Genomic DNA, 115,317 nt, shown 5'->3' with positions numbered 1-115,317 from the left:
CCCTCCCCATGTTCTAACATGTACACTCTAGGAATGTTGTCATTGACTGCTCCTGTGTTTACATCCCACATACCCCTTCTCAGGCAATACAACATTATACAAAACATAAACAACTTTATTCAACCACCCAGAGTCCCAGCTTGACACGTAGATTCTGGAAACTCTCTCTTGGTAGGGGTTTCGTCAGGATGTCAGCAGTCATCTCTTGGGTGCTGCAGTAGGATAGTTCCACAAGTCCATCCTGGATCATCTGGCGTATGTAGTGGTATTTAACCCCAATGTGTTTTGTTCTGGCCAGGAACTTCTCACTCTGCGTCAGCTTCAGGCAACTTTGATTGTCCTCTAGCAAGCTGACAGGCCCTTTTCTCACCAACCCAAAGTCCTTTATGAGTTGATCAAGCCAGGCGATCTCTCTGCAGGCTTCTGTTGCTGCAACGTATTCTGATTCTGTGGAAGATAATGCTACACAGCTCTGTTTATAACTGCCCCATGAAACAGGTCCATCACCAAACATGAAAACATGACCACTTGTTGATTTATAATCAGCATTATCCCCAGCCCAATCCGCATCAGTATACCCAACCAACTTAGGGTCTCTGACGGCTGGTAACCTTAATTTACAATTCATGGTACCCTTCAAATATCGCACCACCCTCTTTACACCTGCCCAATCATGCTCAGTGGGAGAATTCACTTTTCTGCTAAGAATCCCCACAGCATTTGCTAAGTCAGGTCTACATGTGGTAACTAAATACAAAAGTTTACCAATCGCCGACCTGTAGTCATCGTTGTCTGGCAACTGCTTCGAATCCTGCTGATTCTTCAGGAAGTCAGTAGCCATCGGTGTAGCAACTGGATGTGCGTCTTGCATCTGCATGTGCTCAATCAGCTCGTGGATCTTCTGTCTTTGGCTGAGAAGAAATGAGCCGTCCTCTTCTCTTTCCACCTGGATCCCGAGGTAGTACTGGACATCTCCTAGCTCCTTGACCTCCACCTCTTTGCTAAGGTGTTTTACTATCTGTGTATAGTCTTTCTCACTTGCTGTGGCAATAATCAGGTCATCAACAAATGCTAAGATATATGAGAATTGTCCATTATTTGACTTACTGTACAAGCACTTGTCAGCGTCGCCTTGCTTGTACCCAAGTTGCGTCAGCATTTTATGCAACTTCTGGTTCCAGGCTCTAGCAGCCTGTTTAAGTCCATAAAGTCCTTTCTGCAGTTTGCACACTAAATGTGCCTCATGTGGTTTCACAAAACCTTTAGGCTGCTTCATGTAAATTTCTTCAGAAATCTGCCCATGTAGAAAAGCGGTAGCAATGTCTATGTGTTTCACTCTCATTTTCTTGGAGGCTGCAATGCTTAAAAGCATTCTTACGCTGCTGTACCTCACGGTTGGTGCAAAAACTTCATCATAATCTTCACCAAAACGCTGTGAAAATCCCTGTGCTACAAGTCTAGCTTTGTAGCGCTGCACTTCTCCTTCTGACCCCTTCTTAACCTTGAAAACCCATTTACTGCCAATGGCCTTCTTACCGGGAGGCAGCTCAGTGAGTGTCCAGGTCTTGTTCTGATGCAGTGCATCCATCTCCTCCTGCGCGGCCTTCCTCCAGAGACTGGCTTCTGCAGCTGGCATCTCCTGTATCTCTTCCCAAGTGGAAGGTTCCTGTGGAAACGCCGACCCTGCAAAGTAGGACAACCGTAATGGTGGGACACCTTTGTTGGTTCTGGACGAGCGCCTGACCTCTGGTTCTGCGACCGCATCAGCTTCCTCATCCTCCTCCAACGCAGGCATGTCCCCATCTGAGTCCTCATCTTCGTCTCTGGTGCCGCCAGGGTTCTGGTCCTCTGCGTCTTCTGGTGCGTCGCCTGTAGGGGGCGCTGTAACACTCGAAGGCAGATTAGTACTTTGTGGGGTCTCAAAAGGGAAATATACAAATTCTTGAGTCCTTTCTGACTCATCGGAAGAATCCACAACAGTGTTCTTAGTGTCTACTTTTCCATATTCATCAAAATAAACCGCATGGTATGCATTTGTCTTACCAGTTTGTAAGTCCATAATTCTATATCCTTTGCCTCCAGAAGCGTATCCCACCAGGATACCTGCTTTTGCCCTGGAGTCAAGCTTGTGTCTGTGTTCCTTGGGCACGTGGAAGTAACACGGACTTCCAAACACACGTATGTGCGACAGATTGGGAGCTTTCCCATGCCAAAGTTCAAATGGTGTGCGCTCTGCACCTTTAGTTGGCAGTCTATTCTGCAAATACACCGACGTGTATACTCCTTCGGCCCACAGCTTCTGTGGCAAACATGCATCCTTTAGCATGCACCTTGTCATGTCCATAATGGACCTAAACTTTCTCTCAGCTATGGCATTCTGCTGTGGTGTGTAAGGAATTGTGGTTACATGTGCAATTCCTTCCTTGGCCAGGAGAGCCTGCATTTCATTTGAGCAGTACTCACCTCCATTGTCGCTCATTAGCACAGCTGGAGCTCTTTGGAATTTATTCTTGACCATGGCAATGTATTCCTGGAGCTTGTCCACTGTCTCACTCTTCTCTTTGAGGAAATACACAACACAAAATCTTGAAAAGTCATCCAGAAATATTAAAATATATCTATTCTTTCCCAGTGAGGGAACATTCATGGGTCCACATATGTCAGTGTGCACTATGTCAAGCACTTTGTTGCTTCTTTGTTCTGCACAACGTGGAAATGAAGGTTTTACAGCCTTCTCAGTAATACAGCTTATGCACTTTGCTGGAGCTTTGTTGCTCTGCTTTACCTGCAAACCTCTTACAAGATCTCTTTTCTGTAGATCCAGAATGACGTTGGTGTCTCTATGTCCAAGCCTTCTGTGCCACAGGTCCAGATCTGCTTCATCCTTCTGGCTGGAATGTGCCACTTTTGCAGACTGATTCTCTGAAAGATCAAGCTCATATACACCATTGATTAGCTCTGCTTGAGCAAACACTTTGCCATTTCTAGTCACCTCGCATTCTCCATTTCCAAATGTGATCTGGAAACCTTTCTTGTCCAGTGTGGACACGCTGATTAAATTGCAGCTCAGCTCTGGTACATACAAAACTCTAGAGATTGTGTTCTCAATGCATTCATTGTTTATATTGCATTTCAGACTCATGGAACCTGCACCTTTTGCTTTAACAATGTTCCCATCTGCAATTTCAATTTCAGATCCTTCTTCATCATTTATCTCATTAAAATAGTCCTTTTTATATGAAAAATGCGAGCTGGCACCTGAATCAATTATCCATTTATTACGTCTATTTTCACGATTCTGGACAGTTAAATTCCTTTCTTGCAGTAGCCATGTGCATTCACATTTCCCCTTCTTTTCTCCTTTTGGCTGAAAGGGGTGGGGTTTCTTGGCTTTAGGAGCCTTGCAATTCTTTGCAATGTGTCCTTCTTTGTTACAATTGAAACAAATCACTTTCTTAGGCATCTCTTTGGACTTTGTACATTGCCTAGATGCATAACTGCTGTCCTTGCTTCTAGCATTTCTCACTGGAGATTCAGCTCTATCTCTGCATTCTTCTTTTAAATAACCAATCAAGTCTTTAAAAGTCAGACCTTGTCTATGATCCATCAAACTTACAAATGCGCTAAAGCGTGGTCCAAGTGATGACAACAAAAATGCTATCTTTGTGTCTTCATCAAAAGCTTTGGGAGTCAGATCAATTCTTTGAATAATCTCAGTAAACTTGTTGATGTGCTCTGTGAATTCCTCTTTTGAATTCATCCTCACTCTGGTTAATTTACACACCAAGTTTCTGAAGCAGTTTATGCTAGATTCTCCATACACGCGCTCTATATCTCTTAAGATTTGAGATGCATCATCTGTAGTATTTATTAATGATAGCTGCTCATCGCGAAGTCCACTCAAAATTATGTGTCTAGCTTCGCTGTTCATGCGTTTCCAAGCACTTATCTTGGCTAAAGCTTCCTCAGACGATCCCGTAGGTTGAGGGTTTAAAGCTTCCAAAATGTGCTTATAATCTAAACATGCTATCAAGCGCTGCTTCCAGTGTATGAAATTGTGTTCATTCAGCACAGGCATTCCTAGCTTTGCATCACTATCAAAAGCTGCTCTAGCCATCTTAAAATCCAAAAATTTGAAAATTCTTCAAAATTTCAAAATTTCTCAAAATTTTAAAATCAAAATCTCAAAAATCTAAAATTCAAAACAATTCTTCACTGCCTTGGGTCACTGTGAACTCTGAGGGAAGGGGGGGGTGCTTAATCCCCACTGCACAATGGAACAAAGGACCATGTGCTTACCAGGAAGTTAACTCAGAAAAATACTACTCAACTCAAAATCACAATCCAACGCAATCCTTCAAAAATACGCAGAAATATGCAATACTGGGCCCATAACCCTTTGTGGGAATGTTCTGGGGTGCAGGAGAGGATATATTGACTAATTATATCCTTATCCAACTTGTGCTAACAAGTTCCCAAAATATCAGCAGAGTTTATAGACATTCCCCTTTAAGTTCGCAACGGTAACGCTTGCACAGGTTCGCTAGAACCTCTATAATAATTACTCTGGTAATTTCCCCTTTTGTTCCCTCTTAAAATACAAGACACGACACAGTCTTTATAAAAGTATAAAAGAGTTTACTCACGTTCCGTTCACAATATGATCCCAGAAGGTAGGCAGGCTTAAAAAGGTTACATGCAGTTAGAATCTATCTTGTAGCAAGATAGTACTGTCCTCTCTTGGCTGGGAGCCAAGAGGGCATGTTGCTCCTTCAGAAGATGAAGATGGCAGAGAGGCAAGAGGCAAGAGAGCAAGAGAGGGAGTGGCTGCCTGCCCTGTGCTTTTATCATTACCTGCACAGGTGAGGCCACACCCACCTCTGGTCACATGCGGAGGAAGTCCGTCCCCAGGAAGTTTACCTGCTTGCTGGACAGACATCCCTCCCCATGTTCTAACATGTACACTCTAGGAATGTTGTCATTGACTGCTCCTGTGTTTACATCCCACAATATTAAAGTTTAAAATGTTCATATTAATAAATATGCATCTGTTCTCTTGGCACCATATTACACCAGGATGAACATGTCCTCTCAGACCACCTGATATATATAGACAAACCACTTACTCTTTTGTGGTGCCTCATTTTGTTTTTGCATTTTTTTATGTTTCGTAAAATCATAGAATCTTAGTTGGAAGGGACCCCAAGGGTCATCTAGTCCAACCCCCTACAATGCAGGAATCTCAGCTAAAGCATCCATGATAGATGGCCATTCAACCTCTGCTTAAAAACCTCCAAGGAAGGAGAGTCCACCACCTCTTGTGGGAGTCTGTTCCACTGCTGAACAGTTCTTACTGTCAGAAAGTTTATCCAAATGTTTAGTCGGAATCTCCTTTCTTGCAACTTGAAGCCATTGGTTCGAGTCCTACCCTTTAGCGCAGGAGAAAACAGGCATGATTCCTCCTCCATGTGACAGCCCTTAAGATATTTGAAGATGGCTATCATATCTCTTCTCAGTCTCCTCTTTCCCAGCTCCTTCAAGTGGTCCTCATAAGGCTTAGTTTCCAGACCCTTGATCATCTTGGTTGCCTTCCTCTGCACACATTCCAGGTTGTCAACATCCTTCTTAAATTGTGGTGCCCAGAATTGGACACAGTATTCCAAGTGTGGCCTAACTAAGGCAGAATAGAGTGGTACAGTCATACCTCCAATCTGTTAAGGTCATTTTGAATTCTGACTCTGTCTTCTGCGGCATTAGCTACCCCTCCCAGTTTGGTGTCATCTGTAGGTTTGATGAGCATCCCCTCAATTCCTTCATCCAAGTCATTTATAAAGATGTTGAACAATAAGCCCAGGACAGGGTTTACTATGGCTAGGGGTAGCCTGGTCCTCTATGGATCTCTGAGAGGGCCTGGATCAATCCTAAGCATGTCTACTAAGATGTAAATATTGAATTCAATGGGGCTTGCTCCCATGTAAGGGGTTAGGAACATATCCGTAATCTTTAAGGTGCTGCCCACCTTGCTAGCTCCCACCCTGAGTGTGACACCTGCATGTCCTGGATGCTTTAGCTGAGATTCCTGCATTGCAGGGGGTTAGACTAGATGACCTATGGCTCCCTTCCAACTCTAAGATTCTATGATTTTGTGTTTCACATTTAAGGCAAATAGCAGCTTGGGTGAGGTGGGGCATTGGGAGTTCAGTTGGGGGAATGACATGGGTAGGCGGTTACTGCATCACCAACAGTCCTGCCGATCAGATGGGGCAGCTGCTGTGTTGTTTTTAAAATGTGAGCTCTTGTTGACAAATCTCCTGTGTTGTCTGTTTGGGGCCTGAGATAAGGCAATGCTCTGCCCTCATCATTTGCTTATGGTCCAGTTTATTGCTGACCTTGGAATTAGGAAGGTCTAGCTGGTAGTTCATTTAAAAAAAAACCTGCTTCCATCCACAGACTAAGCTATGATTCTCCTGTATGCTGTGATTTGGATATTATCATAGGCTGTACTGTATTGGTCAATTGTCTGGATATGGCATGTAATTGCCACTTATAGAGAAGTTGATGAGGACAATCACTAATGATCTGGGTGTCTTTGAGTAAGCAACTGAACTAGAGAACTCCTGAATCGCTCCGTCCCCCACCCTCTGTATTATTATTACAGTATTTTCACTACTGGAGAATTTAGTCTGGGCTATACGCTACAGGGTGTTCTATTTTTCCACTCAAGTGGATAACTTAAGAAAAAGTACATGCAGCAGATCCTGCCGAGAGTATGTCTCTCAGCAATACTAAATGGCTCACGGCGCAGTCCGCATGATGTTGCACACAGAAGCAGTGAATCAAATCCAAAGTTGATTTATAAGGGTACAATTTTAACAGCACTTACATGGAAGAAAGTGAAACACCCATGAATGAGTTGGGTTAGCCCAGTAGGGTGGACTCACTGAAGAGACAGAAGAGGAAAAGTGAAACTTTTTTTTTTTTTTTTGCTGGGGAGTTGAATAGTATTTCTGGGCTCCTGTCACTTTTTATAATGGCTACGTCCTTCAAGCTGCAAGTCTGCCATTTGCTGCTGTTAGTCCCTGTTGCTTAGGGACTAAAGCTGTTTACAAAGGAAGAACTCTGAAGTATGTCCAGAATCTTGGTGGATTAGAAGATTTGTAAGACAAGCAATAAGTTTCTAATTTTCTCTTTGCACTTGGAGAAACTATTTCATTGTTCGCATGTTAAAGCAAATTACTTACACATTTAGCTCTTTTGCAGCAATTGCTGTAAAGCTTTGTATAATTGTGATTATATATATGATGCATAAGGCAGACAGCTGGGGTTTAGATTTGACCCTGCGTGCAATTTTTTGGTGTGATCTGTCTAAACTTTAGGCTTATCAGTGAACAAAAAGAATAGTTAGTGGACCCAGCTCACAACTCCCCTATTGCAGAACATTTATTAAAAACAACATGAGGGCAGGTTTGTTTGTTTTTCAAGGAACATTCAGACCCTATCATTGGAATTGATGGAAATTGCAGCCCAAAACAACTGGAGAACACCAAGTTTCAGAATGCTAGATCAGAACATTATATAATACAAATAAATATAAGGTATATAATTTGCCTAAATTCAAATTGTATAAAACCACAACAAGAAATTGAAACTAAGCATGGTGTAGCCATAGGGTCAGTGGCGTAGCGTGGGGGGTGCAGGGGGTGCCGGCCGCACCGGGCGCAACATCTGGGGGTTAGGGATAGGGTTAGGGTTAGGGGGCGCAAATCCAGGGTTAGGGGGCGCAAATTACTTGCCTTGCCCCGGGTGCTGACAACCCACGCTACGCCACTGCATAGGGTCAAACGCTTAAGGGATATTTTTTGTTTGCATTAAGGAAGATAACAAGAGGCACCATGGGGTGAGGATTGGGTCATGCTCTCTCACCTCCTGTGCAGTCAGCATAAATTATGGGTCCCTTCTAGCAGAAACTGGGCCCTTAGTTGTGCACGCTGAGCCTTTTTACATACAATTGCATGCATATCAGCTCTTTCAGAAGCTATGCAGAATGGAAGGAAGCATCAGGCGCAACAACCATGCAGGCAAGACTCCTCAAAGAGCTATGCTGCAATCGATGTACGTGCTAATCTTGCTTGCAATCTTTATTTCAGTTTAAACTCAAACTATCTCATAGATAGATTCATGGGTATCATACTTTCATACAAATTGCCACCCATCTCTTAACTTAGGGATGGGGAACCTCAGACCTAAAAGACACAGGGCACAGCCCCAAATGATTAAAAGGGGCAGGGGCAGGGGCAGGAGATCTAAGGCCCAGAACAAATGACCCAGGGCATAGGACCCCTGGACCACCCCACCACCACCAACAACAACCCAGGACCTGTAATTCTATGTTGATAAAATGGGGGTCTGTTTACAAAAAAGAAGACTGAAACACTTTCATTTGTGTTAAGCAAATAAGCCAGACCATGTTATGTTTCCGCTTTGAAATGTATGTCAGGAATGTGAAAGAGAGAAGACGTGTCTTCTTCTCACCCTCAGCTGGAGGGATATCTTGGTCTGCCTTCTACTAGTGTCTGCTTTGCCAGTACAATCCTCTGCAGGGAACACACTGACAAAAGAGCACCAAGGAGGATTGAACTTTCAGCTCATCAGTCCTGCTTTTCCGCAGGGATCTGAGCAGAATTTAACCAGGTTAAATCCTGCTGCTTAGGCTGCAGACAGCGGTTCCCTGTGGGGAAATGGAGGCGCAGCCTACTCAGAATTTAACCTCACCCATCAGCTGGCATCACCTTCCCATTGGAGCGATGTCAGCTGTTTGACAGATTTGGGGGAAATGGCCTTGAAAGCCAAACTGGATCCCTGGCAGGTTGGAGGGTTCCCCACCCCTGGAGAAGAATAGCCTGCCAGTACTAGAACTGGGTCTGAAACTTGCTTGTTGGAATAATTCTATGCGGGGGCAGGCTTTAGTATTTCAAGTTTCAGTGGCGCCTTGTGCAAGGCCAAAATTCAGCACCCCCCACTGCCTCTTGCCTTCCATTCTGCTCAAATCATTGTTGTGATACCCTGTGGCTTCCGCTAGGCTTGGCACCCAATATGGTGGAATTTGTCATGCTGCCCTAAATTCACCTATGTTCTATGGTTCTTGTAGAGCCCTGGGGAGGAAGGGAGCCTGTTGAAATGTTAATGTTGCAAGCTTCCCATCTTATGCTCAGCTAGTGTGTGTGTGTTCATTGTTGTGTGCATAGTGTGTGTGTTTTTGCATGCCACCCCGATCGCTAAGCAGTGTGAGAGTTCATGGGTTCAGTTTCCTTGGACTGAGAGACAGTGCAGACTTTGGTGTCTTTATGACACAGCCTTGGATTCCACCAGAAATCAGGCATGGCCGTGTCTCTCAGCTGCTCATTTGCCTCTGGCACAGTGCCATATCCTTTGTTACCTTAAAAGCTCATACTTTGGGAGCCATTACCAAGAAACTTGTCTGGCTGTTCCAGCAATTATTCCTTGTTGGATCCAGGAATTAGAAGGGACTCAGGTATGCAGCGTACCCTCCCTCCCTCCCTCCCCCCCCCTCTCTCTCTTTTTCACACACACACACACACACACACACACACACACAGTGTGAGTGCGTGCATGTAACAATATATTGCCTCAAATGGGGGAAATAGATAACTTCACGTGAAAACTTCCCATGGAACAGACACAGGAAATTGCAAAAATCAAATAGTAGTAATAAATCTGGAGCCTCAGCATGGTTTTATGATATCCAAACATTATTAACATGGAACGTATTGGTGTAATCAAAGATGAGTCAGTTGAGAAAGGAAGAAAGGGGAATCTGGCAACTACAATCATATTCACCTTAATTACAAGGTTGTGTGGGTGTTAGGTTCAAAGGATATGTGAAATTGCAGGTAATGAAAGACCAGACTGTCTTCATTATCTGTGTTTTCACATGATACACCAACAGCAGGTGTACAAGTCACCTTTTTATAGGTGTGGACAAGAGAAACAGTGACTAGGTTGAGGCCACACAAGCCAATGAAAGACCTCACTGTTAAAATAAGCATTGTTGATTTTGATATCCTAATATATCTTTATTGAACAGGTTTTGTATACTGCTTAATCGTAAAAATCGTCTAAGCAGTTTACATAAAATATACAGTGGTACCTCGGGTTAAGTACTTAATTCGTTCCGGAGGTCCGTTCTTAACCTGAAACTGTTCTTAACCTGAAGCACCACTTTAGCTAATGGGGTCTCCCACTGCTGCTGCGCCACCGGAGCACGATTTCTGTTCTCATCCTGAAGCAAAGTTCTTAGCCCGAGGTACTATTTCTGGGCTAGCGGAGTCTGTAACCTGAAGTGTCTGTAACCTGAAGCGTTTGTAACCCGAGGTACTACTGAACATTAAAACTGTCAATTGAAAGCAGAAGTTAAAAACAAGTTGATCTAAAAGCCCATCTTTCAGTTTCCTTATCCCTAATGAATTCTGCATTCCTGTTAGAATGAGTTACATAAAAGTTTCATTTCTGATCTGAAGGTATGTTTGCCTCTTGGATCTTTTCCCCCATTCTTCCTGGAATTGTGTACATGTTCAGAGAAGTGAATGCCTAGCCTTCACCTCTCTGTGGTCAATGCATTACATACTTCTGCCCATTCTGGTCTTTGGTCAAGCCGATCTCTTTGAATTAACTTCTCTGTCTTTTTCCTTAACAGCTGTTGCTGCTATCACTTTACTGTCAGCTGAGGAACAGGGAGGAACAATGTTTTTCTAGGACTAGGACAGATGCCATTCCATTCTAAAGACAGTGAAGCTCCTTAAATCCCTTCGTGGAAAATCAGTGTTTTTGCTTTCAGCTGACATTAGATTGCATTTGGATTTTATCCAGACTGAGCTTCACATTTTTCTCTTTTTTTAAAATAAAAAAAATCTGTTATGTCAAGTCCTTCTTGACATTGTTTGTACCCAGGTACAGAGGCTCCATTGGTAGGATAATGCACTGTCATATGATGAAACTCGTTTCTTGCTAGAGTGATTTTCCCTCCTAGTCCCCTGAAGGAGATTTACTAGACAAATATTAATGGCTAATCTAAGGTTACAAGTTACCTGGGGGGGGGGGGTGAGAGAGCGAACTGAGCTAGAATGACTAGAATAGATACTAAGAAATGAGCAGAACATAAAAGCAAAAGCCCATCTTGTCCAACATTCTGTTCTCACAGTGGCCAGCCTCTTGCCTATGAAAAAGCTGCAAGCAGGATTACCAATGTTACTGGAACTATGTGCATTCATAAAACATGTTCAGACCCTGCAGAGCAGACGCTTATGGTGCCTATTGGCCTTCTGGAATGGGGGTTATTTTCAGAGATCATTCCCTTCTTCATACAATAGCCTATCACAAACCAAAGCAGCTGCCTTGTGAAGGACCAGGTGCACAGCCTGGGAGTCATTTTGGACTCACAGCTGTCCATGGAGGCACAGGTCAATTCTGTGTCCAGGGCAGCCGTTTACCAGCTCCAGCTGGTATGCAGGCTGAGAGCCTACCTGCCCGCAGACGATCTCGCCAGAGTGGTGGATGTTCTGGTTATCTCTCGCTTGGACTACTGCAACGCACTCTACGTGGGGCTACCTTTGAAGGTGACCCGGAAACTACAACTAATCCAGAACGCAGCAGCCAGACTGGTGACTGGGAGTGGCCGCTGGGACCATATAACACTGGTTCTGAAAGACCTACATTGGCTCCCAGTATGTTTCTGAAGTGTTGGTACAATTCGAAGTGTTGGTGCTGACCTTTAAAGCCCTAAACGGCCTCAGTCCAGTCTACCTGAAGGAGTGTCTCCACCCGAGGGGCTTCTGGCGGTTCCCTCACTGAGAGAAGCGAGGTTACAGGGAACCAGGCAGAGGGCCTTCTCAGTAGTGGCGCCCGCCCTGTGGAACGCCCTCCCATCAGATGTCAAGGAAATAAACAACTATCTGATTTTTAGATGACATCTGAAAGCAGCCCTGTTTAGGGAAGTTTTGAATGTCTGATGTTTTATTGTGTTTCTAATATTCTGTTGGGAGCTGCCCAGAGTGACTGGGGAAAACCAGCCAGTTGGGCAGGGAATAAATTATTATCATCATCATCATCATCATTATCATTATTCTCAATAGGGAAGGATGACAAGTGGGGAAATTAATTGGCAGGCGGAAAGAATGATAAAATCTGAGGAGTCCTCACAGAGAAACAGGTTAAATTATTTCTAAAGGGTGTCAGGTTGGGAAAAGCTGACCTAGGCTGATAAATTTATATAGCTTTGCCATATAAATGTTCACACTAACATCTATATAAGCATTGCATCTGCACATGTGGGACACTGTATGCAGATCTCCCTCTCGGGTTCAGGGCAATTGTGTACTGTCAACACATGTTGCTGTCTAGGAGCAGAATCCTGGTGGCAATCTTAAATTGGTGAAAGGGCTTTTGATCCAGTGGACGCCTCTACTCATGGAAGAGGAGGGAAAGCGATGTTTGCAGATCCCTCCTCCCTTTCCATGTCACCTGCCTGCTTGTTCTGGAGGGTCCCCCAACTCTCTTCAGTTGCTTTTCGGAGGAGGAGGAATGAGTAAAAACTGTCTCCTGGCCTTTTTCATTAGCTGGATCAAAAGCCCTTCTGGGAATGCAAGGGCAGCAATTGGAATGCACCCTGAGGAAACAGTGCAATACTTTATTCAGAAGGATATTATTATGGCCATCATCATTATGACAAGTAATGCCTATCCTTCACCCCAAGGTCCCAAGGGAGGTTGCAACAATTAAAGCTCAATATTAAAAAAAAAAAACATGTTAGAGCTTGATAAATTCCTCCTTCCCCTCCTTGTAGCTTTCCACTCATGAATAAATTCCATGTTAGAGCTTGATAACCTGTGACACAGCCCATCCACTGCCCAGTCACCACAGCTGTGTATTAAAGAGTGGCTAAATATATTTTTAGCTGTATAGCACATTTGTGTGTGTTTTTCTGAACTGAAGTAGCAGTTGCATCTTTTTAAAAGAACAAATCTCTCCTTTTAATTTTAGTGATTTTTTTAAAAAAAATATTTGTTCAGGGACATGGAAAAGATGCAATACTCCACATTGATTTCTGTGGGATTTAAGCAGCTGAACTGTGCACAAGACTGCAAACATAACAGCTACCATTAATGTTATTTAATTCAGCAGCTCGGTGTCTCATGTCTTTGTAAATTGCTAGGGCTGAACGGAGTCTCTTCTACACTCTTGATTACCTGTGAGGAGTGGAAAAAGCACATTTTCCAAGCATTTAACTCTGAGAAACGGGTGGATTAGAAAAAGAAGCTTAACTCAAAACAAGGAAGTTGGGGAAAGGAACTGTGGCTTGGAAAAAACAAATGCCACATTGCAGTGCAATTAACAGGAAAAGCTCTTCCAAGTATCAACAAAGCAGGGAAATGAAGAAATTAATTGGTTGTCTTTAGAGTGGTGTGGAATTAGAGGAGAGGATGAGCAAGTATTAGTGAAATTACACAACAGATTAATACTTGGCTCTACAAATGAAATGGGTGCGTGCAGTATTTCTTCAGACAGGAATCAGGTTTTGAACGAGGCTGTTACAAGTAGTATGAAAGAAATACTGTATGATTCTCATTTAGGTAAAGGTAAAGGGACCCCCAACCATTTGTTGGAATTCAGGCTCGGTCAGAGGTATGTGCCTATCTTTCCAGGCACCGGCTGAATTCCTTTGACCTCCCTCCGGCGACTCCCGGCAGGAAAAACACACGAGGTCCGTTCCGGCGATTTTCCTCAGGCTGTGAGAAAAACACACCAACTGCTTCTCCTCCTCCCTGCTCTCCAGCATATCCCCAGGGAGGGGAATCAGACTCAGACAGAAACGTATCTACATGCCTTTATTCCTGTCTTTAGCAGTCATACAGTAAAAGATGTCTGCTCTCTTCAACAAACAGAGAGAAACTCCAAACTCCACCCATGTACATCCTGTACAGGTCATATGACACACACTGAGCTCATATCCTGTGCTCAATAAGGATGGACTGCCCCTTTGTTTCCATGGCAACAGTCACATACATCCTGTCTGGCTTTGCAGCCACAAGCAGCTGATTGAGCTGCTAGAGCCTTTGCTTGCTGCTGCATTGCTGCTTTAGAATAACACCATTAAGTCCAGTCGCAGACGACTCTGGGGTTGCGGCACTCATCTCGCTTTACTGGCCAAGGGAGCCGGCGTACAGCTTCTGGGTCATGTGGCCAGCATGACTAAACCGCTTCTGGCGAACAAGAACAGCGCACGGAAACACCATTTACCTTCCTGCCGGAGCGGTACCTATTTATCTACTTGCACTTTGACGTGCTTTCGAACTGCTAGGTTGGCAGGAGCTGGGACCGAGCAATGGAAGCTCACCTTGTCGCAGGGATTCGAACCGCCGACCTTCTAATCACAGACCTTTGAATGGGGAGAGAAAGCTTGTGAAATAAATGTTTGCAGAAAACCTTGAGGGAGTTTAAGGAGGACCAAACATACTGTCAAGTACTAGGGCACCTGCTTTGCAAGCCTGAAATCTTCCCTGAAATCTCCAGAAAGAGGCCGGGGGAAAGTCTCACCTGAAAGCCTGAAATCAGTGTAGAAAATACTAGATGGGTCAATAGGCTGACTTAGTATAAGGCAGCTTCCTATGAGGTGGTTATTCAGATAACTTTCTGATATTGCTGTAAGTAGGGATGGTGGATAAAGTCAATTAAGTTTGCATTTAAATGGAAAGCTACCATATTTTCATTCTCTGAAACCAAACGCAAACCACAACACACTCATCCTTTGAAACTCACACTTCTCCAGATTTTGCAATGCAGTTCTTCAGTCGAGTAATGTGTACAAAAATGCATATACTAGGGTAAAGTGTGCATAAAAGTGGCAATAACATACAAAAATACATATCTTAAGGGAAATGGCTTTGCAAAAATGTGCATAGGCAAAATTGCCAACAAAAATCTCAGGAGATTCACACTACAGTGGTACCTCCAGTTGCAGATGGGATCTGTTCTACAGGTCCGGTTGGATCCCGAGGTTTCCGCAACCTGAGGACCGCTTCTGCGCATGCACGCACGGCGAAACCCGGTCAAATACTTCTGGGTTTGCTGCTTTCGCATCCTGAAGTTTATGTAACCAGAGGGTTACGTAGCCGGAGGTACTACTATATCGGCAATTTTTCATGAGGATTTTTAAAAATCACATATTGCTGAACAAGAGTGGAGAAATGAATTTAAGATTGGGAAAAAATGAGAAACTGAACAAACCTAAAGGGACATGCAAATCTATCCCTAGCTGTAGGTACATTAATGTCATTCTACCTGTTGGTTGAACCATCCAGTGTCCAACACTGGGGTATAGTTTTCAAATAAGAGTAAAGAAAGGATGGTGTGTTGTGGCCTGTATCTACCCTCTCTTGGCCTGCTTTGATGTTCGGTCTGATTGGATGAGGAAAGGACCCATACACCACACCCAAAGCAAGCCCAAGAGAATTTGGCACCTGAGACAGACCCCAAAATGGTGGCTTCCTCCCTGGCAGGGAAGAAGAGGTCATGGAAGATCTACATCAGCAACAAGGGGGAAGAATGATTGACACTGCGATCTGCCATCTGACGCAGTTGCCTCATGAATGGGCCGGGCCTGTCCACACCCCAAAGACATACAGTATTACATGTTCTGATTTATTTGATGCTAAAGATCTCTTGGAACCCTATAGTTTTAGATTACAGGAGTGGGAGGTGAACATTTGATGCTTCCTCACTTAAAAACAAGTAGTGACATAAATTAATTCAGATTACTTTCCTATTTTCTAATAACTCAAGGAACAGAAATGTAAAATGTTTATGTTGTTGTGTTGCTGTTTAGTCATTTAGTCGTGTCTGACTCTTTGTGACCCCATGGACCAAATATTTATATATGATCCAATTACAGGTTTTAAATAACTTATTGGGAAACAAAATATTCCACTTTTTAAATGTGTAAGATCCTTAACACAATGATGCATTTCTTGATTAAACAATTATTGGCCGCATAATGCAATTTAAGAATGCTACTTTCAGATGAGCCAATGCAAAATTTTATCAGTGGTATAACTCAGAAAATAGCAAGCTGTTCATTTATATGGAACTGATGACAAATTCTAGAGGGGTAAGCCATGTTAAATTATTGCTGCAAAAAAAGCATATTTATGGTGATATAAATCTGCAAGTCATTAGGATGCCAGAAGACTGTCTAATGAAAATTACAGCACTGTGAACTGAGTAAATTCACAAACTACCGGTAAATTTGTCCTTTTCATACAATTCAGACAATTCTCTCTTCAAACCAGCAGAGGGCATGCTGAAGAAGTGATAGTAGATTTGACTAAATTAAAAAGCTTTGAACATGTAATAGAAAATTAGCAAATGTTCTGTGAGACCAACCACACTTACCTGAGAGCAATCCCTAATGAATTCAAAATGACTTATTTCTGAGTAGGCATGGTTAGGACGTTGCTGTAAGACATCCAGAGCAGAATAGAAAATAAAGGAAAATGGGTCCCTCAACAGAGTGGAAATTTATAAATCCCTTGAAACGTAGCAAAATGGGTGCTTGGCTGTCACTCAACTAGTCACTAAGTGCCACTACCACCTAGACTGTATTCCTGTACATACTTACCTGGGAGTAAGTCCTACTGAACTCAAGAGGACATTAGAGTAGACATGCATAGGATTGTGCTGTTAGTTCTATTCTATTCTATTCACACAAATCTACATCTACCTAACACCCAATAGTTCTGGCAAATAAGAAGTAAGACACACTGGTTTTATTGTGGTTTACTCCCAATGAAAGCTACAGCATTGTAGCCATAGAGCCTCCTTGGAAGTGCCCTGTGTGAGGGTGATCTTCCCTGGATGGTGAGGCAGAACACCTTCTCCCATTTCCTCTTCTGCGGTCTTGCCCAAGCCATTTTGCTGCCCGAGGCAAAGGACAAGGTGGTTCACACCCATGTACACACACACACACGTACACACACCACATTGCTCATGTTATGTATTGAAGTTCTCACCCTAGCCACCAGGGGTATTGTGTATATACCGTATTTTTCGTCCTATAGGGCGCACCGGCCCATAGGACGCACCTCGTTTTTTGGGGTGGGGAATGAATAAAAAAAAATTATTCCCCCCCCCCAGCCGCGGCTGCTGCCCCAAGCCTTGCACACGCCTGCCCGAAGCACAGGGCACACTCCGGAGGGCTCCACGTGCCTCGGGCTGCAGGCTGCCGCCCCAAGCCTCGCGCGCCCGGCGGGACCTCCTGCCAGGCGCGCAAGGCTTGCAGACACTCGCCCGAAGCACAGGGAGCCCTCCGGAGGGCTCCCTGTGCTTCGGGCAACAGGCTGCCGCCCCAAGCCTTGCACGCTCGGTGGGAGCTCCTGCCAGGCGTGCAAGGCTTGCAGACACTCGCCAGAAGCACGGGGAGCCCTCTGGAGGGTTCCGCATGCTTCGGGTGGCAGGCTGCCGCCCCAAGCCTCGCGCGCCTGGCGGGAGCTCCTGCCGGGCGCGCAAGGCTTGCAGACACTCACCCGAAGCACGGGGAGCCCTCCGGAGGGCTCCCTGTGCTTCGGGCAACAGGCTGCCGCCCCAAGCCTCGCGCGCTTGGCGGGAGCTCCTGCCCGGCGCAAGGCTTGCAGACACTCGCCGGGGCTGCAGGCTGCTGCCAGCAAGCCTTGTGAGCCCGCAGGAACTCCCGCCGGGCTTGCAAGGCTTCCTGAAGCCTGGAGAGCGAGAGGGGTCGGTGCGCACTGATGCCTCTTGCTCTCCAGGCTTCAGCGAAAGCCTGCATTCGCCCCATAGGACGCACACACTTTTCCCCTTCATTTTTGGAGGGGAAAAAGTGCATCCTATGGGGCGAAAAATACGGTAGTTTTCACTCCGGTCCACATAAGTTAATTTAGGCAGGAAACCCTGGGTTGTTGTTGTTACAGTATTGACAGCCGGCTGCCTATAAAAGCAGGCCGGCTGAGCTGTTTGTAGTTCAGTTCAGTTCCAGCTTACTATAAAGAACCACTTGGTGAAATCTCTGTGTCGACTGCTATGTCCACCCACAACTTAATAGCACATACAAGACCAGACTGGAAACTAGGGTTGCCATATTTCAAAAAGTAAAAACCAGGACACCTCAAAAGCTGTTGAGCTTTTTTTGGGGGGACCCCCAAAATTATGGACCTTTTTTTAAGTTGAGCTTTTTCAACTGACTTGCCTAAAATCCAGGACCAAGTGCCTCCCTTTGAAATCCTGGTTGTGTGGCAGCCCCTGAGGGCAGTAGGCTCTCTTAGGAGGTGAAGGGCAGGAAGCACAGACCACTGTGTGCAGCAACACTACACCACCACTCACAGCCCCCCCCCCCGAATTTCCTGTCCACAGCAGCTGCTTCACCCTGTCTAATGGTAGGGCTGGCCCTGCTCTCTAGTCTTTCACTCAGGCAGGTGCCATTTGGGAAGAGGGTTTCCTCTGCTCTCTCCCCATCCCCTCATATACAACACTTTTCACTTGTTGCCTGTTGTTCCCCTCTTCCCTGCTTAGAGAACAAGCATGGTTTCTAACAAAATAAAGCAGCCTACTTCAGTCCTATTACCTCATTCATATTGACTATACAGTCTCTTTTTGTTATTGTGAGAGGTCACATGATGTTCATGCATATGTGAACCAATCCCCGACAGTTAAGATTAAGTGCAGCCTAAGTCCAGTGTGCTCCTTGATAGCTTGGCAAAGCCTCTGCTTTCTGTTTTTGTCTGTGGAAAGAATATCGGAACAAGCGGTTAGTTTATGAACAGGATGCTCTTTCAGTCTCATCTTCCAGTGCAAGTTCTGCACATTTCCGCCCAGCCCAGGGCTAGAAAAAGGATCTGATCCATAATGATGTTTTTGATGTGACCATTATGCAGTGCATTTTTCAATCATTTAAGGAGAGCATGAACCACTACCCATTAAAAAATGATGTGGTTGCCTCATTAGAGATGGAGATTGTTTAAATCTGCTCAGCTAAAAGGGACTCTTTCAAAGAACGCCACTTAACTCTAGATAGTACTTTAGTTATGAAACAGCCAATTTCATGTTCAGTTCAATGTTAGTGATTTTTTTTCCGGCTGGAAGCACAAAATCATTACATGCTGGCTGCCCACTTCTTGCTGCAAATAATTTGTACAGTCTGAATATCTTGGTACAGTATTCTTCTTTTTCTAAATGAAAACTTAATAACCTGACAAGCTGTAGAAGAAAGAGGAGGCAAATTAGATTCTCGTTCTCTCTCTCTCTCTCTCTCTCTCTCTCTCTCTCATAAAATAAAATTCCCCACATACTCTCATATGGCTGAATTCTATAGTACAAATGGTTTTATTCTACAAAGCCAGGCCTAGTACTGAAAGATTATTTCAGATGAAAACAATTGACATTGTATGGATTTGTATGGTAAAGGACCCATGGACAGTCAACAAAGTCAACAAAGGCAACTATGGGGTGTGGCACTCATCTCACTTTCAGGCCAAGGGAGCTGGCGTTTGCCCACAGACAGCTTTCCGGGTCATGTAGCCAGCATGACTAAACCGCTTCTGGCACAATGGAACATCGTGACGGAAACCAGAGCACACGGAAACGCCATTTACCTTCCTGCCACAGCAGTACCTATTTATCTACTTGCACTTTGATGTGCTTTCGAACTGCTAGGTTGGCAGGAGCTGGGACAGAGCAACGGAAGCTCACCCCATCGCGGGGATTCAAACCGCTGACCTTCTGATCAGCAATTCCAAGAGGCTTGGTGGTTTAAACCACAACACCACCAGCATGTGGTGAGGCAGCAAGGCCTGACATCTTTCCTTTTTTGCCCATTTTGGCATCCAGTCCAACAGCCTGAGTTGGACCCTGAGAAGTGCAAACAGAAGGAAGCTTGTCTCACTTCTCCCCTGTCCCTGAAGCCCCCCTGCACCCATGGGGGGTGAGGGGTCACTCCTAATTCCTGAACAGTGTAAGATGGGGGCATGAGTGGTTTGCAGGTGGAAGGTGCAATCTGAAACCTGCAGAGCACCAAACGGTCCTTCTTCTTTTTGGCGCTGTGGGTTAAACCACTGAGCCTAGGACTTGCTGATCAGAAGGTTGGCAGTTTGTTTGTTTTTTATATATAAATATTTATTAAAGTTTTTGAATACAAATGCACAAATAATAAACAACCTTACTTATATCATAACGTGATTTCATCACTTCTTTGGACTCCCTCACGTCTCCCGCTCCCATTTACATCGTTAAAAGGTTTTTCCAAGCAAATTATCAACTTGTTTACGATCTTATATCCACTCATTTAAATATAATCTAGCAATTCTCCAAAAAAAATATGTTTTCTTTAATCTCACTTATCATCAAATTCAAATCTGATTTAGTGGTGGCCAATTTTTTATAATCTAGCATCCTTCTTAACATTCAAACAAATTACAATGTTTTTGTAAATACGTCTTAAATTTCTTCCAGTCTTCCTCAATCCTCTCTTCTCCCAGGTCTCGGATTCTGCCAGTCATCTCGGCCAGTTGCATATAGTCCATCAGCTGCATCTGCCACTCTTCCAGTGTGGGTAGATCTTGAGTTTTCCAGTTTTTAGCGATGAGTATCCTTGCTGCCGTTGTTGCATACATAAAAAATGATCGGTCCTTCTTTAGCACCTTCTGGCCGACAATACCCAGAAGGAAGGCCTCTGGTTCAGAAGGTTGGCAGTTTGAATCCCCACGATGGGGTGAGCTCTCATTGCTTGGTCCCTGCTCCTGCCAACCTAGCAGTTCGAAAGCACATCAAAGTGCAAGTAGATAAATAGGTACCGCTCCAGTGGGAAGGTAAATGGCATTTCTGTGCACTGGTCTGGTTCTCCAGAACCAGCTTAGTCATGCTGACCACATGACCGGGAAGCTGTATGTCGGCTCCCTCGGTCAATAAAGCGAGATGGGCACCGCAACCCCAGAGTCGGCCATGACTGGACCTAATGGTCAGGGGTCCTTTTATCTTTACCTACCTCCCCTGGACCTTTATATTTTACATTGAGTGGAAGGAGTCTGTCTTCTGCATATGTCACCCTTTAAAGCACAAGGTACACCAATGGCAAAGACTTCAGCAGTGATACTAATACAAGGAGTTATTTGGGCAGTTTGCAGCTTGTCATGCAGGGTGAGAAAATTCTCTTCGCCATGTCACTTGTAAATGATTCAGGACTGTAGTCCACCTTTGTATCTGGGCATCCTATTTGATGGCACTGTCCTCATCATCCAGTCAAAGATGGGTTTTTCTACCACTTAAAATTTAATCTTGTTGACACAGCGAGGCCTCTCTCATTTTCCTTTGTTTCTTGTGCCTTTGTTTCAACCCTCGCTGTGCTGCACATGTTTTTAGTTGGCCAGAACAGAAATTTCTGGCAGGAAACCATCTTTGATCCCTCCTCCCTCTGCCTTTGTGGATGATAGGCGATAGATTCATTTTGTGCGGCTAAGGAGACGTGTCGCACAATCTGTGCCAAGGTTAATGAAGCAATCCTAAGCAGGTTTGTCCCGCTGAGTACTTCAATGGCATTTACACCCTAGTTTGTACGGTTTGCAGCCTAAGGCTGTGTACAGATATATAGCCTTTGAAACACAAAGGGGTCCTTTTCTGCACAGTGCACCTTTGTACACAGAGTCTCTTTTGTTTGCAATGAGTCTCATGTAAAAGAGTTAAGAGCCTCGGACAGAAGATCACCAGGTTGATGGACTATATGGATTTGACGGAAATGACTGGCAGAATCCAAGACCAGGGAGAAGAGACGGTGGAAGAAGATTGGAAAAAGTTTAAAGTTTATTTATAGAAATACGGTAAAATTAATGAGTGTTAGAAAAATGTTGGAATGAAATTATATGGCTTTGGTAGAAGTATTATAAGGAGTTAAGCATAAATAAGTATTATAGTATTAATGGAAAATAAAGTTAAGATAAGTTAAGATATTTATATGACAGAAAATAGTGAAATATGGAAAGGAATTGCTGAAACAATTAATAGAAGTGGAATACAAAAAGGGAGGTGAGAGGAAGTCGATGAAACAAGGGAATGAAAGATAAGGCATTGAAATGGCATGATGTATGTTTTTAAATTTGTTCTGTTTTGTTTAGTTTAATGCGTTAATGTTGTGTGGTGTATTGTTTATATATTGTATTGTATTGTTTTTTCTTTCTTTTCTTTTTTCTCCTTTTCTTTTTCTTCTAGTTTGTAAGGTTTAAAAGCAATAAATATTATTTTTTTAAAAAAAGAGTCTCATGGTCGTAGACTCATAGAAGGGTAGTAGAGTTGGAAGGGAGCCTGAGGTTTATCTGATCCCACCACCTGCAATGCAGGGATCCTGTTCACAGCCATCCCTGGGTGGGCTTGAACCACCAACCTTCCGGTTAACAGCCAGATGCACTGACCCACTGCACCACAGTGATAATGTCAAGTGGCAGTTACTCTCCATATTGTCTGAGAACACGGGTGGGCATGCTTTCACACTAGTGCACGATGGTGTTCTCTATTCCCCTGCATTAGTATTTCTGGAGACCTCTTTTTTAATTTTTTTTTTTTCTGCAGCCTTTCAAAAGAGAGAGGCCAGAAACTGGTGTGTTGATATACTGTACAGTATGCAGATGATATGCAGAGTTACTGCTCTGCTTCCTATTTTGTCCATTTCGTGGAGTTGACCTGAGAAAGCACCTTCTGTGTGCTCATGCATATAGCAAGTACCATATACTATATAACTTCAGGAGAAGAAAAGGCTAAGGAGTAAACCCTACACAAATCCAGAGTGGAGTCCCTAAGACAGTTGGATGGTGTCTTGTATGCCTCCTTCTGGCAACTCCTGCAGCCAAGCTGTGCAAAATGCTCTGCTGTCCCTTGGACCACACCAGCAAGGCCAAAAAGGGGGTATTGTCGACTGGGCAGCCCAGGACCTCCATACACACTGCCTAGGCTTGCGCCCCAGGGAGGTCACTTTGGTAATAATGCAGCAGTTTGACTTCACATCTGGTGGCGCACTCCTTTGTATCTTGAGACAGATGGGTACAACAACAACATACAGTGGTACCTTGGGTTACATATGCTTCAGGTTACATACGCTTCAGGTTACAGACTCCGCTAACCCAGAAATATTACCTCGGGTTAAGAACTTTGCTTCAAGATGAGAACAGAAATTGTGCAATCAACTAATATTCGAAACCAGTCTGGTTGTCCATAAGAAAGTGACCCAATTAGTAGTTTGAAGTTTTTAATTTCCCTTCATATGTCTTTAGCCACTGAAATTAATGAGCACAACTAACTTAGTTTAACACACATTTATTTTTATAAAAGAAAAACGTTAATGCATTAGAGGAAAATAGATAGTATAATTTTGCCTCCTACAAATAATGGTGTGGGTTGCAGCAGCGGCACAGCAGCAGGAGGAGGCCCTATTAGCTAAAGTGATGCTTCAGGTTAAGAACAGTTTCAGGTTAAGAACAGACCTCCAGAATGAATTAAGTTCTTAACCCGAGGTACCACTGTACACAAAATGGATTGCAATTGTTACAGCAGAATGCACTTTAGATCAGCAAGCAGTGTTGGACAGGTGTGGCATGGGGGATGATGTGTGCACAGCACCTCAGAAAGGCACCTGCCTCCAGCACTGAATGTACACATCATCGCACCGTGTGTACATGCCCCGAGTCTTAGCATCTGTTGTCAGTTCTGGGACTCTGCCCTGAAATGCAAAGGTATGAAGCAATACTTTGATGATGCTGATGATGTTGCACTTCATCATTCTACCAACCAAGGCTGTTCAAGGCAGCTTGCAGACTCTTGCACAAGAACAATACAGAAAACTGGATGTGGAGTTAGCACCAATGTAAACACCCGAACAGCTGTCTCACATATGCAGAGGGCAGCTTCATGAGTATTTTTTTGGTAGAGGGATTGCAGGGGAGAGAGAACCAAAAAGATCCCACGAGTTGGGGAAGGAAAACATTCTTGCCCCTTCTCACACTGATGTGAACACACCATGCAAATTTGGCTTGAAATGCTGCTGCGTCGGGCGGGGCGGGAATGGCTACATTCTAAGCTTTTAATGTGAACATGGCCTTTATGGAGCCCCCATGGTCGGAGGTAGTTAATCTCCGCCTAGCAATTTCTGCCTTCAAGCCCCACCTGTGGAGTTCCGAAAGGCACCTGATTGGCTGCTGCAGGAAGCAGGATCCTGGCCTGGGTGGGCGAATCCTGCTAAGGAAACGCAAGACCGCCGAAATCTGCCACGTCCGCCGAGCAGCGGTATTGCGCGCCGCTGCTGCACAGCTCACTAGGGAAAGGCACTCTGCACATGCTCAGGAACGCAGGCGTTCGCGGCTGCTTCACCGAATAAGGTTCAGAACGCGCTGGGCGGCGATTCAGCAGCAGGCAGCCGAGTTCCCCAAAGGCGGAGGGGAGGAAAGGAGGAGGGGAAGCCGACGGCTGCGAGCGAGAGCGCGCCTTCGTTTCGCTCCTCTGCCCGTCGAGGGCGGAGCAGCGGAGACAGCGACCCGGCCCGGACGCCCCCAAAGGCCGAAAGGGGGGGGGACCTTTGGCCCGGAGGGAGGAGCCGCCAGCGCCTGCCGCTCCCACCCAGCCCAGCCCAGCCCTCCGGCACTTTCGCCGCGGCAGCCGGCAACATGGACGGCGCGGCGGATGGTAGCGCGGAAACGTCTCCCTCCACCGCGGACGCCTGCGAAGAATTCCGCGCTGCCTTGACCATGACCAAAGGACTCTCTATCTTTCTCGACGTAAGCAGGGCGCCTGTCACTCTGGGTTGTCGCTGTTGCGCTTGCTTGGCTGGTGATCTCCCCTTTCCACCCCCCCCCCCAAGCTTCAGCATCTTCTGGATTTAGAGGGATGCATCTAAATTAGAAAGTTTTCCCCGGAAGGGAGAATGGAGGGGGGGTTGGGTGGGGGGTGACCGCCTGTTCCCCACCGGGCTCCTACCTGCGCCTCCGAGAGCTGCAAACGATCCACAGGTGAAGCTTCCGCCGCTCGCTGCATCTGCGGACCGAGGAGGCAAGCTGCACCTGTTGAATGTTTGCCTATCATGCAGCGATGGTGATGATGATGATGATGATTAGATTTATGAGCCGCCCAACAGGGTGAAAAGAGTCCGGCAGCTCTCAGGGCACCATGCTAGAGCATGGTTTTGGGTTTTAAAAAAATCTTGATCCTCAACATTTTAGATGCCGTGGACATCCCCAAATTTGAGCCATACAGGAGGCAAATCGCAGGCGCGGTGTCTCAACACAAAGTCCTTTCTTCTCTTCCTCGTTACGTTCCTAGTTTTTGGATGGGGGTTGAGAAAAGGCACAGGTGAATCAGTTAAACACCCCTCCCTCAGACTAAAACTAAAAAAAAAACAAAACAAAAAAAACACCTTTACAAAAGCACTGGAGAATGGGCTCATAGGCATCCACATCTTGTGTTGTTCTGACGCCTCCGAAATTGATAGGATAAATGGGGAGGTGAAACGTTTTGCTGCTCGGTTGCTACTCAAGGTTGCTACCGAATATGTAGAGTACTCCCGTAGTAAAAAGAAAAAGCTGTGATAGCTTCGATGCATAATTTCCTTGTATATTTTTTTATTACTGTTTTAGTATGCAGGGTGATAAGGCAGCTTAGAAAGTGGCTTTCTGATACACTTGTAAATAAAAATAAGTATGGGGGGGGGGGCTCAACGCACAAATCCTAACCTTATTCCTATCAACTCAGAAGTAAGTCTGTTTGCATTTGAGGGAGGCTTACTCCCAGGTAAGTGTGGGTAGGATTGCAGTCATAGAAAGAGAAGCAAGTTAGCCTGTCAAATGGGGAGAGCAAATCAAAGTAAAAATGCAACCCACACCATTATTTGTAGGAGGCAAAATTATACTATCTATTTTCCTCTAATGCATTACTGTAACGTTTTTCTTTTATAAAAATAAATGTGTGTTAAACTAAGTTAGTTGTGCTCATTAATTTCAGTGGCTAAAGACATATGAAGGGAAATTAAAAACTTCAAACTACTAATTGGGTCACTTTCTTATGGACAACCAGACTGGTTTCGAATATTAGTTGATTGCCATGGAAAATGGAAGGACATCTATACTGTATCTCATTTAGTTCTTGGATAGGCTGTCTGTGATATGATGCGATACAATAGATATTAAATTGTATAGATCACTTTTCCACCCCAAAAAGGTCCTCAAAGGTCACACAAAAGAATATAAATGCATTTTTTTGGGGGGGGGGAAGGTTAAATATAAAAATTTTAATTTTAATTAAAATTAAATCTAAAAAATTATTTATGTAAAAAGGAAACATTGTAAGAAACAAAGTGAATCTAGAGAAGCACAAAAATGAGACAAATTCTGCAACAGAACCAGTCCATCTCGTCAATCAGAGATGCCAACAATTAATATTGTAAGCATGTAGAGAAAGGATGGCTGACATTTATCAGGCATCTAGGGGGAAATCCTGTGCACAAGAAGCTGGTAAATTAAGACGGTATAAGATTACATCAGGTACATTCAGCTGCAGCGGCTGCTGTCCTGAGCCTGGCAGAGGGAAAACAAGCCTTTAAAATAGTGTTTTTTCGTTGGGTTACAAGGTTTTGACAAGCATCAAATGTTGAATCCCATACACTGTTAATGGTCAGATCCTGCTAAATAATAAATACTATCGTATGTTGATTATATAATGTGCTAAATACCGTTGGGATAGCTCAGCCAGTAGAACTCAAGACTTTTATTTTCAGGGTTGTGAGTTCAAGCCTCACATTGAGCAAAATATTCCCAAGCCATATTTGGTTGGTGGCCCACCACTACAGGTTGGTAGCCATATTCCATGCAGTTGCTAATTTGTGCATGACTGAGAATGACTCCCCACTTTGCATGGATGCACTTTGGAACACGTTCACCATCCCTTGTCCAACAGAAAATGTTACCTCCAGAAATATTACCTGTACTGAGATACTGTAATCACTATAATCTTTGGGTTGGAACAGCTATCATCCAGTTTGCCAAGGGTGTCTTTGGGCCTTCGTCTACACGAAGCCACTGGGAGCAGTCATTAGGAGTTTCGGGGAGAGGTGCCATCAGTATAATGTACTAAGCCTGAATTTATTTCTTTGCAGGTCCTGAGAAGAGCAGATAAAAACGGTAAGTCCAATTACTTCTTTATTTTCAGAGAAATGTAGTGTTAAAGCACTAAGGGATTCCATTGGGATATTTAGTTTGACTCTTTGCATTGGATTATAGAGTGCTCTGAAATGGGCTTTCTGTAGTCTTGGTAGCACACAGTGGCATTGATGGTTTTATCTGTGGGATGCTGGTGGCAAGACAGATTTGTTCTTGTTTTTCCATCACTGGAAGATTGCTTTCAGGACAGTAGAAGGACTGTTTGACTGGTCAAATGTGCAAAACAGATTTGGTTTTGTTATGTAAAATAGGTGGACAAGTACAAGTGATTTGTTGCCATAGGTGATAAAGTTTGGAGGTCCTAATGTACTAATTTTGTCTCTGTGGAAAGGCGAGTGGTTCAGACTGGGACTAAAAGAGATGCAGGGAACAGAGTTGCTCTCTAGAAAGATGCTTACTTCAACTATGGCAATAACAGGACAGCATCTTTCACTGCACCTGAGAGAACCAGGCAGGCCACACGACACACTGCATCTCTTAGCACCTGACATTCCTCACCTTAGCATCCACAACCTAAGGTAGTTGCTTTAATTTACCTAATGATAAGTACTAGTTATAGTTGAAAGTCCCAGGATGGGTGGGCCAAGAGCTTTAACGTGTTAACCTCAATAAGTTCAGTTTTGACTTCCAGATCTGCTACTCCCCCTTTCACAATACAAGATCTAGGCAGAAATCTTGCATTGCAAATAGAACTTGGGTCCTGCATAGAAACATCTGTGCAGTGTTTACATTTCCTTCTAACTGCATTCCTAAAAGGCAGACAGTAATTAAGAACTGAGGAAAGGCACAGCATAGTTGACTGAGAATACATGATGTGTAGAGAGTTTATATGGTGCCAAAAAAAAACCTGTGACCAACCCTCAACACTCCCTTCCCCCCAACACCCCCTCAAAAGTCTTTCTGAAGTGGATGTATCCTCTGAGCCAACACAGTTGGTAGATTTTCCTTAAGTTCTATGATCCCATGCATTTTCCATAAATTAATATTCCCCAATGGAACCTCTTCCTCCATTTTTCGTTATAGGAAAATGATGCCAGAATTGAGAGTCCCTGACTTAATATATGTTTATATTTACCCCAAAGAGTATCTAAAGTTTTGATGCATGGATTTGGTTTAATAATACCCTTGTCAAATTGTGTACAGTGCAAGAGAGGGTTTGTTTGTTTTAATTCTGTTGAAACATTGAATTGTTTTAATATGACTGATCTGGGTGGAACCATTGCCAGAATACCTACTTGGGCCTTGGGTCCTAAGCTCCTAAGTAAGAACTGGGCAGCTAAATGATAGTGCAAAACGTCCCAGGTTCAATCCCAGCTAGGGCTGGGAGTGTCCCCCTACTGAAACCCAAGAGATCTGTTGCCAGTCAGTGTAGATGGTATCAAGCTACTGCTCTGCTTCAATATGCAAGGTAGTTTCCTATTTTCCCTAGGAAAACTTTTACACCCTGTCATTAGGATTTATGTGTTAGACTGCAGCCCACTGGGAAAGTCAGTATAATCTTGCTTTACTGAACACATTGTTGGTGGGTAAGCTGCCAAAGATAAATACCATTCTCATATAAAACAATATATATATTACCTTTTAGAGTTTAGTTTATTCTCCAAAGAGCTCTAAACAGGTTTCTATGACTACTTGAGAAAATGCTAATGAAACACGTTAGGAAGAGAGTATGTGAGATCAGGAAGGTGGGTGAAATAATTTCTCAAAATATATGTTGCCAGGGGGAATGATACTGCATTTGGTTAACTTTTCATCCTAAGAAAATGGGATTTCAGCGAAGGCTTTCATTTCATGATTCGTCTTGTCTTCAAGATGTGAACTTTTGGAAAGATCAGAGGACAGAAAATTGGCTTCTTTCTTCTACTTTGAAAATCATTGAGAGAAACTAGCTGAAGCCCTTCTTGTGGCACCTGGTCGTTGTTTAGTTCAAGGTTGGGTTGAGTGAGGGCTATTCCCTTGTGGCCACTGTGAGCCTGGTGACAGCACTAAAGAAAGTTGAGAGATGGTTATTTATTTTTTACTTCATTGTTTCTACAAGAGAGCCAGGAAATCTGGTGTGGAGAAGCTTTCAGCCTTCTTTGGACAATAACATATGCAGCCTTGGTGCTTGATGATGCAGCCTCAGTCCAGTATATCTGAAGGAGCATCTCCACCCCCATCGTTCTACCTGGACACTGAGGTCCAGCGCTGAGGGCCTTCTTGTGGTTCCCTTGCTGCGAGAAGCCAAGTTACAGGGAACCAGGCAGAGGGCCTTCTTGGTAGTGGCACCCACCCTGTGGAATGCCCTCCCACTAGATGTCAAAGAGAACAACAACTACCAGACTTTTAGAAGACATCTGAAGGCAGCCCTGTTTAGGGAAGCTTTTAATTTTTGATGCATTGCTGTATTTTAATATTTTGTTGGAGAGTGGCTGGGGAAGCCCAGCTAGATAGGTGGGGTATAAATATTATTATTATTATTATTATTATTATTATTATTATTATTAGGCAGGGAAACTATGCCCTCTCTGACTTCCACATGTCTGCCTAGGCAGCCTTGAACAGCTTCTTCCACCAGGAGTTACAAAAATCTGTAGATGACTACCATCATAGGGGGTGCCACTTCCATCATAGATGGCGTCAGAAGGGATTGGGGGACAAGTGCCTTCCCAAACAAGCAGTTCGCCCTCCACTTACCTCCTGCCATTTCTGAACTCTGGTCATTAAACATATTGTCACGGACTGACTGGAGGCAGAGGTGTGGTCGGAGGCACTAGCTGGGGAACCCTCAGGGGAAGAAGGCTCAAAGCCCAGGGGATTGGTGGTGGAATGACAATGAGTGGTCAGAGGGAGAAGAAGGAGCAAACTGGGAGGAGGAGGCGTTGGAAGCTGAAGAGGTAACGGGGTTTAGTGAACAGGAAGAGGCTGTGGCAGAGAACGGTTCAGACTCAGAGACAGAAGCAGAGGAAACAGAGATGGTGCTGCGACCAGCTCCCCTCTCCTCTGGTCTCCTAGAACACACAAAGAAGAGGGCAGAGTAGAGAGTGGTTGTGACCACATGCGGTCTGTGACTGCTTGGGAAAGACCCTCAAGAAGAGGAGCATTAGAGAGCGGTGGGAAGGAGGGGACCATCCGTCCTTGCAACTACAGTCATACCTTGGTTTTCAAACAGCTTAGTTCTTGAACGTTTTGGCTCCCGAACGCCGCAAATCCGGAAGTGACCATTCTGGTTTGTGAACTATTTTTGGAAGCCAAATGTCCGACGCAGCTTCCTGCAGCCAATTGGAAGCCGCGCTTTGGTTTCTGAATGTTTTAGAAGTCGAACGGACTTTCGGAACGGATTCCATTCGACTTCCAAGGTACGACTATCCCTCACTGCAGCAAGACTTACTGGGAAGAGGATTCTAGGATCACTAGGCCTGCGCTGTTTCAGCTTCCTTGAATAAAGAGTTAACTTCATTGCGTTACCAGATTCCATTCACTAATATCTTCTCTAAACCTCTCTCCTTCATTAAGCATGGCTGTTAATTTCCGCATTTTCCCAAGAAGCCCATTTTTCTAGGTTTTCCCATGGTTTTGCATATAATGTTTGATCCAGCATTATAATATTGTTATGAATCTGTGGGTGCAAGATGTCCTAAATTCCCGGTAAATTTAGAACTGGGCTTTAATTAAGGTTTGGGGGTGCCAAAACTAATTTCCTTGGAAGTAATAGCCAGACTCATGTGTATTTAAGATGTGCGTTAGCCCCTGTTAATCCCCTGGGATAAGCATATATGAAGAGTTAATTAACCTAGGCAATCTTCCTAAATCGAGTATCAGCTATCCATCCCCCTTTAATCCTAGGCAGTCAACATGGGTGAAAGCTAATTTTCTTTGGGGTATTGAGCCACTGGCAAGTCAAAGGCAAATCTCATTTACAAATGGATGGGTTTCCTTCGTCCCTGAACAGAAGGATGTAGTTTTAAAGGCAGTACCATAGTTTTAGAGGGAGGACTGGAGTTTTAGAATGGCAGTTTGGCATTAAGAAACAATGTGCTGGAGAGAGATGCTGCTGTCAGTTCTTGGAAGCGGTGCTGTGCAAATGAGAGGGACAGAACCCTCTTTGGGATATTGATGTGCTGAACTTTCTCTGTTGCAAGCTTCAGGTTGTGTGTGTGTGTATAACCATATATCAGAAAGGCACTGTAGTCTCTGCTGTGCCTAATTGTCCAAAAGGAACCACAAATCCTGTGTAAAGCATGCCTGGTACCCCTGGAATCTCATATCACTCATAGGGGTGGCATGTAGTAGTATGTTAAGAGTTGAGCGAACTTGTTGCCTGGAGGATGTGGAAGTCAAGCTACCTACAAAATCACATGTTTATCAAGGCAAATTTATTCCTGGCATTCAGTCAGTGTTTTACATTTGATGCCAAATGACAGGCACATTTAGATTCTGAATTTAATGTTTAAGACTGTTCTGCCGAAAAAAGAAAACAAGAGAAAGCAAAAGTATCTCGGGCAAAGTATTGTGCCATTATATTTAGCAGCTCGTGGTTATTATCCCTTAGCTATGTTACTGTGCTTAATATTGGTGTGTAATTTTTATATCTTTTCATATCTTGCATTGCTACAAACAAGCTTAGGAAGATACTGTGCTTGACTGTGTGCAAGTTTGGGCTTTGTTGTTTAAAAAGCCAACTCAGTAATTAGCACCCCTTCGGGTTGGTTTTTAACTTGTAATCGTGTAGGAACCACAGGGCTGTGCACACCCTCAACCTTGCCTATAACCTTCTAGAAATCAGTCCACTGTTTTGCACAATTGTACAGGAAACTAAAGTTGTTGGGTTAAAAATCATGAAGAAGCAGCACACATTGGGAGATATCTGGGGTCTAATGTGGAATAATCGGCAGCCATGTTCTGCAACTCTGGCATGCTTAGACATTCCCAGCAAAGTATGAACCGGTATGACCACACTCATTCAAATAATAGCAGCTTTGCGGCACACTTCCTATAGTGACAGACGGAAAGGGTTTTCTTCTTCCTCACGTGACCTTTTTTACGTGTGGTTCTGTTATGAAACAGGACTTCTGTAGACCGCCCCTTCAGTGATGCATGTATGATGTATAGGGGGGTGGCCTTGAGCTACAGGGTGGGAATTTCAAAAGTCTATGTAAGAACTTGCACACCAATGTTCTGGGTTCCTCCTCCCTCCTGCTTGGGAGTTTGAGCACCCTGTTGAAACATTTTAATAAAGATCAGGCTTACTAGCTGCTTTGCTTCTCAATATTCTCTGGTTGGCCTCTGTTATTTTCTTCTGCCCATAGGGAACCTACAGAAGGACTCTATACTGCAGGGGTTGGCAACGTGCAGCCCATGGGCCGGATGTGGCCCACAAGCTATCCCAAACCGAGCCGCCCGCTCAGCGAGTCCCCCGCGCACTGCACTAAAGTGGCATACCACTCGCCGAGTGGTGTCAGAAATTGCTTCTGTACACATGCAGATACTGGAAATCGTGTCTGCACATGTCTAGACTCCAAAAATCGCTTCTGCACAGGCACAATTTTCGGCGTCTGGGCATGCACAGGAGCAATTTTCGGCGCAGCTGACATGCACAGGAGCAATTTTCCGGCATTGCACTCACCAGTCCGGCCCACGGACAATCTCCGTGGGTGTGATCCAGCCCATGGCCAGTAAACTTGCTGCCCCCTGCTATACAGGCTCTTGGGTACCTCATAAGGGAAAAGGAGCAGGTTTTTTTTCTTATAACAATTTGACGAGCCAGGTCCCCGAGTTTTGGTTGACTGGATTCTGGGGGCAAGGAAGGACTGATGGCCCAGCGCGCACCAGGCCAGGTTCCTCCCCTCCCCTCCCGTTACAGGTGGGGTTTCTGCTTTCCTGTGCTCAGGTCCCATTTAAATCATGTGGGAATAGCCGCATGTCGGGTGAGAAGTTCACGCACCAGCTCTGCGTTGTCCTGGGAATAGCTGTACATGAGAATAGGCACCATTCAAATATTACTGGAGTGGTGGGGCTTCCAGCCTTGAGAAGATCCTTGGTGATGACAGATGTTAACAAGCTTGAAGCTTTGGGTAAAACATTTCACCAAGATTCATCGCTAGTCTTGGCTGGATTGACATGAAGTGGGTGTATCCTCAAACAAAAATCTCCAGTTTGGGGCTAACTTTGATATATTGCTTTTTAAACACCCACATTTCACTTCCAGCCTCAGGCTCCTTATATTTCTGCCTTCTTTCTGATGCCGCCGAGATACCAAACACTGATGCTTAGATAATATTGGAAACAGCCTTACTAGAAAAATTAACCAATAAACTGAAACTGCCATGGGGACAAATAGAAGAAGACGCCTTCACCCCGGTATGGCTCCCCTTTATCACATACACATCCCAACAAGACAATGACAAAAATCCACCAACAGCATACAAATCAATATGGCTAACCTGATCCAAAACACCCACACACCCCACTCACACATGAAAGCAAAGACCACCACAGCCAACCACAAATGAATAACCACACCCTAGGCCAACCCTAGCCTCTCTCACTTTTGTAAATCAAGAAAATCTTTAATAAAAATACATTAAAATATAAAAAAACCAAAGTGTTTCCCTAAGGAAAGACATGAAGTAGCCTGCTGTTGTACTTATCTATTGATCATTGGTTTTGAATCATAGAATCATAGAGTTGGAAGAGACCAAAAGGGCCATCGAGTCCAACCCCCTGCCAAGCAAGAAACACCATCAGAGCACTCCTGACATATGGTTGTCAAGCCTCTGCTTAAAGACCTCCAAAGAAGGAGACTCCACCACACTCCTTGGCAGCAAATTCCACTGTCGAACAGCTCTCACTGTCAGGAAGTTCTTCCTAATGTTTAGGTGGAATCTTCTTTCTTGTAGTTTGGAACCATTGCTCCGTATCCGCTTCTCTGGAGCAGCAGAAAACAACCTTTCTCCCTCCTCTATGTGACATCCTTTTATATATTTGAACATGGCTATCATATCACCCCTTAACCTCCTCTTCTCCAGGCTAAACATGCCCAGCTCCCTTAGCCGTTCCTCATAAGGCATCGTTTCCAGGCCTTTGACCATTTTGTTAGCACTCTTGCTTCCTTTTTTCCCCCCCTTTAGTGTTAGAGCTCAGCTCTATGCAGAGATTAAAAATGAGAAAACTTGTTGTTTAAAGAAACACCTTTCTGGAATCAATTTGATTTTCAAGGGAAAAACCAGCCATCTGTGCAACCAATTTTCCTTCTGCGTCTTTGATTTCAGATGATGGCAAACTATCCTTTGATGAATTCAAAGCTTACTTCGCTGACGGAATCCTGAGCAGAGAAGAACTGCATGAGCTGTTTCACACCATCGACACGCACAACACAGAGTGGGTAACATTATTTAAAAGTCATATGGGCAGCCTTTAGAAAGGCAGTATGGTTGTGCAATATGAATTTTCCTGGTAAAACTGCAGCTTTACAAATAGCATATGAAATGCCATGGAACAGCAGCCTATATACCCTGTTTGGTGCCCATGGCCTGCATTCTGTGTTTCTAAACAAGATGTTACAAAAATAACAATAAATGGGTAATTCATCTCCCTTGTAACTCCCAGTTTCTGGTTTTTTCCACCCCCAATGTTCAGCCTGGACACTGAGATCCAGCTCCGAGGGCCTTCTGGCGGTTCCCTCGTTGCGAGAAGTGAGGTTACAGGGAACCAGGCAGAGGGCCTTCTCGGTAGTGGCGCCCACCCTGTGGAACGCCCTACCATCAGATGTCAAGGAAATAAACAACTATCTGACTTTTAGAAGACATCTGAAGGCAGCCCTGTTTAAAAATTTAACCATTTGAATTACTTATTGTCCATTCATAATAAAATTACAAGTATTCTTAAAACCCTGATAATGTGTTAACCTGTGTACGTTGCTTCTGTATATCATTTTCTTCCTTCCTTCTGGAGCCAACCAGGTTTGCTCCCTTTTCTTCTGGCTTGGCTCCTCTGCCTTGCCAGTGGTGTATGATTTCCCCAGAAACTGCATTCTTACATTATTCCTTTGCTTTATGATCCACCCGTCACTCTAAGGTCCCAGAGCGGGTTGCAGTTTAGAACACAGCATTATTTGTACCAGACTTCCGGGTTAGCGCGAACGGCTAATGGCGGATTCCCTCCGAGCTCCGGAGGGAATCGGCTCTACTGAGGACGGGTCTTGCCGTGCCGGCGACACGGGGACCCTTAGAAACCGCAGGCGCGGAAGCCTGCGGACTTGGTGACTCGGTGGGCACCTTAAGCGCCCTCCCCGACCCACGAAGAGCCTTTTTAAAGGCTGCGGAGAGGGTACGGAGAGTGGCGTGGTGCTGAGAGTAGATCGCTACCTCGGTAGAGCGAAGCCGCAAGCCATGGCCGGAGAGCGCTGACTTTCTTCCCAAAATTTGGACTGGATAACAAAGGACCCGTGAGTAGTGGAATTTGGACTTTAAAATTTTATCCTGTGAATTCGACACGATCGGGGGATGTGTTAAAGGGAAGTCCGCACCCCCTCTACTTATTGACGTTTCAAAGCAAGGAACGGAGAATTAAGGCGGAATGAATACTGTTTTGATGACTTAAAAGTTTCTCACAAATTTGATAGAACAAGATTTTTGTGCTGGAGAGAAAGGGAATTTGGAACTTTGTGTGTATCCCCCCCAAAAAACCCGGGAGTGTCCTATTTGGGTCCCGGAGGAAGAAGTGAAAGGAGTTTGACAGCTGTCAAAGAAGCTGTCAAACGGGCGGACAAAGTAAAGAATTTTGCTATTTAATAACTCTTGGAATTAAAGCTGATACATTTGGACTGAGGCGACTGGAAACAAAGTATTGATAATAACAAAGTAACAGATTATTGGAAAAGGACTACTAAATAACTGAAAGCCCCCTAGGGGGAATTAGTGACATTACAATGGCTGCAGAGGGAAAATTACTGGCGGAGATAGAAAAAATGTTCTTTCTCGTGGGAATCCTGCAGGAGCAGAGTATGGCTCTGAGTAAAGTTTTTATGACCTTGAATCTTGAAACAAACAACTCTGCTGAATGCACAAAGGAGATGCATGATAAAAATTCTGCAGCTGAGCAGGAAGAGATGCCTTTGGAATTGACAGAGAAAAAAGAAGGAGTTCAGACACTACAAGTGGAAAATATCAACCAAGAATCTGCAGCGTTAGAGTATGAGCAAGAAGACCTCTGGATTACAGACCTGCGAAAGATGAGAAAGAAGAAGAGAGAAGCCCCTGGAGTACTTGGAATATTAAAACTAGAAAGAACAAAGCAACATGATTGGGACTTTTCTCTTGAGTATGGAAAACTAGATGGTCTTTCGCAGCAAACACTCTTTAACATTCTGAATGAAAGAAAATATGATCTGACTCTGACTGAACTCCTTCGGGGTCTTAGGACCATCAAAGAGGACTACCAATATAGTTGGCAGAGAGGGACTGACAGAGAATCAGACGCCTCGGACGTGAGGAATCCGGGCTAGAACTATTTTTTTGTTTGTTTTTCTGGACATTTGTCTAGGAAGGGACAGAAACCGGGGCAGGGGGGGGAGAGAATATAATTATAAAATGTTATGTTTTGTTTTTCTTGGTCAATGTGACCTATAATTAATATAATAAAGGGAAAATTTGTGAAGGGGAAGTTAGACCGACCTTAAAAAAAAAAGAAATTATTGATTATAAGAGAATTGGATAGTTGAATATAGATAAACAAAAGAATTTAATTTTCAAAAGTAATGTGAATATCTTTAAGAGGTTAGGTAAGAACTTGCTGAATTAATTTTGGAATTGGGACGTAAGAGGAGGGGGTGGGGGGAAGTCAATGAAAGTGGGTAAAGAAACTTAGGGTATGTAATTGTATTTGTGTGTTTGTTTGTCTTTGTCTTTGTGTGTGTGTCTGTTCTTATAAAATGTAAAAACCCAATAAAAATTATTTTTTAAAAAAAAAAAAAAAATAGAACACAGCATTATTTGTACCACAGTATGTTGTGATGCAGTTACTGGGAAAGTCATGCCAATTGCACTATTTCACCTTGAATATATGCGTTACAGTTCAGAGGAGAACATGGTCAATCATAAGCTAAAAGAAATAATTGCCTACTTAATATTTAGAGCTGCTGCAGAAGTCAATTCTCAGCTTTAGTCAGAAGCAAAAGAGCTGCTCTGCTGATATATCTTATCTGTAGCCCAGTGAAAGGTGAAAGCGAGAATATGCAAATCGGGAAGATCAAGTTCCGCCCTGCCATTTGCTGGAACAAGGCTCAAAATTCCACTTTAAGATGATTCAAAATTACAATTAGAGGCTCTGGGCTCAGCTGGTGTAGGGAGGCCTTGCATCAAATCTGCAGCTACCTTTACCAAGCTTTACTGATTACTCTTGATTAACACCAGCTGTGGCCTTGAACCTCCCCACCCCATCATTCCTTTGTGAAACAGCGGGGGACTGTTTTTACCCTATCAGAAAAAGGACTAGTTTGTAAACTCACAGAATGGGTCCTCTCTATACATGGCAAGGAGTTTTGACACTTCAACCACCACACCATAGCCCTGTGCATTCAATGAATGGGAGAGAGGGAGGTGTCACTGTTGTCTCATCACGCCAACAGGTTTTTTTCTAGGGGGACAGCCCTCTGTTTGAAGAAGTGCTCTATCTGGTCCAAATCTGGTTTGAGGATAAAGAAGGGGAGCACGGGGCTTTGAAGTTCCTCATCACCAGTTAGTGGGTGGACAGCAGCCCCAGCACACACACGAAAACACAGGTCACCTGCTCATAGGCTGCCCCAGACCCTCAAAGTGTCCCTATTTTCCAGGGACAGTCCCAGATTTACAGAAGGCATCCCAGTTTCTGATTTGATCCCAGAACGTCCCAATTTTCAGCAGAGAAATATTGGCAGGTATGGTAAAGGTAAAGGGACCCCTGACCATTAGGTCCAGTCGCAGACAACTCAGAGGTTGCGGCACTCATCTCGCTTTACTGGCCGAGGGAGCCGTCGTTTGTCCACAGACAGCTTCCAGGTCATGTGGCCAGCATGACTAAGCTGCTTCTGGCAAACCAGAGCAGCTCACGGAAATGCCGTTTACCTTCCCGCTGGAGCGGTACCTATTTTTCTACTTGCACCTTGACGCACTTTGATGTGCTTTCGAACTGCTAGGTTGGCAGGAGCAGGGACCAAGCAACGGGAACTGACCCTATCGCGGGGATTTGATCAGCAAGCCCTAGGTTCAGTGCCTTTAGACCACAGCTCCACCCACATCCCTGGCAGGTATGGTAGGGCGTCCATATTTTCATCGGAGGAATGTTGGAGAGTATAAATAGTAAAATGTGACCTCAAGCCATCTGAAGGCAGCCCTGTGTAGGGAAGCTTTTTAATGTTTAATTGTGTTTTTATATATCATGGAAGCCTCTCGGAGTGGCTGGGGCAACCCAGTCAGATGGCTAGGGTATAAATAGTAAAATTATGATTATTGAATAAGATATCCTTATTTTCATTGGAGAAATGTTGGAAAGTATACTGCTCTACTATGGCGAGGTGTATTGTATCTCTGTCCAAATTATAGGCATTATTTTAAAATGTGCACCCTTACACCAGAGTCAGTTTTAGGGTAGCGTGACCAGTGTGGTCACACTGGGTGCCCCACTGCCAAAACAATGCTGTAGAACAGAGTGCAAGGGGCAGGGGGAGTGCTGGATTTTAGTGTTGTGCAGGGCGCTGCTGAAATTTGAGAGAATATGTGAATTTTATGTATCCACTTTTTCTTTTGATGATGAATTGCAAATGGCCACCCTACTCCCAACCGGCACATATTCATTAGAAAGTCAGGAGACAGCACTCGTGCATACAGCTGCGTAACTGAACAGCAGTCTCCACGTAATCCAAATTCTCTTGTGTTTGGGGGGTCGTCCGCACTTCTGCTTGTTCCGTGCTTTCTAGGCATGGGTCCGAGTGGTTTTCCGTTTGCCCCACTGCATTCCCCAGGAAAACCCGCTGTTTACCACTCAATCGGAACAAACTGCAGAAAACCTGACATACTTCATTCCATTTTAGCAATAAACAGCAGTTTCCCCTGGGCAAGCGTAAATGTGGACGGCACCTTAGATTTGCACATGACCTATCTACAGATATTCCATTTAATACCCATTTGCAGGGCCAGATTTAGCTTTGATGAGGCCCTAAGCTACTGAAGGTAATGGAGCTCTTTATATGTCCAGCTGTCCTTTGTCAACAACAAATTGTCGCTGTTTTTTGTGTTGAATGTATGCTATATGGTAATTTATGGACCTAATAGGTATTGAAAGCCATTTGCACATCACAAATAGGAGCCTACACAACACAAAACACTGTTGCTGTGTGTAGATTTTATTTTATTTGTCTTTTATCTTATATTTTGGAAATGTACATGCAGGTTTTTTCCCTTTAAATTTTTTGGGGGCCCCCCAAGAGACTGGGCCCCTAAGCTATAGCTTGTTTAGCTTATATGTGAATCCGGCACTGCCCATATGCCCCAATATGTGTTCATTTAGCACACCTAGCATGCCTGTAAACTGTTAGAGGAGGAGGCTGGATGCCTCTGGCAGAACGTGCCAGGTGGCCTCAGGCATGCATTAAGCTGTAAGAGCTCCCCAAGGTCTGCTTAATAGCCTTTTAGCTAGTTCTAGAGGTAATGTTAGGATTTTGCAGATGAACCGTTCACACTACATAAGATGCACAGTGTTTGCACATTAGTTGTGAGGGCCCAAAATTTATTTCCCCAAGGCAGTGCTTCTGCTTTGAAGATCTTGGGTTTTCCCCAGACTCTGAGGGCAATGTGATAATAACTGTATGAGTCCTGTTTTTTATTTATTTGTTAATAGCTTGTTGCCTAAATCCCCAGAAATGTTAAATCCAAAGCTTATTGTTGTTATTTTCCTGTTGCGTTGGCTTAAGTGCTCATTAGGATAACAGGCAGGAGAATACCAGAATTCTAAAGATAGATAAAAAAAGGAGGACTTGTTCTATAATGTTACGTTTCAGTGTTTTTTAACCGTAACCAGCCAGTCAGCCTGATGATAGGCTTCTACTTCTGCTGCTTTGCTGCAAACAGCAGCATCTTATAAACGGCAGCAGTAAATCCATAGTTGGCTCTGGCTCCCTGGAATTTGTTATAAGCAAATGCATTCAGTTCATAGTATCTCCATTAAAAAGTTTAATGTGTATGTCTTAAAAGGAGTGACATGAGCCATAGTCTTCACATTGTGTTGTCACTGCCCAAAGAGCAAATTACGAAAGGCATATCCAGATGTCTTGAGACTAGGTTCCAGGTGGATAAAATTGCATAATTCTTAATTCCAGCATCTTCCATAGTGCAAGGCATCCTTCAGCGTGCTGGGGGGATGCATGAGGCCTATAATTTAGGAGAGATGGCATAGATCCTCCAGGCAAAGCATGTGCTCAAGTGGACAGTTTTTAAGATGTGTTCCGGAAGAGTTGTGATTGACAAGGGTGAAGCCAGCATCAAATCAATTTGGTTCTGGGGAGGTTCCAGGTCCAGCATGCCTGCAGAATAGCAATGCTTGTCAGCACTGTTGGAATAGCTCAATTAGTACAGCATGAGAATCTTCATCTCAGGGTCATGTGTATGAGCCCCACGTTGCGCTGGACTATATCCAATCTTTATAGAGCACCAATTCTGACTTGTTTGCAGAGACATTATGACAAATTATCATTCATCTTTATTTGCTGGTGCAGTGTTTACACAGCTTCCCTTTAATCATTGGTTCATCTCACACCTTTCAGTGTGTTTCCCTATCACTTTACTAACAGCAAAAAAGTAAAATCTATTTGTTGCAAGAGTGCTTTAGTTGCATAACCTAAAGTTTGAATTTCCCCTGCAAAATACTGACAATCTCGAAGCAATCTCACTCCTCCCCAGGGACATTTCATATGCCTCTTCAGTAACCTAGGTCCAACATTTCCTAAAGCGGGAATATCATTTCTGTCAGTCTCCGGAAATTTATTCCCCTTTTGGTCAAGCATATTCACGCACACCTACTTCCTCCAAGTTACTTGCCATTTGTTTCAGAGGTCCTGCTGTAGGGGTGGTCTGCTGTCACATTGGCTTGTTAGGAAGGACTGAACTATAAATTTGGGTGCTTCATGTGGGCACATTTTTAGGCTGTCAGTATTTTCTAAAACACCGGAATAATTGTCATTTAAATCGTTTTGAACTTCTGTTGAGGAAGCGTTCTTCTAACAGTTAATAGATAGCGAGAGCGCAGTTTGAAAAACCTCATTACAGAAGCAAATGTTCTTGCTCCTGCACCTGCCTAGGAATTGTTTTAATAATGGGATCCTCAGGGAAATGGTGTCAGGGAAAAAGACGGGAGCATTCAGCAACGCTACAAAATGAGGAGATGCCAAAAACTTGTAAAAAAAGAACAAAAGGTTGCATTCTCATTCCTGAAGTCTCAGGAATATCATTGTGTGGTAGCTGATTGAAATATGGCAGCTGACAATCATTCTTGGTTTCCTCCACTCCTCTATTCCTCACTGCCACACTTCTGCTGGCAGATTCTGAGGATCAGGAGATATCCCCACAGCTTGAAACTCTGGAGCCTAGAACAAGCCAATGGCTACAGAAGAACGTTCCGGATCTTTAACTAGCCTGATAACATCATGAATGGGCTGAGGCCTCTAGTCAATTAATACCTAGCTCAAGCCATAAATATAGGGCAGTTGCTCCATGTCACCGCTGAGACAACTTGTATGTTCTGCCTCAGCTGCAGGGCCACTAACCATGGTACTGAAATCCATAACTTGATCCATCTCCAAGGTTCCCTGTCAACTCGGAACCCAGGAACTATTGACTTCCCCATTGCTTGAGCTATCACATATCTGTGTGGTGGGGATCAGGACTCACATAGCAAATACATGGAGAGGAAAGCAGGGCTGTTGCTGACCCTGCATGCAGTGTTGACTTACTCACATTAAGCATAGCATCTTCAGGAGGTACTATGCTCCTGATGTTCTGTGATTGTGCAAGCGAGTCTGTCCCGGACAAAAACAAAAGCAGAATAGAACAAAGGACTGAGACTCTTGGATGTGACGCAGAGTCTCTCCACCCCACAGTAGGCAGGACGCACACCCTGAGCTGTTTAACCCTGTAAGCTCAGGTTCTCCTCACACTTTCCACATACAGCTGTATGTTGAATGCAAATAGGACACAGGCAAGGGCACACCGATGCATTTAATATTTGGTGTAAGAATTATTGATTCATGGGTACCCTATTAATACGTATGCATATATCACATGCTCTATTTTTACATTTATAAACTAAGGGGGTGGGGGTTAGATGGAGGTGGCAATATGTCCATGCAAGGTCCCCTTGAAGCTGCATAGCGTTCCAACTCCTACTCAAAACAAATACACTTACTTGGAAGTAAGAAGGAGATCTTTATTCAGCAAGTATCGGTACAGGCTCGCCAGCAGACATGATGCTCAGGATTGAGTTTGGGAGCAGGGGAAGAGGTTTAGAACTAGTTGGAAATGACAAGGATGTCCCAACAAGTTTCCCCGCTCCTCCCACCAAGATCTAAAGGTGAGGCTTGGCATGCTCACTCTCTCTCACTTTGCAGGAATTCTGAGATAGCAAGTGCATGCTGTGCTGGGACAGAGGGGCCTGCTCCTCTCTATGAAGGCGGCCCCTGCTTCTTGGTGACAATGCCCTCCTGTTTAGTCACTGCTGCTTCCTCTTTGGCCTTCCTCAGCTTCCAGAGAAACTCTCCTCTCCGCAGGAAGGTCAGAGGGAGAGACAGCATCCCTGCTCCCCCTTCTAAAGTGACTGGAGTTGGGACAGCAAGAGGAGAGATGCCTTCTCCTCCTCCTACCCAGGTTCCCACCATTTAGTCCCCATTTCTTCCTCTTCCTCCTCCAGGGCCTGCCAAGCCTTATCCCGACAGGGCCCAACAAAATCTGGTGCTCAATCTACAAGTTTATAATACCCCACAACTCAATAAACCCCTGCTCTTCACAACAGCATCTTGTGAGTTGCTGACGGCTCTTATAAGTACCATTCAGAGAGTTGAATAAACTGATCTGGTGCCTGTGTTCCCAGCTGCACAGCCATTCTCTGACTTGAATAATTCTCTTACGCAAGGAAGCAAATTGTGTTCCAGGTTTGTGGATGGATCTGTTGAGGGAAACGATGACAATCATTGTCATCGTGATTTGTTATTCACAACTGCTCCATTCTGTAGTGAATTTCATTTCGTGCATTTGTTATGAAGGCACGGAGAACAACTGAGCTACATCTCAATACAAGCACCCAATTGGAGAGAGCAAATTTACAGGTCAGACAACGCAGCTTCCATGCAGAATGGAATCTTTGCACCTCCATATGGCAGGAATTAAGTACTGGCTCAGGAAAAATTCTCACCCTCCACTTAAAAACCAATCATGATATTTATGCTTGATACTCTGATGTGTGCATTGGCTCACTGAATTTTCCAGGCACAAGGCAGGTTACTGCTTATAAAATACAACACAGTCAAAGGTTCCAGCGAAGTGCAGAGTGTTAAATAACTTCTGGATCACCTTGCTGTTGCATGGAACTCCTCAAAAGTGGTGAGCTTTCTATTAGCCTTGCCATAGTGGTCCATACAGTGGTAGTCTCCCAATTGGACTACTGTAATGCACTGTTTGTGGAGCTACCCTTGTGCCTGGTTTGGAAGTGGTAGCTGCTTAGGATGCAAAGTGGGACACCCAGCTTTACACCTATTATGCCAATGTTGAAAGATCTGCATTGGCTGCCTATTAGTTACCAAGCCAAGTTCAGGGTTTTGTGGTTAGCGTTTAAGGCCTGTACAACTTGGGGCCACCTTCCCCAGTTTGGACCAAGCCAATTTTTAAGATATCCCAAGGAGACAGCATGGAAGGAGACCTCGTCCTCTGGAATGCCCTCCCATAGATAATTCAAGGGACTACAATAATGACCAAGCTCTCATTGACTTGTAATTTTTAAATTTTATTTTATTGGCACAGTTTTGTTGGCGATATCCTGTTTTCTTCCAATCAAATTTTTAGGTAATTTTATGGAAAGGTTTTGCTTGGGTTTTTTTTTTTTTTAATTGTTTCAAGTAAACTACTTATGAAATGGTATAAAATGTTTATATAAATAAATAAATGTAGCCTTCAGGGTGGTTGGGCTTAACATTTAAACAGCAACAGGATGCACACAATAGCAATTACAGCACTCGTTTTATGATGTTGTTCTTTTTACAGCAACCTTGACACAGAAGAACTTTTTGGTAAGTTAATTTTTACTCCCAAACCCTTCCGTTCTGGATGTGTCATGGACAGGTGGAGCTAAACAAAAGAGCTCTGTAGCCAAAGTGGCTCCTTTTTAATCACACCAGCTAATTATGTAAAATGCAGCTGTGCAGAACTCCTAGGGAAGGTAATCAATAAACCATTACCACTAATGAGACTAGATAAATGTGCAGAATTACATGCACCTCTTGTATGTCTTTTATTCTAAATTTCTTCTCCCCCTCTCTAGGATATTAACTTAAAATGTATCCCTCTTTTGCTTTGGGTGGGGGGAATAAGGCAAATGCTGCCTTTAAGTGATCCTGCCCCTTTTCTCAAATCTCCCCACTCCCCCAACACTGGATTGTTTAATGTGTAGATTCTCTGCCAAGATCCCCCCCCAATCTTTGAGGGGGAGACTCCCTAGGGAAGCTGTCTGTGATTTCCTATGCTTTGTGAGTCTCCTTACATCTTGCTTTGATAGTTGATAGAAAGGCAAGGGTCATGTGATATTGTGTGAGGTATTTCAGACGCCTTACAAGAAGCCCTAGAATGATGTTCACCCCGTGATTATTTCCTTTTGTCACAGTTTCTGAATTACATGTGTATGTATTGTATCTACAAAAAGAGGGTTCTATAGTACCATCTCAATAGCCACTTGCTAGGGCTGGTGTTAGCATCTGACATTCTTACTCGAGGAGGTTCATGTCCTTTCTTTACATTTTTGCCCATTTTTGGTGCTGCTTTCCTTTTCATGTCCCCTTTGCTTCAACAATCTAGTGTACCTTTCCTTGTGCAAGCTCCTGATCGCGTACATAGGAGTTAGAATACAGCACAGCATAGCCAGAAGCTGTACCATGTGTCATAAAGCATCAAGCTGTTAGCAAACTACTGTGACCCCCCCATTCTAATGGGAAAGAGCCTTCTACCAGAGTTTAGATCCTTATGCTTCTTGTTCTCTCTATGTATGTGTTTGATTCCTATTTAAAAAAAAATTAAAAAATTAGAATAATTCCTTGACCTTTCTTCCTTTGCTTGAGCTGTGAATTTCTGTTTCTTTTAGAATATTTTTCCCAACACTTGGGAGAGTATGAAAATGTGCTGTCTGCTTTGGAAGACCTCAATCTATCCATACTGAAGGCAATGGACTCCACAAAGAAAGTAGGAGGAAGTTTTATTCCTGTTCTTCTGCAACACTTAGGATCTGTCTATCTATCTATCATCTATCTATCTATCTATCTATCTATCTATCTATCTATCTATCTATCACCCGCACTTTCATAATACAGTGGAACCTTGGTTCTTGAACAGCTTAGTTGACAAACAAATCGGAAGTAAGTGTTCCACTTTTCAAATGTTTTTCGGAAGCCGAACATCCGACGCAGCTTCTGCTTGAGTGCAGAAAGCTCCTGCAGCCAATCAGAAGCTGTGCCTTGGTTTTTGAACATTCCAGGAGTCGAACAGACTTCCAGAACAGATTAAGTTCGAGAACCAAGGTACCTCTGTATTATAATAAGGTTGTGTACAACATGCAAGATTATAATATCAGTTTAAAACATCAGTAATTACTGGTTGGTTAAAAAGAACAAAATCATATTGCCCAGGCCTGTCTAAACAACACAGTTTTCAGAAGACTTCAAAAAAGAAGGCGGCAAGGGTGATTCCTATTGGTAGGGAGTTCCACAGGCCACCCTAAAGGCTCAGTCCCTAGTAAAGGGATGAGTCTATTGGAGTGGACACACACACACTTTCAATTTCAATACTCTTCATGCCTGCAAAAGTTTTGGGAGGCTTCAGTTTCAATCAGTGCGTATCCCATAATATCCTGTTCAAATCCCGTAACTTTTTTATACCACAAAGGTTCTGGTTTATTTTTGTCCCCCTTTTGTTGCACAGTAGCCCCTCCAGAAGCATCACAGCACAAACTAAAACAGAATAAACCCACCATGAATGTCCTGTTTTGATGCCAAGAGCACGTTGCAAAATGCGGGTTCTGGATTGTTGTCAGGTTTTCCCTGGCGTTTTCTTCACCCATTTGCAGAGTTATTGATAAATCCGTATGCAGACAACTGTTTTCATAAGTTTGGTCAATGATTCGATTTGTAAAAATGAGATATGTTTTTAGCCAGTGCATCCGAAGAATTGTATCAAATTAGCGGGTGGCAACAGATGAGGTTTTTACAGCTAGCAGTGATATATTAAGCATGTCCATCCTGTCCTCTTTTTGTAATTCTAGACACCTGCCTCGTTACTGGCTAGAGATGAACCTTTGATGTAATTCAGCAAGGGAAAATCCAGAAAGTATTTGAAATTACACTGGAATGTCAAAGGATGTGGATGGCAACTTTAGGTTGTTCTCCAAACATTTATCTCCTAGAAAGATCTGCCAGAACACACATTTCTGTTTTTCAGTGGTAAAGCACATGCAGTGCATGCAAAAGTTAGGTAGAAAAAAGGTAAAGGTAAATGACCCCTTGACGGTTAAGTCCAGTCAAAGGCGACTGTGGGGTGCGGCACTCATCTTGCTTTCAGGCCGAGGGAGCCGGCGTTTGTCCACAGACAGCTTTCCTGGTCATGTGGCCAGCATGACTAAACCACTTCTGCTGCAACGGAACACCGTGACAGAAACCAGAGCGCACGGAAACACTGTTTACTTTCCCACTGCAGCGATAACTATTTATCTACTTGCACTGGTGTGCTTTTGAACAGCTAGGTTGGCAGGAGCTGGGACAGAGCAACGGGAGCTCACCCCGTTGCGGGGATTCGAACTGCCGACCTTCTGATTGGCAAGCCCAAGAGGCCCAGTGGTTTAGACCACAGCGCCACCCGCAAAAGTGCCTACCTTCAATCCATGACATTCCCAGAATGGGGCTGGGAAAGACCCCTGTCTGAGACCTACTGCCAGTCTGTGCACCAGACACTCTGGAACTAGATAGACCACTGGTCTGACTCTGTATCAAGCAATTCCCTGTGTTCCTATTATTGACTGCCCAGGTCGAGCAATTTGATTGTTGAGAAGCAGGACCCAATCGCCCCTAGGTCTTTAGCGATGCAACACACCTACATCCAGCATCTTGCAAGATCAAACACGGTGCACACTGTTTCCCAAGGGTGCCCTGGAAACAAATGTAGATTTGTTGTGCAGCAGCAGGCTTCAGCAGTGCAACTTAGAGGCAGATCAACAAAGAATTTTAGATCTCTTCCTTCGGAAAACAAGACTCTCCAAAGCCATAGAGGCCTTGGTCGGTTGGTGTTTTTTACTTGAGGAGAATTTCTGAACTGGGTCCCTGGATAAATCATTCATCTTTGGTATCCAGGGTAACCAAGTACGTGAGGGGTGAGGGGGTTTGAAAGAGAGAGAGAAAGAGAGAACGAATGGACAAACAATGTGGTCAGTGAACACCAGGTCAGTATTGGTTGAAAACAGCAAAAACCTGAACTCAGAAAGGGAATAAAACTGCCATTGCCTTGTTCAAAGAGCTCTGCCCCCCCCCCATAGTAATAAAACAATGTATATCCTTTTATATCCGTTATTGATTTTATTACTCAGTTATAACATCACTGAGTGTGTTGCCATACCTGCAGCCATACCTGCGCTTAAATGTCTGCAAAGGAAATCCTGCTATCTGCTCCCTGAGCAGTTAAGAACCTTAGAAGATCCAGTTTCTTAATCGAGCAGGGATCCTGGTTGTTCATGTTATGTCACCGGGAGAAAGAACAAGAAATAGTAATGCGTGGATTAAAAATGCCTTTAAGCCTACTTTGTCCCACCTCACCCCCCCCCCTTTTATTTTTCGGACTTGAATACAAAAGATACCCTTACAAAAACATGTTTGGCTGATGCCTTGTTGTTGTGTCACTGAGGCAGAACAGGAAAAAGGCAGGGAGTGAAAGCCCTGTGTATTTATAGTGGAGTGTCTGGGGAGAGGAAGAAATGGGAAGAAATGTGGCATATAAATCCCATTACTTCGCTCCTGGAGATGAGCTGCTATGAGTCACTTCTGCTGCAAAATAGGACTGTGACCAGATTAACAATTGGTTTGGGGAAGGTTTTCCTTGCATCTGTCAGGTTACAATTTGCCTGATCAAAGTGGAAATCGGAAGAAACTGTTTTTAGCTATCTTTCTGTCTAACTTACCAAAACTGAAAGTATTTATATTTATCATTATCAACATCATCATCATCATCATCATCATTATTTACCCTTCCTTTGCTGTAAGATCCCAGGGCAGGTGCCAACAATTAAAACACAAACACAGAAATTAGGTGGGTCCTAAAAATATAGGGCTGCCCTATGTCCGGATTCTCCTGGGATTTCAAAGGCGGAATTGATGTGCAGGGCAAATTTCTGAAATCTGGCGCTTTGTCTTAGGCAAGTCAACTGAAAAAATTGTGGGATTTTTTTGGGCGTTTTTGAAAAACAAACTTAACAATTTCATTATTTATTTTATTTGGTTTTCAGATTAAAGTTTCACAATTACATATCCAACATACAACATAAAAACAAGATTCCAAAGAATCTCCTGGACTTCCCTCCTCCCTTTGGTGGGTCCTATTGTTAATCATTTCCTCCTGCATCTTTTATGATAATCCAAATCTTTTACATCTCCATTACGTCCAAAATTCACCATTAAAATACATCAAAGCTCAACAATTTCAGTGCTTTCCTAAAAAAAGTTCAACAACTTTTGGGGTCTCCTGGTTTTTACTTTTTGAAATACAGCAGCCCTAAAAAATAAATAAAGAGATGCCAGAATGCTGTGCAAGCAAGGATGAATGAAGGAAGCTACTCCTATTTCTTAACCTATTGGAATGTGGTGCTGTTCCTTGTTTTGCGGGCAGCTGTTCACATCAAACATTTTACTGTTTTGAGAACCAGCAGCAGCATCCAGAACAGCTGAGGTAGGCTGAGAACTGTTACCATCCTCTCGCCACCACTCCAGACCCTTTTGCAGTTTGGAAAGAGCAGGCAGCAACCAGGAACCACACCTGACACCTGTGACTTAGTGGAGAAGGGCCCCCCACTTTCCCATAACTATAATTGGGAACAAGTTTTTCTTGGCAGCCATTTTCAGTATTTGGTTGTAAAGGAAATCAGATGGGAACCAGTAGTCCTGTTTGGAGGAGGTTTTATTGAGTAGGGAAAACATCATTATTTACTGGTGATGTAAACTATTTTGTGAGGCTTACTTGAAAAATGGAATGTTATTTGTTTGTTTGTTGTGGCAAAAAGGAAACTGAATGTGGCAAAAAGGAAACTGAATGAGACCATTGGCTATAAGTCTCTGTACTGCCTACTGCACCTGATGCTGCCGCTGGCTGCTCAGATGAAAGTCTCTCGAAAACGAAATGGAGAAGCCAGGGTTGAACCACTGGGCATCTGTATGCCAAGAACGACTGGGGACAGACAAATCTGTTACATTTTTTTTTTTGTCATTTCCCCCTAGTGGTAAAATTCATTTCTCTGCTTCTCCATGGCAATTTGTGACCCCCCCCTTTTTTTAAATCCACATTAAAATCTGCCAGCATTTTAGTGCATTCCCCCCCCCAATAAGCACACTTTTGTATGTAGTTTTTTTGGGGGGGGGGAATACACATTTTTGCAAGCAATCTCTCCTAATGCAATGCATTTCTGTATGTCATTTTCATGAATATCTTCGTTTTTGTGAACACTGTTCCCCTACTATATGTGTTTTTGTCACACTAGCTGGGCAACTGCATCACAAAATTTGGAAAACTGTGAATTTCAAATGATAGCTGTGTTTCTGTTCCTGTATTGGTTTGAGATGTGCAAATTAGGTAGTTTTCCATTAGAATCCACCTGCTGCACACACAGGGAAGAATATTATGTATGCTTCCCAAAAAACATTTAGAAAATTAAAATATAGTAATTTAAAACTGTGCAGGCTATAGAGTTGCACTGTGCTTCTATTTAATTTATTTAAAAGCACGATAGACCCTTAAGGTCAGAGGAACGGGACTAAGTGGAGCAGCAGGAGCAAAGGACTGAAGCTGTCAGGAATGCAATCTAGAGCTGTGAACATTTCTTCTTGCGATGTTATTTCCCCCCACACAAGAGACAAGAACTCCTGGGGTTCGCTTTCATTTCTTGCCTGCATTTTATGACACTAGACATAAGAGAAGCCAAGAGAAGTTGGTGCTTTAATCTTGCAACTAGCAAGAGAAAAGCTTTTTTTGTTTACTTTAACACACCAAAAAGAAAAAAACAAATATCCATCAACACAAAACATAGCAAGAGGAAAACTTGTGTGAATAGTCAGAACTCTCAGAACGATGATCTCACCCACATGAATCAATATAGGCAATTGCACAGGCTTTCTTTCAATATAAGAATTATTCTGACACACCCCGTCAATAAAAAACAAATCATGTCTTCTACCACTGAGGCACTTAACCATAAGCCTGCATTTTTATCAAAGCTTCTATATATTTCAATCAAGGCTTGTATTTAAAAATGAGCTTAAAAAAGGATTTTCAAATGTTTCATGCCAGGCAGAGAAAACCTTGGCCATTCTCCTAAGACAAGAGGGCCCCATTGATTTATAGTAGAAAAACAATTCTCAAAGTCATAAAAAGGGAGAATTACATATGCTGCCCCAAGGCTGAGAAAACACCATTAGGAATGGGGAAGATAATACCAATGTGCCTCCCAGTAAAATGAGCCAGATCTTCTTTCTAAGGTTCAAAGGCCAAGAGCAATGGAGAAGCATCTAGCTGGCTGTGAAAGGAGGGGTGCAAACTGAAGAGGCTTCTTTTAAAAGTTGTGTTTTACTGAGTTTCTTCCTTTTTACTTTGAAAAGCTTTATTCTTTTAAGAGGCTACCTATGATAAATGTATGAAATATATTAGCTTAAATATATTGGCTTAAATGTAATTATGCAAAGGATTTAAGGAATGCTAGATTCTTATTTCATATGGTTGTAAGAGTTGTATTTATCCTGAAATTAAGTCAGCCACCAGCCCCCCCCCTGCCAGACAGAAGACGCCATCCAAGCAGTCTTGATATATAGTTGTCAGGCATTTGTTTAGAAACATTAAATGAAGGAAATCTTTCAATGTTGATGTGAAACTCAAGATCCTTGACATCTGTTGAACATAAAAATGTAAGATTAAACATTTGTTTTAGAAGGCAATAGGGCAAGAAGGGCAAGAGGTGAGCTGGTAATTAAGATTCCATGTAAGATATATTATTACTTATATGTCATATATATAGCTCTTTGTCTCCCTTATAAGGGCAAGGAAGTGGGTGTATCTTTTGTGGGTGTATCTTTTGTGATTGGTTCTACCAAACAGCCAATAGGAATTTCAACCAGGCTGATTGGACAGAGGCAGCCACAGGAGGAGCAAAGGGGGCTGGATTAAGGGAATATAAGTGCTGGCCAGAATGGCAGGAGGCCAGGCCAGAGCTTGGTAACCATGTACCACTGTGCCTCTTATTTATTTGTCTGACAAATAAATTACTATTTTAATTTCTCTATTGCTGCGTTGAATATTTCATTCCAGCTAAGCGTTAACCACAAGCAGGGTGCTACACCACCTCTTGTGTTGCTTATGAGTGGGTAAACGAGCCTCTTTGAAAGAATAGTGCAATTATATGCATCTTTACTAGACAGTCATAGAAAAAAGAAGTCCTGTAATCATTTGCTCCTCGGTTCTTTTTTTTTATATATATAATAGTATTTATTAAATTTTTAAACAATAATCAACATACATAACAACATGATCTTTTTCAATAACCACATTTCATTCTCATCTTTGGACTTCCTCACATCTCTTGTTCCTGCATTCTGAGCACATAAATTTTTCTAGCAAATTATTTACTTAATTCAGTTTATATCATGTAATTGTCCAGTATTAAATCTCAAATCTTAGAATTTAAATCACCTTTTTTTTTAAAGAACTTAATTCTAACATATTATTTATCCAAAATTTGTCTTTTCTTTCAGTCACGTTTAAATTTATATTCTTTGTTACTAATTTGTTAGAGCCATATTATTACAGATCTTACATCTTTCTTAACATTCATACAATTTACAGTGTTTTTGTAAATAGTCCTTAAATTTCTTCCAATCCTCCTCCACCAATTCTTCTCCCAGGTCTCGGATTCTGCCAGTCATCTCTGCCAGTTCCATATAGTCCATCAGTTGCATCTGCCATTCTTCCAATGTGGGCAAATCTTGAGTTTTCCAGCCTTTAGCGATGAGTATCCTTGCTGCTGTTGTGGCATACATAAAAAAAGTTCGGTCCTTCTTTTGCACACTCTGGTCAACAATGCCCAAAAGGAAGGCCTCTGGTTTCTTAGGGAAGGTATACTTAAATACCTTTTTCAGCTCATTATATATCATTTCCCAGAAAGCCTTCACTCTAGGACAGGACCACCAGAGGTGAAAGAATGTTCCTTCAGCTTCTTTACACTTCCAACATTTATTATCAGGCAAATGGTATATCTTTGCAAGCTTGACTGGGGTCATGTACCACCTGTATATCATTTTCATAATATTTTCTTTCAAAGCATTGCATGCGGTAAATCTCAGACCTGTGGTCCATAGCTTTTCCCAGTCAGCAAACATAATGTTGTACCCTATGTCCTGTGCCCATTTTATCATAGCTGTTTTAACCGTTTCATCCTGTGTATTCCATTTTAGCAGCAAGTTATACATTCTTGAAAGTATCTTAGAGCTGGGTTCTAACAGTTCTGTTTCTAACTTTGATTTTTCCACCTGGAATCCTATCTTTTTGTCCGACTTAAAAACTTCTTTAATCTGAGCATAATGTAGCCAATCTCGCACTTTATCTTTTATTTTCTCCATACTCTGCAACCTCCAATTATCTCCGTCTTTTTCTATTATTTCCCAATATTTCGGCCATTTGGCCTCCATATTGAGTCTTTTCGGGGCCTTAGCCTCCATTGGTGATAGCCACCTTGGGGTCTTGTTTTCCAATAAGTCTTTATATTTTATCCAGACATTGAACACTGCTTTTCTGACAACATGATTCTTAAAGGCCTTATGTATTTTAACCTTGTCGTACCACAAATATGCATGCCATCCAAAAGCATTGTTAAATCCTTCCAAATCTAAAACATCCGTGTTTTCAAGAAGCAGCCAGTCCTTCAACCAGCAGAAAGCTGCTGATTCGTAGTACAGCTTTAAGTCTAGCAGGGCAAAGCCCCCTCTTTCTTTAGCGTCAGTTAATATCTTAAACTTAATTCTGGGCTTTTTGCCCTGCCAGACAAATTTAGAAATATCTCTCTGCCACTTCTCAAAACACCCCATTTTGTCCACAATCTGTAGAGTTTGAAACAAAAACAACATTTTTGGCAATACATTCATCTTAATAGCAGCAATACGTCCTGACAAGGAAAGTTTCAATCTTGACCAAATTTCTAGATCCCTTTTAATTTCAGACCAACATTTTGCATAATTATCTTTAAATAAGTTCATGTTCTTGGCTGTTATGTTTACCCCTAGGTATTTTACTTTTTTAACCACATTTAATTCTGTCTCTTTCTGAAACCTTTCTGATTCTAAAGGGGTCATATTTTTTTCCAAAACCTTGGTTTTTTGCTTGTTAAGTTTAAATCCCGCCACCCGACCAAACTCATAAATCAATTGCAATACCCTTTTGGTACTGGGCTCTGGCTCCATTTGCTCCTCGGTTCTCAATCCCTCTGCTGATTTCGTAATATTTCTTTTATTTACAAATATACACACAGAGTATAGTGGAAGCCTCAGCATTCCTTGTGTGCCACTATGAGAACTCCAACCATCAACTGATTGACGGTTTTTGTGAAGTGCTGTACCCATAGATTTGCAGGTGCTGCCAATCACCTGGTTGGGGGTGCCTGCAACCCTGTTTTGCCTCTTTACCTGCCCTTCGAGGGGTAGGGTGGCACCAAGACCTAAATAATGCCCCCCCTGCAGTTAGTTAGCACAGCCTTTGCCAAACTGGTGCCCTTCAAATGTTTTGGGTTACAAGTCCCATCAGTCCCAGCTAGTAGTGGGGGAATACATTTCATTGTACACAGGTTGTACATTGATAATAAAGGTATTATTATTATTATTATTATTATTATTATTATTATTATTATTACATCGGGAAGGTATCCCAAGCTACTGAAAGCTAACCTAGCATATCCCCAAACTACTCATCAGAATTCTTGTTGCAGGTTAGACACCTGTAATGTTTTATAGATTTGAACATCCTTTGATCATGCGTCACTGAAGCCTCTTTTATGTCACCAAACCGCTCGCAGGCGAGGCAGATCTTCCGAGAACCCCTTTGCCAATATTCTGTCCATTTGTCAACAAAGGATACTGCTCTTCAAAGGCAGCCATTTTGGGTATCTGCCACAGAATATGAATTTCAATTCCCATTACAGCAACATTACTGTGGATGGTCCTGGCGTGGTGTCACAAAGAATCAAAGCTCCCAGCGATGGAATTAGCCCTGCTGGATACTATGGCAGCTTTAATCCAATTAGAGGAGCCATGTTGAACGATTTAGGGGGAGGCGGAAATTCGCCTTGCTTGTACAAACGCAAATGTTTTTCACGCGGAGCTGGTGCCAGCTTCAGAGCGGCGCCAAAGGGAGTCACAGACGATCTGTCCTGCCAGGCTTCCCCTCACCCTTTAGCTTTAGAAGTAGCAGGTATTATGAATTGTGATATCGCAGGCTTGATTAATGTCGGTGGCAACTTTAATGTTTTCAGGTGCATTAATTAGCATGGGTGGTACATGGGACAGCTTCACAGCTGGGATTTCAATAACTGTTTGATGTCCTAGCGGGAACAGCATGTGTTTCTGTCTTAGGATGCTTCCAGATGGTTGCTATTTTCAGGTAGGATTCAGTCACATGCAGGGCAATTCAGGTTGCACAGTTAGAGTTCATTGGGAGCTCCTGCACAACAGATGAATTCTGTACTCTAATGGCAGTGTATTCTATAGCTTAAAAGCTTCCCTTTGTGTTTAAATCTTTAACCCACAACTACAGCTGTGCTGCTGCATCTTGTTCCTTCAGACCATGCCTTGGGACTGTATAATGTCCTTTAGCGAAATCCTTGGCATTTACAGTTGTCCGTGTACTTCTAAATTATCCCATACCTGTGGTATGGGAACTAATGGCAGGACAAAAGTGGATTTTGCATGTCCTGATGGTCCCCAAGAGGCTTGTACTTCAAGCTTGGGAGGATATACACATCTATTATGCAATAGTCCAAGGCCCTTTCTGGCCTTGCTACACTTTGAACATATTTCTCATAAACACCAATTTTATTTGATTATCAGGACATATAGATGGCATGTATGCTTATATGTTTAAAATGAAATGGATGCACTGATGATCATTGTATTATTAATGTGAGTTTGTTTCCTTTTCTCTTTTTTGTTTTCCTTCTCCTCTTTTTTTGTTTGTTAATCTTGCTATAAAAAGTAATAATTGCAGTAAACAGTATTGCCTCCCTCACCACTCCCATCTATGATTTCTGACGCCTGTAGGTTAATTGCTGGAGTGTGTTTGAGTGCCAAACTAAGCATTATGTTAGAAGTGTATTTAATGTCTCAAGCTTTTTCTCTGAAATAACAGGGGGGAATGATGGAGAAGGGGGAGAGTGAGAATCATGTGAGACTTAACCATGCTCGGTCCTGAGAAAATCCACACACATTGTAAAATGACTATTCATCCCAGAAGGAAATCCTACCAAGCAATTGGCAGAAATAGCAGTTTCCATCCAAGGGCAAATAATAATTTTGGGGGGCTAATTTTGGTCAGGATTACTTGGGGAGGGGAGGGTTAACTTTCTCTCGCTGTATATTGCAGGCTGGAAGGCCAACCCCCTGGTTGCCAGAAAGAAAAGGAAACTGGACAGCTTAGATGCTATCACACGTTTAATGCATCACCTAGTTTTGCCCATAGATTAAAAGTTATCTGTAATTAGAGTTACCACCTCTCATGATGAATCATGCAGAGAGGCAACAGGCAGCCTCCTATGACAGCAGACCTTTCTCCTGCATTGCTTTTGCTTCAAATACTCCTAGCATAGACAGGGCAGAATTATCCAGCTCAACCGGAAAGATTGAGTAGGGAACTGTAGAGATGCAGAAGGCAGCCTCCTGTGTTGGTAGGGATAGTTTGGGCTCACGGGACCTGCTAACGATTTAACTCAGGTATTCCTTGATCCGCAATAGAACTTCTGTCTCAGCAGTGTAGGAATTACTGCCCTGTTTCCTGTCCTGCGCTTTTTTTTTCTTTTTCCTATTTGGAAAAAATACTATAGAAATTGCTTTAGAATCACATTATGAGCACATGCTGTCTTCTTATGAGACCACGGAATACAGACTGTGTGCAGCTGATGTTTAGGAGGAAAGCTGCAAAAGTGGGAAATATTACACTTTCCCTTTCTGCTAGTGTCTATTTCTCTTCTGTAGAATTATCAGGAGGCTTCCAAGTTGGAACAGTTTGTGACTCGCTTTTTGCTGAAAGAAACAGTGAATCAGCTACAGTCGCTCCACAATTCCCTGGAGTGTGCCATGGAAACCACAGAGGAACAAACCCGTCAAGATAAGTGAGATTTCAACCACTCCCCCACCCCTGTGGAAATGTATCAGGAATTGTTCCAGGGGGAGGTTGCAGCTGAGTAATGCTGTGTGCTCCTATTACCTTGTGATTGTAGAAACAAGTCCTCTGCTGAAATTCATAGAATCATAGAGTTGGAAGAGACCCAAGGGCCATCGAGTCCAACCCCCTGCCAAGCAGGAAACACCATCAGAGCACTCCTGACATATGGTTGTCAAGCCTCTGCTATAGAATCATAGAATTATATCCCTTGTTTCCCCCCAGCTAGTTTCCACCTAGGAATGATAAAAGTTTTTGCTGCAAAATTATCAAAGCTGCGCTTAACTTACTTTTCAAGTGGTCAAGGCGTGTCTGTGAATGAACGTCTCTCCCCCCCCCCCTTATTCTAGAAATCATCTCAGTAGCAGTCAACACTGGGCCGCCTTCCTGGGTGCCCTTACATCAGGCTTCCTCAGCCTCGGCCCTCCAGATGTTTTCGGCCTACAACTCCCATGATCTCTAGCTAGCAGGACCAGTGGTCAGGGATGATGAGAATTGTAGTCTCAAAACATCTGGAGGACCGAAGTTGAGGAAGCCTGCCTTACATCATTCATAACCCTGGGGAAGATGTAATTTCTTCCATGAGGCTTTTTCAGATCAGGAAGTACAGGCAGCCAGGGAGGCTGCAAAGCACTAGAGAAATGTTTTGTGGACGGAAAAACATAATAGGCAAATTTAGACAAATTCATGGAGGAGAGGACTATCAAATGTTACTAGCCATGATGGCTATGGCTCTGTCTCCTCAGTCAGAGGCAGTAATGTTTCTGAATGCCAGTTGCTGGAAACCACAGGAGGGGAGAGTGTCCTTGCACTCAGATCTTGCTTGTGGGTTTTCCACACCCACTATCAGTCTCAATACATTTCCTTCCAGTGAATGGTGATCCCACGGGGTGGTATTCAACTAGGTTTTACTCAGAATAGACTCAGTTGACATTGATGGACCTAACCTTATCATGTTTCTTCATTTCATTGGGTCGACGCTAAGTTGAATTCCACCCAAGCAATGTTTTTTCAAGAGCAATCTTACCTACTGGGGAAGTTACAGATAGGTAGCCGTGTTGGTCTGCCAAAGTCAAAACAAAACAATCTGAAGAAGTGTGCATGCACACGAAAGCTCATACCAAGAACTGACTTAGTTGGTCTTTAAGGTGCTACTGGAAGGAATTTGTTTTGTTTTGACTACTGGGGAAGGTATGTGTTTGCATTTCCAGTGGGTCAACTGCCACATCCAGAGCCTTGCAAGTTCACAGCAGCCAGGGAAGAAGGGTAGCCACATTATTCTCTCTTATAAACTTTTCCTCCCATTGCAGCCGGTAGGTGAGAACTACCAACTCTGGAGATGGAGTTGCTTTAGCATCTTGGGGGTGGGGGGAGCATGGCTTCCCTGGGCATTTCCTTAGCTGTTTGCCATACTTTTAGCCTGCTTTTCAGATAACTGTTGCCTCCCCAAACAGCTCACATCAGTAAGAGAGAGAAAAACAGGCCCTGCTGTCAGACTTGCATAAAACTACATAAAAGGAGGTGGGGTGGGGTGGGGTGGGAAAGTTGAGTCCTTCAGGGCCTGAACAAAGTGCTAAACAGTTATGGATAGTTAGGCTGAGCTTCCCTCACTGCTGTTCTTGCTTGAAGAGGAGTTGGTGGCTCTTGTTCCTTTGGCCAGTGGATGGAGCCAATTCCCTTGTGGTTTCTGCAGTCCTAGGGCAAATGACAGCAAGAGCAGACTATACTTTCTGGCAGGGAGGAGGTAGCAAGCTCCCTGCAGCCACACCTTCTCTGAACAGTGAAGGACATGCCCCATGGGGCAACACCCCATTCCTGGCTTTACTGCTGTTGGAATAGCAATGGTGGGAGAGTTTTCCATGGCCACAGTGGCAAGCCCTCTAGAGTTGGATCTTCTTCTCTGATGGCAGAGGAAGCTCCATGGAATCGTATTACCCCTCAGCCACTGAAGCCATATGTCACCTCAGAAAAAAGCAGCTTGCATTAGTTCAGTATTTGAGCTTTGGTATGAAGCAGATGCACACCTTTACTGTAGGGATGTTTATTTCATTCTGATAGGTGAATGACTCCCCCTTTCTCCCCAAGGCCAAGCTGCTTTCCAGTTACCTAGATCGGCTCAAGGTTATGTTCTAGGCTCTGTGGCGAATGCCAAATTTGTGACAGACCCTCTGCAGTCAGAATGTTTACATTCTGTGACTCAGCAGCTCCTAGTATGTGTGTTTGTATGTATGTGTGAAGAGGACTGGAAACATGCTCAGAATAAAGAGACAGTTTCATTAATCCAATTGATTTATGCATATATAAATATATTTATTTGTAAGACAAAGGCCAGCAAAGCCAGAGGTGCTTGCAGTTAAGCAGCTGGGAAGACGTTCAAGTCGAAGACTCCAAAGGAACAGCAGTTTTTCTCCAGTCAGCCCTCTTTTTAACCAAGGTAATGTTATTTAAGAGAAGTATCGCATTTTTGCTTTTCTGTGCTTTACAAGTTGTAACCACCAAGAACAAGTCATATAAAGTAAAATAGCAAGTTTCATTTAAATTAATATGAAAATTTAATCCCCGTAAAAGGTAATTCTGCTAATTCTTGTATTCCACCAAGTGTACAGTTGGGAGGGATAATGCAAAAAAGAAGGCGCCCTGCTAAGTCCAAGTGCTAATACAAGACATTTGGATGATGCATGTATGAGTGATTTGGGTGCTTTAAGGGATACATTTACAAAATGGCCCTAAGTTGTCACTTCAATTGGCCCTGACAAGTCTGGTGTAAACTCCTGTCATATAGTGGACATGTGCAGTAGTTTGCATATATCACCCTAAACATTTATTTGCCAGTTGGACAAACTGTCTGTAAAAATACAGTGAAAACAGAAAAGCCAGAAGCTATCCAACATCAGAGAAAATATTAAATTGGAATATGGGGAACAGGTAAAATCAAAGCAGTATCAAAAACAGGCCCTTCTTTTTGCATATACAATTAAGCAAGTGGAGAAAATCAAGCAACTTGTAGTCATAATTGAACAGTCTGTCCACCTCACCTAGATCTCTGTCTTTACCTGCAGTTCCCTATTTCTGTAGTGGAGGTGTTACCAACTAATCTCACAGGGTTGTTGCAAGGGACAAAGGGCTTGAAAAACTTCCGTGTTTTAAAAGGGCTGTAGAAATCATGCAGATGATAAAAGTAAGAGCTCCCAAACTGGTTTTCAATGCATCTTTTGAAATGCAAACGTATTTGAACACATGCAGAGTGCCTTCCTTTATGACCAACTTCAGTCTTGCCCTGGCACATCTAGGATTTGAGAAAACTGCTCTCGGATACGAGGGAACTCCTCTTAGCTCAAGGTAGGGTATTGAGGCATTTCAAAATCAGGTGTGCAAGATCAAGGGTCCCTGTTGCTGCTTGACAAAAGGCTGCCTTTGGACACTGATTTACCCCCCTTTTTGTTTATAGAACAAGCTGTGTTCCTTCCTATATATGCTCAGTCAGGACAGAGCAATTTCTGTAGCCGTCCTTTGCACTCATCTAGTGCAACTGTTTTTATCATGAATCAAAGAAAGTCTGCTGTAGTGTGAAAGCTTCCCCTTCCAGAGCCAATAGCAGCTACCAGGGGAGGGGGTGTTAATTAGGACTGTGGCATAAAGGGTTAAAACCATTCCCACATAACACAGTCCCAATTTTGACTGGATTCTCCTGTAGTTGCCATTTAAAAACAAACAAAATGCCAATAAACCCCATAAACCAGACAGGTATTTCCTTGTGCCAGGTTTTATCTACCACGAGCAATCTAAGGTCTCTATCTACCAGCCAACAATCTTACAAAGGGAAAAGAGATTTTACACATCACAGTGCCAGCAACATTTTGTCACCAGGAGCTGCCACAGGTGACACTGCTAATTTCAGTCAGACTTGTGTGCATAAGAAGGATCAGGATGGGGGCCATTTTTGCATGTTGAAAAAGCCACTGGAAAAAGCCGCTCTAAGTTTGGAGTTATTTGCAGAGCATTCATTTTGAAGATGAATCACAGTCCTCCACGTTTTCTAAGAACTCTTCCCACCCTTCTGGCTACGTGCTTATCGGAAAATACTGCATCTGCTGTGTGAGTCTTACTGTACTTTAAACATAAAGACAGCAAAGGCAATTTGTGTAAACCAAAGTATCGGTACTGTAAGAAGCTCGGGCAGCCATTTTTAAGCAGCCCATTTCTGCATGCGATCTTGTATATTTTGCACCTTCTGAAGCTTTGCATCTCCACACAGTGTCCAGGAAGAAAAAGTAACTATGTAGTCTGGAATAACTCCTGAAGGATGTCACTTCTCTGACCCCGTAGATTATGTCCTCAGAATTAATTATAAACCGGAGTAACCGTAAACTGCAGGGCAAGAAAGACTTAAGAATTTCTTAGCTGCATTTAGTAAGAAATGTTGAGTCATGTGGAATACTTATTTGTAGGAAAATGCTATCTATTATCCATGTTTGGAAGAGCATCATCCAGGTTGAACATTAACAGTACTTTGATTGGATGAAAACATGCACATCAAAACAAAGAGGTGAATAAAGAAAGCTATAGTTTTCAACAGTGTTTTAAAACTCCATTATTTACATCTCCTAAAGGCTGGCTGGAGGAAGACAACCAGTGGATGACCCAAATAAACAGACTCCAGAAACTGATTGACAGGCTAGAGCAGAAGGTGAGACAAGTTCCTTCATTAATCTGTAAAGAACACCTCTGTATCCTTACTGCACCGCACTCTCCTTCCCTCCCTGACTGATAGTAGCAGAGCAGGTACAACATCCACTAAATGAGCTAAATAACTTACCTGGGTAGCCCTCTTTGCCACTGAAGGGCAAGGGTTGAAGTAGCATGTTGTAGATCATATCACAAAAAACCCTCGGCTGGTGGGTGCTTGATGATGGGATGGAGGCAGAGAAGTGGGCCTTCTTCCCTACTCTCACCACCACGCAGCAGACACAGTTGGGAGCTCTCAATCATGTCTGGTCAGTTTGTACCGCATCTTTCCCTATCCCAGCCAGCACGGTATAGCAGTGGCAGTATCCATAACTAGTTTCCTATCTACCTCCAACAATTTTCTTCCCTCGTTGCTGAAACGTGTTACTTGTTACATATATGAAGGTCAGTTTGAATTCATGCTAAGTATATAAAAGCAGTGGCACATCCCAATGGCAATAGGCAGGCGGTTACAAAATATAAGTTGTTTCTTAGATCTATTTCCCAAGGCACACAGTTACTTTTCTGCTGTTCTCATATTCCAAAAACAGCTTAGGTATGTTAGACTATAACGAAATTGGCCAATTGCCACGGTTCTGCTGCTTGTAAGCCAAAGTCAGAGGAAGACTGTGTGGATAGTTCATATCTGGTACTTTTGTTTGCATTTCTCCTCCATCCTGTTGGCAAGGATCTAAAGCTTGAGCCACTGGAAGAAGAGGTATCTGAAGAAAACACTAAATCTGTAAGTATCACCCCCCCCAATTATTAATTGATGAGGATAAGAGTTATCTCTGCATGGAGGCATAAAGAAAGTTTTGTATATTCTATTCTGGTTTAATTAACAAGGATTTGCAATCCTATGCATACTAATTTGGAAGTAAGTCCCACTGGCCTTAGTAAGGCTTACTTATGAGTAAGGATGCAAAATTGTCTTACTGAGCATTCCAATAGGACCCTCATAAGTAACACAATTTATATTACATTTAGAGGGAAGATCCAGTTACATCATTGCTTTATTCAGCCTTCTTTTTTTTTAAAAAAAAACTCCTTTGCTTATTTTTACATACCGTATATTATTGTATGCAATCAACCCAGATGGCAAGATAAAAATGCTCTGATATCAGGAGTGCAATGCATTCACCAATAATATTGTCTTAATATTTTTGTCAGCACATAATGATAGTTCAACGTCAGATGTCAGTAATAGAAGAAGAACTGGAGCAATTCCGGTTTGCTCTGAAGCAGTATGTGGACACGGCCTCTTCTCAGGATGGATGCCTGCAGTGAGTACATTTGCTGCCCCCAGAGGATGAGAAAATTTAGAGGGCTGTAAGTTTCCGCTTAGAATTCCATCAGAAGTCATCAGGATGACAACTAGCAAAGGGGTTCTATAAGCACCCCTCACATTATGACCCGGCACCAGCCAAAGTTAGTAGCTCGAAACTCCCATTAATTTCAATGGAACTTAAATATCTGCTCCAAAAAAGAAGCCATACTTAACATAAAGCAAAATGGACTGCAAAACTAGATGTTTACAACAAACCAAATAGTTTTATGAGCAACAACGAATTACTCTTTAAAGAAAAAAGGTTAACATACAGTACTTGCAGTCACCTGTTGAATATAGCAAAAAGAGATAGTTGCTTTTTTCCTGGCACACTGTATTCCATATGTACATAGTGACACCTGCTGGTCTCTTTCTGATTTGACACAATTTGTGTCTTAATTTATACAGCTGAAAACAAGTAAAGCCTAAAGACTTTAGCTGGTTGTGTGACTTATTTTTGATTTAGTGTTTTTATTTCAAATTGTATTTTACCATTTATGTAAACACTGCAGAGAACTTGGATGGAAGGTTATATACAAGTATAGTTGTAGGAATATATATCATTCCAGTACTGAAGATTTGCATACCATTCTAGCTGTGGGACAAAGTGCATGACAAGAGGCTTTCCTGTACGTATTTCTAGATGGATAACAAACCCCAAGTACAAACAGCTGCTGCTTGTGGGGTTCCCCTCCAAGATCTAGGTGCCAGAACTGCATCACTTCTTTATAAAGTTGAAATCCTACCAATCAGGATTTGTCTGTTTTTTGGAATGGGAGGGATTGGGTTTAGTGTCCCACTCCTCTTTTCTTGCAAAAAAACTAACAGAATTTCAGTTGAAGGTGAATAAAATGATCTGAAAATAAAACAAACCACAGTTTTTCAAGTTTGGGCATTACAGGGAACTCTGGTTCAGTTTAAGATAGGAAACAATTTCCGATCTCCTTGTGGCCACCGAAGAGGTTGGGAGTTTTTAAGTCCAAGGCATGAGGCAGCTTCTTGTCAAAGTGAGAAGCCAGGGTTTTCATTACTTCTTAACCAAACTTATTACTTCTTCATACTGGCTTTGCTATCTACTTATCAAATTAATTCTGTTGTTTTATTAGTGTTTCTATTCAGAGGTTTTCTGGTGAATCTCGCTTCATCGTTTATGAATTCTGGGAGAACAATGCCTGGAACAGGTACACAAAATGCCATGTGTATATCTTATTATGGACAAAATTATAAATAGTTCAAAATATCAGCTATTTACAACTAATGTTACTAGAAACAAAACCTGATTTTCCAGAACAAATATTTATCAGCATCACCTAGCTGGGGGTGGGACATGTTAAATACAAGTAGCATATTGCCCGATCGTTTCCTACATCTATTAATTGGCTGATCAGCTAGAATAGTCCAATTATTATACTTTTCTGCAGCATACCAAGTCTCCATTCCAAATGCATCGATCCTTCAGAACACTTGCATGGAAGTATTCATAAAATAAGCAAAAGCACATTAGGATGACATGAAATAGACTTGAAAAAGATAAATGTACTGATGTATTAAAGCCCTGAAGAGGTTTTCTAACAAAACATAGATATGTTCCATAAAAAAACAGATATTCTGGTTCAATTCACACTTTCTAGCGGCCACCAAACAAACATCTCAGGAACACATGGATCAGTGCTGGGTTTTTGATTGTGTAGGCTGTAAACTGGACTATTATTTATGGTTAACTCAGTAGTACATTTTTATCTAACAATCTCATACTATATAATAAAAGCTTTGCAGATTTGTAAACCAAGAGGGCTTCCTATCCAATTTTATTTTAAATTGTGAAGTGATATAGGAAGGAGAAAGAGTAAATGAAGTTATCACTCTTATTTCTATAGCCATCTGCAGATGAACTACAGCAAGACATTTCAAAGAAGTAATGTGGATTGCCTGGAAACTCCAGAACATATTACAACTATGCTAGTGCCTGGTAATCATCCTGTTAATAGTTATCTGTATGAAAAAGTTCTCTCGCCCTCATTCTATCCCTTCTTCCCTCAACACCTATTTTCCATTCCAGAAGCAGAGAAGCATCTATATAGGGATTTCCCACTAATGACATCCTATGCATGTTTACTCATAAGTAGGACATTCAATGGAACTTGCTCCCATGTAAGTGTACGTAGGGTTGCATAATTTCCCAGCTGTCAGTCCCATTGATCAGGGTGGAACATGCTTCTGAGTAACAGGTTACCTTTTTAAGCAGTGAAGTCATATGTATGACTGTTATAATAATAATAATTTATTATTTATATGCTGCCCATCTGACGGGGTTGCCTCAGTCACTCAAGGAAGCTTCCAACAAATTAAAACATAGACCAAATTTGACAAGCAATATTTTATCTTCAATATAAATGACTTGATGGCATAATATATGAATACCATTCAAACTGTCACTTGAATAGAAGGTAGAATTATGCCTTCTATGCAAGGCATAATGTGGGAGACCTGTGATTAGGGTTTCTCATTTTTAATAAATCCACAGAAAACCTTACTAGGAGCCATTGGGTGCAGTTGAAACAAATTCAGAGTACGGCACTGAGTGAGGGGTTTAAGAACAACTGATTTAAATCTCCCCTAAAAACTGGTATTAGTCCTACAGGAGGAAATATATATGGGAAAACATATATAGACTACCAGATATAGCTCTGAAATTAGTACCAACCAGGAATTTTGGTTGGAGTAAAATCTGTTTAAATGATAGGCCATTTTTCCTGCTCCTGTGATCTTAAAAGATTAACCCAAAAAAATTAAATGTAAAGCATTAGCCATGTTGAGCAGGATCAATTCCAACATTACATACACATTGTGGTAGCTGGAATACTACTTTTCTTATATGCATTTATTTGGGTTAGCGAGAATAGCATACATTAGTAGTGATGGGATGTTACGAGGGGGAACAACATTGATAGTGGGTTGTATCCAATGTTAGTCCTAATCAGAGTAGACCTTTTGAAATTGATAGAGAGTTGTCAATGGCTGTTCACTACTGGCATTTTTATCTTGTAAGTGAAATGAATGCAAAAGCATAAATACTCCAAAGATTATGTAATGTCAGTCAAAATGTGACGGCACTATTGTATTCCATCTTTGGCATTCGGTATCCGACTGGGACCAAAGGTGGTAATTATTTAAGTGCTCTAAATAACAATACGTATTGGATTCCCCTTTACAGTGCCTCATGTGTTCCCTTTTGTGATATAATAAGCAATATTAGAACCCTCCTGGTCTTAGGGCTCTGGGGACCTGGAAACTGTGTTTCAATTTAACAGTACGTGTATGTGATCATATGAGATAATAAAATTTCACCTGTTCTCTCCAGGTTCCATGGTAGAGATATCACTGTGTTTCACTGGTTAGCTGATAAAATTTCTGCTACTACAGAAAGGTTGCCCAATTCTTTTTTCCTTTCGCCAATCAGAGCTTAGTTAACATGTACCTGATTTAGTGACAGTCCAGGTTTATTTTCATTTTGGTAGTTTGCTTTAGTTACAGCTTCTTATTCCATATGAAAAGCTCTGAATATTGCTGTGCTTTCATTTGTGCAAACTGTTAAATGGCTAGAATAAACTCATTCATTAAAAGCCAAAATAGCTAGTACAATTTAAGAAGTTGCTGAAATACTAGAATTGTCTAATTAGCATGAATACTTCCTTTTCAGCTTCCTGGTGGATCCTCAACAACAACTAGAAGCTTCGCTATAATTCCTATTAATGACATATGTTCTGCATTACTTTAAAAAAAATATATTATAAAGCCTCTAAAATTAGCAGATAACATTCCTTCCATTTTTAAAAAGGGCCACATTGTACAAGTTATTTGTTGCTACTTTATGGAATTATATAATGGTATTTATTGATCTTAATTTGTTTCATATGGCTCTCTGTTTATGTTATTGTGCATAGTGCTTTTATTGTGTGTTTTAGCTATCTGTAACTATTTGAGAAATCATTTCTGGACACAAAGCAGGATGTAGATTTAACATATATGCTTATATTGGACATTGATGCCTTTTGCTTAATAACATGGTGTGCACTGAAGTCAGCCCAACATGGATACTAAGCTATTCTATATAACATACGTGAACTAAATGGGAAGCAAGACTCCTGGATTGACACAAGTTTTTCATTTATATTAACAGCTCATATTTAGCTGCTGCTGCTACTCTGTTAAGCCAAGCTTACTATTTATTACTGAAAAATGGAAAGCTCCACTCTAAGCCCATGCACAGCGAAAAGATCTTCAAGAAAAACTATGTCCATGGAAGAAAGTGCTATTCCATCTCTACATTCATAACACACACACACAAGGATTAGCTCAGTTTTAAAACCTGTTTGCAGCCTTCGGAAAAGATCAGAAATACAGGCCATTTACCAGTCTTCCTTCCAACAATGATAGGTCAAGTCACAAATGAGAATGAATTTAGCTGTCCACCTTCAGTGCATTTCATTTGTGTAATTTCAACTGACTGGCTGCAAAGTTGAAATCGCTTAAGTTACCTGTAACAATGTTTATGACGAGGATGTCCACTTAAGGAACACAGCCCAATAAGGAAAGCAGAGAGCTTAAAAGCTCTTCACCTTGTGTTGGAGGCAAAGTCCATTTGCTGCACTGGCTTTGGAGTGGTAGGGATGCTCACGTGGGGGCAGTTCAAGAGGTTGTTCTATACACAATTTTGGCTTTATGCACAATCGTTAGAATAGAACCCCGCACAAGTTGCAAGTAACCATTATTTGTATATCTGTCTACAATGTCAGCAGCAGATAAGTTGGCAATCAAAGTGAGATATGTATAGCAGAACTACTATTTTTTTAGTACAAAAAGCAGGATAGGACTTAGCCTTTATATAATTCCACTGCCTGGTTATAGCTGCTAGCAACAGCTACCGTTAACCTAGAAAGATATCACTTGGTTATAGAGAGTGGTATCAAGCTTTAGTCCTACTCAACAGACCCACTAAAATCAATGGACTTAAGTTGATTCATTTCAACAGGTCTACTCCCAAGTAGGACTGTTTTGTATACTGATGACTAAAGTTAAGACAATAAGATCAGTGGCTTACAGTCACAGAATTAACTCTACACAGTTTAAAATCCACACCACCCTGAATCAATCTAGTTTATTTAGGAAGAGTTACAGTGATTGATGGAAAAAGATAAGGTGAAAAATGGGGGAAGGGCAGAGAGGGAAAAGGACAGGTCACGATAAAATTATTAAAACATACCGCTACTATTTATAAATACATTAGAAATGTTATAACACTAGGAAAAAAAATGGCACAATCCAACCAAAGTCAAGTCCCAATGATTTCAATGGAAGAGATTTAAGTATGTGCTTTTATAAAAGACTAGCCAGTATTTTAGATATACATGTATAATACACAGTGTACTTAACATTCACTAAGGGTTGATACAGAGGAATGTTTACTATGTGATGGTGGTTTGAAGGCTTACTGTAAGGTGTATGTAGCCATGAGGAGTCAGTAGTTTATAGTAGCCGACCAATGAGAATAGCCTTCCTCACCATTGCACATATCTAATCAGTTGCAGCAAAAGTGATCAAGTGAACTCCACTCCTTCAGGCATCACAGCTATGGCAGTATGGTGTCATAGGCAACATTTCCAAATTTGAAAAGTGACAGTGGTTCTGCCTCATTTTAGCAGTTTTCTCCTTTATAACTACAAAAGCTCAATGAACTATTGCTTTAAGTCATACAAAACTTGAAGTTTTCACATAAGTTTTCTGTTGAAAACAGCTTTACTTCCGAAATGAACTGATGGGTACACCAACTGTAAAAGATAAATTTTGATTACAGTCTATTGGCATTACAGATCCCATTTCCCTTAATTTTTAGTGGTGAAAAAGACACATTCCTCATCTTCAGAAAGACCTATTGTTGCTTGCAGTAGGTAGTAAATAGTTTTTCTACAAGACAAAATGTCCCACCACCAAATTTAGTTAATGAAGAATATTCGCAATAGATATTTAAGCAAGCTTAAGGGCAATCACAGCTCTGGACTAGACTCTGAGCAAATATTTAAAAAGCTGGGAGCACGTAAAACTCTGCGTAGTTTCTGCGTAAAACTACAGAAGGGAACCTTCAGCTCACACGCCTCCCCATTTAGCCCATGACATGGTTTAGTCAAAACCACCCCCAGCTGCCCATCACCAAATGCCATGTAACATCAGGCTTGAGACAGGTAAACCAACAGTGCCAACTGAAACGGGAGAAACAGAAGCACACTTGTAAAATTCGGTTTCTTTCAATTTTGGAGCCTTTTTTTCCTGATTCCCTGCAGCAACAATACTTTGTATTGCTGTTTGTTTTTAAATTCACCTGCTATCAGTTTCTGTGCTCTTATTTAATTGTTCTTTGGCTGTTTTAATATATTTTGTATATTGCTTGTGACATATGTGCAGAATGTGATGCTATAATAATAGTGCTGAATTCAAAAAGTACCAAATTACAAAAAGGAAAAGAATCAAGCACACACTTGTTGCACTCTGCAAGCCTTGAGTTCAAAGCTGACAACAGAGTATAAGTTGGTAGGGCAATTCACCTGTCTAAGTGGTCCACAGAAGGTGGGAGAACTCTGGATTTGGCCCACCAACCAGGTCCAGTCCCACCCCCTTGACATAAAATAATAAATGGGTAACAGAACCAGGAAATAAGAGAACACAAGCTCTTAGAGTAGTAATAGCGATAAAAAAAGGGAGTGTATCCATTAATTTGAGTCAGTTTCTCTACTTGTAATCTTGTAAGGCCCTTCCCATACGCTCCAGATTGCTCTTTAAACCCAGAAATGTTTAAAGATTTCTATAGCATTCCCTATAGCAGCTCTCTGAAAAATTCCCAGCCACACCCCACTTTACTGTGTCATACCTATAGTTCTTGTATTCATGTCAGATTATGGGAATGACTTGAGTTACTGGGAAAGTATTGAAACACAAGAACATCTCAACAGATTATACAATATTTACCTTATCATAATTGATGCTCTGAAAAACTGAGAATTCCCAGGTGTGCAACATATTAGTAGGAACTATTCCTTGAGCAGTAGGTAATTTGGAAGGAGCTTGCATAAATGGAAGATACTAGGTTGCTCAAGCAAGAACGCTTGTACAAAGGGTATAGCCCGCCCCCATTCTCCTGCTGTAGCCTCCTGCTGGGTGATAGTGGCTAGGAGGGGGTAACTGAGTGAAGGCAGCTTGCATAAGAAGAGCTCTATTCAAATATTGCCCTACCCCCTTGCTCCACATCTCAGGCATTTTGTGCTGTCCCTGGACACCTGAGAAGCTATTCAGGAGTGTTGGGGGATATAGTGGGAAGAGGGGTAAGATCAGTGCTTTTTTTCCTGGGGGGACGCAGGGATACACATACCCCTAAACATTTTGTGAATCTAAGTTTGGCCTCATTGAGGGGCAGTATTTCAATACGAGTAGGAAAATGAGAGTACAGTGGTGCCCCACAAGATGAATGCCTCGCAAGACGAAAAACTCGCTAGACGAAAGAGTTTTCCGTTTTTTGAGGTGCTTCACAAGACGAATTTCCCTATGGGCTTGCTTCGCAAGACGAAACATCTTGCGAGTTCTTGCGAGTTTGTTTCCTTTTTCTTAAAGCCGCTAAGCCGTTAATAGCCGCTAAGCCGCTAATAGCTGCTAAGCCGCTAATAGCCGTGCTTCGCAAGACGAAAAAACCGCAAGACGAAGAGACTCGCGGAACGGATTAATTTCGTCTTGCGAGGCACCACTGTACCCCTAAACATTTTTTTTAGAAAAAAAGGACTGGATAAGATAATTCCCCTTCTATGACTGCAACACTAGATACCAACAGCAAGCTCCACCAATTAATTAATCTGTACTCCTTTTAACACAAAACAAGCTACTTAAATACTTTCAAACACTTACTGGTTTTTCAAGTACAATGGGATGATCGGGAAGAAATTCTGGTTTCTTTTGTGCAAGTGAAACCTTTGAAAGCTTCAAGAGGAAATCTCTACTATATGTTATTCTCTCTGTCAATGCAAATTTTAAATGTTAAGTATTGTGCTGAAGAGTACATACATGCATGAAACAGCTCGTGAAAATTATAAATTAAACTATTTTTATAGTTACAGATAGGTAGCCGTGTTGGTCTGCCATAGTCAAAACAAAACAAATTCCTTCCAGTAGCACCTTAAAGACCAACTAAGTCAGTTCTTGGTATGAGCTTTCGTGTGCATGCACACTTCTTCAGATACCTGAAGAATATCTGAAGAATATTCTTCAGGTATCTGAAGAAGTGTGCATGCACACGAAAGCTCATACCAAGAACTGACTTAGTTGGTCTTTAAGGTGCTACTGGAAGGAATTTGTTTTATTTTTATAGTATTCATGATTCTTACCTCACTGGCAACTGAGTATTTGTGAAAGCTGCATTGTAATAGATTGGGATTTCTACAGACTATGGGATACCCATAGTTTTAAAGCTGAGAGTTCTATAGCATTAGTAATATTGAGAAGGGACAAGAAATGTCAACCAGTTGAAACCTAGTTTAGCTCATTTACCTCTGATGTACAAAAAGCTGTCTTGCAATGAGCTTTGTGTACTGAAGGAGCTCTTGAATACAAGTAAATCTCCATTTTACTCAGTCAAATCAATTCCAAAAGTTTTATAAACTTTAAATAATACAACAAGACTAACATTGCAATCTGAGGTAAACTTTGTGTAAATATGCAAAGATCAATGCATGTTTCCTCAATGACTGCCTGAAGCCTCTTACTCAATCCTGAGACAATGTAAAAAGGCCCATCAAGACATGTCCCAAATTTAAAAATTGGCTTTTCAATAGTCCATACACCTCCAGTTTATTAGTATTGTTCAGTACTTCTACTCACAATGTTTACCTTTTGTAACTTCAGGTTTATGCTGCTCTGACAGTGTAGGAATCAGACTGTCATTTAAAACCAGCATTCCATTAGACTTGCACATCTAAAAACAAAGAATAAAATAATGATGTTTTACTGCAGTCTAGAATTCATCTTAGCTGTTCATGCAAATATAGTGATGAATACGTAATTCTATTATGATGAATGTTTAATTCTATTAATGGGGGGGAAATTCAGAGTAGCAGTAGCAGCATTTGTGGTTGCAAAACCAATGAATCTTGTAGAACTTAAAGATTAACGAGTTTATTATGGCATAAAGTTTCATGGACTGCAGTCCATGTCACCAGAAGCATGAAGTGTCACACATATGTGTGTAAGTAGTTGCAAAAGGGAAATGAGATTTAGAAAGTAAGACTGTCACACTTTCTCACAGGCCTTGGGTGGTAGACCTGTACTTGTTTACAGACAGCCACCCAACCAACCTAAAACAGCTACTCATCAGCAATATGTCATGTAACATGGACAGAGGAACAAGCCATGTGGCAAACCGAGATGCAAAGTCTGTCCACTTGTCCACCCTGCAAAATTATTACTGGAACTAGCGCCAGCATCAAAAGGTTCTTTCACCTTCACATCTTCCAATGTTCAATCTGCCTGCAATGCATTTCTGCAGCCTCCAGAAAACAGGGGTTCTCAAACCTTCTACTGCTTGGGCTGAAATTTACTGATGCCCACCAGTCACAAAGTGCTGGTGCAGAGACAAAGCCAGAAAAAGAAAAGAAAAAGACAGTTGACATAGATTATGCCAGCTACTAACATTTCCTACTGATTATTTAATCTCTGAAAATGGCTGAACTGCTTATTACAGCCAGCAGTGGCTCAGAGGGTGGGGAAAGCAGCAATGTGAATTTTGTGCTCAGTTCTATGTCATTGTTTCCCAAATTATGGACTAATAGGCCAGATTTTAAAATAGAATAATAAACTGATGCAAATTTGACACCAGAAATGACAAGACTCAAAAACTATTCGCGGAAACTCGACCTACCAGACCCCTGTAACCTTGAGGAAAAGAAGTTTCAAGAGAGACTAATGTGAAAATGCTGTATTACAATTTATCAAGATGCTAATTGTCATCGCTTGTGGCTTGAATAGGGACAAAGGTACCATCATCAAACTACATGTGTCAGTTAGCATGCAAAGCAAAGATACCAAAGCCCAATTCAAAGTGTTGGTTTTGACCTATAAACCTCTTTACTGCTTGGGTCCCCCAAGCAGTATTTTCAGCACCAATTAAGATATATCATTTTTCCCCAAGCTTTTGATAGACTAAGATGATGTCATTTTGTTACATGTGCACTGCCAAAGCTTCCTGGGGCTGTTTGAGGGGGTTGTTTTTCTGTTTTTATTGCATAATGTATTGATATTTATGTTTTAAATGTGATTTAAGTTGCTTGCATACAAGCAACTAACAGATCTAATAAATACTAATAATAATAATATCGCTGTATTTTGAATGATCAGCAGCTATTTTGTAAGTAGCCATTGTTAATAACATAATAATCCCTGTTGGTACTTTCTGTATTCCTCTATAACAGATTCCTCAACCTCGGCCCTCCAGATGTTTTGAGACTACAATTCCCATCATCCCTGACCACTGGTCCTGCTAGCTAGGGATCATGGGAGTTGTAGGCCAAAAAAACATCTCGAGGGCTGAGGTTGAGGAAAGCCTGTCCTATAACCTCAGTTTTACACCCACACTGCAAACAAGTTGTAAAGGTAAAGAGACCCCTGACCATTAGGTCCAGCCGTGACCGACTCTGGGGTTGCGGCGCTCATCTTGCTTTATTGGCCGAGGGAGCTGGTGTACAGCTTCCGGGTCATGTGGCCTGCATGACTAAGCCGCTTCTGGCGAACCAGAGCAGCGCACGGAAACGCCGTTTACCTTCCCGCCAGAGTGGTACCTATTTCTCTACTTGCACTTTGATGTGCTTTCGAACTGCTAGGTTGGCAGGAGCAGGGACCGAGCAGCGGGAGCTCACCCCGTTGCGGGGATTCGAACTGCCGACCTTCTGATCAGCAAGTCCTGGGCGCTGTAGTTTAACCCACAGCGCCACCTGCATACAAGCTGTAGGTGTGTATAAATGAATCCTGAAAGAGACCAGAGCAAGCTTGTCTGAAGCGCTGTTTGATGCTTATATAATATAATTAGTGTGTGTGTCTTTGTGTACACATAGCCATTAAACTTCATGCACCCAATAAAGTGGAATCTAGCCCATGAAAATTCGGACCACAGTAAAATTGCTTGCATTTAAGGTACTACAAAATATAGCACATTTGTTTTGTTAACATTTAAGGCCATCACAAAACTAAAACATACCCCTACCACAAAAAATGTGTCCTTAACTGTTATGTACTGTATCTGCCTGCCTACCAAGACCACAAACTTCAGATTTACACTGCTTCACTATCCCAAACTAACACAAAAATGGTACGTATGCAGTCACTACATATGATATTGGCACAGATACTTTAACAGGCATGCCACTTAAATGAAAATGAGGAAGTTAGTATTATCTTGTAATGGAGTCATATCTATTGACCCATAAGCCTTTCTATGCTTGACTACTGTGTCAATGGTCATGCTTCATCTAAATGGGTTCCTTGACACATTGCTTGAATATCAGGTCTCAAACTGCTTTATACAAACCCAATTAATTTCCAGAGAAATACAAAGTAGACAACCTTCTGCAACCTAGTGCATTTTAGATGCTTAGGTCTGCAACTCCCATCACCCACGACCCTTTGTAATATTACCTCCGACTGATGGGAATCCAAAACATCTCTAGAGAGTACCAGGGTAGGAAAGGCTGGGGGAGATTCAAGGATTAGACAACTGAGTGTGTAAATGGAACTATTTACTACTGATTCTGTAGGCACAGCTACCAAAATCATCATCTCCCCACCATATTACTGTAAAAATAATTTTTTCATTCAGCTTTATAATCTCAAGGCACATCATTATTCCTGTCTCCCAAATTGAAAACTGAAGTTGAGACACAGTTATTATCTAGTTATATCAAAGCTCAATTGGGACATTTGTAGTAGCCCAGAATATAGTGAATACTATTTATTTTGTATACTGGATGAATACTTACCGAACTAATTTCATTATGCAAACGTACAGAAGGGTTGCATGGAAACTTTGTCTGGAAAGTGAAAGTGGTTGCTGATACTGTGGGAAAGGATGTTGTAGAAATAATTTAATATGTTTACTTCTTTGTTAGTAAACTGAACTACACTTTCTTGCTCTAATCCAACTTCAAAAATTAAACACCCTGAATCCAGAGCAACAGTGTAATATTTAGTCCATACGAAACATACATGAAACCATCAATGTACATGATTTGTAAATATCTCAACCTTACAATATAAAATACAGCACAGCTGATCATGTTTCGCCACTAGTAAGGTAACAGAAATTAAGGCAGGAGTAAACAATGGAAGAACTTGAATGCATTTTGGTTACTTGTTAAAAGAGTACGAAGGCTAAAGGGTTATGAAAAATGCTTTACAGAAAAGGTGGGTTTTGAGGAGAAATCTGAAGGTGACAAAATTAAGGTTGTATCAAGACAAAAGGAGCAACAAGGGAGAAAGGACGATTGTGAAGGACAGGGAAATATTAATATATATGAACAGACAGATAAGATGGCAGTGCCATAGTGGACTTTGGCTTTTTTATTTATGAAAAAAATTATATTGTGCTTTCTAAAAATAATAAATTCAAAGCAGTTCTTTAAAATAAAAATTCATATAGGCTTACATAAAATATAAAAGCAAATCACTAAAATTATTACCACACAAATAAGAACAGGATAAAACAATTTAAGATAAAAATAGGGGAGGTAAACTTAATTCTTAACTAAAAGCCAAGCAAAGTTTGGGGGGGGGGGGTTTGTATTTTGAAAGCTCAGAAGCATGACATGAATGAAACAGTATTTTCTCCAGTCATGTTCCACAGCAACTGGTATTCAGAGGCATATTGTTTCTGATGCTAAAGGCAATATAGCCATCATTACTACTGTGTGTTGATAGCCTTGTCCTGCTTGAATTTATCCAATTCCTGTTAAAAGCTATCCAAGTCTGTATCACATCTGATGAGAGCAAACTCCCTAGTTTAACTATGCACAATGTGAAGAAGTACTTTTTGTCTCTTCTGAATCTTCCATTCAGCTTTATTGAATGACTGGGTTCTAGTATTGAGAAATTGAGAAAAAATTTAGAAGGATTTAGAAGGCTTTAATAATTGGTACGGATGGCATTCGTACCTTTGGTATGGGAAAGTGAAGGTCCACAAGAGCTTTCTAAATCATATTTTTAGAGGACCTTTATACCAATCATGGGAAAGGAATAAAAATCTCCTTGAAAGAAAGACCCCATGGTGGATCTCACCAATTGAGGTTTTAACGGTGAAGAAAACAAACATGGAGGAAAAAAACGCCACCTATGAAGAAATGTTAAGAAAAACAGACCAAGGGCCAAGACTTAGACCTTATGAAGAGATAAAAAATCTATTCACTGGGTGGTTGCAATACCACCAGGTGAAGGATTTGCTAAAAGAGGACAAGAAGAAGTTGGGTTTTGATGACAAAAAATCAAAATTCAATGTAGAAGTAATAGAAGGTAAAAACAAAACCCTATCTAGAATCTATGACATACTTTTAGAGTGGTATACAAAGGACAAGGAGGTGAAGGAGGCAATGATTAAATGGGCAATTGACTTTGGTTATAACATCGATTTTGAAAGGTGGCTGGAAGTGTGGAATTCTAACATAAAGTTTACAGCATGTATGTCTCTGAGAGAAAATGTTTGGAAGATGCTATATAGGTGGTACCACACCCCTGTAAAGTTGGCCAAAATGTATAGACTAAAAGATAAGAAATGCTGGAAATGTGGGGAGGTGGAGGGTGACCTATATCATCTATGGTGGACATGCAAAAAGGTGAAAGGCTTTTGGGAATCGGTTTACAATGAGCTTAAAAGAATATTTAAATACACTTTTCCCAAAAGACCCGAAGCCTTTTTGCTGGGAATGACGGGTAAAGATATTAAGAAAGAAGATAGAACGATATCCCTCTATGCCACCACAGCAGCGAGAATTTTATTGGCACAATATTGGAAAGTGGAAACTATCCCCAATATAAATGATTGGCAAATTAAAATGATAAAATATGCTGAGCTTGATAAATTAACAGGTAAATTAAGAAACCACGATGAACAGAAATCTCTGAAAAATTGGAGTAAATACTGGAACTATATTGGAATAAATGCTTAATGTGATTGGCGGGGTCAGAACAAATACTACCAGCGTGTGAATTTAGGCCTATAGATTAAAAATCAAATACGTAATGGAAGCAGATATTCGATACTTACCAAAAGGATGGAAGGAAGTCCAGGAGGCGGTTTCTGTGGGGGTGTTTGTTTGTTTTTTATCTTTTACTGTTTTGTGAAATAGCCAGATTAATCTATCTTTGTATAGTTAGAGAGAGGATAAAGTTGGCTTGTATATCTTGACTCTTTTTTTTTTACAATTTTTTCTTTTGTATTTGGTTGTATGTTTGTTATGTGTATAACCTTAATAAAAATGTATTTGGAAAAAAAAAAGAGAAATTGAGAAAAAAATTATCCCCATCTACTTCCTCTACATCATGCATCATCTTATACCACATCTCCACTTACTCCTTTTTTCTAAACTAAAAAGCCTCAAATGTTTGCTTTCCTCATAGGGGAGTTTCTCCAGTCCCTTGATAATTTTGGTTGCTCATTTCTGAACCCTTTTCAGCTCTACAATATCCTTGAAGTGTGGACACCAGAAGTGTGCACAATATTCCAAGTGTGGTTGCACCACAATTTGTATAAAGACATAATAATATTTTCAATTCCTTTATAACCCCCAGCATGTCATTCACGTTTTTCCCCAAAGCTGCTGTACACTGGTTTGACATTTTCATTGAGCCATAGCCAAGATTTATTTCCTGGTCAGTCACCACCAGTTCAGAACCCCTTGGTGAAGTTAGGATTTTTTTTTTACCAGAAATGGACAGTTGCAGTAGTAAATGCAAGGGGTGACCAGGAAATGAACCAGAGTTTTCACAAACGGAACAGAGAGGAAGGGCTGTATTTCTCTGCAGTGTTATTAAGAGAAAAGCAGCATTACTTGCCAACAGACCAAATGTGGAGAGTAAAGTACAATTAAAATATAACTTTATGTATGTATAACAGAGAGGATGGCAATGTTGTCAGTGAATATGGCAAAAATATAAGCAGGGCAGGTTGGTTATTTTTACAGCATAGTTCTGTAGATGTCTTCTCAGAATTAAGCCCCACTATATCTAATGGAACTTTATCTCAGGGAATATTCAGAAGAACCTTGCTTTGCATGACTTGTAATGGGGGGCTGCGATTAAATGCCAAAACAGCTAGTGCCATCAGCTCTAGATATCAGTCAGAGAATATTTTGTACTATTTGTAATAGTGTCTTGGCATAATGATAATAGATAAATGCACTAAATACATATGGGCACATAAAAACTAGTAATGCTATCTCTTAGGGTTAAACTATTATAAATGCCACTGGCAGCTTCCCTGAGTTCTCAACCTTGATGCCCATCTTTCTACTTCTTTACCTCATCTAAAAGAACTTCAGAAATTCATCCCCCCCCCTCTCTCTCTCTCTCTCTCACACACACACACACACACAGAGAGAGAGAGAGAGAGAGAGAGAGAGAGAGAGAGACTACTGTTAGGACTGTGGCACAGAAGGAAAGGCTTAAAATTCCCTCCTTTTATTCTGATCTCTCCTCTAATTGCTATTTAATATTTAAGAACCACATCATGCAACAGCAAATTACATATAGTTTGGTACTCTATTTCCAAGTATGCACTCCAAAATCATCAAGATGCTTACCATGGGACGAGAGATGGCGTGCAGGTCTTGCTGGCTGGAGGGGCTTACCAATCATTCCTTTTGTTTCCATTATTTTAAACACTTTGAGGAGCCATTCTATAAAAGACAAGGTACATGTACATGCAAATAACTATAGAACATCCAGAAATTAAGAAGCTTAACATGCATTTATCAGGCTTGCAACTTTAAGGTTGTCCACCTGCTGTAGCACACTCTCTAGCATCGTACACCAAACCCTTAACCCTGTTCCCTATCTTTGAACTTTCTTGTCACATCCTAAAAAAGAACAAAAAGAAGCTAAATTCCTAATAATTCCTAATGTTATGCAATATTTCAGTAACACCCTAAACGTGAACTTAGCAGCTGGATCTTTCAACTAAATATATAACAGGTTTAGCCTCTCTTGTTTAATAAGCAAGAGTAAAAGGTAAAGGGAAGCTCCAGCAGGAAGGTAAATGGCGTTTCCGTGCACTGCTCTGGTTCGCCAGAAATGGTTTAGTCAAGCAAGAGTAGTGGCCTATTAATCCTGATTTGACTGGGAATGTTCACTATGGCTAAAACAGTAAACTATTTCCCAATCTACTATTAGCATATTATGAACTGTTATGCACTCTTTGAATGTTTACGGCTATTTTCTTGAGGGAGGCACTAAAGAGGACATCATCGTAGGAGTCATATTTTTCATGTCATTGTAAATTGATTTACAGTGCAATCCTAAACATGTTTATTCAGAAGTATGCCTGATTTAGTTCAGTGGGACTTGTTCCTAGGTTAACAAGTACAGGACTGCAGTTTTAATGTATTTGTTTTCTACAGTGATTTTTTAAAAATTATTTTATTTTATTTTAATTTATTTGATTAGACATTCATACAAATATTAATACACATACATTTACAACCACAATATCATCATAATAACAACAAAAAAGGAAAAAAGGAAAAGAAGAAAAACGAAAGAAAAAAGTTAAGGTAAGAAATAAGTACATAAAATAGGTGGATAAAAATACACCTTTGTGACTTCCCTCCACCAGTGCTCGTCATTTTTTCATTCAATTTCTTATTACATTGCAAATCATGTATCACTACATTATTTCTTTTAGTATACTATTATATTATATTATCAAGATGGCTTTACAAGCTTAGTCTAAACATATCAGCATGTTATCTTTAGAGCAGTGTTTACTCATATACTCTTCGAACCATACCCATTGTGACCTTAATTTCTGATGTGTTTGATATCTTATTGCCACAGTTAATTTTGCCAGTTCTATAAATTCTGTTAATTTAGATAGCCAATTCTCTTCTGTGGATATATAATTTCCTTTCCAGTTCTTTGCAAGGAGTAACCTGGCTGCTGCAGTTGCATAAAAGATTTCCCCCCTGTCTTGTGGTATCGCATATCCTACTACTCAGTAAGAATGACTCGGTTTCCCCCCCTAAAGATATCCTGAGCATCTTTTTTAGTTCATCGTGGATGCAGCCCCATAATTTTTTTGACTTTTTTGCAGCCCCACCAAAGGTGCATTATAGTACCCTCTACTTTCATGCACTTCCAACAAAGATTGGATTTGGTCTTATATATTTTATATATATTTAGGAGTCATATGCCACCTATAGAACTTCTTTATGATATTCTCTTTTACAGAATAGCAGTCAGTGAATCTTCTACTGAATCTTCTATCAATTTTCAATAACCTTTCCCACTGGTCTAATTGTATTTTATGTCTGATATCTTGAGCCCATTTGCTCTGTGCTTCTTTTATTTGTTTATCTTTTAAGTCCCACTCTAATAATAGATTGTATACTTTAGATAATAATGTTTTATTATTTCCTAATAATACTTTTTGCAGCTTTGATTCTCCCTTCCCAAAGCCTAATTTTTTATCCGAGGAAAAAACATTGGTGATATTGAAGCCAGTCTGTGAGATGGTGCCTTATTTCTTTGAATGTTTTCAGTTTCGGTTGGCCTTGTTCTTCCTTTACTAATTGGCTGTACGTTGCCCAATTCCCTGTCATACAGTATTTATTTTTTTGACAGAGAAGGCTTCTAATGGTGATAGCCACCATGGTGTATACAGTTCCAATAAGGGTTGATAAGTTGTCCACACCTTGTACAATGCACTTCTGAAGATGTGATTTGTGATGCCTTTGTGAACTTTTACTTTGTTGTATCCTAGGTAGGCATGTAGTGATTTTATTGGCCTTGAGAATGGCAATGGATATGTGCAAGTTAAATAAACCCTAATCATCAAAGTCAGCTGTTGCTGGACACTATCTTCCATTTTGGTTTTTAGCCTTTTAAAATATGTTGTAAAAGAAGAAACTACTTCCTTTGCACATTTATGAATCTATAAGCTTTAGTTAAATGTATCTGAACATGTCTTAGCAGTCAGAGTTATCATGAAATCATGGTTATTATAACTGAATATGTTAATTACTTTTTATCCCAACCTAAATAGACCTCAGCTACTTTTGGGTTTGTCTGTTTGACAGCAAAATTATAATAATAGCAGCCCGATACTGCAGATTGCACTGTCATAATGAACCAGATAGACAACTCCTCCACTTTTAATAATAATTTAATAATAATTTATTATTTGTACCCTGCCCATCTGGCTAGGTTTCCCCAGCCACTCTGGGAGGCTTCCAACAAAGATTAAAAGTACATTAATACAAATACATTTTACAACTTTCTGTGTCTAAAATGTAACATGGGCAGTGAGGTTTTCCAGTGCTTTTCTGGGGGAAGTTTCCATTTCATAAATTCATGGAAACCCTTCCAATTCAAGATTTTCCAGTCAACCCACATCACTAGGCATGGGAATCATTCTTGTGCCTGGGCAGCATGTTTCTTTTCAGGGGTATTTTAAAAAAATATATACAAGTACTGACAAAGAGTGAGGGTGTCAGCTGCAATACCTGTGTGCATTATGAGAAAATAAGGAATTCAGGATTATTGGTTTTGGTATACAAACATATGCAGCTTTACCTAATCAAATCAGATATGATTAATTTACTCAAATGATTTAACCACATGGCCACCCTATCCGCTTCCTAACCCATCACATCAAAAGAAAGCACACACATATATTAGATACACAGCCCCTACTTCCTGCTGAACCGTTCAGAGAAACCAAATGGTCTTGGACCTGGGCTTGGGTCCCAGTAAAAACTCCCTGGACAGTATGCTGCTGAACTTTAAAGTGACAGATTTAATTTTCAGCGACCTATTTGCCCGTTAGCTATAACAACACCGTCTGCTATATTCGAAACAATACCAAGAAATATTCTTTTTTTAAAAGGCGACTTGGCAAAGAAGTGCGAGGGGCGGAGTCCTGCTTCGGTTGGGTCCACACACCAGAACTCCCAAATAAATAAATAAATTTAAATTTAAAAAATCCCTGAGATTCAAGAGACCGCTTAAAAACAAAGAGTCCAAGGGCAACCTCGACGGGACGGGGGACCAAATACTGAAATAAAAAACCGATATGGTGAACCTAGGGTGGTGGTGGTCGCGTTTTCAGTCCTCCATAAAATTTCACTTCTCCATCTTTCTGAGGCTCTTAATTGTTGGTGCTCGTTTCGTTTTGATTTTAAATATTTATACCCCGCCTTTTCCCCTCAGGGGACTCAAGGCGGCTTGCAGGCCTCGCTCTCCCATGACAACGAACTCCCAATTTCCACCTCGACGAACAAACAACTCCTCCTCCTCCCTCTCCAAATATCCCCTCCTTACCATTTACCGCGAACTCCGACGAATTAAAGGCTCGGCAGCTTTCGGCGTCCCGCTCCAACCACAACTGACGAGGCCCACCCGTCGCCGCCTTCACACTTTTAGAAGCGCGAAGTGGGCGGGGCCGCCTGTGAAAGTGGGTGGAGCCAGGGCCGGAACCCTCTCCCCAGGCTAAGCAACTAACGGTCTCCCCGCGTGCGGCTAAGCATTCCGAAGCCGGCGCGCGCTCTCGCGCCTGCGCTGTGCAGGCGGCGGAGGCCCTTGGCGTCACGTGCTCGGTCGCTCGCGCCACCCGGGGTTGACAGACTTGGCTTGGAAGGGAAAGGCGCGCCTTCAATCTCTGGACCTAGGTGGGTTTTTGTTTTTTAAAGGGGAGGGGTCCCCCATTATTTTTTTTGGAGCATCCTGGAGTTGGAACTGGTAAGGAGCTGCTCGACATTGGTTGTGGACACCTTGAAGGTTTTGAAGCAGAGGTTGGATGCGATGGCTTTCTGTCCTGGATGCTTTAGCTGAGATTCCTGCATTGCAGGGGGTTGGACTAGATGTTTCCCAACCTTGGGCCTCCAGATGTTTTTGGCCTACAACTCCCATGATCCCTAGCTAGCAAGACCAGTGGTCAGGGATGATGGGAATTGTAGTTCAAAAACAGCTGGAGGCCCAAGGTTGGGAAACACTGGACTAGATGACCCATGGGGTCCCTTCCGGCTCCACAGTTCTGTGATTCTAGGAAGAGCCTGTCCGGGCCAAGTTCTAACTTGAGCAGTCCCGTCTCGGTTGTTTTGCTTTTGCAGAGTATACCGCTTGTCAAAGCGCATTGCTGCTGTGTCCCACATCCTAACAGCGTCATTAATTTGGTTATGTGTCCTCAGTCTTTATTTATTTAGGTACCGCTGCGGCAGGAAAGTAAACGGCATCTCCGTGCGCTCTGGTTTCTGTCAGTGTCCCGTAGCGCCAGAAACGGTTTAGTCATGCTGGCCGAAGGACCCGAAAAGCTGTCTGTGGACAAACGCTCCCTCAGCCTGAAAGCGACATGAGTGCCGCAACCCCATAGTCGCCTTTGACTGGACTTAACCGTCCAGGGGTCCTTTACCTATTAAATTTTTATACCGCCCTTCATTCGAGGATCACAGGGCAGTTTATATACACACACACACACACAGAGAGAGACAAAAAATAATACCCTCTCTCCCTACGCACAGTTAGAAATTAGCCAGGGACCTAGGAGAGGAGAAATGTTTTTGCCTAGCCTGCTGTGGGTTAAACCACAGAGCCTAGGACTTGCCGATCAGAAGGTCAGCAGTTCGAATTCCCGCGATGGGGTGAGCTCCCGTTGCTCGGTCCCTGCTCCTGCCAACCTAGCAGTTCAAAAGCACATCAAAGTGCAAGTAGATAAATAGGTACCGCTCCTGCGGGAAGGTAAACGGCGTTTCCGTGCGCTGCTCTGGCTCTCCAGAAGCAGCTTAGTCATGCTGGCCACATGACCCGGAAGCTGTACACTGGCTCCCTCGGCCAAGAAAGTGAGATGAGCGCCGCAACCCCAGAGTCGTCCGTGAGAGGTACCTTTACCTTTACCATTTAAAGATAGTGGGGAGAGCATTCCACAAATGGGTAGCCACCACTAAAAAGGCGTGTTCTGGTGTTACCGCCTTCTGGGTTTCTCCTGGACGAGGCACGTGAAGAAGGGTACAGTCCTGAAATCTATTTCAGGAGGTACTGGGGCTGAAGTTGCTTATGAATAAATCCCACTGGTAGGACTTGAGTGCTGTGCTCAGGTCCTGCCTGTGGTTTCTGCTTCGCCAAAGTGAGAACCAAGCAGTATATAAATTTTATGAAATACATAAAGTAACAGGGTGCTGGACGAGATAGAGACCATTGGACTGATCAAGCAGGCTCTTATGTTCTTAACTAATGTGTAGAACTATGGTAGACATCTACTGTATAAAATGGAAAGTGGGTGGAGTCATGTTTCTCATTTTGCTGCATGAGCTTATGTATGCATAAATCCTGCAGCATTCAATGGATCTTCTGCTCAAGTAAGCGTGCATAGGATTACAACCTAACAATGGAATTTTGTTTAGTTTTGTGGGACTTACTCTCAGGTAAGTGCGTATTGGTTTGGAGCTGCAAGCCTATGCACACTTCCATTGTGCCTTAATGACCACAGTGTGATTGCACTGTTGGAGACTAAATGTAGAAAGGATGGGGAATGAAAAGGTTGAAAAAACTGCTTAAAGCAATGAAAATGAAGGTACGTTTTTATTAGACATTTAAATTCAGGTCAGGATGAAGCTGCATATGGATTAAACTTACATGGAACAACTTAGACTGGAGTTTTTGACCCCAACTTTTCCAGGTTATGCTTTTCCTTTTAAGTGCTTCAGCAAAATCAGTCCATTGTCTGTTTTGGACAATACTGTGTGCTGGCAGTAACTCCAGGCTCCACAGCAGGCATCTTTCTCAACACCTGTTGTCACAAATCAACATCAACATCAAGTGGAAATAAAAGGGATTGAACCTGGAATCTTTTGTATGAAAAGAGTTGCAATCTTCTGTTTTTAGAAATTTTTACATCTTCCGTTATGTGGCCCTGGTCTCATGCATTGTTGCTTTTGTCCAGGGGAAGAAACAGAGCTTGGATGGCCATTTGTTGGGAATTGTTGAGCTGTGATTCCTGAATTGTAGGGGATTGGTCTAGATGATCTGTACCTTCTAACTACGATTCTGTAGACTCCTTCACATTCTGCTCAGTGTATATCATTGGCAGCAAGCTACACTCTGACCCTATGCTATTATTCAAGGGCTTTTATGGTCCCTTCAGGGTCCTTAATTCTTAAATCATAAACTGTCTTATATACAGTTAACCTTCAGTGCCCACCAGCTATGAGAGAGAGGCCTTTCATGATGAAAATATCACAGCAACTCTGGTGGTCTACATTTTCTTCATAGTGTATCCTTGCTCATTTCACACATGCACTTGGGAACTTAAAAGATTTTACTAAAAAAAACCTGAAGTCCATTATGACTTTGGCAATGAGAAAATAGTCTTATCATAAGGTTGATATACTATATATAATATAGTGCCAATTTTACAACTGGCTGTTCCATTGCCCTTATAGATTTTTCATTTCAAGCCTCAGGGTTGATAATGTTTCTTCATTTTACGAAGGTCTTGGAAGTATTCCAGATGAAACCTACTTTTAGAATGTCCTTTTCCTTAACATCTTCAAGTTCCTTTCAGTTGTTATTCTGGTCACAATAAACAAATTTTTGGTGATGTTATTTCTTTGTATATTTGGTCAAAACAAATCATTGTTATTATTTTTAAAATTTGTTTCAAAAAACTTGATGTGTTGATTTTAAATCCTATGACATCTAGACCCACTTAGTGTGTAGTATTATTTTTAAAAGATCAAAAATAGAAATGCAACAGCACTCTCTCCAGGAATAATACATATAAAGCAAAACTTTTTTAAAAATGTCACTGAAAGACCTGGGTAAATGAAAAAGACCTTCAACTGCTCCCAGAAAAAATCCTCAGCACGTAGTAGCCATATTTTGTAGTAGCTGAAGTTTCTGTGCAGCCTTCACGGAAAGCAGCATATACAGTGCACTAGAGTAGTGGGCTCTTATAAGAGCATTGTTTCATCAAGACACACCTATTACCATTTCCTGTATAAAATACACATGTATGAACTAAAATGTTGCAGTGAAAAAGACTTGCTTGTGGTTAAGTGGCAATCATAACCAAACTAACCTAGGAGTAAGCCCCATTGAATTGAATGTGATTTACTTCCGAGGGCCTGCATTGGTGATTAATGGGTTAAACTATCCTGCCTCATGGGATTAGTCACTGTACCCCATGGAAGAAAGATTACCCCCTCTTGTTCTTCACAGTGTCTTTCCTATGAATCCCAAATCACTGGCTACTGGCATACAAGTTCAATGAACCCACCACAGAGGTTCCCCAATGAGAATCCAAAAATAATAGATTTGAATAATAATCTTTATTAGTGTATTTTAAAAGGTACATGGTAATCCTGAGCTACTGCTTTTGTACATTTAACATTATACAAAGACTTTCATTTACAGTTTGAAGGATACATTTATTGTGCTCCAAATCCTCACCCAAGCATCACTTTGCCCCCAAACAGGAATATAGATCACTGAAAATATTATGCACAACCCTGGAACATTCACATTTATCTAACCTCAACTCCCATTATCTAAGGACTACTGTAATCTAAAGGGCTCAGGGTATTCCTTCAGAATTTTAAAAAACACTTTGTGTAAAACTTCAAAGATGGGCAGTGCAATAACTGGTCCCCATAATTTATTTGTGACCTCAAGAAAATCATATTTAGTTGTTCAACTAGTTTTCAGTGTTATACTAACCAGCTATACATCTATGGAATGATCAGAGTAACTGTTTACTCTATTTCATTTCCTACTAGTTAGTGTAAAGCTATATTTCCCTTTGCAGTGACTGGAAAATTATTTTCCTATTATGGAAAACAAACCACAATCCAAGCAAACTGAGAGGTAACCCAACATCACCCTATAGTCATCTAAATTTATAAAACAAGTCATATCAAATGCTTCCCTTACTTAGACCCTGTAAAGGAACTCATACAAATTGCTAGCAATTAAGTTCCATTAATCCAATCATGGCTTTGCCTGTAAAAAGATAAAAAATATTAAGTGCCAGGGTCCTTGAAAGAAAGAAAAAATTATCCAAGCTGAATTTTAATTGTGTTTAAATTAACGTTTTTCTTAAGATGGACTACCAAAATATTACACCTTGAGTTGGAAATTTGAAAGCATACTGTGTTTACAAATGGTGACACCCTAGCAAAAGCTCCATTCTTCAAAATGATGCACACTTAGTAAGATCACTTTGTTCTTAAGTAGAAGTTACAGTAAGCAGTTAAAGCAAAATGCTTATTGCTTAAAATTTTAAAGCAGGCTGCTTTGATACAGTTTGTAAGTGTACATACAAATGTGAAGCAATTGTAGAAACTCAAACACCTTGCTTTTACATACTCATCTCAAATGGCACAGACTGTTTAATATAGTAAAAGAATACTGTAGTTGGAATTAAATTCAACAGTACTTTTAAGACAGATCTATGATAGTGTAAACAAAGCTTTAGTATTTAGAGGTTGGGAATCTAGCAGCAAAACAAATTATTTGCATATAATGTAGTGCAATGAACATTTGTTCTTAAAGGATCCCCAGCCTTATAACTATCTGTAACAGAAAGGAAATATTAAAAGGAAAAATATTTAAGTTACTCAGTTCATATTATCAGACCCTCTAGAAATCTCCATTTTCTATAAGAAAGCATAAGGAGTCTATGCAAAACTGTGTTCTGGATAACTGACTTTTATGGCTCCCCAGTAGCAGGCTCGAATTAGGCAGACCAAGCCTAAGAGGTAAGCAATAGCCCAAGAAACATAAGTGGCATGAAAGTTTCTGGCAAAATCTTGCGTACCAACCTGTTAAAAATAAAAAGAACACCAATTAATAAGTATCATTTAAATCTTTAAGGTGAAGCATTAACAATTGGTATAAAATTAATACTTAAAGGAAAAAATAACAACCTTATAGGTTTCTGAAGCAATTGCAGTCTGTTCTGAGTTAACTTATTTGGGACACAGATAGCCTTTTCCTATTAGCACATCAGAAATCTATTGCCATAGAGAGAAGTTATTTTGCATTTCATACTCAGTAAGTTATCAGGATTTTTTTTTAGTTTTTACCCAAAAGAACATGTGTCTTTTGGACACAGAACACCAATTACATTCTAAACAATGGAAGTACTGTATAGGGTATAGGAATGGTCAAACTTACTGAGATGTCCATAATAATTACACCATAAACAATTATACAAGTTTGCTGGAGGCATACTTGCCATCATATTTAGTGTAACAATAAATACAGCCCTGATCACCACAAATTTTGTATTTTAATTGTGAAATAAAATAATAAATTGGACATTTAAAGTTACCATTTTAAAGCTATGTTTTACAACTTACATTTATTGTCTTGGAATATACTTGCTCTTCTTAAAAAAGAAAAATTTGGTGGGGGGAATCTAATATTCCAGCTCCCTTTTTTGAGGAACTTTGCTATTCCTGCTACAGTTCTTGCCTCAAAGCCTTGCCTTTAACAGAGCTTTGCAATATAGCAATTACCCCCTCCTGCTGCTGTCTTCAATGGGTTAAATGCCATTCATAAAATATATAGGTAAAAGGTAAAGGACCCCTGGACTGTTGAGTCCAGTCAAAGAGCTACGGGATGTGGTGCTCATCTCACTTCAGGCCAAGGAAGCATATTTGCATGCATAGTAGACAATGTGGGGAACCACCTCTTGGGTCAATATATTTTTCTTATGTAACTTGGTTCGTTTGGGAACAGTGCACTATAAAGTTACCATAAAATCTTTCACAGTTAGGTCACAGCTTCCCAGGAGTAAAGAAGTACTTCCATGCACATCTGCAGTCCAATCTTGCATATGCTTGTTTTCTAAGTTCAGACGGACATGCTCCTAGGTTAAGTGTGTATAAAACTCCAGCCTACATCAGTGCAGCAAGTTCCTACTACAGTTCCAAGTATCATGGGAGAATTCATGCAACAAGGCACAAATAAGATGAAAATGGACATAACTGTAATTCTATAGCTATTGATCCTTTTCGTGATCAGAATAGAATTTAAGGAAGCCAGGAACCACTTTTTTTTTTTTTTTTGCATTCAACACACTAGCTGCACTTTCTTTGTTTAGATTGACATCACCAAGGGCATGAGCATCTGTGTGTACAAATCACAGCAGAAGTTATCTAAACAAAAGAAAGGTTATTTTAAATCTCCAATGACTACATATGTTGAAAGCTATTCAGTATCTCCCTCCTGGCAACGTGGGCAAGGAAAGGGATACCCATCAGGACAGACTGAGGATAGAGATAGCCCCAAACTACATATAATAGTGATAAAGCCAGGTATTTGAGCATAGATCCACCATCACTACATGTTCCTTGAGCTGTGTGTGGAATGTACAAGACAAAATCCTTGCCCCTGCTATCTTTTCCCCCAACTCTGCTCCAATACCCTTTGACACTTTAAATTGGGGTGAGTACCTCAATCTGCAGAACTGACACGGAGGAGCAGTGGGCTTTGTTGAGCTGCGCAGCTGACATGCAGTAAAGCTACCCATCCCTGCTTTAAACCACAACACAGGATCCAATTTAAATTTGACTGGGGAATACCACTACAGTAGGGAAAAACATGGGTCAGCTGTTGCAGTATGTAGTTTGGGCCACACTAGGGGCCTTTCCCAATGACAGAAAAGTTTTCCATTTTTATTCTGAGAGTATTTTGCAGCATTATGATGCCATGCATGATAATATGAAATGTAGGAATGAGGCTTATAAAATACATTTTGATACACACCAGCTTATGAATTCCTTTAGGACACATAAGCAAAGAGTCCCAATTTTTTGCACCACTACAACAATACCACTAGCTCTGTTCAACTGCAGGATACCATTACTGATTTAATTTAGATTACTCACAGTTAATCCAACTCCAATGAAGATAAATATCATTCCAATTGTAATATATGCACAACACCGTCTCCGTGGAAGTGCACATCCAACAGAAGAACTGCAAACAAACAGTATGCCACAGCGAGAATTAAAAAAAACCAAAAACAGTTTCAACTTTTAATAAAGGATTCATTAAAGGGTATACGTTCTACATCTCCCCTGATGGAAGTTATGAGTTTAAGCTTGTTAAGAGTCTAATCTCAATCTGGATTTCAAAGTTACACCACATTCTGGAGCAAGGAAGGTTACAGATGTCCCAATTAAATTCATAGCAGCAACAACATTGCTTACAAAAAAAAATCTGTAAGCTGTCATGTGATTGTTCAAATGCTCAAACGCTCCACTAAAAGACCAGAAAGGGCTCATATGCCTAGCGTGTGACTTATTATTATTTTTTAATGTTCCTGGAATTCTTTTTAATTGCCTGGTTTATGCAGCTAAGTAAGTAATTTCAAAAGTATTTTGAATAATAAGTAATTTCAGAGTAATTTGAAATAAGTAATTTCAAATAAGTAATTTCAAAGTATTCAAACTAAAAGATGAAGTCCCCTGGGTACTACTTAATGTGGCTTGTACCTTGGTGCCCGGGGCTTTCCATTGGTCCTTACTTAACTAAGATGACTAAAGCTACTGTCAAGAAGGTGATTTGAAAATTCTGTAGTTTTATTTAGATGAGCTTCATAGGTCACTTTTGTTTTCTGCACACAGCTGATCGTTATGTACCAAACTTTATACATGTCATGTTGTTTGAACTATTTTGCACCTCCAGTGTGGTTAAAATTACATATCTATACCAAGTACAGAAAGTTCTGCAGCAAGCCCAGTTCATTTTCCTTGCTCATTTTTTGTTCCTCATTTAAAGGGCTTCAAAATGTGCAAGGAGATAAGAGCGTTCACCTCGCACAAGATATACCTGAACCAAGGAGTTTCCAAGTCTTTCCTGTGCCTTAGTCCTCTTCCCATGTTATCATTTCATGTCACCCTTCACTCCAAAAACCCCATCAGCTCCCCACCCTCTCCCCTCTCTTACCCTCGTGCGCACAGCCACTTGTGCTCAGCCATGTACCCTTTCAACCTGGACTGGGCTCACAGATGCTGTCTGGTCATTACTTCCCTACCCTGTGTTTCACCACTCTTCTGTCAGTATGGCAAGAGGTTTCACACCACCACAAGCCTACCATGTCACTAAAGTACCAAAGGAATCTGGATGCAATTCCTGTTCTGAATTATAGTTAGAAAGTTGTAATATAGCTTCATTTTAAAATGTGCACACAACCAATTGCAAGAATGATACAGTGCAAACTATTTTAGTAGCACTATTAGATGTCATTGCTACTATTCCAGGAAGGCTGTTCTCTTACTGATACTGATACTGTTTTGTTTTGTTTTTTGTTCTAAGCCTACTCATCGTCAAGAAGTGTTCCAGTAAGAACTTCTATCAGGTTAATCTGTAAGCATTATCAAAATGACCATCACAACAATAATCAAAATAGGTAATAAATTGCTTTTTATTATTGTTTCTAGTTTAATTAAATTGCTGCACTAAAGAAAGTAGCATGCATATTTTTCATATCAACAAAGAAAAACTTATTTGCTCTTCATGTACTTGCTCCAAAACTGTGGTTTTAAAAATACCATTTCATGCTAAATAGGAAATTAATATTTCTTTCAGCAACTGTTTCTCTCTGTATCCAAGCATTTCCAATTCAGTAATAATTTTCTTTTTTAAAAAAGATATTTATTTTGATTTTATATGATAAAACAGGTATCACAATCAAACAAAACAAACAAAAAAGAAATACAATAAGAAACAACATAATCCAGCAGAACTAAAAAACACAGTAAAGAACATATGACAAAGTAATAATTTTCAATAGTTTTTGACTAAGGAAAATTAGAAATGACAAGAGAAGGGTGCATTGACATTCATTATCAGCATTTACAAATATTTTGTCCAATAACTGAGGGATTATATTTCAAATACATATACTATCCGCCAAAATAACAACATTAGTAGAAGCACTTGTTGAAACTTACATTTTTTTGCAATGTGGGCACTTTGCCAAAGTGTTGAATCTCAGTTCCATCCACTGTAATAAATAAGGAAGGAAGTGCTGAAAAAATGCCAGTATGAAAACTGTTTATTTTGCTTCGTGTTAAATGTCACTGGGAATCACAGCACAAGATTTTACTTCTCATGCTTCACTTAGTTTTTATTTCTCGTTTCCTTCCGTCACTGGGATGCCCTTTTGCAAGCAGTATCCGCACACTCTGTGGTTTGGGATTTCCTTACAAAACGATTTCCCATGACTTGCTGCTTACTAGGATGTCTGACGTACTATACGCTCTGTTTATAAATGGCAGTAGCACTTTCATGTCACTAATGCAGCTATTACTCTTCCTTCGAAACTAGACACATGCACCCCCTAGGATTATATTGTTGGTACTCCTTAGCAGTTCTTCATCCTCCAATTCATATGTTTATTTTAAAAACCATGTGGCCTCTGGCTAAGATCAGGACCTTTTCACTCAAAACTGCAGTCCCAATGAAAAAAAAAAACCCTACTGAACCTGCTATTAGCACCAATAGAACGTTATAAGAACTCTGCTGAATCATACGAAAGGCCCATTTAGTCCAGCATCCTGTTCTCACTGTGGCCAACCAATGGGAAGACCACAAGCTATACCTGAGTGCAACAGCAATATCGCCATCTGATTTCTAGCAACTGGTATACAGAAGCACACTTCCCCAGATCCTGGAGGTAGTATACAACAATAGTCTTTTGCTCCATGAATTTGTCTAATCCCGATTTAAAGCATTTCACATTGTTGGCCATCCTTACTTACACCTTGGAAGAGACAATGCCATAGCTTAACTATGCAGTGTATAAGAAGCACCTCCTTCTGTTTGTCCTGAATCTTCCAACTTTCAGCTTCACAAATCTGGGCTCAGACAACATGGTAGCCAGAGGCTTAACTTGTTTTGCCTGTGGTGTGTTAGCAGCTGGAGCAAGAGAGGAGTGCCACAGGAACTTTTGAGCAGCATGCAGCTTATTCACATTAACCAGTGATGGGCAACCTTCAGTCCATGGGCCGAATTAGGCGTGCCAGGCTGTTTTGGGCAAACGATGCCCAGCATACCTACACTTAATGTCATATGCAGACAATTAATATATAACAATGGTTGGGTAAGGGACATCATCATACAGACTACAGTTCTTGCCCCGCCTCTGCGGCTTTAAGTGCAGGTAATTCCATAATACCTTGCCAACAAAGGTCCGTATAGTTAAAGCTAGGGTTTTCTCAGTAGTGATGTATGGAAGTGAGAGCTGGACCATAAAGAAGGCTGATCGCCGAAGAATTGATGCTTTTGAATTATGGTGCTGAAGGAGACTCTTGAGAGTCCCATGGACTGCAAGAAGATCAAACCTCTCCATTCTTAAGGAAATCAGCCCTGAGTGCTCACTGGAAGGACAGACCCTGAAGCTGAGACTCCAATACTTTGGCCACCTCATGAGAAGAGAAGACTCCTTGGAAAAGACCCTGATGTTGGGAAAGATTGAGGGTACACAGAGAAGGGGACGGCAGAGTACGAGATGGTTGGACAGTATTCTCGAAGCTACCAGCATGAGTTTGACCAAACTGCAGGAGGCAGTAGAAGACAGAAGTGCCTGGCGTGCTCTGGTCCATGGGGTCACAAAGAGTCGGACACGACTAAACGACTAAACAACAACAACATTTCCATAATACAAATATCTAAAAACTTTTTGATGGTACATCACACCTAATATTATGTCTTGTGATGCCTAATATTGTGCCATATACATTTATGGTGCTAACTTCCTTTATAGCAACTCTGTTCTTTTCATGGTAATGATGGAAATAATTAGTAAGTTATCAAAGTGTGAATGCACTAATTCAAACTTGTTAGCAGACAGCTTATGCAGTTAAAGATGGTTAATGGAAAACAGGCTAAATTTAAGTTTGGTCTAATAGAAATCAAAATCATCCCACTTCCTTTTTCCTCCAACTTCAAGCATTGATCAAGATCACCCCCTTTTGTCTGCAATGTTTTCCACAGAGAATGGTCTCAAGAGGAAAGGGCAACTGAAGAAAGTTACCAGAAACGAAACATAGCCTGATTAAGGAAATTGTTTAAAGTATTAACATCAGAAGAGATCTTAAACCACGTCAAACTATTCATCCAACCAAAAGAGAGGCCAAGTTGCAGGGAACCAGGCAGAGGGCCTTCTCGGTGGTGGCGCCCGCCCTGTGGAATGCCCTCCCATCGGATGTCAAGGCAATGGACAACTACCTGACATTCAGAAGACATCTGAAGGCAGCCCTGTTCAGGGAAGTTTTTAATATGTGACATTTTAGTGTATTTTTTATTTCTGTTGGAAGCCGCCCAGAGTGGCTGGGGAAACCCAGCCAGATGGGCGGGGTACAAATAATAAATTATTATTATTATTATTAAAAGCCCATTGTAGTCTACACTGACTGCCAGTAGCTTATGGAGAGGATTTTAACATTATCTGCAGCCTAATTATTTTAACTGAACATGCCAATGTTGAACATCTCCATCTAGACAGAAGAAAAACCATATTCTTAGATGAAAAGCTAACATTTTATTAGGGAACCACCCCAGACCTTGAGACCAGCTCTGGCAACTGGCAGAAGAGAAAACTAAAACACAGGCTGAATATCCTAAGGGAGTTACAAAGCCAATTGCTTGACAAAAATGAGTTGGTTCTTTGAGAGCAAATAGTGATGCCTCTCGTATAAGGCATTTGGACTCCACTTACCAGGAATGTATTTCCACAGTGCCCACACACCACTCTAGTGCCTTCTGGCTGAACAGGGATTGCAGGCTGTGCTGGCTGCTCCTCTGGAATCAACATAACTGGACCCAGATTAATGATTCGCCTACTGTATGGAGAAAAGCAAACCCATCATGTCATTGGATACAGCACAGAAAAAAAGGTATTCGCTAGACATATATCTTCAACAATGAAAGCTTGTTCCGATTTGGCCCACCTAAAATGGGCCTGTCCTAGCATCAAAACCCAAGCAACATTTTAAGATACAAAACAGATAAGGCAAAACTGAAAAGGTTACAATACAAACCTTTGTTGTAGAGATGCATACTTTATGCATTAGTCCTCAAATATATCACCTTGCTCCCTAGGCACTGATATCTAAGTTGAATACATTGCCTTGAAGCCAGTCTTTCTCAAGCAACCCTACCACCTTGTAACTTGAATGGCCACAAAACTAAAGCAGCAGTGTATGCACTGTCTAAGCTCCATACCATTACACAGATAAGTCACCATTCTACTCCTTGGCTGAACCCTTTCTCAAGCACTTGGAGGCATTATTTGTAGAGGCAAATGGGTACTTTGGGGCAGCACAGAGCCCCACTGTTTCCCCAAATGTCATCAGTGTGTCAGCATCAATAACTAGTGCAGTCCTTGGCACAGGAAGCAGCAGAGGCTCCTACTACTGGAAGTAGGGAGTAAGGTGTTACACAGTTCTGAACTGGGGCTCCTAACATACATCCTATGTTCTGCTGCTCCTGTACCAACACAATATAGGATTAGGCATTCCATAAAACAGCAGTGTGCACTAATACACTGGCTTACTGTGTTTCTCCTGGATATACTGAAGTACCCCCCTCTTTCCTACGCTTCTTCATTTTGATTTACTGCAATTCTAAACACTTGGGACCAAAACTCTACTGAATATATTGAAAATTATTTCTGAACAAACATTCATAGACTTGCACCATTACTGCCTATTACAAAGAGAGGTCTTATTACTTCTGTGTTATAAAGAATAAAATTAGTATTAAATCAATCTGACTACATTCAGTACGTAAGAAGTGTTTACTGGAGAAAAGATGGGTTATTTGTAGTTGTTAGGCAGTAACGATACTGTAATAGCTGTGTATCTAGCTGTTTCCCACAGAAGTACCTAGCTGGTCTGCAAAAAAGACCCCTGCAAACAATCTCAGCAGGTGCAGCAGCCAGGGTCAATCAGCTGATCAGCACTGACAGCCACCTCCAGGGTGGCAGGGACTGGCTACACTGGGGGAAGGGGCTCCTGGTCAGGCACTCTGGAGTGCAGTGAATCCCAGCAGCAGCTGCAGCCAGTGACAATCACTGCAACTGGTGCCAATTGCAGCCCCTAATTTCATAAGTTTACTCAGTAAGGCAATCCCAGCAGGGCATGTAATTGGTACAAAATAAAAAAATGTGCCAAATGCAAGCCCCACCAGCTAAGAAACCATTGGTTGTGCAGTTTAAATGCACCCAATGGTTCCTTTGCAGCCACTTCTTTACTTGTTCCATTCCTAATATCAAATATGATGTTTTTGCCTTCTATCTCGTGCAAGAGGCATCCATCTTTCTGTCTTTCCCATAATCTCTAGCACAGTAGAAGCAGAAGTTATTTTTCTTCTTTGTCCTTGGTAAAGATTGATTTAGTTCTGCAGAGGTTAGCAGCCACAAATTTATGTGAAACATTAAACAGAGAAATAGCCAGAGGCAATATTCTTTTTTTATTCTTTATACTATTTATATCACAATAGTCAGACCATTTTTGTGTGTGTGAAAAACCAAAGAGAAAAAGCAAATTATAATTTGGTTTGCCCTTACCAGTTGGGTCTTGGACATCCTATCCTCCGTGACGTATCCTTACAGATAAGCAGACAATTACACGGACATCTAACATACTTTTTCCCTGAAGGAGGGTTTTTGATTGGCTACACAAAACAAAAAAAAAGCAATTACATATATAATGTACTGACCATCAAAAGAAAAATATTCTACAGTGATTAAACAGACCGACAGAAAAGTTAAAACTTAAGGTGGAAGACTACATAGATATTCAAGGCACAGCAAATGATTCTAGCATGGCGATATTTCAAATAATTTAAGGCAGGTCTGTGCCAGCACCTATTTGTTAGAACACTTTTTACATTTCTTTTGCTTTTTGTTCTTCATTCACTCGTTAGTGTTGAGTGCAATCTTGAGACTAGGCAAAAACTAAATGTGCAGAAATGGTAGATTTTACAAGGCTGAAATAGAGGGGGCCAAAGGGAGGATTCCACCACTTATTGGGCCATTTCAGTGTTAGGGAGAGGAAGAAACAGAAATGTGATGAATATTAGTCAAGATGGAAGCGGGCATGGGATATGAACAATCTGGTTTAAAAAGTCAATAGAAAAGAAAACTGCAACAGTGGGAGGGAAGTGTTAGGGCAATAGCTGGCATGCAGGACATTACAGTATTCTGCTAAGAAAAACGGACTGCATGAAGTTAAAAAAAAAAATGTACTTCTATGTTTAAAAAATAAACCACAGGCAGCATGCCACTGGGGATGGACAGAGCACAGGATGATGTTTGGACTCCACAAGCTGTTTATGGTACTATTAGGTGCAAATCACATGAAAACAGTTGTTACACACGCATATATATCCTTACATACCAATAGTACTTTAATTACAAGTTAAAGGAAGTGCTAGACAAAACAAAAGCAATTAAATAACAGCAATAAAAATCTAAGCAAACTTCAAAAACAATAACAAATATTATAATCCTATCTACAGGTGCACATGCCAGCCACATGAGCATAAACTACACATAAGCATTATGGGTTGCATCCAAAGCTGTGCTAAATATCTCCATTACAAGAAGGATTAATGCTTGTTGAACAGAACTTCCCTGCATACACGCCTCCCACTAAATCTGCTCTGGGGTTTTCCCCAACCCTCTGGAGCAGATTTGGGGAGGTGCACAGAATGAGGGGGAGAGGGAGTTTTGTTGCACAAGTCTAAACCCTTGCCCCAACAGAACAAGTGCATCGAATACTGCCTTACGTGTCAAAGGGCTGGACCAGCATTAGCCAGTTACGTGTTAGTACAGAAAGTTTATGGACTGGGTGCACTTATTTTAATGTTTTTATATTTCCATTATCTCCAGGTTTTTTGTTTTTAAAGATAGAAATGTAAGCAAGTTAATTTTAATTCCCACCATCACACACACACACACAGTAGAAAAAAAGAGAGGTCCACCATCTATTACCCAGCGGTCCAAAGATCTCACTTCCCTTTCTGTATCTGAAAGTGCATCTTCTAATTGTCATTCTTGTTTGGCTATCTATTTGGACATATGGACTGCTTATATTAATGTGCATGTTTAAGCCAGGACTGATGAATTATTTTTTATTGTTAATATGAGTGAGTGGAAGATGCTCTTTTTTCTTTCTCTTACATTTTAGTGATAATAGTAGACAGTCAGGATTTTACGCTCTTAAAATGGTGGTTTGGCAAACTATAAGATCTGCATAAAGCACTGCAGAATACAGAAACTGACCACACCTGGACTGGACTGCAAATAGAGAAGCTACTCATTCCGGACTTAATTATAGGCCATGGGAACTACTATCTCCATAAGTGTAGCATCTATGAATTAGTTACATCATCATCTGGTTACTGTTTTCTACTCAAAGTGGCTTTCCTTGCATCCAAATGATCCTCATACTGCATGCTAATTCTCAGCTGCTGAGCAGTCACACCGATGTGAGTCTCTTCTATTGTGAAAGGGCATAATAAAACGATGTCACGAGAGTGAGAAGCCCGCAAAGTCATTTACCGTAGCTTCATTGCAATCTGTGCATTTGACAACATGCTGGTGAAGCTTCCCTTCCAAATTGATTAATGACTGGCACACACGGCAATTTATTACAGGAATGCCACTGGCATCTGGGCTGGCAATGGCGGTATACGGTGGCGGGAGTTCTGCTGCAAGGAAAGGATGAAAAGTAAAATGCATCAGAATAAGCAAACACGTGAAAGAGTTGGAGAATAATCCTAGCAATAAAATGAAAGGCAAAGCATCATAAGAATGTAAGAAGAGCTCTGCTGGATCAGACTATAAGCCCAGCAAGTTCAGCATCTTCTTCCTATACTCAGTGTCCAGCTAAATGTCCGTGGGAAGTCTGTAAGCAGGATAGGAGTGCAATAACACTTCCACCACTTCTTTACAAGCAAGATACAAGCTATCAGCCACTGATAACCTCATTTTCTGCAAATTTGTGTAAACCCCTTTTAAAGGCATTCGTGTTGGTGGCCACGACTACTTATTGTGCTAGTGAGTTCCATAGTTTAACTGTGCTGTGTTAAGTACGTGCTTCCTTTGGTCTGTCCTGAGTGTCCAACATGCAGTTGCACAGGCAACATTAAACTAATAGATAACACCAACCTTGCAGATAACCCACTTGTCCATTATGCCAAACAACACCTTTTAATCAAGGAACAGACAACTGCTGAAATCAAGACATTGTTTCACTTGAGATAAAGTACAACAGGGACTAAAGTAGTCCTCTCAGTTCCCTATCAATCTCGGCAAAAGGAAGTGCAAGGCGAAAGCGAGCAGACTAAGCCAAATTACTCTTAAGGCAGAATGAGTAACATCTCACAGATGATTAATTCATCTCCTATTTAAATTTCAACTCTTCCTCCCAGCTCTCAAATTAAATGGCAGTTCTGAAATCAAATAGCCTTGTTGAAGGCATGTCCTGGTACCAAAGTGCTCCCTTGCTCTCCCCTGAGCTAAGTCTGAGAAGAAGAAATGCAAACATGTATTTTTTTCCCTCCTGGCTTGTACCCCAATTGAGAACAAAACAAAGATTTTTTTTGGTAAAATAAATATGGCTTTTCTTCCACAAAAATAATCACAGGTAACAAAAAAAGCTAGTGTGTGATCTTCCATTCTGAACTCATACTGTCCCAAGAGGAGTGAACTATGTCCTTTTTCTGAGCATTTGAATATGCTGTCAGGAATACACTCCTGAGCATTTCTCACTGCATTTCCAATTCCTTGTATCACAAAGGTATATTATTACGGTACCTTAAACCACCCTTTCCCCTCCATTTACTTGAATGGCTGAAGCAGCTTCTTTTTCTCCACCAAGTTGCACACCACATGTGGTTACAAAACTAGGGCATGAGAATACAGGAGCTGCAAGGACATCCCATCACTAAACCGGAAAGCAATATGCTGTGACAGAACAGCTCCAGTAACACTGCAAGCATTTCTGCAATACTGTAAACAGTTACAAGCAGGGAGGCAGTTGGACTACTGAAGGGCTAAGTACAGGAGGCAAACATTAATTCCGTTCTTAATATCAAAAATGGTTAATAAAAAAAAAAACCTGTGATGCAACATAGCATTGTAGACTCTGATAGGAAATTAGAAAAAGAAGCCTAGATTTTATAATGCTTGCCATCATCACCACCACCCCACCAAATATATAGAACAATACTATGTAAATATTTCATATATGTATCATGATATCAATAAATAAATTTTAAAAAATAGAAGAACAGTGAGTAAAATATAAGTTTACAACTGATCATGGGGGAAATCAGAGGGCATGCAAGGGTTTCAATACACCAGAGTTTTTCCTGTCTGTAGGGCTACAAGTGAATTGTATGTTCCTGGAGCTCCAACCTGACCTGCAAAGTCCATCCAGACCCCGCAGATAATCACGGGCCCAAGAGCAAAGCCTGTTTAGTGAGTCCTCCCAGCGGAGTTTATGTTAAGGTTATGTTTTTATTATGACCTTTTTGTATTGGATCAGATTATTGTAAGGTGTGTGATCTTCGTTGTATATTTTGTCGTTGTAAACCGGCTTGTTAATAGTAATAGAGAAAGGCGGTATACAACTTAAAAGTGAAATGAGATTGGGCGGGGGGTGAACTGCCCACAGTACAAAATGTTCCTGTTACTAGGCTTTGTGTGCGGTTCTGTCCAAGACCCTTGACGTCTCCTTCCTCCCCAGGGCTCTGCCAACTGTGCCTCTCATTCACTCCAGTGCCTGCTTTCCAGACATATATTTGCTTGTTCTTATACCAAAAATAGTCTTCCAAGCTTTCCTTGCTAACCCTCCTTACAAGCTTCATTGATTCCCAAACAGCCCTTCCTTCTTACTTTACACAACAGTTTAAAGCCCCTCATCCCTCTGCTCTATGCAATGTTTCCCTCAAACATAACTGACTTTTCACTTCTCCTACAAAACCTTTGTTCTAACCTCCTTTGCAAAAACAGGTCCTTTATCTTCTGGAGAATTTGCTTGCCAGCTTCAAATGCATTTGTGAAGTTTTGTCTAAGGTGTAAATCACAAGGAACAGAAAGAGGAGCAATTGATTATAATACAGCACCTTGCTAGGAAAGGTCAGTCGTACACCCAGAGCTATCAGACCAACCCTTCAGGAAGATGCACAGGTCAACTATAAGCCCTCTATGTCGATTCAAAGTTCTGTATAGTGTCAGGTACACTGCCAATGCTTAATAATTATACGGACTACATATTTACCACAGATTAAGGTCTAAAATGAGGAACAGCATCAATAAGCACAACACAAGGGCTTTCGGAAAGGAGATGTTCTCACAATGAACAGCTTTCATGCGTCTTTGGCAGCTTCTGCTGAAGGTATCATGGGATATTATAACTGCTTCTCCAGCAACTGACATGATATCCACATGAATCAAACTATAACTTAACTGGTAGGATCTAACCCCAAGAACAGAAAACTCAAGTTATATTTATACATCACTAAAAAGATGCACTCTAGCCATAGTCTTGGGGATGGGGATTTGATTCCTACAAGTTCTCCCTGTACAGATTGGAGCTAATTGTACCAACAGATAAAGGCAGGGAAACTTAACCTCTGTGCCCTCCTACCAAGGTGTCACAGATAGTCTCAAGCACAACAAAGTTTTGTGGCACCTTAAAGACTAACATGTTGACATGGCATAACCTTTGTGAACTATAGTTTACTTCATCAGGTACATGCACCACAGCTGACTGTATACATTTCTTCATGTTCATGCTCTGTTCTGGTTTCAGCACTTGAATCTTTCCTGCATATGGATATTTTTCATAAGGGACTGGGACTATATTAGCAAAGCCATTGGAACAGCAGGCTAAGTATTGTCTCTGCTCTGATTCAAATCAGCTCTCCAGGGACTTGGGCAGAGATCTTTCCCATCTCTACTAAAATGCTTTTAAAAATGTAACTGGATAGGTCAGAAATTTAATCTGGGACCGAATTCTACCACTAAGCTACAGCCCTTCTTTCATCAAGAGGACACTACATTTCTCAGAAATCTAAATTCTGCATGCACAGAAAAGTGTCTCTTATGTGAGACATCAATAGTATCCGCCTATACTCAGCGACAGTGTTTACCAACAACTGTTTTTGCAAGTCACTAAAATTGGCATAGAGAGACCCAAAGATGTGCCAGCTGGAAAAGGCTGAAGAAAGTATTCTTCACCTTGGCTTGGATTCCCAGGTGCCCTTTTCTACAGAATAGGGCAATAAAAGTTATCAGAAAAGTATGTTGACCTCTGATAGTATTAAAGCCTAAAGAAATCCACCTGAGCAATTTATGGCATATTGCAGATTGTGTAAAATAGGGGGAAGAGCTACATTCGTCAAAATATGTTCAAAACCTCTCCAGCGCTTGATGTCTTGAAGAATCCAAATATAGTCCAAAAAGTTTCCGCCAGGCAATTCCTAACTTGAGCCAAGGGGCAACAGTGGCAGCCCTTCACAAAGACATTTCTGCACAGCCAAGTCATAGAATCATGGAGCTGGAAGGGAACCTGTGAATCATCTAGTCCAACCCCCTGCCATGCAGGGATATTCAGCTGCCCCATACAGGGGTTGAACTTCCAACCTTGGCATTATCAGCACCAAACTGAGCTATCCAGGCTGACAGGGAGGAAGGAGTCTTTTTGCTTTCTGGCTCAAGTGGAGAGGCTGTTGCAGGCCCATCAAACTGGGAAACACAGGCGAGTGAAGGCAAATAGACAATGCCTCACCCTCTTTGCCCTGCCATCTTTTCCCACCTGCCTGTGATCATGCTTAAGATCTCTCCTACTTAACCATGACCTATAACCATAGGACAGACCTTGGCTGCAGATCATGATTAAGAAGAGAGCATCACCATGATCCGCAGTTCAGAAAACATGCTAAGCCAGACATGGCAAAGCTGCCTCACTGAGCAGAGCTAAAAAGCCCAGAGAGGTGCAAGTTCTTCTCCAGGAGCCAGCGCATCCATGTGGTCATGGTAAGTATAACATGTGAACCAGGTCACTCTCCATCTGGTCCTACTGTACATGTTACGATACAAGGAAACCTGGTTTCCTTCAGCAGTTGTGGAGGCAACAGTGGCATTTAGCTTAGTCAAGCAAGGTGCATTGTGAACTGGGCAAAAGGTCAGCACAAGCTTACAAGAACCTTGTAAAACATCCATTTAGAGGATCTCCAACACCAAGTTAGTAGCACTTCAGGAGTTTATTAGGACAGACAAGTAAACAGAAGTAGAAGCTAGGTTAGTAAAGGATCCTGCCACTGTTTCAAACACTTCCTGGAACATAAATCAAGATTTGCCAGTAACCTGAGACATAAAGATGGGTCGATGTATTATTCAATAGAGAATATACTGGCAGGGATGAAATGTGCATAAAACTCTTCCTTTTGTTCCCTGTTTTCTGGTTATTTCCAGTAAGTCTTGTTAGTTTTACAAGCTACAAGCCTTTCCAGCGTCCTTGAAGTAATAAAGTTTGATTCATACCATTGGCACTAACATTGAGAGATTTATAGCTGCTTATCGACGTCAATCAGCCACTCTTTTAAAAGGGGAGGTAGGAGATAATTAGGTCAAGCAAGAAGTAAAACCAAAACTACTCTTCTTTTTATCTTAGATCCAATTAAATAATGGGTGCACATTTTCATCCTTGGTCAAATATGAAGCCAAGGATGGGAGATACAAAACACCTATATTCTTCTTTGATTTATGTTCAGAAGAACCCAGTGTTTTCAAGAATAGTATTCCAAAATTCTACCCAGGCCGGAACCACACCAGAGTGACAATTTAATCAGCAATAACAAGAGTAAGTGGTCCTCGATTAGGTGGAATCACATGATGCATGAGTGGGATACTATAGATTCCCATTTTGATGAAAGGGGGAAAATGTGGCAGATCTAAATGTCAACAATTAAAATATTAGATTAGCATAAAACATAGCATGGTCTACCTGTTACTATCTGGTGGCCATAGATAGTTATCACTAGTTCTCCATTATCGCCACCTATTCTCCACTGACTTATGAAGTACACAGGTATGCTCAGCTGCAGGAAGACACATCACTATCAGCAGGATCTCTGCTTAAAGAAAATGCATGTGGACAATCTCATTCTTCTGACGAGGCAGAACTCATTACACTAACAGCGGCATTTTGAAAAGGAGATACCGGAATGAAGCAGGTTAGCATCTGTATGCCAGCTCTGACAGGCTTCCATTAAAATAATTAGCAATCTTATTATCAGGACACACAGAGACAAGGCTCCTGCAATCAAGGCCACTAAATGCATTCACTGCTCAGGAGAATTTGAAATGGCTACAGAGAAACCACAGCCTTGACACAAGTGTTGACATCTAGGCGAGGAAAGCATTTGCAAGCTTTTCGTTTTTGAAAAATGAGAACACTCCTCAACTGATCCCACAGATTCTGCCTTCAGTATAATTTGTTTTGAAGTGTCTCGTTTGTGTGCAGTTAACCATGTGGCACAATTGCTTTGTATTAACTGAGCAAGGCTGCAGAGCCCTATTTTGCAAGAAGTCTTTCAGCTAGTCACTTGGGCTTGCTTTTAAAATTGTACATAAATCAAGACAAACTTTAATTCCTCGTGCGTGAATTACATGAATTTATTAAATACAGAACACCCCTAGCATCCTACGCCTAGTCTTCAGCTAGGGAAACTGGAAGCTAGCCCCATTCTATATGATGTTGTAATGGATGGAGCTCTGGGCAGGTAGCAGGGACAGGTTCAAATATGTTGTCAAGTTATAAAGCTCTTTGGACCAGCTACTGACTTGGATCTTAACTTTCCTGAGCAGATTTTCACTCATGCAATGGATACTTATTACCTCTCCTGTCCCACTGTGTCCTCCTGTGCACCACAGAAATCCACTCCAGAGGGTTGGGGACCCTCAGAACAACACAGGACATGGGCAGGGGGCAAGCAGTCTCCCACTTGATTTTAAGTGGTGGCTTTGTATAAGTGCCAAAAGCAGTAAGGCCAGGTGGGATTGCCACTTTATAAGCCAGTGAAGTGAACACATTTGGAATCTGAGATTGTGCTATGGGTACCACCCTCTCTGTGTCTTTCCCCCATCTCCAGAATCTCACTCCCCTTTCTTGATGGTCAGAAAGCATATACACATGTACACACGCACACTTGTAACTTATCCATGATCTCTGGGTAGAAGTCGGATCTAGTAGTCTTAAAATGGATCTTCTTGAATTGGCATGATTTTACATGGGAAGCCAAAATATGCACCATCAGATAAAGTATTACACTGGTAGGCTGTCCAGTAAAAACCACATAGTTCTTGTCAGCACCACAAATACTTTGATTCAAGGCACAGATCCTTGTAGATGTCCAACATCTGAGATGTCACACGTTCCTCATCACTTCTCAAACCCAAGGATTTATAGTCTCGTGGCACAGAAGGAACCTCCACACCATGTGCTCAGACTTCCTCACTTTATTATTAATGGCAGCACCACATGTTCACTTCGTTATCCATGCAAAACTCCACCCCTGTCATTGATATTAATGAGGAAGGCTTTTTCCATGTAACCCACAAATTCACTAGACTAGCATGGCTGTGTATAAGCTTTTACAGACAAGAGAATCCCTGGAGGATGGTCATCACTGTCTCACAATGACTATATCACATTTCACTATTATCTCTGCACCATGGTCCTTGTTTTGTGCATATGCTCTGACCAATTTCATTGTTTATCATTTCTTATCATTTCTTATCCTTTATTCACACATTTAAGTTCATTAATTTGGGAATCCATTTCTAAAGTTGGCAATAACTTTTATTTATTTAAAATATCTGTTATACTGCTAAGTGTGGAGAAAATCTGAAATAGGTTCACAACATAAAAAAGTACATTAAACTCATTTCCTAAAAGGACAACTATTAGAAGATGAAGAGCTACAGGACTGTAGAATCTAGTGTTCCTATTCGTGCCAAAGCAAAGAGCTGCTTTGTAATTATATGTCAGAAATGTGGAGGTGGAAAAAGATCTCACCCACATTTGAGTAATTAACAAAAGTATCAGCTGGGTGCCTAGATTCAAAACATGGGACTTTGCACACACTGAGAGTGTGAGAGATCCCTCAGCAGTGTTAGAAACACTCTCAGAGTTAACCAGCAGCATAGCATGGGATATAGGTTGTTAAACCCTTTTGCATATCCCTTTTAGTCTGCTTACAATTTTTGCCCCCTCTCTTTACCTATCTAGCAATGAACAGAGCACACACACTGTTGAGTAAGTTAAAAAGCTTTACTTACTAAATCCAAATGTCTGGTTCATGTGTTAATCCATGAAGAAACAAGGAATACAAAATACTGAATATAGTTTCAGACATTTGGTCTGAAATCTGGAGCTAGTTCAGACACATCCGTCCTGATTGGTTACATGGCTAGAAGAGAGTGACAGAAAGGAAGAGAAGCAGCTTCACTTCCTCCCTCACAGAGGTAAGGGGATGTGACCTAGCTGAGTCTAGGAACAGACCTCTCTGGTCTTAACCCTTCCATGCACTAACTAGCACTCATGCATAGTTATGTTTGACAGCAATTTCCCACAAGAAGTATGTTAGTGTCCAGTGTTTACCAACACACACTTCTTCGCTCAGGAATGTCCTGTTAACACTAAATGCTAGGGTCCTATATTTATTTAAATGTTAAGTATTAAAAATGTATTCATGTGCTTCCTAGTAAGAAGGAAGCTTATGTGTTTTTTTCCTTTTTCTTGTTGTCTGAAATCACTAAGGGCATTATCCAGCTAACATTTAGCACTTTTTAAGCTACCCAGATTTCAGCACATGTAGTTTTTCAAGTACTTCACTTTGGCTTGACCACACCACAAGTACTTACTTGCCAAATATGCAGCCAAATAATGAGCTAAGTGTGGCTTTCATCTTTCCTATCTGTTGAAGATTGTGAGGGTTATTTCTTTAGATAGGTTTTTTTTATACAACTTGCCATTACAATTAAATCTCAAAGCAGTTTACAGAGATAGAAAAAACTGCATTAAAACCATCTCACCTTTAAAAAAAAAAAAAAAAGTGTTATGGGTATCATTACTGGTATAGTGTAGCAGAATCAGTGTACTAGTCAGAGAATGCCTGAACAAACAAATGAGTTTTTAATGAAATTTGGGTGCACTCCCAAATCACAGAAAGGAGAGCATTCCAGAAGTTGGTACCGCTATAGGGAGGGTTCACTTTTGTGTTGCTGCCAGATCACATTCTGCAGGTTTGCATCCTCATTTAGTTGGAGTGCTATTATGTGCCACAGGATTTTCTTTGTACTTGACACCGGGGTTCCTAAAAATATTTTGAAGGTCATCATTTTAAATGCATGTTTTAGGTGACTTAAACCATATTTATTTATTTGTGGTTTGTTTTTTTTTAAAAAAAAACTTTATATATTCTACATCTCTCATTAAGGGAAAAATGCAGTCCTAACCACGTCTACTCAGAAGTAGGTTTAATTCATTAGGGCTTACTCCTAGGTAAATGGCGTTAGGACTGCAGCCTAAATTACATGAAATCTAAATACTGTTTTCTCTTATCAATACTGCTGGTGAATACTGTATACACAACATTATGTTGCCAAGCCTGAACAAAGCATCAAGCTTGTATGCTCCCTCCTTCCATGCAGACACAAGGTGGATTTCAGCAGAGTTACTTTCACTTTTGCTAAAATCCTAGTTTAGGGTTATGCTTGAACCAGGGATACTGGTTTAAAACAAACTCTGCCATGTTTCATAACAAGCCAACGTCAAACTATGGCTTGTTATGCTGCCTTATTAAACTAGCCAGTTTGTTTCAAACCAGGTTTGTGATAACCATGCAACGCTAAGGTGGGATTCATTAAAAGGGAAAACCAGCCTTGGCTGAAGCCCACTTCCCAGCCACAAGGGCAGAGGAGAGGGAATTGGGTGAGCCCAGGCTCATGCAGGCTTGCTCTTGTGGCACTAATACATAGTTCAGCAGTCATCATCTCTTAACTGAATCTCAGGCTTTCAATCAAACACAAAGGCGCTTTCCTGTGAAAATAAATATTCATGGAAAAATATATATTTGAGGTCAAGCATTTGAAAGGAGGCACTAGGAGGTCATATGCTATATCAAGAGGCCATGTCCTATTTCCTTATTATGGGCTTGATTAAAAAAAGGGCAAGCAAAATGATCAGGGGCCTGAATAATTTCTCCTATGAGGGAATATTACAGAAACATAAAAAAATTATGCCTGGTGTGGAAAAAGTAAATAGATAGATGTTTTCTTCTCTCCCCCTTTCATAATATTAGAACCTGAAGTCATCCAATGAAGCTGAGGAACTGCATTTTCCCATAGCTCATGGTGGAAAATATGGAATTTTGCTATCACAAGCTGTGGTGATGGCTGCCAATATAGGCTGCAATCCTAACTCCACTTACCCAGGAGTAAGCCCCACTGAATTCAATAGATCTGGGTAACAACGAGAGCTCCCGCATGCAATTTTGGAGTCCTTGGGAGTCTTCTTTTCTGTACTTTTGACTCACTGGCGTCCTCTTTGGGCTTTGGAGAGGGTCTCCTTTTGAGCCTCGAGGACTTTCTAGCTCCCTCCCGCCATTTCAGGTTATAGTTTGTTTCTTGGTGCCTGCACTTAGATAACTGGAAACTACAGTGGTACCTTCGGTTACATACGCTTCAGGTTACAGACTCCGCTATCCCAGAAATAGAACCCCGGGTTAAGAACTTTGCTTCAGGATGAGAACAGAAATCGTGCTCTGGCGGTGCAGCGGCAGCAGGAGGCCCCATTAGCTAAAGTGGTGCTTCAGGTTAAGAACAGTTTCAGGTTAAGAACGGACCTCCGGAACGAATTAAGTACTTAACCCGAAGTACCACTGTACTGGTCCACACTGATTGGCAGTGGCTCTTGAGGGGTTCACTTCTCCAGGCCCTAACTGGAAATGTCAGGGGTTGAAACAGAGACCTTCAATATGCACATTAGATGCTCTACCACTGAGCTATGTCCCTTTCCAATGTATTACTAGAAAGAACATCCACAGTGCTCACCTACATAATTTGCCATATTTCCATGTTCTTTACCTACACAAACTCTTCTGTGTGCTCCATTTTCAAATGATATAAATATATTCTCTATATCCATACAACAAAGGATGTTCCTATTTTATCTCCTGACAATAAAATGCTCTGACCAATAACTACCAGTCCTTGCTTCTGTTAGAAATGTGGGGCTTCATCTGCCTCTAAGTAGATAGGAACACATGAGCAAAACCACATGAGCTGCAATGAGCAAAAGGTTTGGATTGTTAGCTGCTTTGTGTTGATGTGATGTGAATGAGATCAGGGAGGCAGAGTGGAAATTAAATAAGAAAAGGAAAGAGCAATACAAAAAAGAAGTACATTCTCTTAGATCTGTATTTTGCACCCAGGGTTTTACAACCTTCTTCTATGGATTCTGAAAAGTTTTGCAAGCTTCTGATTAAGGGCCTTCCCTTTCCTCACTTGCCCTCACCTCACTTGCCTCTAGGAGCTGAATTATCCATGAGTAACATGTGGCCTGGTCGAGTCTCAACTAGTTTGCAGTTTTTTCTTTTCTTTTTTTACTGAGGGAGCAGAGAAAGGGATTTGGGATTATGATGGGTTATCACAACATGTTTCTCCACCAAAATAGGAAAACCACAATCCTAGATGGGGTAATACAGCACAAACCTATGTGCATTTCCTCAGAGACAAGCGCCACTGTGTTCAATAGGGTTACTCGCTAGTTACTAGACTGTTTTGAGGCCTAAGAAGCATGTTTCGGATACAGTTTCTGTAGTAAATTAAAATGTTGCAATAGGTTAGATAATCATTAGCCCATTCAGGGCAGATCCACACATAATCAAAACACATCCAATGCCCATTTAAAGCACATGACTTCCCTTCTAAAATCCTGGGAACTGTAGTTTGTTAAGGGTGCTGAAAATTGTTAGGAGAGAGACCCCTGTTCCCTTCACGGAGCTACAATGGTCAGAGTGGGCTAACAATCCTTCCCCCTTCCCAGGGAACTCTGGAAAATGAGAGAAGAATAAGGATCTCCAAAAAAATTTCCAGCACCCTTAATAGTTCCCAGGATTCTTTGGGGGAAGCCAAATGATTTAAATGCATAGTGCAGATGGGAGCCTTAATTTAAAATCAACAACTTGAAAGTGGCAGTTTCTCTTGATGATTTATGACTGAAGTTTGATTGCAAATCAATCCACCCTGCTGGCTACAGTACCTGAATTTAACTGTCTATTTTGGCTTAACCCCTTAATCTCATTAAGCAGTCGCATGTATTTTCAAACATTATACTCATTCTGCTCCAAGTCTGCCTTACAACTAAATAATAATCACAAAGCACCATTCAAACAAGAACCTACCAAACAACAGAACTATAGGGGTTGTTACAGAGCTTAAGAGACACATATTAGGGCTGAGGACTCTTTGGCCATCCAGTTGTTGTTGGACTACAATTCCCATCTGCCCTAGTCAGCTTAGAGAGTGGTAAGGGATGATGGGAGCTATGGTCTAACAATGTATGGAGGGCCTTAGATTCCCCATCCCTGACATGGCAGTAAATAACAGGCAGAACCAGAGGCCTGGATCTACTAGGTCCTTAACCCTTGCTGTTGACATATCATCTGGTGAGGCCTAAACAAATCCTACTCCCTATTCACCACTCTTAAGGATACAGCTAGCCATCAAGATATGCAAATAAATGTCAGCTGTGATTTAAACCATCTATTTGACCACATCGCAATCACCAACACCATCATAAAAAGTCGAAGGGCAAGGGTGAGATAAAGAGAGAAGGAAAGGGAAATCCTTGCACATCAGAACCTATTTTCAATAGCTGATCTCCACACCGAAACATGCAGAATGGTGATCAAAATGAGTTTCGTGGGCATATGAAGAGTGCAAATGAGAATCAGGCAAGTCCCATGTACCTAAAGAAGGGGAGCAAGTGCTTCCAGGTCAAAGGGCACAGGTGTCAGATTCAGCTTGCTAAATCTCTATCAGAAACCACACACTGCCTGCATCCCAGCCACAGGGGCACATCCCAGCCTTGTGGAGCCTTTTTGACACTTGCATAATCTTTGATAAATTGTATTGAGCTGCGTTATCTCCTCTCATCTCTCACATTGTAAGCCAGCCCTTTCCCTGCTAACTCCGAGATGGGCGTGTGTTTTTATTTAATCAAGAAAGGCGGAGGGTGGGGAACAGGCTGGAGAGAGAATATTTACATGTTATATCAAAGATCGAGGCCCCCCCAGCCTCAAAAGTCGTCTCTGGTGTGCCTGACCTTGTCCTTTAGGGAAGAGCCCCCTGAATCAGCAGAACTGGAGAGGCGGGGAGCAATACGGACTGAATGAAAGGCTCTTGGAAAACCTTCTCTCAAGGACACATGAGCCATGTGGGCCGCCGATGCCTGCCCTCCCCACCCCCCGCTCCTTCCCCCGCACACCTTAAAAGCAAAAGAGAGGGGGGGGGGAAAGGCCCCCCACTCAACTCTCGAAGAGTGCGGAAGCCTGCGTGATCGATTCTTTCCTTGCCATTAACCATGTATCCTCATGGCTGATGGAGGGGAGGGACACACAAGAGAAAAGACACGCAGCTACACAGGTTGCAAACTCATTCCTCCACCACCCCAAGAAAATCCCCGTCTTTCCTTGAATATGCCGGGAAAGAAAGGGGGGGGGGGAGCCTGCAATGGTACGAAAACCCAGAGGCGGGTCCCGAACCCCCCCCCCAGCAGAGAACCAGATCTGCACCCGAACAAGCCCATCTCTCCCCCCCACACACACACACCCCGGTAGCCCAAGTTGGCACCGGGGCGAGAAGGAGTTTGGGGGGGGCAAACGTGCATGCAAATAATGATACGTATTAATTAATTAATAATAATAAAAACTCTCTCTGGGGTAGAAAAGGGAACCTGGGGTGCGGGCAGCCAGGTGGGGCGACGCTGCCCCCCCCTCGCCGTTTTTTACCTCTTGGGCTGCTGTCCGGGAAATACGGCGGGGCCGTCGGCGTCACGTTGCCCGAGCTGGGGGCTGACAGCAGCGGCGATCGCTCGTCCACCCCGTCCGCAGCCATGACTACTGCAGCAGCAGCAACAGCAGCAGAGAGAGAGAGAGAGAGAGAGAGAGGCTGGCGAGGGAAGAGCCCGCTCCACACACTCGCACAATGTGCGTGTCACAAGGCGGGGGAGGGCGGGGGAGGGGAGAGGCAGAGCGGGGCGGGGGGGACACACACAGAGACACACAAGCCCGGCTTCTCGGGGGCGGGAGAAAGCTTAGCCCCGGCTCCTTCCGAGGTGCAAGTTAATCGATGGGTCGCTTGGAGGAGGGGCTCCGAGGATTTGCTCGCTGCGGCCAAATCCCAGGAAAAGTTGCTGCGGGTGGAAGAGAGAGAGACTTGCATTGATACGTGTAGGAGTGCATACGGCGCCTTTGGGGGAATGCAGCGTTTCAGATTCCTCGATTTGGAAACTTTGCATTGAAAGGGTGCCTCTGATCATCATCAACAGATTAATTTAATGCATATGCAGCATATACTAATTTTTTTAAAAAGGTGCAGTGAGCAAGCACCATCTTAAATGAGAAATTCCTCCCTTTCCTGTTTCCCATAATGTATACGGTATATGTAATTTAAAGCAGGCAAGGCCAAGGTGGTGCCCACCAGATGTTTCGGATTCCCCATGTCTATGAGTCCCAGCTGCCATGTGGTCCGAGGGGTGATGGGAGTCCGCAGTATCTGAGGGGCATCACCCTGGCCAGCACCCCCCCCCCCCGATTTAGGGCCTTCTCAGCCCACCTCCCCTTCAGCTCCGGCAAAAGCTCCCAAATCAGCTTACTGGGGTTTAGTCAAACAGGCCCTGCTCTCAGGCTTGCATTTTGAAAGACATTGCATGAAAACAGAAAGAGGTTGGGAGAGGGGGGAAAGCATCCTCTGACGTTCTTATTTCAACAGCAAAGTCCTCATAATGATCAGATGCAATGGAGGGAATATCTCCTCCAAAAGCAGGTATGCGGGACCAGGTATTACTCTCCAGGAGTTGCTACACTACAACTCCCACCATCCCTGATCATTGGCCATGCTGGCTGATGGGAGTTGGAGTCCGTAACCTATGATGGGTGACAAATTCCCCACCTTTGTGGATGTTGTGCCACCACACCTGTATCAGAAGCAAAGGAAGTATGTTTCTTGCTTTCAGAGTGTTGCTTTTGCCCCATACAAATCTATGGATATTAGGACAGTTGAGTAAGCTTAGGACACTCTCAAGCTAAATCAACAAATGTTTCTTTAATAGTTCTTACTGCTTTTTAATTTGGCGACTGCCCTAATTGTGTTCTATATTGCAATGCAGGGCAGTGGGTCTGAATGATTTCTTAAGGACCTCATCCAAACCTGTGATTTGCCTAGGGTGGCCACTTATGCACTGCCAAGAAAAGAAGAAATACATCACCAAAAAGAGGACAAACTGTGGTGCAGCTTGCAAATTTTACATATGCTTATGTTATATATAAGTACATATATATTTAGAATATGTATGTTTGCTTTCGTAGATTTTCACGGGTACAGGAATGTAGGTTTTGGTGTCCTCGGGTGTCTTCCCGTGTAAAAGTTGGGGTGTCTAGGCGACGTTTCGACGAGGTCTCACTCGTCATCTTCAGGCTGGTGCTTTCGGCTTCTTGTTACTGGAACAGAGCAGGATCTCAGTGTTTGAGTTCCTATAAATACTGTAGAGGGGGTGTGGTGTATAGCCTCCAATGTTCTGGGCAGAGAGGAAGTTCCCAGGCTAGTGTGCCTTTTCTTCTTTTGTTCCTTAATTACTTGAGAGATATCTTGAGTGATTTCTTGAGTGATATCCTGAGTACCACTTAGGTGGGTCATTAGGTGTGGATTAGTTGTTAAAGTCTTTGTGTCTTGACCTCTTGAACTTTGTGAAGAGTTTTCCTGAGAAGATGGCTGTACTGTACTTAGTTGTGCTCTGGCTTGGCTTCGTGTATAGGGGCGAGCTGTGGTTTTGTGGCTTGTGTCAGCCAGATCTGTGTAGGGATTGCAGGGGGGTGCAGCATCCGGAGGTGCCACCATGGATTGGCTACTGGATGGTGTCTGTAATTCATCTGTGGAGAGGGTCTGGGTTTGGGTCTGGTGTGGTTGATTGGTGTTGGCGTTCTGTGTGCCTCTGGATCTGGTGTCTGGTGCCTCTGGATCTGGTGCCACAAAAACTGACACCAGATCCAGAGGCACACAGAACGCCAACACCAATCAACCACACCAGACCCAAACCCAGACCCTCTCCACAGATGAATTACAGACACCATCCAGTAGCCAATCCATGGTGGCACCTCCGGATGCTGCACCCCCCTGCAATCCCTACACAGATCTGGCTGACACAAGCCACAAAACCACAGCTCGCCCCTATACACGAAGCCAAGCCAGAGCACAACTAAGTACAGTACAGCCATCTTCTCAGGAAAACTCTTCACAAAGTTCAAGAGGTCAAGACACAAAGACTTTAACAACTAATCCACACCTAATGACCCACCTAAGTGGTACTCAGGATATCACTCAAGAAATCACTCAAGATATCTCTCAAGTAATTAAGGAACAAAAGAAGAAAAGGCACACTAGCCTGGGAACTTCCTCTCTGCCCAGAACATTGGAGGCTATACACCACAC

The 115,317-nt window shown here is 41.8% G+C and overlaps 3 protein-coding genes and 1 long non-coding RNA gene across 7 annotated transcripts; 2 read left to right on the top strand and 2 right to left on the bottom strand.

Moving 5' to 3' along the window:
• The first annotated feature begins 24,277 nt into the window (after nucleotides 1-24,277).
• On the top strand, nucleotides 24,278-67,513 carry NECAB1 (N-terminal EF-hand calcium binding protein 1). The gene is made up of 13 exons (XM_081874584.1): nucleotides 24,278-24,830; nucleotides 27,200-27,224; nucleotides 34,514-34,622; nucleotides 44,522-44,547; nucleotides 45,612-45,709; nucleotides 56,995-57,131; nucleotides 59,503-59,615; nucleotides 61,792-61,868; nucleotides 62,595-62,648; nucleotides 63,077-63,189; nucleotides 64,340-64,414; nucleotides 65,111-65,202; nucleotides 66,934-67,513. Exons 1-13 carry the CDS (start codon nucleotides 24,720-24,722, stop codon nucleotides 66,960-66,962), a joined length of 1,059 nt encoding a protein of 352 aa, XP_081730710.1. The 5' UTR covers nucleotides 24,278-24,719; the 3' UTR covers nucleotides 66,963-67,513.
• An 864-nt stretch (nucleotides 67,514-68,377) lies between these two features.
• Nucleotides 68,378-83,018, bottom strand: LOC309349014 (uncharacterized protein C8orf88). 2 transcript variants are annotated; one of them, XM_081874870.1, is made up of 6 exons: nucleotides 82,842-83,017; nucleotides 79,106-79,201; nucleotides 75,296-75,372; nucleotides 72,159-72,243; nucleotides 71,181-71,287; nucleotides 68,378-69,061 (listed from the first exon to the last, which is right to left on the bottom strand). In XM_081874870.1, the coding sequence occupies exons 2-6, from the start codon at nucleotides 79,173-79,175 to the stop codon at nucleotides 69,002-69,004; spliced, it is 399 nt and encodes a 132-aa protein (XP_081730996.1). In that variant the 5' UTR covers nucleotides 79,176-79,201; nucleotides 82,842-83,017; the 3' UTR covers nucleotides 68,378-69,001. The 2 variants fall into 2 exon arrangements, with proteins under 2 accessions (XP_081730996.1, XP_081730997.1); XM_081874871.1 differs by lacking the exon at nucleotides 68,378-69,061 and adding an exon at nucleotides 69,072-69,197 and having other exon boundaries at nucleotides 82,842-83,018.
• A 3,805-nt stretch (nucleotides 83,019-86,823) lies between these two features.
• PIP4P2 (phosphatidylinositol-4,5-bisphosphate 4-phosphatase 2) lies at nucleotides 86,824-112,855 on the bottom strand. 3 transcript variants are annotated; one of them, XM_081874766.1, is made up of 8 exons: nucleotides 112,620-112,855; nucleotides 99,094-99,242; nucleotides 97,096-97,202; nucleotides 95,245-95,368; nucleotides 92,477-92,529; nucleotides 90,407-90,497; nucleotides 88,439-88,525; nucleotides 88,204-88,333 (listed from the first exon to the last, which is right to left on the bottom strand). In XM_081874766.1, the coding sequence occupies exons 1-7, from the start codon at nucleotides 112,723-112,725 to the stop codon at nucleotides 88,481-88,483; spliced, it is 675 nt and encodes a 224-aa protein (XP_081730892.1). In that variant the 5' UTR covers nucleotides 112,726-112,855; the 3' UTR covers nucleotides 88,204-88,333; nucleotides 88,439-88,480. The 3 variants fall into 3 exon arrangements, with proteins under 3 accessions (XP_081730891.1, XP_081730890.1, XP_081730892.1); XM_081874765.1 differs by lacking the exon at nucleotides 88,439-88,525 and having other exon boundaries at nucleotides 86,824-88,333; nucleotides 99,094-99,239; XM_081874764.1 differs by lacking the exon at nucleotides 88,439-88,525 and having other exon boundaries at nucleotides 86,824-88,333; nucleotides 112,620-112,852.
• On the top strand, nucleotides 91,332-105,200 carry LOC309349068. Its single transcript, XR_014159660.1, has 4 exons — nucleotides 91,332-91,932; nucleotides 95,264-95,422; nucleotides 100,918-101,016; nucleotides 101,551-105,200. It is a non-coding gene; the product is annotated as an uncharacterized lncRNA (long non-coding RNA).
• Nucleotides 112,856-115,317: the final 2,462 nt, after the last annotated feature.

This window comes from Podarcis erhardii, assembly GCF_964252035.2.
Source record: "Podarcis erhardii genome assembly, chromosome: 8".
Classification (NCBI taxonomy): Eukaryota; Metazoa; Chordata; class Lepidosauria; order Squamata; family Lacertidae; genus Podarcis; species Podarcis erhardii.
The sequence above is the reverse complement of the archived record's forward strand: the minus strand, read 5'-3'. Positions and strand labels throughout refer to the sequence as shown.

Coding starts and splice junctions, on each gene's coding strand:
- NECAB1 (XM_081874584.1), top strand. CDS start 24,720: ATGGACGGCGCGGCGGATGGTAGCGCGGAAACGTCTCCCTCCACCGCG. Junction 27,225..34,513: donor GAGAAGAGCAGATAAAAACG/GTAAGTCCAATT, acceptor CTTTGATTTCAG/ATGATGGCAAACTATCCTTT. Junction 63,190..64,339: donor TCTCAGGATGGATGCCTGCA/GTGAGTACATTT, acceptor TTGTTTTATTAG/TGTTTCTATTCAGAGGTTTT.
- LOC309349014 (XM_081874870.1), bottom strand. CDS start 79,175: ATGGAAACAAAAGGAATGATTGGTAAGCCCCTCCAGCCAGCAAGACCT. Junction 72,244..75,295: donor TGCATAATGAAATTAGTTCG/GTAAGTATTCAT, acceptor CTTTGTTTTTAG/ATGTGCAAGTCTAATGGAAT. Junction 69,062..71,180: donor CCATTGTACTTGAAAAACCA/GTAAGTGTTTGA, acceptor TATCTTTTACAG/TTGGTGTACCCATCAGTTCA.
- PIP4P2 (XM_081874764.1), bottom strand. CDS start 112,725: ATGGCTGCGGACGGGGTGGACGAGCGATCGCCGCTGCTGTCAGCCCCC. Junction 92,530..95,244: donor ACTGTGGAAATACATTCCTG/GTAAGTGGAGTC, acceptor TATTTATTACAG/TGGATGGAACTGAGATTCAA. Junction 88,334..90,406: donor TCATTGGAGTTGGATTAACT/GTGAGTAATCTA, acceptor TATTTTTAACAG/GTTGGTACGCAAGATTTTGC.